The sequence below is a fragment of the Choloepus didactylus genome, chromosome 10 (assembly GCF_015220235.1).
Source record: "Choloepus didactylus isolate mChoDid1 chromosome 10, mChoDid1.pri, whole genome shotgun sequence".
NCBI lineage: Eukaryota > Metazoa > Chordata > Mammalia > Pilosa > Megalonychidae > Choloepus > Choloepus didactylus.
In genome coordinates this window covers 22,319,177-22,463,355 of record NC_051316.1, presented here as the reverse complement: position 1 = coordinate 22,463,355, position 144,179 = coordinate 22,319,177, and the positions used below count along the sequence as shown (strand labels likewise).

Below are 144,179 nucleotides of genomic sequence, written 5' to 3'. Positions count from 1 at the left end.
TTGATGCCTTAATTCCAGAGTCTGCGATAAAGGAAACTTCAGCTACGAGAAGTGTTTGGAGGCAACTTCCTGTGAGGAATCTTTCATCAAATGCATTGAGAAAATCTCAAACCTGCAGTGGCCATGGAAAAAGGTTCTGGAGCCACCATGTTAGACAGAGACAGAGGTTAACCATATAATAGAAGACTGCAGAGAATTTTAGAAATAGATTGCAATTTACTCATCAACGTTCTTTTGAATTGAAGAAAATGTACACATTTTAAGCTCTCATTGATAAAACTTTGTCTTTCAACATTCAATAAAATCTACAGGTAATGAAAGGAATATGCTGTTCGACTAGTTTTAATATTTTTTGAAGATAAGCTTTATGCCTGTGTGAATTGCTACTTGTATATTTATTTCATGTATGAACTTCAGTCATAAAAAATAATACTTTTTTTATTTTTCAGACTTCTTTTTATGACAATTTGGCATTATAGACCATCCACTGGGAAACTGTCTTATGGGGCTCCACGTGCATGGAGCCTGAGCCTACAGGGACTGTGACTCTGAAGACATGTGTGGAGCTCTGTACCATCTCCCAGCCAGATAAATAACACCTGTGCTCAGAGGACCCCTTGCAATCATCTACCATTATCCAAAAAATCCATGCCATGGTCATTATTTTATTATTTGTTCATTCAACAAATATTTAAGAAGCCCCTTTTAGGTTTATGGCAGTTAATAAAATAAAGTTCCTACCACATGGAGCCTTCACTATTGAACTCAATATTTTACTTTTGAAATTGTTGTTGTTACTGGCATTTCTTAAATGTATATGCTTAGCATAAATTCTGTATCTGGGTGAGGCACTCAGAAAGCTTTATTTAATTGAAACCATGGCTTTTGCACTCCTTACTTCCCCATAAATTAAAGGTTCCAGGGCAATGGGTCCCAACAGTGGATTCCATCTGAATCACCAGGGTAGCTTTTAAAATCTACACATACCAGGGGCCCCTCCTCTCAAAGGTTCTGATGCATATATCTGGAGATGGGGCCCAGGAATGTGAATGTTTAAAAGCTCCCCTGAATTGATTATGCTGATGAACGCACAACTATATGATGATACCATGAAACATTGATTGTACACTTTGAGTGATTACCTCATATGTGAATATATCTCAAAAAAATTGCATATAAAAAAGATCCCCTGGCATTCCATATGCAGTCAAGGCTGTGACCCTTATTCTACTATAGGGTTAGGTTCCTGTATTAAGGACCATGAGGAGTCTGATTTGAGGAGTGAGACCCACTGGCCATGTGACTGGAGCATCAATTTTCTCATCTGTGAAAGGGAAATAAATAATAATGGTACCCACATCCCAGGATTGTTGTGAGAGTTACATGAAATAACACACATACATTTCTTAGCTCAGTATCTGTCTTACGGAAACTGTTTGGTAAATATTCATCATCAAAACAGTTTCAATTTCCTGTTTAGGAACATTAGTCACTTCTTTTGGGATAAGCTTAATAAGGTTATATCTATTTGTAGAAATAGTAATAGGACTAATTCCAGGTAAGTTTATTTGACCTTCTTAGAAACAGACGGTTCCTGAATATGAATTGTTCCTTATGAGAGCTACTCACCATTGATGGCCAAATCTTGGAGTAGCCCTCTCTGAAATGCAGTGGTCTTCAGTCTAGGTTATACATTGGAATCATCTTGGGTGTGTTAAAAAATGGTTATCTGGGGACTTCCCAAATAGTGGAGGAAGGAGCATGGCAAACGCTCTCCCCCAAAAGCAGCTATAAAATTGGAGGGAAAAAGTAGTCAAAACAATCATTTAAAGCCTTTGGAAATCAAACAAGGAAAAAAAAATAAAGAAAAATAAACAAAGATTTAGAGAACAGTGGGACATGAAGCATACCAACATGTGCGTAATAAGTGTACCAAAAGAAGGAGGGAAAGGTGCAGAAAAAAATATGTGAAGAAGTAATGGGTGAAAGCTTAACAAATTTGATGAGAAACTTTACTCCAAAATATTCTATGAACTCCAAGTTGGATAAATACAAAGAGTTCTACACTTTGATACATCATAGTAAAACCTCTAAAAGTCAAAGACAAAAAGAAGATCTTGAAAGCAGCAAGAGAGAAATGACTCATTCCCTTCATAAAATAAACAACAATATGATTAACAGCTGACTTCTCATTAGAAAAAAATGCACACCAGAAGGCAATGGTATGGAATTCCAATTCCTAAAATAAAAAACTAACAACCAAGAGAAAATTGAGCCATACCTCAGGAAAATTTCTACATTTTTACTGGAATTAAATTAGTATCATTCTGATAAATTAAGATACTTGATGTAATACCTAAAGCAAACATTAAGAAAATAACTTTTAAAATATACTATCAATAACAACAACAACAAAAAAGTATAGCAAAGGAACTAAACTAATGCACTAGAAAATATCTACATGACACAAAGAAGACAGGAAGGTAGGATCAGAGGAATAAAATTCCCATGTGACATTTAGAAAACAAATACCAAAATGACAAACATAAATCCAACATTAGTAATAAGATTAAATGGACAAACTCAATATAAAGACAGTGATTGTCAGACTGGATCAATATATATATATATATAGTCCATTAGAGACACAATTTAGATTAAACAACAAAAATAGGTTGAAAGTCAAGGATATAAAAAGGTATACTATGCAAGCTGTAGCCATAAGAAAAAACTGGAATAACTCTCAAATGTCAGATAAAATAAATTACAAAATAATAAAAGTAATTCATGTTTAAACAATTAAAAGAAGGCATGATAACAAAAGTATGCATCAAGTGGTCTTAAAAAGAGATAGAAATGTTTAAAAGAATGAAATGTAAATTATGCAACTGAAAAGCAAAATAGTTGAAGTTAAAAATTCAATAGAAGTCCTCAACATCAGATCTGAGCAGGCTAAAGAAATTTTAAGCAAATTTTAGGATAGATCAATAGAAAATATCCAATCTGAATAACAGAGAGAAAAAAATAGAAATTAAGAATATATCTGGAATTTTCCTAGAGATAATTGGGGGTATTTCATACTGAAGAAAAGGATTAGTTCATCAAGAAGATAGAACAATTATAAACACATCAAAAAAACAGAGCCTCAAAATATATGGAACAAAATTGACAGCATTGAAAGAGGAAATTGGCAATTCAACAATAATAATTGAAGACTTCACAACCTCAATCTCAACAGTTGATAGTACATCTAGTAAAAAAAATCAGGCAGAATATAGAAGATTTGAACAACATCATCCACAAACTTGACCTTACTGACATCTATAGAATATTCCACCTAACAGCAACAGAATGTACATCTTTTTCAAGCAGAGATAAAAATAATACTCTCTAGGAAAGATGTCTACTAAGCCATAAAATAAAGACCAAAATTACACAGGCTTATTCTCTGAGCACAAAATAATTAAATTATAAATCAACAAAAAGAAATTTGAGATGTACCCAAATATTTAAAAATTAAACCACATGCTTCTAAATAACTTACGGTTCAAAGAACTAATCACAAGGGAAATGATAAAATATTTTGAAATAAAAGAAAAAAAGAACCACATAATACATCAAAATGGGTGAGATGCACTAAAACCATGCTCAGAGATAAATGCATGGCTTTAAAATCTATAGATAAAAAGAAGAATCTCAAATAATTAACCCAGCTTCCACTTTAAGAAACTAGAGAAAAGAAGAGAAATATAAACCCAAAGCTGGTAGAGAGGGGAAGGAAAGGAAGGAAGGAAGGAAATAATAAAGATTAGAGTTGAAATTAATGAGAGAGAAAACAGAGAAAAAATAAAAAAAAATAATTCAAACCAAAAGGTGGTTCTCTTAAAAGATCAATAAAATTGACAAATTTTAGCTAGACTAACCTTGAAAAAGAGAGAAAATACTACTTGTAAAACTCATGACTGAAAGAGTAGACGTTCCCACTAGCCACACAGAAATTAAAAGAATTATAAGGACATACATGAACAACTTTATGCCAACAAATTAGATACCTTAAATCAAATGGAAAAATTCCTAGACAGACACAAAATATAAAAACTGACTCAAAAAAGAAATTAAAAATCTGAATAGATCTGTAACAATTTTAAAAATTGGATTAGTAATTTTTGAATTTCCCATAAAGAAAAGCCCAGACCCAGACACCTTTATTAGTGAATTGTATCAAATATCTAAAAATAAAAAATAGTACCAATCCTTCACAAACTCTTCCAAAAAATAAAGAAGGAATACTTCCCAACTCATCTATGTGTTCAGTTTTACCCTGATATCAAAGCCAGGCAAAGATATCACAAGAAAGGAAAACTACAAACTAATATCCCTCTTGAACAAAAATGTAAAATCCTCAACAAAATATTAGCAAACTGAATCCAGCAACATACAAAAAGGGCAATTAATTCCAGAAATGCAAGTTTGGTTTAACATCCCAAAATCAATTAATGTAATATATATCAATAGAATAAAGGACAATAATCACATGATCATCCCAGTAGGCATACAAAAACCATTTGACAAAATCCAAAACCCATTCATGATTAAAACCCTCAACCAACTAGAAATAGAAGAGAATTCTTCAGCTTGATAAAGGACAACTACAAAACATTTGCAGTTAAAAATATAATAATGACATATCGAACGCTTTGTCTCTAAAGACTGGAATATTGTACTAGAGTTTCTAGACAGTTCTATCAGGCAAGAAAAAGAGATAAAAGGCATACATATTGGAAAGGGAGAAATGAAATTGTCTTTAATTGACAGAGGAAAAGATCTTGTTTGCAGAAAATCCTAAGGAATCCATAAAAACCTACTTGAGGTACTAAATGAGTTCAGCAAAGTCATAAGATACAAGATCAATATAAAAAATATCAATTACATTTTTATATTCTAGTAATGAACAATCCAAAAACAAAATTCTGGAAACAATTTCATTCAAAATAGCATCAAAAAGAATAAAATACCTTGGAATAACTTTAACAAAAGAAGTGTAAGACTTGAAAAATGAAAAATTAAAGAAGATATAAATAAATTGAGAATTTCCATGTTCACGGATAGGAAGATTCAATGTTGTTAAGATGGGGATTCTCCCCAAATTAATCTATAGATTCAAAGCAATCTCTATCAAAATCCCAGGAAGATTTTTTTTTTTTTTCAGAAATTGACAAGCTAATCTTAAAACACAGAAATGCAAAAGACCAAATGCCAAGGATCCAAATTGGAGGACGTATACTTCCTGATTTCAAAACTTACTATAAATCTACAGTAATTAAGACAATTTGGTACTGACATAAGGATAGGCATGTAGACCCAACAGAAAAGAATTTTTCAATAATCTAGATTGTCCACTGGTTTTTAACAAGATGCCAAGGCCATTCAATGGGGAAAGGATATTCTTTTCAACAAATGGTGTTGGGTCAATTGGATATCTATATGCAAAAAATAATAATAAATTTAGGTAAATTTACTTCACATCATACAAAAAAATTCAAAATGGACTGTTTACCCAAATGTATCAGCTAAAACAATTAAAATTTTTAGAAGAAAACATAGGAAAAAATCTTTCTGATCTTGGATTAGGTAGAGTTCTTTGCCTCACCAAAAGCATGAACCATAAAAGATCCATAAACTGGATATCATCAAAATTACAAATTTACAATTCCAAAGACACCATTATAAAGTGATAAGACAAGCCAAAGCCTGGGTGAAGATATTTGCAAATCATAATACTGATAAAGGTTTGTATCTAAACTAGATAAAGAACTCTTACAACTCAGTGAGAAGAGAAACAATCTAATTTGAATTATTGGCAAAGGACTTGAATGGATAGTTCACTAAGGGAGAAATTCAAATGGCTAATAAGCATGTGAAAATGTGCTCTACATCATTGCTCATTAAAAAAACACAAATTAAAACCACCAAAAGATGCTACTACACATCCATTAGCATGGCAACCATGAAAAAGAAAATAAGTATTGCCTAGAATGTGGAGGAACTGGACCCCTTATACATTGCTAATGGGAATGTAAACTGGTGCAGCAACTTTGGAAGCATTGTGGTAGCTTCTTTAAAAGTTAAACATAATTTTCCATAGGATCCAGCAATTCTATTCTCAAGAAAGATGGAAATCTGTGTCCAAAGACTCATAAAGCAAATGTCCATAATCTCAGCATTCATAACAACTAAAATCTGGAAACAATCCAAATATCCATCAACTAATGAATAAATCACAAAATGTGGTACAATGGAATTCAGTAATAAAAAGAAACTAACTATTGATGTTACCACATGGATGAATCTCAGAAACATGCTAAGTGAAAGAAACCAGTCACAGAAGATCACATATTATTCTGATTCCATTTGTACAAAAGGTACAGAAAGGACAAATCTGTAGAAAGAGAAAACAAATGGGTGGTTGCCTTGGGCTGTGGGTGAGGAAGGGGGATTAAGTGCAAACCAACAAGAGATATCTTGTACACTTAAATAGGTGAACTTTATGGCATATAAACTATGCATCAATAAATTGTTTTAAAAATGTAGTGATGCCTGCCTGGGCTTCTTCTCCAGAGATTTTGAGTTACTTAGTATATGGTGGATGCTGGTGATCCATAAGTTTGAAATTTCCCCAGTGATTCCAGTGTGCAATCAAAGTTGGAAACCAATGCTTCCAAGCTTAATTATCCCATCTGTTTAACTTTTCAAAAACAAAAAAAAACTAACAAATTATCTTTGAAAGTTTCACATAAAAATCACTTTATTTCCAGTTAAACCGAAAAGAAAATTAATGCTTAAGGAAATCATTTCTTCATGAACTATGCTTTACATAAATTAGGCTTTATTCTTTCAAAATGTTTGTCAGCAACAAGCTCACAGCTTTGTTGGTATTTACAGCGAATATGTAACCAACCTGTCATCACCAGGGTGCCTTGTTTATGTTTGATTACTGGAGCTGATGCAGAGGTTGATGAGGGCTGTCAGGGGCTTCCCTGGTGATTCTGAGGGACTTCATCCATCTCTCCCCGCAGAGAATGGCTTTTGATTGGCTTCAGATGCTGAACGGCTTAAAGCATGTATCTGAGAGGGAAGGCTACAATTTTAAAGTTGAAAGTAAACATTTTCTATTTCAAGCTCTTTCAAATAAGAACTCCAGAAAATATCCTTTTTTTTTTTTTTTGGACACATGTATGAATTTCTCCTATACCTGAAAGAATATATCCAGTGACACTTTAGGGAATTAATTCAGAGTCCCTACTGTGTTTTTTATACTCTGGCCTTGCTGTCTTCTCCAATGCACTGTTCTGCTTAAAAACTTCAGCATCAGGTGAGTGGAAAATGTAAAGGGACAAAAAGAATCCTCCTTTAATCTTTCAGTATCTGATTCATTCCTTCAATTCAATAAGCAAGAAGGGGAAGTCAGTTGAGATACTACTTCTACATTGTCTCTATTTAAGGGCCCTTACGATTACCATGGGCCCCCCTGAACAATCCCCAATAATTTCCCTATTTTAAGGTCAGCTGATTAGCAGCCTAATCCCATCTGCAACCTTAATTCCCCTTTGCTATGTCAAGTAATAATATTCACAGGTTCTGGGGATTAGGACATGGACATCTATGGGGGACCATTATTTTTTAATCCCTTAAAAATATTATATATAATAAATCTATTCACTTTGAATGCTGACAAAAATAGCAGATTGATAATTTTAAGATAAGCATCTACATATAAAAGCTTCTTACAGTTCTGAGTCTTATTTCAAGATACATGATCGAAACCCGGGAGTGAACATGATAGACCGAGGTCTCATTTAATCCAGAATCCAGTTGCTGGTGATTTCAAACCAAAGTACCTTGGCACCTATGTAGCTGATTATGTATAATCCGGGCATCCTGCACCTGGGAAGGAAGCCTGATGTAGACAAGATAGCTCCCTCCTTTGAACTCCCACTGAAACTTAGACGTGCATCTGTCCTCGCATTTATATATTTTAGTGTCTGCCTCCCCTCCTCATCCATGAGCCCTCAGGGTTGGGGCCAGTGTCATCTTTCAATCCACTGTATCTGTGCCAGAGGTCTGGCACAGAGTACGCTTAATAGATATTTTGTAGAGGGAAATAGAAAAGAAAGAAATTAACATCATATCGTTCAAACTAAAATATGATGGAACAAGTTGGAATCAGTAGAGGGCTAATTTGGAGGTTGTAAGTTGATGAGAACAAGCTCCTGGTTATGAAGATTTCCAAGTAATAAGATGCTGCCTTTTAAGAGCTAAATTGACTGTAAACAGGCTTCCTGTGGATTCTGAGAAAGTCCTTCTATTTCAGAATAAAGCTCCTGGAGTAATTTTTTTCATTAGAAAAGTGAAGATAATATAAGACTTCAGTGTCTGAGAGAATTACAGAAAGTGCTAAGAAAGTGCCTTAAATATAGTAGACGTTCAACAAATGGTATATCTCATCATCATCACATTATCATTATTATTCTTTATTATCATCATCACCACCACCATCAACTCTTGGCTAGATCTTATCCCAAATATGGGTGAGCTACACAGCTCTACTAGCTGGGTTGATCCTTTGAGCCTGAAAGAACAGGTTATAACCCGCTGTTGGAGGTCCCGGGTGCCAGTATGAGGAGTTTGGATTTTTGTCACTTAGGCATGGTGCCCAGCTGGCCAATAAATATTTGTTAAGTGACTAAGCATCACACTGTCTGTTAACTCACCTCTGATTCTCTGCACCAACCCCTCTGGATGTGGGTTCTGGGAACAGAGACTCTGCACCCCCTGTACCTAGCACAGTGCCTGGTCCAAAGTAGGTTTGCAGAGGAAATAATTGTTTATCTAACATGAAGCCCTAATCATCTCATCCCTGGTGTCTACTCCATCATCCAGCAACGCTGTCAAACAGTGTTAGGACTTTCACTCAGACATGCAATAACCTCACCTCAGCCATTTTCAAGCATCACCAAATCTCTTCTCTCCTCTCTCATGTATCTGAAACCCTCCCACCACTTCTCCTTGCCCACTTCCCCTGTCCTCCACCAAGGCAACAACTGAGAATACTTTCTATTCCCCAGCCCTCCCTCTCTGTCACAAACACCCTTCTTTCAAACCCGGGGTTTTGTTCAGATAATTTGTGATTTTAGTTCCCTACTTTTATTACATTTTCCCTAGGAATTTGTCACTTCTGACTTAACAATCCTTATTTGTCATCATTATTGCCCATTTTGCAAGATCCATTGCCCACCATTTTTCCCCATCCTCTTCATTTCTTTTCCTTGAGATCACTTTCCTGATTCAAATGCTATTTGTCTGCAAGATTTCTTCAATAATTTTCTCCATATCAGGGAATCGGTGTATACGCTCTGAGGCTCAGTATGACCAGAAATGTCCATCCTTTGTCCCGATGGGTATAGAATTCCTGGATCCTGGTCTGTTTCTCCCAGTGACTGGAAAATGTGTCTCCAGTTCAATGCCAGTCAGATTCTCTCTCTTTCCTAAGTAACTTACCCTTTCCCTTTGGAATCTTAGAAGATTTTATAATTCAGAGATTTCACCAGGATATTGCTAGATGAGTTTGGTTTTAGTTCCACTTGGGACAGAGTGGTTTTATTCAATCAAAAGACAAGCTCTTCTTAGGTCAGGGAAATTTCCTTCTCAAAAATGCTTAATAATTACTTTAACTCCATCTGTTCCTTTTTCACCTTCTGACCCTCCATATTATCACATGATCTAAATTTCCACTCCAGATTTCCTTATTTTTATTTAATCCATTTCATCATCCAGAACAGCTGTTTGGTTCTCATCAGTGACCATGCTCTTTTTCAACTTATGAACTGATTTACCTGAAAATTCAGAAATCATGCTTTTGTAAATTCCAGATTTTTTCTATAGTTGCAGCTCCTTGAGAGTTCTCATTACTTCTTTGCACAGATGCTCTTTGGGTTCTAGTAGCCAGCTACCTGTCCCATGCAGCGGCGGCTCAATAATGTCTATACAGGACTTGATTAGAGGCAGCATCTGGTTAGAAAGGATGGCCAAGGATTTGTCATTAAGCTACATTTTCACAACCACACAGTTTTTGTCTAGATTTTGGATTTGTTTTGTGTGTCTTGGGGGCTGATGGAGATGACAAGAGGTGAGCTAAACTTAGGACAAATTCTGCACATCCGCTGAGGGGATAATTTAGCTTAGTCTTGCTCCTACAAGCTCCTGAGTCTGTGTGAATGTTATCCTTTGTTTGGTGGTTTATTCCTCTACACCAGAAAACAACAGGCTCCAGGACCAAGAGCAGGCCTCCCCTCATTATCGATGGTTGTGATGCTAACAAGCATTAGATTTTGAGATTTATGGGCTTTAAACATACCCCTGAAGCTGAAAGCTTGCTTGGACATGTCTAATTTTTCTAGATCAGTGCATTGTAAATCTGTACCATAATTCCTTAATCAATGTCTTTTTGCTAGACTTTAGTTGGTTTCCAGTTCTTTGTATGATTAACAATGCAACAATGCTGTTCTGACTAGTCATATGCATATATCCACATGTCCACTTTTCCATTTCTGTAGGATTAATTTCCAGAAATGGGATTTCTATGTTAAATTTTTATGGAAAATGTTGATACATATCTTCAAATTACTCTCCAAAAGAGATTTATTTTTTTTAATTAAAAAAGAGTGAAAGAACAACTAGCTAAAGTCTTTTTAGAAGGCAATCTGATGGTATTTCCCAAAATATAATTAAGCATGCTCATTGACCAAACAATTCTACTTCTAGGAATCTGTTCTACAGAAATACTTGCAACAGAGGTTCTTTGCTGTGAAGCTAATGAATCTTAAGCTTCAGGGTCCCTCACTGTGCCGGTTTGTATATATTATGTCCCCCAGAAAAAGCCATATTCTTTAATGCAATCTTGTGGGGACAGATTGATTAATCTTTCTTATTAGGGTGTGACCTCTTGATTGATTGTGTCCATGGAGATTTGACTTGATTATTTAACTGGAGTCCTTTAAAGGGAGCTCTCACAGAGAACAGACAGAGGAAAATGCCCCAGGATATGCTAAGCCAGGAGACCCAGAAACTTGCTGATGCTTGGCAATGCAGAGAGAAGAATGTTTAAGATGCCAAGCTAAGAGAGGAAGCCCAGAGACATTTTGGAGAAAGCAATTTTGAAACGCAACCCAGGAGCAAAGGAACACAGACTCCAGCCATGTGCCTTCCCAGCTGACAGAGGTGTCCCAGATGCCATCAGCCATTCTTCAGTGAAGGTATCCTCTTGTTGATGCCTCAGTTTGGATACTTTTGTGGCCTTAGGACTATAAATTTGTAACGGAATAAATCCCTCCTATAAAAGCCAATCCATTTCTGGTATTTTGCATAACGGCAGCATTAGCAGACCAAACACTCACCTACATGGACCCCAGTGACTTTATATTTTCAAACTCATAATCTTATTCTTATAGAAGACTCCAGGATGGTGTAATCAGCAGTACCCACAAAACCTGGATGTACCCCTGACTTGCACAATGTACGTAAAGTTGTAAGTAGATGTATGATAAACTCATTTGGAAACCTAAATGCTTAGAAATAAAGAAAATTTTAAGCTAAAGCCTAGGCTTTCTCAATCTAGGCACTATTGACATTTGAGCTGGATAATTCTTACCCACAGGGCAGGGTAGAAGTGAACAGAAGGGCTGTCCTCTGCACAGTAAGATGTTTAGCAGCATCTCTGGCCTCTACCTACTAGATACCAGTAGCAAACACCCTCACCCCTTATTATGACAACCAGAAATGTCTCCAGACATTGCCAGACATAACATGTGGACAACATGTCTCCCCCCCATTGAGAACCACTTGTAGCCATATCAAGACAGACTATACAGTATTAAAAGCAATGTGCTAATTATGTAAGTATTGATGTGAAAAAAAGTGTAAATATATACATTTAAGTGACAAAATCAAGTTGCAGATCCATGCAGGAAATATAAGTCCACTCAGTAAGAAAAATAATATATGTATATATAAATATATACATTTACATGTATGTGGGTAGAAAAAGTACTAGAAGGGTACTCAACAAATTATTAGGCAGAGATGTGAGATGGGGTCAGGTGGAAGGAAATAGTGGTAAAGAGAAATTTTCACATCTAATTCTAAACAATTCTCTTTTGTTTGAATCTTTTACACCAGGAGAGTATGCTCTAATTTTTCACTTCCTCCTGGAGTCTTGCTAATGGCTAAAATAAAGACCGAGAAATCTCATGTAACCAAAACAACTTTCACAGCTTTTGGGGTATCAGTGACAAAAGAGAGAGGAGCAGGGGAAAGAAAGAAAGAAAGAAGGAGGGAAGGAGGGAAGGAAGGAAAGGAGGAAAGGAGGAAGGAAGGAAAGAAGGAAGGAAAGAAGGGAGGGAACAGTTAGTCATCTGCTACTTATTCACTTTTCACTGTATTTTCTTAAGCAGAAATATACGGAAATTTTCCCATGAAAACTTGTTTATTGAGTTGTTTTCTCTTTAAAATACTGTCTTTGTATGGGTGGTACCCTGCAAAATGGCTTCAGAATTAACTCTTCTCTCTTCCTATGAAGAAAAATCTCATCTGTAGGAGTTGGTTCTGTTATTAAACTAGGTCTCCAGTTTGAAGTACATGGGCTTATTAAAATACTTCCACAGACTCCACATCAAATATTGCCACTTCAGCAATGTAAAATTTGAACATCAATATTAGAATGGTTGCTTTGTGTAATGTAAGTTATAAATTTATAGCCCACTGACCCACGTAATGGGTATGCAATTAGTAGCATAAGAGAAGGATTTGATGAAAACCAGAGCTGTTTCTGTTATCAGATGAGGGAGTATTCTAAATGTTTGTCCTGAGGACAAAATGTGCTCCTCCATAATGGAATAAGAGCCACTCTAAAATGAGAAGTCGATCTCAGTTGGATGCATTTTATTGGAAAACACTCAGGAGGGGTCGATTCCTGTTCCAGCTGGTAGAGAACTAAGCAGACCGTGATATGTCATCACCAGATTCCATTCAAGGATTAATGGCTCCAAAGAACAAGATGCCTCTCTAAGTCTTCCTGTAATATTACACCCAAGTGTGACTCGTCCCACCATTCCAGTCCCCTTTACACACCGAGGGGCAGAGTGTAGCTTTTCACAAGTCACAGGGGAGCAGGGCACATGGATAATCCAGTAGATGTTCTAAATCATCTCTCTTGTTACAGGCCAAGTCATAGCACTCACAGAACCTGCCAAAACAGAAGCTCGCCTGCCCTGGGGCAAGGAGGTTAGCAAGAGATGGAATTTGTTGAGACTTATCTCTCACCATGAGGGAAGGCTACAATGTCCCTGGAAAGATGTTGTCTGATTCTGCTACTAATTTGGCTCAAACGACCTTGAAAGGCTGAGGGATTTCTGTAACTCCTCCACTCCATATAAAGAGGTGCAGCAATGAGATTTCAGGACCTCACCTGTGGCTTTCATAAATCAAGGAGCTGAGGACTCAGGAGTGGGGCTGTGTTACTTGCCCTCCTTTGCACCTTAGAGGATAGCAGTTCACCTGTAAATTCATCTTAAAGGTACAGTGGGTTGAGTTGTGTTGTCAGGTATGGGAATTTGTCTCATATTTTGGGTTTGGTTATGAAACAAATACACTCCTTAGAAATGTATCCTTTGTCTGCCACTAGGACTCATTTTCTCCTTACTTTGAATACCACATCCTGTTACCACTTTGGGAATAACTTAGATGGGCCAATAGATCTTTTCCATTTCTGATTTCTATGTGCGTTAATTTCAAGAAAAAAAGGTACAAAGCCAGAAATCAGGGTCAATCTCACTGAGCAAGGCTCTGTTGAGATTAAGCAAAACAACGAAAATATCTCATGTTGATTGATGGATGACTTAGTTCCAAGGAAGACTTCACTGTAGATGCCAGTTCATGGAGACTACTTAAAAAACAGGTATGTCCCTGAAACTACCAAACTCCAACCCAGCAGTCTGGACTCCTGAAGACAATTATATAATAATGTAGATTACAAGGGGTGACAGTGTGATTGTGAAGACCTTGTGGATCACACCCCCTTTATCTAGTGTATGCATGAGTTGAAAAATGGGGATAAAAACTAAAGGACAAATGGGGTGGGATGGGGAGGAAGATTTGGGTGTTCTTTTTTCACTTTTATTTTTTATTCTTGTTCTGGTTCTTTCTGACGTAAGGAAAATGTTCAGAGATAGATTGTGGTGATGAACGCATAACTATGTTATCATACTGTGGGCAGTGGATTGTATACCATGGATGATTGTATGGTGTGTGAATGTATTTCAATAAAACTGAATTTAATAAAAATAAAAAATAAAAAAAAAACAGGTATGTCAAGAGAATTCATCTTTAATTTGGGGCGTTTACTTGACTGAGTTAACAAAGACTTGGAAAATTAAACTATGGACTTTTGTTTTAGTTTGCTGACTATTATGTGGCCCCTCATTAGCTATAAGTGCATGAGCCTCACATGAAGTCAAGTTTCAATAAATGTTATTTAATTAAGTTGATACAAAGATGAGGTGACTTCTAGTACTCTTTAAGTACATGTAAATTAATAAAGAAATTCATAAAGTAATACAAAATTTGCCATTGGAATTATGACTTTTCCAAATTGGTAGTGATTTACCTCAAATAAAACTAATTCTCTCACTGGACATCAGCTTTAGCCAAAAATGGTCTGGGCTGTGGGTGATGCAGAGAAATATAACTGCTCACTTCTGCTAAAGGCCTGTCGAATTATTGCTATTGGCCTTTCACCATTTGAAAGTGAAGAAACTGAACTACAAAGTCCCTGTAATTTTGAAAGTACTGATCATTCCCTTGAAGTTGATGCTCACAGATTTTCTGAACTACTAGAACCAGAACCTCAGTGAAACTTTAGTCCAAGCACCTTGTTTTGCCAATGAGGAGACTGAAGTTAAGTATTGTTTCCAAAATCAGAATAGAAATTTTTAAACAAAGTGAATGGAGCCCATATAATAGGGAAGCATTTTAACATTTATTCAAGAAATAACTATATGTTAATAACAATATAGTCAAAATAATTATAAGCCAAATATCCTTCAAAGAAAATAGGAGAAATAAAAATATTATTGCAATTTAAATATCTATCTAAGGGTGGGATTTAGGACATTTCTTTTCACTCCCACAAAACTATGTATCTTTCCTATTAGCATAAGAAAACTGGTTAAAGTTTATGTTTATTTGTTTAAATGAAGGGCACTTTTTATGTTTGAAGCATAATTAAATTGAAACCCATACTGCCTCTATTTCAACATGGCTATGATTCATTTATTCATTAATTCAGCAGATATTCTTTGAGTGCCAATTACTTTCCAGGTTCTCTCTTGGGGTAGCATATTCGGGAATGTTCTCCTGAACACAAGGTGATAAGTCATGCTTACGTCTGTTCTACTGCAGGCCTAATACACTGACAATCTGCTCTTTTCTGCCCTTCAGGAGCCTTCTGTAGAAGAGGGTTTCCTAAATCCACAAATGTTTCAACACTCATATAACTGCAGAGGGCAATATGGAATTACATATTAAGCATTTGATTGCATATGCCCTTTGAGTAGCAAATATGCTGCTAGGAGTTCATGCAACAGATACATTTGTATTTGTGAACAAAATGCACCTATTCACCATGGCATTTTTTGGGGAACGAAACCAACTAGGAATTAATCTAAATGTCCATCAATACAAGAATGTTTAAATAAATTACGGTATAACCATATACAGATGACTATGGAGCCATGAAAAAGAATATGTGCTGGTAAGGAAGTAAGCAAAAAGCAAATGCAGAACAGTGCATAGAATATGGCCTTGCTTGCATAAAAGAAAATGCTACATACCCATATATATGCACTTTTTGCTTTCGTTAAAATGGAAGTATAAATAAGACATCATTAACAGTGGATATCTTTGGGGAGTGTAACTGGGAGCAGTGAGAAAGGAAGAGAAAGATTTTTGCTTTAAATTTACATCCTTCAGTCCTTTATGAAATGTTTCCTCATGAACGTGTACTAAATTTACTTTTTTTTAAAAAAAGATCCTGTCTTAAAGAAGTGTCTGTGCAAACTTTAAACCCTTGTTTGTGGGATTTCTGGTGAAAACACTCAAATAAATTATGGCATGCAATAATTTTCATATGCATGCCCCAGAAATATATGGAGCATTATGACAAAAAGGAAACAAAGAAAAAAACTGTTGAAAAATACTTGGGGAGAAAAAGGAAAATCTATACTTTTTGCTTTTGTCTTGTTTTCTCCAACAGCAATACCAAATCCTGTTTGCTCTCCTTGACAACAGGCCTCACTGTTTCCTCTTCCCATGGTAACAGTCCTCCCAATTTTGTCACTCTTAGATATAGCTGCCTTTTTCACACCTCTTGGGTTTCTGAGGAATTACATTTTGTAGATCAGAACAAGCCAGCTTGTTTAGAAAGCCCTTCTGTGGTATAGGAATGTAGGACAATAACCACCATGATTTTATTCTCACTCAACAGGGCAATAGAGATGATCAAGGAGCCTTTGTTTCAGATATTCCATTTTCTAAAAGAGAAAAAAATTGTTTCTGGAAATCCAACTATTTTGGGAAATTAGACCCTGGCTAGAGCCCACTCTTAACAAAGGGATATATAGCCCGTTTTTCTGTTCAGAAAAGAAATAGCATTAGTGACAAAGAGCCACTAGGCCAGGGATTTTTGGGGGGAAGGGGGAAAATGATATTTTAGCCATATTTCATATTTTAGCCAATATACCTTTTAAGAGTTTTAATAGGAACAGAATATAAAATTTGGTAAAGAAATTATCAGTTTTAGCTCAAAATCCTTTGGAGAATTTTGACTGACCAGATGAGTGAGGTTAGCATGAGGGAATCACAGGGACATTTTCCGCTAGATGAAGAGGTCTATTTACAACTCACTACGTGGGGGGCACCATATAAAGCAAGGACCCCACCCCACTGAGTTTAGAGTCTAGTTGAGGAAACAAGGGTATGGGGTCAAAGCTAAAGTGAATGTAGACCTGGCTCCTGGTCCCAACTCAGCCAGGACCTGAAGCTCCCCTTACATCCGGGGGGTGTTGGGCAGACCCAGGGGCTTCTCCAAGCCTGGCAGGATGGGATTTGTGCCCCCCAGGTCCCTTCCAGCCCCAATTAGGTGACTAGAAGTCAAACTGAACAGGCTGGAAATGACCAATATAAACTCTGCAGTGATTAGCTCACTGCTAACAGTCAGTTGGAGCTGAATGACAGTGTCTCCCTAAATGGACCCTCCACAGACCCCTCTAAATACAGGTGTCTATGTTTGTGGCCCCTGATCTGTAGGTAATGAACATTATGGATATAAATTGGACAACCCAGGATTTTGTTAAACACTTAGTGTATCAGGTACTAAACATTTATCACAAGCAGCTTCTTCAGTTGAAAACTCAACTGAAAGTTGATCAAGAGTATATATTGTGGAAGTATGTATTGTTCCACTTACGGATGAGAAAGCAGAGATTTAGTTCAAGTAACTTGCCCATATGAGATGTGGAGGACTCCTAACTTCCAGTCCAGGGCTCTTTCCGTGGCATACGTGGAGCTGAGTTCCATGATGCTGCTAGCTCTGGTCAGGCTATGTCTTCATGCACCGGAAGCTTCCATCACAAGAGAATGGCCCCCAATTGTTCTCTGTCAATAGTGCCAGGAGGATGCACATACTTGGTATAAGGCTTTTATTTAAACTTCTAAAAAAAATAATTTTAGATTTAGAAAAAGTTGCAAAGATAATACAGTGCTCACAAATAACTTTTTGACCCAGTGTTCTCTAATGTTAACATCTTACATAATCATAGTATAGCTATCGAAACTATGAAATTGACATTGGTACAATAAAATTAACTGCAGATTTATTCAGATTCCTCCAGTTTTTCCAACAAGGTCCTTTTTTTCTGTTCCAAGATCCAATCCAGGAAACCACATTGCATTTATGTGACATATGTAGTCATGTCTTCTTAGTCTCCAACCTACTTATTGCTACTTATTGCTTGGTCAAAGTGATACCATCATGTCATGTTTCTCCACTCTACAGTTATTTTCCCTTCTGTCCTTTAGAAGCAAGTCACCAAGCCCTCCTATACTCAAAGAGAGGGGAGTTAAGCTGCAACTCCTGGTGGCAGGTGTGTAAAGGTATTTGTCATCATGTGTTAAAGCCACCACATAACTGCAAATTTTCACAGAGATATTTTGAGGCTGTGCAAATATTGTTTCTCCTTAAAGTTTCACCCTCAAAATTTATTCATCAGTGGACCCTGCCTGTAGCAATTATTAGTGTGGGGTTCTCACAGTGATTTTCTATTTTCCTCATGCTTTCTACATTTACTCATTAGAATTCTGTAGGAATATTTGCTTCTTCTCCCCCATTGATTAATTTATTTGGTCAAGTATTTATATCAGTTTGGACCCATGGATAATTATTTTATTCTTTGGGCTGCAACTAATATCACATTATTTATTTTCTTGTTCAAATGGTTCCAGTTTTGGCCTTTGGGAACTCTTTGTCCTTTTGCAATACCCCCCACCTTTTTGTTTTTTAAAGTGCATTCTTACTTTCTGACACTACAAAAATGTTCTTTATAAAGGGTTTTAAAAGGTACAATGTGTTGAGGGTTCATTTAGAGAGCTTGGAGTATGCCTGAGAGGTTGGGGGTAAATGTGAGGGAGCAAGGTAAATAATTTTTCCCTGGAAAGCAAAGGAAAGGAATTTTTATTTTTTTTTTTAATTTTTTCTTTGACAATAATTTCAAGATTATGAAAATTTACAAGAATAGGGCAAAGAACTCCCATCTACTATGAACCCTGATGCACTTATCATCACCATTTTACCCTATTTGCTTTTATTATTTGCTTTACCAATCTTTCCACATATCATATATCTATGCACATATTTTTTTCTGAACCATAAGAGAATAGGTTGAATACCTCATGGCTCTTCACCTCCAAATTCTGCAGTGGGTAATATTTTTTAAGAACACAGTTATTCTCTTACATAATCACAGCACCATTGTCAGCTTCAGGAGATTTAACATTGATACAATACTGTAATGGGCCATATTCCAATTTTTTCAACTGATTCAATATTGACTTTTATAGCATTTTGAAATTTCATTCTGAACAGATCAACTAACTAGATTGATATTTGTGATCTACTACTCCCCATCCCTATGTGGTACCCACAGCTCATCTCCTCCACAGTGTCAGGGTATCAGCTGCTGCTTGATTTAGTTAACCTGGCACCAGGCTCTGCCCACAGAGGCTGTCAGGATGGAGAGTGCAGGTCTGAGCTGGACAGGCCCAAGCAAGGCCTTTGCAGAGCAAATGGAGGTAATTATATGCTATGAAGACAGATACTAACTAGTCCTTATTGTTTCTAGGGTAGATGAACTTTCCTCTAAATGAGTGGGAAAAGTGGCTCAAACTGTACGAGGTGATGACAGGACTTTGGAATCTGACAGCCTGGGTTCAGAGCATCTATTGGTTCAATGATTTATACAAGAAATAAATTCTCAAATCCTGGATTCTTGTTTGGGAACTGGGGAAATACTAAGACCTGCTTCCTAGGGCTACTGATATGATTAAATGAGATAATTTTCAAGTTCATGTTAGCATCCACAAAGCACAACTGATGGTTTGCTGTTACCTGTATGTGATATTAGCGTACAGTGAGGGAAAAGACTGTGGGCTATAAAAAAAGTTTATCTGGGGCTAAATTCCTGGCTTGCCTCTTGTTAGTTCTGGGACTGGAGGAAAGTCGTTTAACCTCTCAGATTCAGCAGTCACTTCTTCTTCCATAAATATGGAAATTATAAAATCTACCACAACATGTTGAGGACTAACATTTGGTACTGTACTCAATGCAAATTTCTAATATGAATGCAGATGATGACAAGTGTTTCCCATGAGCCAGATATTATGTTAAGTATGTTGCATGCTACTATATCTCATTTAATTCTCAGAACAATCCATTTTTTTATGTGAGGAGAGGTTATAGTAGTGTCCCAAGGTCACACGAACTCAAAGTCACAGTTACTTGCCTATTAACAGTCCCTTTCTCGTGACTTAGTGTCATCTCAACCAATTCATGTAAACCCTAGAGGAAACAGCAGGGCTCGATTGTTGTGGACACATTCAGTATAATCTTTCTTTTTCCTTATAAATCCTCGTTCAGTTAAAATTTCAGCTATCCAAGAACTCACTTGTAATGCCCCCGGCAGTCTTTTCGTTCCCTTGAGCCTCTTCTTAAGACCCAAACATCAAACCACAAACAAAATCTGAGGTGGCTTTAAAGATTATTAATTGTAGGGAAAAGTGGGGAGAGGGGATCAAGACTTCCATTCCAATATCCTGAATAAATTTGGGAAGTGAGGTTAAAAAGAAAATGGTTTCTAAAAAGGTGCTAGACTGAGGAAAATCACTTCCACCTAATACTACAGATTCCATCTGGGAAATCTGAGAGAGGAAGGGGAGAACAATTCAATTTACTCTCTGCCCAGTAGAGCCAGAAGTGAGTTGGGGAACAGAAACTCATCAAAACATGTCAGGTTAGTTGCAGTCATCTTAGCAACCAGACCTAGTAACTTCGGTCCTGGAGTTATTTTCACAATGGGTGAAAAAGATCCCCTGAGAGATAATGAAGTTATGACAGAATCCCCAGTTGTCTCCAGACACAGCGTCTCCAGGTGAAGGGACGGCATTTGTGTGGAACACTGGGACAGCACATTTAGCAAGGTGCTAGGTGTCAGGGGTCAGTGCCCCTACTTTTTGTTTGTTTTAGTCCTTATTGAGTATTCTGGTTTGCTAATTCTGCCATTTTGCAAAACACCAGAAATAGATGGGCTTTTGTAAAGGTGCTTTACTTGATTACAAAGTTACAGCCTTCGGGCCATAAAGTGTCCAAGGTAAGGCATCGACAATAGGGTACCTTCACTGGAGAAAGGCCATTGGCAGCCAGAAAACCTCTGTTAGCTGGGAAGGCATGTGGCTGGCGTCTGCTTGCTCCCAGGTTGTGTTTCAAAATGAGCTTCTGGCCACTAAACACATTTAAATTTGCTGCTCCTGATTTTTTTCAGCCATGAGGAGTGGGAGACAACATAGCTATCTGGGTGTCAAGAAAAAGAAATTATTCCATATTCTCAGAGATTCCCAGGATTAGAGGGAAGTAAAGACCTACAAAAGTCTATTCCCCTGCAATCTGTATATGCCATGAGATGAAAGTAGCAAGTTTAAATTTAGAAGGATGAAAGTAAAGATCTGAAGTTGGGTTGATAAAAAAAAAAAAATCAATTGTACAAGAAGAGAATGGAGACACCTGACTTTGAAGAGCTCCTCATGTAAAGGATAGCAGCTTAATCTCTTGGATTTTCACAAGTGGCTCAGAAGGGTTCGAATTACCTGATGGGTCTATGCAACTCCACATTCCTTCATATTTCTTACTTCCTTGACTATAAATATGCCACTGATCCATCACAAAGGACCTCATAGTGGTTTTCCTTCCCTCCTGACTCACTGAATGACTTGAGAACCTAATACCTTTTCACTCTCACTTGAGCTCCTAGGGGGCAGCATTATATAAATACAACGTTTGACTGATGATTTTCTCTGCCTTGACTAGGTGCAGTGGGCAGGGAGAATCGCTGTGCTTAGATTTTCCATCAATACCCCCAGGGAGAGCTGGATACTTTTTATGTCCTGTTTTTCTGCTTTATTTTGATATTTTCCTAAAAAATGCTTTTCTAAAATTGTGACGAATTCTTTTTCTTGTGGATACCAGCTACTACACAGCAGCTCCTCGTAAGCATGGTAAATAGAAACAACAAGTGCAAAACAAGTCAAGACAAAAAGGGAGTGGTGTTGTTCCTCTAAAAGCAAAATGCATTTCCTCTTATAGAAGTTCTTACAGGATGTTATAATCCTAAATGCTGAAGTTCAGGTTTCCCAGAAGTTTCCAGCAAAACAGGCATTTAGGCTGTGCAGTAACATGAGCAGATAGAGTCCAATCTTTAGCAGCATGGCAAATAACAACTTTAGCAAGATAGTCACTTCCTAAGCATGTTGAACATCGCTCAGTAAATACGATTATAGGGCCAGCCCACAGAGATCACACAAATATAACATACTAAATGATGTGAGAGTGAAACTCATCACCAGAAGCTTTTGTTAAAGGCTTCTCTGTACACGGTCCAACTCTGGATCTTGGATGAGATGGGAAACATCTTATCCCTGTGGTGGAAGGCTTTCTGAGAGCCCAGCAACAGGGATAAATAAACCTCCATAATGGGTTGAGTCGATACAAAGCAAAGCATTTGATATCATGTACAAACTAAAGACAGTGGGAATCTATTAAGGAGATGGTTCAAATTCGGCTTATATGTTTGATTGCTTTTCAGGGGCCAGACGGTAGGCAGCGTAAGCTTTGTGAGGACAAGCCTGCAGCGTGTTGGTAAATGAATGGTAGTGTGTTAGGTGTTTTCTTCTTTATCACCTTTAATCTCTGCGTCACAGATAATGAAGCTGAGACCCAGACCAGGTCAAGAGCTGACTTGTCTCAAATCACTAATCTTTGTAGTGATGACAATTGTTCTCACCACCTGTGTTGTGTTCCCTCTTGGTTCCCCTCATCCTGGCTTGTCAGGGTGCAGCCTCGGGGGTCTGGTGAGTGAGGTGGGGACTGGAGTTGCTTTGGCAGACAGGGAAGCTGTGTCCTCATGTCCCCTACGAGGTGAGTGACGTGAGCCTTCAGGAAGAACTCCGGAACCCAGTTGCTGCTGGGATGACAGCAAGAGCGAGTCTGGCCAATTGGATGGTATTTACATGCTTGGGTGTAGAGGCTGCAAAGGGGGCTCCTCAGAGCGATGTAAGGAGAGAGACAGACTGAACGAAATGGTTCAGGATGTCCCACAAGGGAAGTTAAAGAAGAAGGAAGAAAGACATAAGGCTGAAACTTAGAGTATGTGTCCCCTAGGAGGGGCAACTAGGTAGCCCTCAGGCTGCATCCAGCCCAAAGCTCTGCATTCACGCTCCCCCACCAATATAGAGCCCCAAGAAGGGACAAGAAGCAGATCCAGGATGCACCAGATTCTTCATAGCCCACCGCCTGATTTCTTTGGGGCTTACCCTGATTTAATTTAATACTTGGATATGAAGAAGCCACTCTTGCTTTGAGCTGCTTATTTTAAACCTGGCTTATAATTATTCAGCTATAGTGCCTGCTAGAATAAATCCTCCTTCCTTATACAAAAACAAATCTTTTACTCAAATGGAATGGATATGAAATGACATGATGACATGAGCAGTCTTTGTTGCTGCGCTGGTCTCTCTTTCCTTCTTAACAAAGCTCTCTAGAATGAAATATTTCTTCCGAATTTTGAAGAAAGGAAAAACTCCACAGAACACCTCTTTGGCAAAATTTCTTTTCTCTATATGTCAGATACTTAATATGAACTTGAAATTTTTCAGAGCATTTTGTAATAAAGGAATCTGTGGAAAAGTCATGCAAGTGAGACTTTTTGTCTACTTAAATTGCAAATTCTGCATTAACACCTTCCTTTCAGTTCAAAGGAAGTACCATGGTCTTATGTAGCAGGTATACAGGCAAATGAGAAGCCTTAGATACCCCTGGAGCTTGAACCAGACCCATAGGAAACCTAACTGCCATAGAGGGGTACACATCTCACACTGTAGTTCTATGAATGAAAATGTTTAATCTGATATATCTTTGTTAGCAACTTCTATTTCAATGGCAAGTGACTAAGAATTTATTTGAATTCTGTGCACTAAGTCCCTTAGCCAAGGGATGGGGCAGGGAGTGGGAAATGTGCCCTTAGAAAACAGGAGCATGGGATAATTGTCACCATGTGCCCTCTGGGCACGCTAGAGGATGGGGTCCAGCACTGCTCCTCAGAACTAAAGCGGGGAGTACATAGAGAATTTCGAGAGGCTTCAGGGCATAGCTCCAGCCTGGCAAGGCTAGAAAAGGCAACCAGAGTTGAGTGCTTCTGTCACCCAGAAAGTACAAAAATAATTCCCTCTCAGACCTTCCATCAATGTCCAAGATACTCCAAAGGGGGCATTGCCTTTTCCAAATCAGCTCTTTTTATTAAAAAAAAAAAAAAAAAAAAAAAAAAAAAATTGGGAAAGGGGTCATTTAATTCAATATAATGAAGAATAACTGAGTCATCTATTATATGCTTCAATGTATTAGAACCAACAACTGCAAAATAGGACTGAGTCCCTTTCTTCAAGAAACTCTACCTGATAAGTAACACATGTCTCAGCCTCCATCAGTCATTCAAATCTCTGTTCTTCTGACAGGAAAGAATAAGTCCTCCAAGCACCTCCGAGGGGATGAGGGCACAAAAGTCCAAATTCCTCCTTTCAAGGGAGGCACCTGGGTGTGGTGGGAAGAGCTGGCTCTAGATTCTGACATCTGTACCCCCGTTCAGCTGTGTGACCTTGGCAAGGTCGATCAATCTCTCTCAAAATCAGCTCCTTTATTTGTAAAATGAGAAAATGAAGGCCTTCATGTAGCTGTGTGTGATGAGGGTTGAAAATCACCTGTAGAGTACCTGCCAGATAGGAGGCATTTGTGGGATATTCTTTCCCCTTCTCTCCCCCACCAATCTCCTATTGTCAACCCCACAACCACCCACCCAATATGCTTTAGCACAGTTTTGCCCAGAGCCCATTCTGGCTACAGAAATGACCAGATGATTAGAAGATGGGTCTAGGAGTAAAATTAAGAGAAGTAGATTGTTAAAATCTTTATAGAATACCCAATTCCAGAAAGCCAAGCTTTTTCCTGCCTAAGGACATTTATACATGCTATTCCCCCCAAGTGGGAAGGTCGAGCTGTCTCTGTGATACAGATGTCAAATTCTATTTTTATAAATATAATATAAATAAAATGTAAGTTATTTAAATATAAAATAATAAATTTCATTTATTTCCAATGTTCATGTAACAAACATTTTTGAGTCTTAAATGTGTACTTTTCTGGGAGACACACACATACACCAAATGAGCTTGCTCAGATATAGCCATTTCCAAATACAGTGGCTGTTTCCTATGATGAGTATCTGTAGAGCAGAGAGTATCCATTTTGAAGATAGACAGAGCTGGGATCAAATTCCAGCACTTCCATTTTCAGTTATGGGGCCATAGGCAAATTCTCTCTCTCAGTTTTCTCATCTGAACAATGAGAGTGGAATTACTCATCTCACAGAGTTGTGAGGATCAAATGGAAGAATGTGTACGAAGTGCCTATCATATTAGGTGCTCAATGAACAGTAGGGGTTATTGTTACTCTATGAGGAAGGATGGAAGGAGCATAACATTTGCTGAGTGCCTGTTATTTACTGTGCATTGTGTTTAGAACTTTGGCAAGTGTCATCTTACTTCATACACACAAACACACATGTGCCTGCACACACACGTGTACCAACTGTGAAGTAACTGTTAGAGAATAATTTTTTAAAGAAAGTTAAAATCATGACTCTCATACCAATATAAAATGAACACGTGTCAAAGATTTTATTTAACTTACTAATTAATAAGAAAACTAGTCAGATATTTACAACTGCTTCAAAGGAGAATTCAAACACACTTATATAAGCAATCAAGAATACTGAAATGAATGCATAAATAGATGAAAAATTGGTTACGGTCCATGGGGCAATAATCAATTGCATTCCATTGGACAAAATTTTGAATTTCTATGATCAAAAATAATTTGGGTTACTATAGTTTTTCTACAACTGACAGATTTGTAAAATAGCTCAAAGACTGTGAAAGATCAGGCCCTTATAGACTGGGATAACCTGGAAGTTTTAATAAGCACTCTTAATTTTTTCATTTCATAATTTTTTCTAAACTTATTATTATCTCCATTTGCAATTGAGGAAAAAGACTCATGAGTGTGTATTTGCCTACAGTCTCAAAAAGTATAAATGTCAGGGTCTGGATTCACACAGTGTTTTTATTTGAGGGACTGGATTTGGTTTTTTCTTTTATTTTCCAGGGGATGAACAATCAATACAACCGCCGGGAAGTCTTCTGCTGTGAAACTTGTCGTGAGCTCAAAAGCTTCTGGGAAAAAGAAATTAGCAAACAGACTTGTTATCGGGAACTGGAGGAAGATCGCAGGGAAAGAAGTGCCCTGAGAAAGTATGTGGTTTTTTTCCTACTATGTTTTTAAAAAGTCTGTTTACCCAATAAAATACCAGATATGAGGATGGGGATAATTATTTTCTTTATCCATGTACTTAATCTTGCCACCATCTAGATAGGCCAAGTTTCTCAGCCTCAGTGCTACTGACACTTGGGCCAGATAAATCTTGTGGGAGGCTGTCCTGTGCTTTATAAGATGTTAAACAGCTTCTCTGGTCTCTACCCATTAGCTGCCGTTAGCACCCCTTTCCCCAGTCGTGACAACCAAAAATATCTCAGATATTACCAAATGTCCCCTGCAGGGGCAAAGTAACTCCTGGTTGAAAACTACAGACCTACAGATACGGGCAAGTGTTTTTAAAATATATAAACAAAAACGAGGATCTGTTACTCACATCTTGATGAAATGAAAATCTCTTCCTGATGCTCCCTCTGTTGCAATGCATAGCACATGAGGTTACAGTGAACTCGAGGTTTAGGTCAACAGATGTGTGTGTGTGTGAAAAACTAGATAAAAAAAAAAAAAGAAACCACGTCTAGGATGATACCTAGTAGGATTCTTGGGGTAGGATAAGGGGGTCCTACCCTTACCAGCAAGTGGCCTTGCTCTAGTCAAAGGAATCTGTTGAGAGGAAACATCTTACTTACTTGTGTCATGTGTGTCAATATATCTCTGAAGAAAAGAACCAGCACTGACCTTCATGGTGGTGCCGACATATCAGCTTAACTCTACAGGGCCTGTCTGGGTGCTCTGACCCTAAACTGAGAACAGATGAGTCTGGCTATCTCTTTACTAAGATGCCCACTTGCAAGCAGAGTGGCAGCTATGTGCTCTGCCAGACAGCAGGACATTGTGACTTCATGTATCTATGTCTGCCCTGTTCAGGCTGAGCTGACAATGTGCATAATTCACAAGTGTTGAACTCCACAGTCACTTCCAAAAATGGTTCTTAAGCTCCAGGGGGGATATACCCTGCCTCCAGAGAACAGTTCCGCCACCATTCCAGCTACATCCTGCTTGTCTGCCGGGCAAACCCAAGCCTTTTTCCACATCCTAGAAGAGTCACATATTTGAGCATCCAATACTGGAGATTCTCAATGGAGCCTAGACGAGCTGGAGTGGTCAGTCAATTGCACAGTTCCTGCCAACTGCGTCCCTCCAGCCTGCCAGATTCCATAGTGAGCACTGAACTCTGTCTTCCCATTCAGAAGCCCTGGATTAAAAGCAAGATTTGCAATATGATCTGATTTTTGTCAAAATGTTGAAAAAATATATATCCATTCTATCTATATGTATTGGAAAAAGATTAGAAGAAAATACACTAAGATATTAAGAGTGGTTTTTTGTTTTTTTTTTTTTGGACTGGTGGGATGGCAGTTTTTTTCTTGTGCTCTCCTATTTTTCCCAGTTTTTCTACAATGGTACTGTGCCATTTTGTAATTAGGAAAAAAGTTATATTAAAAGGGCACTCAATTGCAAATGGTCTATAGAACAAAAGCAGCAATTCCCCAGACTCCCAAGTGTCCCAGAAGTAATCCTTCTTTTAAAGTTTGGGGCAGTTTTCTTTTCCTTCTATCACCAAGAGAATAAAGCCTCAAAATGACATAGTTAAGCATTTTATCACTGTCCCACCCAATAAATTTTTTTAAGATGTAAACATAGCCACAGCATTATTCAGAGCAGAGGAAGAATGTAAAGATTAAGGTGAAAGTGAAGGCAGCTTTCTGTGATCCCCTCACTGGCTCTTGGGGACCCATAGCAACAGCTGTTGCCCTTAGCGGCTGTGAATAAGAACCCTCCAAAAGTCTTCTGAATTTGGTGAATGATGAATGAAAACAATGTTTTCCTCTTATTTTTGCTAAAAAAAAAAAAAAAATCCCAAATAAACCAGGTTGCACAAAAAGTGAATCTAGATGTTTTCAAATGAAAACCAGACTGCTGGAACATTTGTTTAAATCCCTGCTGATCTGCGCAAACAGTTTGAAACAGAATAATAATCCTTCTGCATACACTTTCAGACCAATGAACATCAGAAATCATTTGTTCCCTATCCCAGCTCTGCAGGCTATACCTCCACAAACTCTTCTGTGCACAAGTGCACACACACACACACACGCACACAGCACCCACACCCCTTTTTACTCTACCCACCATTTATAAAAGGTAAATCCAAACCATCGTGCAATCAAGAAATGGTTTAAGTGAACAGGAGGAGACAAAAACCTCAAAATTTTCCACCAAGCCTTTGTTGATATAAGAACAAAGCCAATAGCTCCTTGTATTCCTCTCCCTCTGCTGGGCTAACCCAGCAAGAACTTGTGCCAAAGCCAGGTAGCATGGAAACAGTGATTTTGCCGGGACATCCCTATTAGCAAATGCCTGCAGGTTCCTGGACTGAGGGAATGTGGCCAGACTGGAGTGAATCCATTTACCCTGGTAACTGATCATTCTGGCAGAGGCCCTGGAGGTGAGATCACAAGCTGAGTGGGTGGCCCCAAAACTGGAAACCCCCTGACTCTCTCTGAGTCTGCCTGGAAAGAGGCAACACAGCACAGATGGGGTTTGTTCCCTGGAGAAGTTGGAGATGGCAACCAGCTGATTGAGGCCATTTGAGAAAAGCCAAGTACAGTGTAATTTCGATGACCAGACCTCCTGGTGGTCCTGGCACAGTTGGGTGTACACCTATCATTCTGGTATAATTATTGATTACACTTCCTTTTATTTCAAAAGTATCTTGGTTCAGATGATAAAGTACATGGACATCTAAGTCTATGTGACGAACTTGTAACAGCTGAGAAATTGTATAGCACTTATATGAAAAAATATTGTTTTACTACAAGAAGTATGGTCAACATACTTTTACAGTCTATAAACAGATGAGTGAATAAACAAATTGTGGAATATACATATAACAGAATATTATTCAGGCATAAATAGGAATGAAGTTCTGATACATGTGACAACATGGAAGAACCTTGAAGACATCATGTGGAGTGAAATAAGTCAGACACAAAGGGACAATTATTGTATGACTTCACTTAAAAGAAATACCTAAAATAAACAAACTCATAGAGACAGGGGAGAAGAAATGGGGGAAGTTTTGCTTAATAGGTAGAGAACTTCTATTTAGGGTTATGAGAAAGTAGCAGTATTTATGGTGGTGATGGTACCATAGCATTGTGAATCTAATTAATACCACTGAAGTGTATGCTTAAAAATGGTTAAAATGGGAAATTTTATTTTATGTATATGTATGTGTGTGTGTGTGTGCATGTGTGTGGCAACACAACAAAAATTGCTTCTTCAGAGTTTAGTTGAACTCCTAGTATCAGGTAGACATTAAATCTGGTGGGCATGAGTAGAGAGGGGGGTTTACCAGGCCCCACCTCAATCTCTCGCTCTGATTCCTGCTGATCAACTGTGTCAGTCCGGACGCTTTCAGATGCAAGTAAGAAAAGACTCATAATCTGCCAGGCAGATGAAATCATTATTTTAAACTTTTTATGTGACAAGATTTAGTCCACAAAGAATAGCCAGTGAGAAAAAATTTAGTTGGGTTTTTCATGCAAACTGAGGACCTAGGAAAATGTGGTTGATAAACTCAGATGGTCAGATCAGTGTGCCAAAGCAAAGGTTTGTCAGGCTTGTATTGACCAACTGAAATCTGCCCCACAACCAGAGACCCAGTTGGTGAGTTGCAGGTTTCTCCCTGCTATGAAAATACAACTGTAAAGGGATGTGTCTTGCCATGCCAGAGTAGGAGCAGCCAAATCATCATCAGCCCTTTTTGTATTAAAACAAAAGCAAAGAGATAAGACTGGAGTACTGAGATCAGAATCAGGAGATGAAGAATTCAGTTTAACTATAAATTCCTTGAGGACAAGGTTTCTTTTTTTACTATGTTCTTTACATATTGTGGTAGCCACAGAAGTGTCCCACTCAGATCCCCTTTGGGAAAACTTACTATGGGGGGCAGAGTTGAATGACAGCCCTAGCTTCTACCCTTTGAGATCCGCCAGATTATTGCAAAATGTAGTGAAAGAATCATGAAGCAATGAGTTTTGAGCACTTCTTTTGTTTGTTGTTAATATAATTTATTTCATTGTAGGTTTATAGAATTTTCTTTTGAATAGTGTTTGTATTTAATAACCATCTTGCACAAGTCCTAAAAAATTAGTAGTTGACTCTTACAGATAAGTATGAGCCAGTTCTGGTACACTACGAGGAGAAGGCCAGAGAAGGGAAGGAGAGGTATCAGACCACGTCGCAGTTCTGACCTCTATGGAGGAGGAAGGGAAAGCAGTAGGACTGAGCAGACTTCAGGGCAGGCCTAATAAAGTTTGGCCAGGCTGGTTGGAAGTCCCAGGGCTTAAGCCACCTGTTAGAGAAGTTCTGTATCTTGCAGGAGTGGGTCTGAATTAGTACCTCTGCCGGGTTCAGTCATTGGCTGGGAGCAGACCACAGGAAGATTGGCCTCGGCATAAATGCCTGGGGCCAATACAGACGGAAGTAGCCACAGCTACGAGTCAATTATCCTCCTCGCACAGGATATCTGAATGTCACATTTTCATGGCCACCATACCAAGTAAAAGCTAAAGTCCCTTCTGTTCATGAATGGATCCACATTGTATTAAAAGTCAGGTTCAACGAAACTCACAAACTGCAGCCCTTATTAGGGAGCTCTAGAAGATCCCAGGTGTTCCAAGGCAAATACTTGGAGGCAAATGTAGTTACAGAGCCTTTCAGACATGCTTCACAAGGAGAGCTTGGGAACCTCGATATTCTCCAGGTTGGAGAGATTGATTTCATATTAAAATACAGAACACATGCATAATAACCATAATGCAGAAATACAATTATGAAAATTACTAATAGGTGGCTATCAAAGTAGATGGTTATATAAGCTCAATAAATCATGATTTCTTAAGTAAGGTGTTCTGTGACAAAATGCATAGAGAGTAGAAGAAGCCATGTCAGGGTGTGCTCATGAGTGAGAAGGGAGCAACTCCATGTTTTACCTGTCACTTTCAAACAGGTAAACTGTATTTTTATGTCATTCACTTTATTTAATGTTGAGGTAGAAGGAGGATGATAACAATGTCCCAGCAACATTCTCCCATGTCCCTTATTCTTCTACCAATATCCCAAGTTACAATCCTTGGTTACTAATGTGTGAAAGCAACAAGCACCAACAAACAACAGGCCATCATTCCAGATTCTTTCCATTTTTTCCTGGGCCATAATTGAGAGGTTGTGAGCAATAAATCTCCCTGAGCAATTTAACAATAGGTCCTTAGAGCCTTCAAAATATTTTTTGCCCTTTAAGTTGTAATTTTACCTCTGGGAATCTCTCTGAGGAAAATAAACTGGAAGAGGGAAACAGTATTCAGTATTATCATACTCATTTTAGGGTTATTTATAAGAGTAAAAAATTAAGAATGAATCCAATTTTTCTTTATTCTTTATGGCATATTCTGATTTTCCTGTAATAAGCATGCATTAGTTTGCTTTAGCATTTATCTACTGTTTTAGTTTCGGTTATTCTTAGTCTCAGGAAATAGCACATGTATTTTTTTTAAGTCAAAATGACAAAAGAGTTTATAATAAGAAGTGATTTTCTTTCCTCCCTCTCCAGAGGTAACTGCCATCAATGGTTTTTTTGTACATTTCTTCCTACTTTTCAGTTTGAATAAGCAAATAAATATGTATCCTGTATTTTTATGCAAAATGGAACTATGCTGTCTTCACTATTCTGCACCTTGATTTTTAAATTTAATATATCTCAGAAGTTTTCTGTATCAGCACATTCAGTTCTTCTTTATTGTATCCCATTGCAATTATGTAAGAAGATTTTTAATCAATCACATTTGAAAGACATTTAGGTTGTGTGTTCATTTTCTGGCTTCACAAGCAATGTTGTAATAAGTGTGCCTGTACACACATTTTTGCATATATGAATAAATATTCTGGGATAAATTCTCAGAAATGAAATTGCTAGGTCAAAGAATGAGTTTTTTAAATTTTGATAGATATTGCCTCTCGGTCTTACAAAGAGGTTGTTCTAATTTTAACTCCCACTCTGCATATGGGAGTGCCTATTTCCACACTGTCACTAACACTGTGTGTTGTCAAACTGTTACTCATTGTTAATCTGATAGGTGAAAATGGTATCTCATTGTTTTAATTTGAATTTAATTAAATACAATTTTGGTTGAGATCTTTTCATATGTATAGAAACCATTCAAATCTCTTTTTCTGGAAATGCCTATGTATGAAGCTTTTTCCCATTTGCCTATAAATTTTCTTTTCTTTAAATGATTTGTAAGCACCATGCATTTCTTTTCTTCTTTCCATCCTTTCACTTTCAGTTTCTTTGTGTCCCTGTGTCTAAGATGAGTCTCTTGTATGCAACATATTGATGGTTCATTTTTTTTGATCCATTCTGCGAATCTATATCTTTTAATTGGGGAGTTTAATCCATTTACATTCAACGTTAAAACCGTGAAGGCATTTCTTGAATCGGCCATCTTATCCTTTGGTTTATGTTTGCCATATTTTTCCCTCTCTCTATTAATATCCTTTATTGTACCCATACCGAATCTCTTTAGTACTGAACCTTTCTCCAAGTCTCTCTGTCCTGTCTTTGTTTCTCTGTCTGTAGGGCTCCCTTTAGTATCTCCAGTAGGGCAGGTCTCTTGTTAGCAAATTCTCTCAGCATTTCTTTGTCTGTGAAAAATTTAAGCTCTCCCTCAAATTTGAAGGAGAGCTTTGCTGGATAAAGTATTCTTGGCTGGAAATTCCTCTCACTCAGAATTTTAAATATATCGTGCCACTGCCTTCTCGCCTCCATGGTGGCTGCTGAGTAGTCACTACTTAGTCTTATGCTGTTTCCTTTGTATGTGGTGAATTGCTTTTCTCTTGCTGCTTTCAGAACTTGCTCCTTCTCTTCTATGTTTGACAGTGTGATCAGTATATGTCTCGGAGTGGGTTTTTTTGGATTTATTCTATTTGGAGTTCGCTGAGCATTTATGATTTGTGTATTTATGTTGTTTAGAAGATTTGGGAAGTTTTCCCCAACAATTTCTTTGAATACTCTTCCTAGACCTTTACCCTTTTCTTCCCCTTCTGGGACACCAATGAGTCTTATATTCGGACATTTCATATTATCTATCATATCCCTGAGGTCCATTTCGAGTTTTTCAATTTTTTTCCCCATTCTTTCTTTTATGCTTTCATTTTCCATTCTGTCATCTTCCAGGTCACTGATTCGTTGTTCAACTTCCTCTAGTCTTGTACTATGAGTGTCCAGAATCTTTTTAATTTGGTCAACAGTTTCTTTAATTTCCATAAGATCATCCATTTTTTTATTTAGTCTTGCAATGTCTTCTTTATGCTCTTCTAGGGTCTTCTTGATTTCCTTCATATCCCGTACTATGGTCTCATTGTTCATCTTTAGTTCTTTGAGTAGCTGCTCTAGGTGCTGTGTCTCTTCTGGTCTTCTGATTTGGGTGCTTGGGCTTGGGTTATCCATATCGTCTGGTTTTTTCATATGCTTTATAATTTTCTGTTGTTTTTGGCCTCCTGGCATTTGCTGAACTTGATAGGGTTCTTTTAGGGTTTGTAGACCTATTGAAGTCTTTATCTCTAATTTATCAGATCTACAGCTTCGTGGAGTACACTTTCTCTAACTAACCAGCAGGTGGCGTCCACGAGCCACCTGTTCTCCACAAGCCAGTTCTCCCCTGCTTAGCCTTTTTGGTGAGTGGGGGAGTGAGTCTTGTGGGGCCCAACTGGTGTACCAAGCTTGCGTGTGTAGTTGGTGTTGCCTGCCCTGTATGTGGGGCGTGTTTCTGGGCAGTCGGGGAGGGGGGGTGGCCCTAACAATCAAATCTCCCTGATGATCCTAGAGTTTTAAAGCTGCTGCAATAGTCTAATCCTTCAGTTCAGTCGTGCCACAGTTTGTCTCTGCCACTGACCCACAAGTCTTTGGTATTGGCGTATGGCTCCTGAGACTTGCAAGTGGGCCCCTCTTCCAGGCTGTGCACCCCGGGTCCTCTGTTGAGGGATGACTGTGCTATGTCACAGGTGAGTGCCGTCCCCCCAGGGCAGTTCTGGGCTGCTGGGCTGTGTAGGGAGGCTCCCAGTCTGCTCAAATGATGGCTGAATGGGGCTTTGTTAATTCACACTGCTCCACCTTCCCAGCTCTGGGACATTCAGCTGAGGTTGCAGGGAAGGCTAATGTCCACGCCCAGTTTTGTGGTGTGTGCCTGTTATTTGAAGCACTTCCGTCACACTGGGTTGTCTGGGGCAGCTCTGGGCTATGGGGCTGGCGATGGGCAGGAGTGTTTCCTGTCCACCAGGATGGTGGCTGTGAGCGGACACCCCCCTTTTTTGGGAAGTTGTGTTGTTTAGTGAATTTTCTCAGCCACTGGATTATTGCCTTTTGTCTCAGAGCTCTCTTAGTTCTGCTCTTGACTTGACGTGCCCAAATTGCAATTCTTTGAAGCTTTCTGTATTGGGCTTCTTAGAGTAATTGTTTTAGAAAAAGAAAAAAGGATTAAAAAAAAAAAAAACAAAAAAAAAAATAAACGGCCCTCCTCAGAGATCTAATGGGTTATTGAAATGCTAATAGACAAAGCAACCAGGGCCATTAAGGAAAGGTCCACAGGGCAGAGAGATCAGCTTTGCTTTGGGATTTGCATATGCGCCTCAAGGCCTGAGCTCCACCCTTCCCCTTTCTGTGTTCACCAGAACTCCAAAAATCCTCTGCTTTTATTTTGGAGTTTTTCGTGTTGTTTTTTTTCTATGCCTGTCTCCTCTCTGCTGGGCTGGCTGCTCTCAGAGTCTCTGGTGTCTGGTCTCAGTCTATCTATGGTTGGAGTTTGAATCAGTAGAATGAGTTTCCGATAAGAGCAGCCACTGCAGTTCTCCCTTCTCCTTCCCGGAGCTGACAGCCCCTCCTCCCCCGGGACTGAGCCTGGCAGGGAAGGGCGCGGGTCCCCTGGCCGCAAAAACTTACAGATTTCGCTGATCTCAGCAGTTCCACGTTTTCATGAGTGTTGTATGAAGTATGCCCAAAGACAGATTGCTCTGTGGTGTCCAGTCCACGCAGTTCCTGGCTTTTTACCTACTTTCCTGGAGGAGTAACTAAAACTTACAGCTCACCAGTCTGCCATCTTCATTTCTTTTCTTCTTGTGTGCAGTACTATGAGTTTTGTAATCAGCACCACAATTAAGATATAGAACAGTTCCAGCATTCTGAAAAAAAATCTCTTCATGCTGGAAATTTTGCCATTTCCAGAATGTCGTATAAATGGATTATACAGTATGTAATCTTTTGGTTCTGGCTATTTACACTTAGCAATATATAGTTGAAATTCATTCTTATTGTTTTGTGTATCAGTAGCCCCTTCCTTTTATTCACTAGGTAGTATTCTATAGTATGGATATACCACTGTATGGTTACCCATTCCTCAGTTGAAGGACAGTTAGGTAATTTCCCATTTTGGGTGATTACAAATAAACTGCTATAAATTCACATACAGATTTTTGTGTGAACATGTCTTCCATTTCTCTTGGGTAAATAACCAGGATTTAGATTGCTGGGTTATATGGCAAATGTATGTTTAACTATATAAGAAACTGCCAAAATGTTTCTGGCTGAACCATTTTGCATTTCCACCAGCAATATAAACCAGTTCCAATTATTCTGCATTCTCACCAACACCTAGTAATGTGTTTTGTTGGGTTTCAGGGTTTATTTGGTTGGGTTTTTTGTCCATTCTTTGGTTGGATACCTCATTGTGGTATTAATTTACATTTTTCTAATGATTATTGATATTGAGCATCTTTTCTTTGCTTACTTGGCACCCATATAACTTCTTGGCAAAATGTTTGTTCAAATTTTTTACCTGTTATATATTGGGTTGTTTCCTTTCTTTTTGTTGAGTTTGAGAGTTTTTTATGTATTCTGGGAACAAGTTCTTTAAAGATATGTGATATGCAAGTATTTTCTCCCTGTTTGTGGCCTTTTATTCTTTTAATAGTGTCTTTCACAGAGCAAAAGTTTTTAATTTTGATGAAGTTCAAATTTTCTTTTTTTTTCTTTTATGAATCATGGCTTTGAAGTTGTAGCTAAGAATTCTTTCCCTATGCAAAGGTCATGAAGATATTCTTTTGTGTTTTTTCTAGGAGTTTTATTATCTTACATTTGCCTTTAGGGCTATGATCTATTTTGAGTTAATTTTGTATAAGATGCAAGTTACGGATCCACTTCCATTTTTTAAAAATATGACTACCCAATTGTTTCAGCACCATTTGTGAAAAAAACTATTCTTCCTCCATTGAATTGCCTTTGTCCCTTTGTCAAAAATCAATTGACCACATTTTGTGTAAGTGGATTTCTGGTCTCTCCATCCATTGATCTATTTATCTATCCCATCTCCCATGTCCACGATCTCGATTATGGTAGCTTTCTATTAAGTCTCAAAATCAAGTGGTGTAAGTGCTCTAATTCATTCTTTTTCAAAACTGCTATGGCTAATCTAGTTCTTTATTCTTTCTGTATAAAATTTAGAATCAGCTTGCTGACCTCTACAGAAAAGTCCCGCTGGGATTTGATTAAAGATCACATTGAATCTATAGATCAATTTGGGAAGGATTAAATTTTAGAGCAAACTGCCTATTCAAAGCCTTTGCCCATTTGTCTACTGATGTTTTTCTTTACTCATTTGTAAAAGCCATGTGTTTCCTTAACAAACAAACACATCACTGGACCAGCAGACATGGATGCAAATACACTTAACCACGCATATGGTTTCCCCTTTCAGGCTCAGAGAAGAATGGAAGCAGAGGCTGGAGAAAAGGCTGAGCATGCTGGACAACCCTGATGAAAAGGAAAAGCAGGCAAACATCGTTGGCTGACAGCCTCCATCTCATCAACTCAAAAGATAACGAGCCACCAAGGGCACTTTTCTAGGTGAAAAAAATAATACCCAAGTTATTTCAACACACTAGGCAGGACACCCTCTATTTGCTCTCCTCTTTGAGAGGGGATTTACGTGTGAAACCTCCCCCAGGGCTAATGGGAGTTATTATCCAACTCAATCCTCTCTGCCCAGAGGGCAGGGTGACCGCAATGGGATATGAAGCTCTGGTCATTTAACATAAAAAGCTCTTGGAATTAGCACTCTCCATGTTTCAAAGACCCATGTAGCATAATTCATTTCCACATTTTTTTCTCATTTTGAAATCTGAATGTAAGCTCATCAAAGGCAATGATCTGGAAGGGAACCTCGCTTCCCCAGGTGTCCTGGAAAAACAGGCCACAAAATCCTTGCTCTCCACCCTACCCCACCCCTTTGTGTGAACACAGAAATGCAACTATTTGCAGAAATAAAGCAATGATTATAAACAGAAGAATTTATTAATAATATGGTTTGAAAATAAACTTAAACGATTTTCTCTTCATACCAATTAGGTTGTTTTTTTCATAAATATATGTAATTAGAAATATGCAGTGAAAGCAAAATCATGCTTAATAAAACTTGGTTGCCATGTCCTCAAGGGTGTGTGCCCTCCAGGGTTTGTGCCAGTGTTGCCTCTCCATGTGCCTGTCTTGGTTAATTCTGTGATGATATGGCAAGTGTCAGCTCAAGCTGTCCCCAGACACATCCTGGAATTCAAAGTCACCCTCACTTTAGCCTTCTCTCAGCCCCAGAAGGATAACTGCGGGGCATCTTTCAATAGCTGTAACTAGGTCTCCTCTGTCCAAGAAATTAGTTCCTTATTGGGGAGGGGAGGAGGGAACAGGAGCAGAGAGGTGTAGAGTGGGGAGCCGTGGGCACCCAAGGAGCAAAGTAACCAGAGGGACATAGAGTGTAAGGTGGGGAGATTCCCCCCCCCCCATCTTTCTACTCCTCCATCCATAAACTGGACAAAGGGGAGTGTGGTCCATATGGCTTTCCCAATCACATTGTCACCCCTCATATACTACATTTTTATACAATTGTCTACAATATTCTTGGGTTCTGGAGTTGTAGTTTGATAGTTTCAGGTATTTACTGCTAGCTACTCCAATTCATTAGAACCCAAAAAGGTTGTCTATATTGTGCGTAAGAGTGCCCACCAGAGTGACCTCTCGGCTCATTTTGGAATCTCTCTGCCACTGAAGCTTATTTCATTTCCTTTCACATCCCCCTTTTGGTCAAGAAGATGTTCTCCGTCCCACGATGCCGGGTCTACATTCCTCCCCGGGAGTCATATTCCACGTTGTCAGGGAGATTCACTCCCCTGGGTGTCTGAACCCACGTAGGGGGGAGGGCAGTGATTACACCTGCCAAGTTGGCTTAGCTAGAGAGAGAGGGCCACATCTGAGCAACAAAGAGGCATTCAGGAGGAGGCTCTTAGGCACTATTATAGGGAGGCCTAGCCTCTCCTTTGCAGCAACCGTCTTCCCAAGGGCAAGTCCCGTGATAGAGGGCTCAGCCCATCAAAGGGTAGGGAGATGTTTTGAGACAGCGCTGGCAAGAGCACCTTAACCCTCACAGATGACATGCTGTGACATAAAGTACTTCATCTACATCCCCTGGAAAAGTAAAAGGGCTCATGAAACCTGAGGGAGCCATAGTGGGACAGGAAATGTTGGAGAAGTGTTTCCACAGTCCCCATGTTATGGGATCTAAGGTACAAGGCTCAGTCCCCTGCTATCAGTTCTTATTCAGTGTGGGATACAAGAAATAAGCAACAAACTAAAGCTGGAATTATCTAAGCGAAGTTTGGTAAAGAAGGCTAATAATAAAATTAAATTTTAGTAAGGACAGAGAACTATGGGAATAAATATCCGGGTACTTAACCATGTCTGGGCAGTCAGGGAAAGTCCCCTGGGAAGCTGATGTGTAAAAGCTGAAACCTATAAAAATGAGTAAGAGTCATCCAGGAAATCAGAAAGGGGGAAAGGGTCCTGGGAAAGGGCAATAGCATGTGTCAAGAACCATAGAGGAGCAGGAGGGCACTCAGGGGGATGAGGGGGAGGCGGTTGGGGATGCATAGTGAGGTGAAGAACCGAGAAATGTGTGTCTGCAGCACAAAGAACAAGGAGGGTGAAGAGGATGAAGAGGCAAATAGGAGCCTTTGTAAGAGAATCTGGACTTATCCACAAGGGAGCCAATGACAGACTGTAGGGAGAGAAATGAACTGATTAGATCTGCATTTTTAATTTTTCAAATTTTGTAATATGTGTACACCTGTGTATATAATCTAAGTGCATAAATATCATGCTTACTGATATGATTTCATTAGTTTTTATAGCAACCTTTTCTTTCTTGTCTTAACTTGCTCTCTCCCTTTTTTCTCTATTCCTACCATCAGCAAAGCCTATACCCCAATAACTCATATTAACAACCCAGTTTGAACCTTTCCATATTTTTCTTTATGTTCACATAAGCATTGCAGACACACACACACACAGGCACACTCACGTACACACTCTACATCTAAAGAACTTTGTGTGAATGTGTTTGCGTGTTAACATTTTACAAAATAGGATCATATTACACTCTCCTGCATCTTGTTTTCTTCATTCAACTGTGCCTCAAATGCTTCCAGGTTAATTTCATTCCAATTCACATTTATTTTTAATGGTGTCATATTGCACCACAGGTGGATGTCCCACAATAAAGTAAAAAATTCTTTTAGAGATAGACAGTCACGTAATTTTCAGGGTTTTGCCATTCAAACAAATACTCTTGCCTATAGGTCCTTTATACCTGCAGTTTTGTACTAGGAAATAGATTCCCAGGAGTGGGAAATTTGAACAAACAATATTTGCTGTTGTTATTTTTAAGATGTTACTAGAATGCTTTCCAAGAAGGCTGGGGAAAATTCTATTTGTACCAGCACTGTATGACAGTACCCTTCTTCCAGCAATTAGTTTCATAGCTGTTTTTAATTTTTCTAGTCTGATGGGTAATAGAGTGACATCACTTTTTTTCTTTGATCACTGGTGATTGGGTATTTCTTTTCATTTGTTTGTTCATCAGTTGGATTTCCCCATCTGTGAATTACTCACTCATCCCCATGGCCCATTTTGTATGGTTTGACTTTCTATGTCATTGTGTGCAAACTCTTCAGACATTGTAAAGCTTAATGCTTTTGTTGTCATTTGCATTAGGAATCTAGAGGGCAGAGAAGGCCGCTTCAGTGCTCAGTCCAAAAATGCTAAAGCTATAGATGTTAAAGCTATAGAAGAAAAAAATATGTATTTGTCTAAATAAAAATTAAAAGCTTTTATGTTGTAAATAGGTAATATATAAGCAGAGTAGCTTTGGCAGATTTGCTAGTTCATTTGGCTGCCATTGGGAAAATGGATCTCAGCAGGGGCTGCCCAGCAATACGTGAGGAGGTCGTTTCAGAGGTCAAAATGACAGAGAATGGAGACGAGCAGATAGAGTTGATAGGTCTTGCAGGCTGATTGAATGTAACGGAGTGAGGCATAGAGATTCTAAATATACAGGTGTTAATTTAATTAACTAACATTTATTTAACACTGGGCCAAATAAAAAAAACACAACTTTAAAGAGACAGCAGAGCTGATTCTGTCCACAGCTTCAGCACTTAGCAGAGGACCTTGGACAAAGTACTTCACAACTTGAGCCTTGGTTTCCTCATCTGTAGTAATGGGCATGATATTCTTTCTCTCTCGAGGTGGTTGACATTATATGAGTGTGGGAACCCCAGGCCCAGGGTATTCCCCAAGGGCCTTGAAGACTGCACACAGCAGCTTGCGTGACCTAAGTCAGTTAAGGTTTGACCTATTCTCCTTGTAAAATCAGGGGCTAAATGTAATCTATACCCAAAACTACCTCCTTCCTGAGACTCCCTGAGATACTGTTATCTACAAGATAATCTGTAATCCTCCTCTCCTCCCTGTTGATTACAATCAATCCCTCCCTACATTGCATGACCCCCGCTCCTGCCTTACGCACTCATACCCATTGGAATGTCAAGCCCTTATAACCAACTTATTCAGCCCCTCCAAAGCATGGAATATCTTCACATTGAGCTCTGAACCCACTGCCATTCAGAGCAGCTCCTGAATACATTCAGAGAAGCTCCTGAATTCAGGGCAACGTGACTCAACTTCCCACCCTGTAGGTAAGCCCCATAATAAAAGCTCATGTTTCAGAATGTGTCCAGTGCTTAATCTTTAGTCCTTTTCTACAAAATCCCTCTTGGGCTGTTGTCCCGGCCCGCGGGACGATCAACGGAGGCTCCAAATCCTGTGAGGGAGGAATGGTATGGGACAAGAGACACGAGGAATGACAGCAAGACAGGTTTCTGATCAAGCTGCAAAACTTTATTGAAGAGGCAGGGTATATATGCCCTGGAGGGAGAGGGGGTGGCTAATAAGGACAGGTAGCGGTCTGGGATTGGTGATTGCTGTTGCTAGGGTGGATGGCAGATGTGGGGTTAGCATTTTAGGCGCGAACTAGCACTTTTGGCGCGAACTACTTCCGTAAAGAAGGCTGAGGGTAACTTAAGCTATTGTTGTATCAGCCCTGGCGGCCATGTTGCACATCTCCGGCATAGCTGAAGGTGGGCTTCATGCATGCTACCTAAATCGCCCTCTACAGTCTGTGACAATGAGTGTGTGTAAAAGGCCCTGGTGCGGTGCCTGGCAAACAGCAAGCCCTGAGTGCACCTTGGGTCTCTATCACATTCCATCCATCCTGCTTCCTCCTTGTTGTCCCTGGGCAGGAGACCCAGGGAAAATGCGTAGATTATTCTGGGGCAATGGTTACCCACCCCACTTGCAGATCAGAGTATCTGGAAAACATTTTTAAAATGTATAGATTCCTGGGTCCCACTCCCAAAGATTCTAATTCTGTGGGTCTGGTCCAAGAGTCTGTCTTTTTAACAAGCTGCCCAGGAGATCCTGATACAGAGCCAGAGTTGGGAACTGCTTTCCCAGAAGGCTTGGAATCTAGTGGAGAAGACAAACCATTAAAACTGATTTATCATGAGTCATTGTGTAGGGTCTTTAAGAGGGTCACATGTGGTGCCATGGGGGCCCCTGTCCAGGGATGACAAGGTGGTATCACAGAGAAGGTGAGAGTGGGCCTTGAAGGAGTGGGTAAAAGGCATCCCAGACAGACGAATCAGCTTGTGTAAAGGGAGGGAAGCAGGAAAGGACATCTGTGCATTGGACATAGGGAATGAAAGGAAACGGAAAGGGAAGAGTTAAATGATGAAGGCCTTGAAAGTCTAATAAGGAGTTTGGACTTTGTCACATAGCCAATGGAGAATGATCAAAGGTTTTTAAGAGGGGAGTAACTTGATAAGAACTTGTCTTACTAACTTAGTAAAAGGACCCTGGCAGCAGTGTGAAGAATGCACTCTACAGATGTTAGGGATTGTCTTTGTTAAAACTGTGATTATCCCAACAGCTTTATTTGGAAAATATACCCCTTATGTGATCCTCCGCTGTGTTCAAGGTGAATGAAAGTACAAATAAAGAGTGTGGTCAAAGTTACAAAATATAGGAACCAAAACATGTCAATTTTGCTTCATGCTCTGACAAGATAAACTTCTTTAAATGTCCAGCTTTTTAGTTCAAAGTTAATTAGCACTTTTCCTTTAATAACCCTGTGTGACATGCAGACAGGAAAATGGCAAAATTGTTCATTGTACCAACTTAGTGGGGTGTTCAAAATAGTTTTACTGAATTTAAACCATAGCTTTATTTATGTTTGACAAAGAATAGGAAGGAAAGATCCTTTTATTCTTTCTGACAGCTAAGAGCGATTCCGTATTAGTGAAAGAAGCTAAAGCAGAAAGTGTCCCCTAGTTTCACAAAGCAATTTAATGGTAAAATTGAGAATAGCTCTGCATCTCCTGACCAGCACACAAGCCCTCAGGCCGTTTGTTGTCTGGGTCAGCTGAAATGCATGTGTCCGGCCTGGGAGACACAGTGGCACTTGTAGGCTTTGCTGCTAGAGACAGACTAGCTGGAGGGGGGGGGGGCGGGGGAAGCGAGAGAGAGGCTGGTTAGAAAAGATTTACTGTCCTAGGCATTCAGACAAGATGGGCACCCAAAGACCATTGGGTAAATCAGAGGATTACTTACAACACTGGGCCACCTCACCCAAACATGGTGAGAAGTGACCGCTGCTAAAGTGCATGCAAGGCACAGAGCCAGGCCCCGCCGGTGGCCATGGCAAGGACAAAAGAGGAGACTGTAGGAACCAGGAGTTCCAGGGAATTCCCTTTGCCTCCAATAATGCAGCATTTTCCTTGGGAATATACAGATTCTAAAGGGAAATGACAGGATTCTCCCACACCGGGAATCTTTCAATTAGCTTAGAAAATGAGTTTCCTTAGAAAATCAGTGGTTTCAATTTTTTATTATAAAAGTACATATGCATGCAGTAAAAATTCAAGGAAGTAAAAAAGAGTGCAAAAATTACCCAAAATGCCACCACCCAGCAATAAGCACTGTTACTATTTTGAAAACAAACATCTCTTTTTCCACACAGTCTTAAAAAGATAAATAATTTTTCAAAAATGGAATCTTACCATAAATGATTTTTTTTGCAACCCATTTTTCCAGTCAACAATATGTCCTGGACAGCTTAAAATCTATGAACACAGATCTACATCGTCTTTTCATTGGCCACAAAGTATTTGGATGTGAATAATTTATAGCTTTTGATAAGCTTTCTAACTTTTAACAGCAACAAGATATATTGCCATGAATACCATATCACATTGCATTCTTGTCTATTTATCTGCTTCAGATTTCTCTAAGAAGTGGAATTGCTGGGTTGAGGGTAAGCTATGGAGTAGAGAACTCCCGGCCCACGACAATCAATCCCCACCCCCACTCCTAGTCGACGCTGTTGTTTAACCTGGACCTGTTCCCTCCTTTCCTTTATAACAGACTTTGGGGAGCTGGGGGGAAGCTCATTTCCAACTCACCCTCCATGTGGTAAAGGGAGGGCTAACCCCAAATTGAGCAGTCCGCAGTAAACAGATGATGGTCTGCAGTGTTGACACGGCAGGAGGCGGGTTAAGAGGAAGTGATGGTGGAAGGGTGAGGTTTAAGCAATCAGATCAGAGGAGTCAGCTCATAACCCAGGTGACCTTGACTTCTGGCCTCCACCCTGGCTTTAATGCACCCCCTGAGGTTCTTCAGGTGTAAACTGTGCTCGCAGAACATCTGCCGAGGGCCTGGGGCGCGGTTCCGGGGGAGTCCTTCCCGCTGCCGCAGCTTTTCTTGGCTGAGTCTATTCAGGACTGTGAGTCAAGATTTCTTTTTCTCTTTGTGCCCTTGGAAATTCTCAGTCTCAGAAATGTCAACCTTCAAAACGGGCTTTTGTGTTTAGAATGGCTCGCCCTGTGAGACCTGGAGCAAATGGACGTGTTACCCTTTCTGGATCCCACCCATCCTGCTCTCTGGGGGCTGGGAGAGGAAGAGGTAAGCAAGGCAGGAGCGCCAGCTGTTTACAATCCACGCTGCATTTCAGAAGGGCATTTCCGCATGGGGGTCTTAATCAAAAGTCCCTCTGAGACATCCCTGCCTGAGAACATCTGCCAAGGGATCCATATTTTAAACATTGTTTATTTATTTGAAGTTGATACTAAAATATGTTACAGTTCCTCCCAGGGAGAAAATTCTCGTCTTTTCAGACACCTGCTTGGTGCCCCAAGACGCCATCCCCAGCTTCTTAACAGCATGTCCATACCCAGGAGGTGATGCAGCTTCTCACTTGGAAGCCTCTAGTTGTGGGAAGCCTCCTTTTATTTTTTCCAATTGGGAAGGAGTCTTTTGAGTCTTTTTTCAACCATCATTTATTTCCCACTGTGGAGCAATCAGACCACTGTTAAAAAGGCTTTTTTAAAAATGCTTAATAGATATGTATACCTATTCACATAGAGGAAAAAGCTGATTGAGATAGAAAGCATTTTTTAAAAGGACATTTACTTAAGTAAAATAAAGAGTAGGCATTTTTTTTTTTAAGTTTAAGCAAGGAACAGGGCAGATGGTACATGCCTGTGGTAAATAAAACCTGTGTCGGTGGAATTGAAGCTGCTGAGGTTAGGGACATCTGCCCCATACCATGGACAGGGGCCGACTGCTCTGTGTGGCCATTAGCTGTGGACCTGTCCTAGCCACTTCAGAGCCCTAAAGTGTTGGGCGGTTGCACATTTACTTCAATATATTAAAAATCCAAACAGTAGCATATGCCCATGGTAAAATAATTCAAACTGTACACAAAAATACAATGCAAAATCTCCTCCGTCCTCCCCACCCCCTCAAGCCAAACCCTAAAAGCCCCTTCCCGGAAGCCACCACAAGAATAGACAGGTGTGTGAATGGGGGGAGGGGTGGGGAGGGGTCCTGGAATTTGACCGAACTTTATTCCATGGGATCAGTATTTTAAACACTGATTCCCTCTCTCCCTCCCTTGAATATTTTTCTGTACTTTCTTACTCTTTTTAATCTTTCTAGTTTATGTAAGACCCACTTCTCAATAGTTCAATTATTTTACAACTCGATTCTTTGCTCCAGGTCATTTGTGTGGTGGTCTCCATCGGAACCACCTGTGCCCGGGCACCAGGGAGGGATCCAAGCCCAGTGTGGCCCCGCAGAGCTGCCACCCCACACCCCCAACTCCTACCCCAGTGAGTCAGCCTGTAACCGAGAAGTTAGGATTTAAGTGATGATTATGATTGCTGATCATCATTATATCATTATATAGGTATTCCTTTTCACTTTCTGGTGTATCAGAGTAGACAGAAGGAAATACCTGAAATCTCTGAGCTGTAATCCAGCTGCCCTGATCTCTGATAATGATTGTATAACCTTTATCTTGTGCCCTTGTGACTGTAAAAACCTCATGACTGACCTTCACTTGTACCCATTTTATCACATTTTTCAACTTTAGATCTTATGATCACTAAAGACAGCCTTTAATGTTTATTAATGAAGGGCCTTGGGTCAGCCCAGAACTAACCCACCCCAAGTCCAAAGTTATCTTGATAAGCTAGCTGGATCTAACCAAAGTAGGCCTGCCTGACATGTGCAGTAGCTTAGACTTTAATCTATAAGTCACCTATAACTCATTACAATACTAAATATAACACTGATCATCATATTAAGGCCACCATTTTCTTACATATGTTCTGTAAATAAGCATGTAATCAATCTGCACATGCAATCAATCACCTCTAATTACATCATCTAGAGCCACTGGGCTCATTATCCTAAAACCTGCCCATCTTTTGATGCTATAAAACCATCAGAATTACTGCAGTTTGGAGAGACAAATTTTTAGGCTGATACACCATCTGATCTCTTGCTTTGTGCCCAGCAATAAATTCTTCCTCTCTTTGAAACCCCAGGAATTGGTCATTTGAGCACATCAGGCAAAGAACCCACTGCTTTTGATCAGTATCAAGCCTTCCATCAATTGTGGAGCCTTCAGGCTGATCCATGTCCATTTCCAGGTCAACTGACACATGCACATAAGATGTGACTGAGGATTCAGTCATCAAGACAACTGAGAACAGAGCCAAGGACTCAAGAAAAACTGGTCCTGGCACAAACCCTCAGAATCAATAGTGAAGTGTCAGGGATGGGTCAAAGCTGAAACTTCTCTCATCAGCCTCCCCCTAGAAGATGTCCAGATCAGGGCAGAGCATGGCCCTTCTTTGCTAGTAAGCCAAAGGGAAGAGCCATAAGCCGTTTCCTTGCAAGGCCATTTGAAAATAAATTAAATGCAAGCACATTTACACTCTGGGAGAGAACTAGAGGCCGAACAATGGGGCTGGGGGTGGAATTGAAATTTCTCTTGTGGGAAACCAGGAAACCACAGAGTTTCAAGTTTTTCTTTTATCAGTATTTCTACCCCAGCTTTCCTTTGGTTGGTATTTGCCTGGTATTTCTTTTTCTATTCATTTGTTTTCTGCCTTCCTGTGTCCTGGGCATTATTATCAAAACACTGATGAGTCTGACACCATCCTTTGTCCTTGTTAACCGCTCAGTCAGCCATGGGTAGATCAGCTAAGAACTCCCAAATGGAAATCAGTGCAGGAATACTGACCATTTTTAGTCATGCAGCTCTAAAGGTGATGCTGAGTAGACATGTCAGAGTCACAGAAGTGTCACCCTAATTCTCATGTTTAATATTTCCCCTGATCAAGGGTTGTAATCAGAGAGGACCATGCCAAGTGATTGAGTTTCGGTGTTAAGTTTGGTTTAAAAAGGCAGAGAGAGATTAACGAGAGCTAACTTTTTCCCAAATGTGGTTTGATAATATCTCTTTTCCAAGACTTTTCCCAGGATTAAACTTACAATATTTTTCAAGTAAATATTTAATAATGAGCAGTCAACAGATCGTGTGCAGTGGTTGGAGAATGATTAACAAAGGAACAGAAATCGACTAGACTGGCCTCCAAATGTTGCTTTATTGGACAGATAGACAGTTGTTAGTAGAGTACAGAGATGGAATGCATAGACTTTGGAGTAAGACAGATCTGGGAGCTAATTTCAGGCCCAATACTCACTAGGTACATTATGTAACCACTGGGGGCATTGGTTTCCTCACCTTCAGGATGGGAGCAATATTTCTACCAGACAGGATGGTGAATAGGATCTTAGGAGAAAACACCCATAGTGTACTTTAAATTCAAGCCTGGGTTCATGTAGAGACATCATTTGGGAGAATGAGCAATCAGGCTTTGGAGTGCAGTGGGTACTTTTGCAGAGACGGCTTGAGTACAGAATGTCTTAAGAATCAGTAAGAGAAGAGCAGATAATCAAATGGATGGAGGAACAAGGCAAAAGGATTGAACAGGCTCTTTGGGGGAGGATACCCAGGTGGCCACTGAGCATCTAAGAGGGTGTCCAACTCACCATAGTGAGATGCCAGCTACACCCACCGGCCTAGCTAACACTGGCAATCCCAAGTGTTGGAAGGAGAGAGTCGGTACAGCCACTTTGGAAAATGGTTCAGCATTGTCTACCGAGTGCAAGATATGCATGGCCAATGGGCCAGAGATTCCAGTGAGCACAGGGAGACACATATAAGCATGTTCACAGCAGCTCTGGGACAATGACAATAATCTGGAATTGGCTCAGATTCTGATCAACAATAGAGGAACAGATGGATCTGTTTGTGCAATGAAATAGAATATAGCAATGAAGGTGAGTGAATCACAGCTACATGTAGCAATATAGATGAATCAAACATGATAATGAGCAAATGAAGCTGGACACAGAGCACATTCTGTAAGAGGCACCCACTGCAAGACAAAACCAACTTTGGAGATACATATTTGGTGATGGACAATGAAAAAAAAAACCAGCATGTTTAAATGTCATGGTGGTGGCTGATGGGGAATTGGAGATAAGTGAAAAGGAGGGGTCACAGGGGTGGCTTCTGGGGTGCTAGCCACGTTGTATATCTTTTTCAACATGATGGTTACGTGGGTGTTTGCTTTGTGATATTCACTCGGATGTATATTTTTGTTTTGTAAACTGTGTATGTGAGTGTCATATTTCACAACAAAAAGGTTTTTAAAAAAGAAAATACATGCAAAACCTTTAGCACAGTGTAAATTCACAAATTAGGTAGTTGTTGGTTTTGTTTATATTAATTTAGAGATAAATTAATTGGGACTGCAAAACTAGATGAAGCATTTCAAACTAGCAACTCTTTGTAGTTGTAAAAGCTAAGAGTGAGAAAGAGCGTGCCTGGATCACGACAGCATCAGGACACGCAGCCACGGAGTAACCCGGAAAAAACTGCAGGTGTAGCCAGCCAGCAGGCGGCGTGCGCTTGCGCACCAGGGGCCGCGCGAGGCCACGCCCACCGAGCCCGGGAGAAGCACCTAAGCCTGCGACGCCTGGAATTTCTGAAGGCGGGAATCGTCATGGGCGTTTCACTAAACTCCACCTGGTGATTGTAATCTGCAGCCAAGGATGAGGAACCTGCGCTAGTGCTGATGTGGAGGATGATGGCAGCAGCTGCCAGAGGCTCCCGAGAACAGACGCCCCACGGGTAAGCGGAAGCGACAACAATGGCGGCTGCGTCTCCGGGTAAGAAAGGCCGCCCGCAGCAGGCTCCTTGCTGACCAGGAATGTTCTGGAGCCCGCTGAGGTGAGCAGCAGTAGGGTGGCTGACCCCAGTTTTGCCTCTCCAGCGGAACAAGTTGGGACGAGTTGGTTTCTTGAAGCAGCAGAGCTTCTGTGTTCCCGAATAAATTCTTTTGTCCCCTTCAAGGCTTGATCCTGGGATTAATTTGTCAGAGAAGGGAGCCATCACCTGGCTCAACATCATCCTGAGTTACAGCCCATATACCGGGTGCACAAACAGCGGTCATTAAAAATGTATCGTTTTCAGGCCTCCTGAGACCTTTTTCATTCTTAAAAAGTGAAAAGTTACACTCTGTTTCAATGGTATGATAGTAACCAAACATGCCAGTTGACATGAGTCCCAATTCACATATGTGTCTAGAAGCAAAAGGCATGGGCTGAAATGAAGTTGACAAGCTAGTGGTACCTGGTGGGTGTGGCCCAGCAAGGAGCCAGAGGATGCCAGGTCTGCGCAGGGACGTCTCCTTCCCCAGACATGAGGGCAGCTTCACACCGGGGCCTACAGTATAAAGAGGTAAAAAGGAAGTGACATCTCAAAAACTGGGTTTCTGCCAAAGACAATATTTAAACCAGCCCTAATGTGGAGGAGGAATTTAAATAAACTAAATGTTCACATTCAAAGGAATCTGTTTAAGCCAAAATACCGTCAATGAGTAAGTCTTTATTGTCCTGCCACAGCCCAGATTGTGGGCTCAGTGGAAGAACCAGTTTAGGAGCTAGGGAACTGACTAGCACTAATTAAGGTCATCAAGTTTATGGAGATCCGAATAACAAGGTAGCAATTGGCAACAAGGACTATTTTGATTAGGTGATTCATTGTTAGTGCCTTCTTCCACCTGCAGGAAGGTCAACACGCAGCCAAGTTAATAAGAGAATGGTGCTGGGTGAGTGTGGAATTGGAGCAGGGGCAAAAACACAAACCTTCTTGCTTTTTGACCCTTTTTTTCCTCCACCCTGTGTGAACTACCTTCTATTGACACAATCGAATGCTTTCCTTAAACATGCTTATGATGTTTATTTAGTTGTTTATTTGTAGCCTTACTTAACCTCATACTGTGTTTTCTTGAGGACATATCGAGGTCATGTTTGTTGACCTTTGTGGATTAACAAGTTTTCCTCAGTAACATCAAACCTTAGGCCGAGTCATTGTTGCAAATGGTTTAGCTCATAATCTTAGGTACTTTCAAATCCATTATGACCAGCCACTTTGAGAACTAAACTCAGCCTAGAATTTGACCTGTTCACCTTTATGTGTGCAGACTCTGTTCATGGCCATAATTTAAAAGCTGTCATACTGTCCAGCCAGTGTTTGCTTCTTGAGGCATGTGTGACTAATTGCAGGCATTTATGACATGCTTAGCTACCTAGATGGTATGTCCTAAAGCTAGGGCCTTTAAATGTTTTCTTGACATTTGATTGTTTGATTGAAGCCTCTACAAATCTTTCATTAGAAGTATGAATAAAGAATGTAGTTACTGCAGAATGGGGCTGGGATGATTCTGGGAATTACAGAGGTACTAGGAGCAGGGAGGAGAGAAGCTCAAAAATACAGTTCTACTTCTGCATTGGGTAGATCTCGATTGTATATGCTTTTAATTTTCCAAGATCATTAAATGAAAAGGTATCTGTTCCAGAGACTCAAACCTGGTGACTGGTCATAACATTTAACTTCCATCATTCAGTGCCCAGAATCTGCCCTTTTATGCTGACATTTCAGAAGCACTCTGAGGCCTGCTGTCCCTTGCGTCTAAAGGACCAGAGTTGAACACACAGCTGGCATCCACCACCCACATCACGTACATTTCACCAGGACTCTGTCACAAAGCCAACACAGCTTCTATGGGAGCAGCCATTCAGAAGAAGAAGAAATTGTTTTTATCAGCTGCCCAGTGGAGCGAGCCAGGCTGATGCATGAGACAGATTGGGAGCTCTGTCTGTTTTCTCTTGAGAGTGGTCTGAATCCTCTCAAGTTTGGTGACAGACATACCTCACAGAATAACTCTGTGCTGTGAGCCAGGTGGTATACCAGACACCTTTCCAGAAATTAGTGCAGGCTTCAAGAGCCAATGCACAGTGCTTGTGTTGCATTGGCAGCTGCAAATCTCACCAAGGCCCATAAATTCAGCGTGCCCTAAATGAGAATCATGATCCACCTCTCCAAACCCTCCTCTCTGTGCTTCTCCTCCCAACCAGTGGCACCACCATTCAAAAACATGGAGATCTTTCTTGACATGTCCTTTTCCTCACCCCTAGAGAAACCAGTTCAGCCATTTAGCATCCTCATTTTCTCCTATTTGTCTATTTCTCTCCAGATTAATTCCAACACCTTAGTAATTCAAGCAGCAACCCATCTCTATCCTGTAGAATTCCAGTAACCCCCTAACTGGTCAGCCCACATCCACTGTTCCTTCCACCTACTCTTCATCTGGAGCGCAAGTCATTTTTTTAAACACAGATTATGTCACTGTCCTGATTATAGCCTGTGCCAGTTTGGATATATTATGTCCCCTGAAAAGCCATATTCTTTAATGCAGTCTTGTGAGGGCAGACTGATTAGTCTGTTGATTAGGATGATAACTCTGAATTATTTCCATGGAGATGTGGACCCCACCCATTTAGGGTGGGTCTTAATTAGATCACTGGAGTCCTTTAAAGAGAGCTCACACAGAGAGCAGGGAAGACAAAATGCCCCAAGAGCAGCTGAGAGGGACATCTTGGAGAGAAGCTAAGAGCTGAACTGACGCTGACACTTGGGGATGCTTGGAGATGTTTGGAGATGCTAGCCCAGAGTTTGCTCTGAAGAAGCTAAGAGAGGCAAGCCCAGAGACATTTTGGAGAAAGTCATTTTGAAACACAACCCAGGAGCAAAGAACCAGCAGACGCCAGCCACATGCTTTCCCAGCTGACCGAGGTATTCTAGATGCCATCGGCTGTTCTTCAGTGAAGGTTTCCTCTTGTTGATGCCTTAGTTTGGACACTTTTATGGCTTTAAGACTGTAAATTTGTGACCTAATAACTTGCCTTTATAAAAGCCAATCCATTTCTGGTATTTTACCTAACGGCAGCTCCAGCAAACCAAAACAAAGCCGTTCAGTCATCTCCCACTGGGTTTTAGGGCAGAGATCCATATCCAGGTCCTGGGTGGTCTTGCTTCTGCCCATGACTTTCGCCTCTTCTTGAGCCACACGCCATCATCTCCCCTCCAAATCTTGGCATACCAGCCCTGCCAGCTTTCCTTTCATTCACTCATAGTTCATGTTCCCTCTTCCCTCAAAATATTGGTACCTACTTTTCCATATGCCTGCAATGTGAACACCCCAACCCTTCTGACTATAACCTCTGACTCATCCTTCAAATCTCAGCTTAAAATTCACTTATTCAGGGAAGCTTTCCAAGACCAGGCCTAGTCCCCAGTCACACCTCCCTTGACTTCACAGCACTTAGCATCAGTGATGTAATTGTGTGATTGGTGTCCTTCAGTGCCTGGAAGAGAGCCAGGCACATGGTGGGGACTCAGGATCTACTAGGAAAATTAAGGAGTAGTTGAATGAATGAAGAAATGTAATTCCACTCATAGTAAACACCACCTTTGACATCATTATAGAAAACAGTGTGGTTCGGTGTTGTCTTGGACTCCACTCCAGAGTAGGATCTTAGCTTGACTTTTGGGAAACCAAAATCAATTGTGAGTTGTTTGTTTTTTCTTTTTTTCCTTTTCTCAGAGGAGCAATTTTAGCACAACTCTTAATTCAAATTTTAACTCTCATGAAATACAAAAACACCTGGTAGTTTTCAAAGAGTAGTTTTTCCTTTGCTTCTATTCACTAAGGCTTCAAAGCTATTGAATCTAGCTAAGACATCTAAGGCAGTTTGTAATTTCTGAAAATTAATGTCAAATAGAGCTAATTTTGTGTATGCCTGTGAGACACTCTGCCTGCTTCTGCCCCACCATGTCTGCAGAGCTGCCTCCTCCCATACCTCTATGGCTGATTGTGGAGTATGGAGAGGGTTTTCCCTGAAATCTGAGGTGTGTCTGCAACCTCCAAGTTCCTGTAGAGCTCAGTCACACCCAACTGCAGGAAGCCCTACTAAAAGCCAGGCAAGGGTAGTTCTGTGATTTTCCACGACCAAGGATTCCAACCCTGAGTTATAGCAAGAACAGCTGACATTCATGTGGCCCTTCACACTTTATGTTCTACTCAGAACACCATGAGCTTGGTATCAACGTCTCATTAATAAAAGCATCATCCTAATTTTACAGTTAAGAGGGAAAAAAAACACTAAGTAATAAAGCAGATGGCCCCAGATTCCCTCAACCAGTGGATGGGACAGATCTGGCATCTTGTTTTGACGCCAAAACCCTTGCTCTTTTCACTCCACATCACTCCACTATGGCATTCACTACTGAATTTTTAGAGGAAACATCTTATCAGAATGGCACTCTTGAAGTGGCATAAGTAAAGATCTCCTAATCATTTTGCACCATGGGTGAAGCCATGGAAATTAGAAAGAAATGTGGTTTGTGATCAAACCCTTTGCACTCGACTGTACATTCTTTAACTAGTCAGTAAATATTTGTTGACTCAGTGGCTGATTAAAAGTCTGGAAGGAGGCATCACATAATGACCAATACTGCTTGGTAACACGGAAAACTGTAATAGTCCTGGAGCCCTGAGCCCTCCCCCAGGCTCTTCCTCCACTAAAGGGAGTGTCTTAATGCAGACACATTTTGGAGCTGGAGCCTAACCTGGTTTTCTGCAAAGTTTCACTTAGTTTTGGGGAAAAATACTACAATGCCCTCTGCTTCCAAGTATAGCCTCTGGTTGGCTGGGTCCCCTGCGTTTCCTCTAAATCCTGCCTGTCCCCACCCTCTCCATGGAGAACATGGTGAAGAACACACTAATCTCTTGGATCAAAGTGAGGAATGATATGCATAATGCTCCCACTGAAGGATCAGTGCTGTGCTTAGATAACCCCACAAGCTCTTGGCCACAAGAGGTGATGAAAGGGAGAGAGATGGCCTGTCAGAAGGTCACAGACTGAAACTTTCTGACACCTGTCCCCTCACCACCAGCCTTGGCCCCATTGAGCCGAAGTTTCCAGTGTCCAAAACTGCCCCACAGTCCTGCATTTCCCATCTCCCTGTTAGGTTTCCCATTTTTCTCCTCTACAAATCTGCCTTTCGTCACCTCTACTGCGTTTTTCCCTTAGTGTCGCCCGCCTGTGATCTTCACCTCCTCTTTCCGTGGCCATGGCACGTGTCGACTATCAAAACTCCAGTTGAGTGGAATGTAGGTAACCTAGTAACACATATACACATTCCCCAAACTTTCATTATCCACATCCATTTTAGGTTTTCCAAAGCTGCTTTGTTTAGGAAAAAATCTCCACAGGGTTTTTTCATCTTACCTAGTGGTTTGGTAGCACTCATAATATCAGAGAGTTCTCCTTCCCCATGGTTCCGACAGGACGTCAAATTGTTCAGGAAATTTTTTTAAAAGTGTTTTATAATCGTTTGCTATTTTCATGATTTTTTCATAATTTTTTACTCATCATCATCACCATCACAGTAATTATCACCGATGTTCACTGCCATCCTTTGCTATAAAATTACCTCTCCTGACATAAAAACTTCTGTTTGTGTATTCCTTTAATTTGACGGTTTTATCGTCGAATCTTAATGTTGTCAGCTTAAATATATTTTCCACTGACTTCTGCATTTTGTTATCTGTACCTCTTTATTTTTCGCTTTAGGGGTGTGTGTGTGTGTGTGTGTGTGTGTGTTATTTAACATAATGGCTTAATATGAAGATATGTTATGTGTGTAAAAGGCTTCAAGAACACAGCTGTGGTTGGGGCTATTAGTCTCCCTACAGGCCAGGACAGCTCTGGTTGTTAGGTATGTATTCTTGTCCTTTAAACTTTTCTTTGCTTTTCAGGGAAAATTGATGCCCTTAAAAAAACACCAGTTATAGAGAAATGCTAATGATTTTCAGAGATGAAATTCTTGTGCATGACTAACTTGTCCATTGTCAGCTACTTACTTTCTTCCAGCGCTTAGAGTTTAAACCATTTTAATCTTAACATTATTCATGGCAGTGTGTTTTGAAGGGTTCACTTAACAAACTTACTGTTGAAATAATGGAACAAATGGAAAGGATGGAGAAGCAGTATTGAGAAAGAACGGCATGCTGAGTTACAAACAACGGTTCAGCTTTCTTTAAGCTGATTCTTTCTGAAAAATTCTCTGGCTCAAAGTACAGCATTTTGTTGGGAACTGAATTTCTCTTAGTGTACTGAGTATTAACAAAGAGGAGGATTTCTGTGCTTCCTGGGATGGTTTGTGTCTTGTACCAACAAGCTGTAACTAGTTCCTAAAACCAAATGTACTCCTTGAGCCATGAGTCAGCTTTGGGGATGGGGGTCCTGTGCTTACCAGATCTTTCGTCATTTGGTAAATAGAAACCTGACTTTTTGGTACTTCAAAATTATAAACAAGAAAATGATTTAGAGAGACTTGAAATCTAGATTAGAAGAAGAAAAGTAGTGTGATAAGACCAGAATACAACTGGTTAGAGGCTAAGAAATGTTCATAGAGAAAGGGCCATCTTTTTCTTCTAGTTCGTTCTCACAGAGGCACGTTTGCAAGAGGGGTCCTCGGTCTTTGTGCCTTGATCTGCTACTATGAGAAAATTTCTCGGAGAGTAACTTTCTTATGACTCTCTCGTAAGTATTACTTATTTATTTTGTTCCAAAGTTACCCACCATGGCTATAGAAAACATATTCTCAACATATGGAGGCTTGATAATAATCTGCAGTCCAAAAATGGAAAAAGACAACTAGAAAATTAATAACATATTACTTGCATTTTTATTTTCAGACCTAGGTATGTTTTAATTTAAATACTGTCTTAGTGCATAGCATTCAGATTAGAATATAAGGTACAAAGAACATCAGGCATTCCAATGATTCACAGTCATGAAGTATCCTCTTCAGACATAACCACTGACTCTGAAGACAAATATTATCATGCTGTGTAACAAATTACCCCCAAATTTACTGGCATAAAGTGGCAATTAACCTTTATTATCCCTCACAGTTTCTGTGGGACAGGAATTCAGGAGCAGCTTAGCTGAGTGGTTCTGACTCAGGGTCTCTCATGAGGGTGCAGTTAAGATGCAGGTCAGAACTGCAGCAAGCTGGCTTAACTGGGGCTAGAGAATCTACTTCCATATGGGCTAACTCTTGTGGCTGGCAAGTTGGTACTGTTTGCTGGTGGGAAATTTCAGTTCCTCTCCACATAAGCTGCTCCACAAGGCTGCTTGAATGCCTTCACAGCATGGCAGCTGGCCTCCCACAGAGGAAACACCCTGAGAGAGACAGAGAACCAGGTGGAAGCTACGTCCTTTTTATAGTTTAGTCTCAAAAGTCGCATAGCGTCAGGGCCCCATCCCATCTCCATCCTTCAGGCAGGCTCCAGAGCCCACAGCCTTCACTGACCAGGTCACCCAAGCAAGCTCATGGTAGCTAGAGCAAAGAATTGGGAGGAGACAAGGAATTGCCAGAGATGAATATAGAAACTTCAGAAGGCCTGTTTGAGATGTGGTGATTTCAGCAAGGTCTCAGTTTCCTCCCTTCAGCCCTTGTAATTTGGACAGCTGCTGCTTTTATCGTTTCATACATTACTGCAATAACTCTCCACCATGTTGACCTGGTTTTTGCCTTATATCAGTGACACTGGTACAGTAGCTCCAGAAAAAATGCTTGTTTGGAGCAGTGTTAAATGTCAAGCAGCTTGGCTGAGTGGTTCTGACTCGGGGTCTCTCATGAGGGTGCAGTCAAGATGCAGGTCAGAACTGCAGCAAGCTGGCTTAACTGGGGCTAGAGAATCTACTTCCATTTGGGCTAACTCATGTGGCTGGCAAGTTGGTACTGTTGTGCTTTGCAACCATTTGTGTTCCTTTTAAACAAGTTCATGCTCTAAATCCTGAAGAAAATCATACCATGCAACTAAACAAAACTGGTCTTGTGCTTGGATTACTGAATTGCTTAGGACTTTCTATAGTGGCAAACTTCCAGAAAACAACACTTTGTGTTGCACATGTAAGTGTAGCTGTACTCTACTTTGGTCTGGGCTTATATGTATTTATTCAGACCATCCTTTCTTACCAAATGCAGCCCAAAATTCATGGCAATCAAGTCTTCTGTATCAGACTAGTAGTGGTTATAATCAGGTGTGGAGTAAGTGCACTTAGCATGCTGATTTACACATCACTTTTGTACAATGGCAATTTTGGCACCAATGTAGTGCAGAAACGCCATTGGAACCCTGAGGACAAAGGTTATTTGCTTCACATGATCACTACTGCAGCAGAATGGTCTGTGTCATTTTCCTTGTTTGTTTTTTTTTTCCTAACTTAAATCCGTGATTTTCAGAAAATATCTCTATGGGTGGAGACCAATTTAGGATTAACTGTCTATGACACTGCTCCCTGCCCTATTAACAATGAATGAACACAACTACTTTCCAGATATTTGTAACAAAATGATCAAATATTTTTGTGATGATTATGATTCTCAAGGACTGAGGAAAAATTCACGAAGCTACTTATTCTGCTCTGAAATTTTCAGACAATTGATCAAGGCTGACATTGACCTTGATGAATATTGATAATCAAGAGACATGAAATAAGCCATTTGATAAGTTATTTTAAAGAGGACCTTGTAAAAACATGCCTACGCTTTTTTTATCCCAGAAAATAAAACCAAAGGACAAAAAAAAGTCACATAGCCTCATTTCCACAACTTCTATTCATTAGAGATGAGTCACTAAGACAAACCCACATTCAAAGGAGGGAAATTAAGCTCTACCTTTGAAGGGAAGAGTCAAAAAATTTGCAGACATATTTTAAAATCACCAGTGATTGTAGAGAAATTCAAGTGATTTTTAAACCTTTAAAGTTTTTTATTTGATTGGCTGACATTAAGGTCCCATTTTACCTAAGGGATTCTTACTAAGTGAAGAGCAGATAGCCATTGATCGGTATGGTGTGTCCATTCTTATAAGCTATCTCTCCTGAACCAAAACGGGTTTCTCACCAGGTGTTAAAGTTTATTTTGAGGTACAGTTTGTATAAAGTAAAATTCACAAGTAAAGTAAACAGTTCAGACATATTTTGAATAAGTATACATTGTGTAATCACTATGTAGAGAACAAGATACAGAACCTTTTCAGTACCTCAGAAAGTTTCATGTGGATTCCTTTGAATTTTCTGTGTATACAATCGTCATCTAAAAATAAAGTTTTAATTCTTCCCTTCTAATCTTTTTGTTGCACAGTCTGAGACCTCCAGTACAATAATGAATAGAAGTGGTGCAAGTGGGCGTCCTTGTCTTATTCTCAACTTAGGGGGAGCATGTTCAGTATTTCACCAGTAATATTTACCTGTAGATTTTTTTTGTAGATACCTTTTATCACATCAAGGAAACTCCCTTCTACTCCTAGTTTAATTAAGCTTTGGCAGTAGTGGTGTAAGAAGACTCATATTTCATGATTTTACTACTTGATCTTCATAGCTTTAAACATTGGCCAGGGTGTTGCCATTAGCTGGGAATGTTCCTTATCTAGTTTACCAAGAAAAATCATGCCAGGCCAACACACAGAAAAATATTGCCCAGGGAGTCCTCAACTTCCAAATATGCTGATCTTGTTTGTCAGTTCTTTGGATACTACAATACTTTTTTCACATGAAAGGCTAATTATGCTTGGTGCTTAAGTATATTGGTCAACTACAAAAGCCTAATAATCTACCTTGTGCCCAAAGTATGGTTTTGTGCTACAGTGGCAGGGGTCTGGTGGGGGTGGGTCTGGGTTTCAAGGAGTAATGGAGAGGAGAAGAGAGGGGATGCGCAAGCCCCAGCAGCAGCAGTGTGTGGAGAAGAAATTCTCTCAGTCAAATAGTCCAGAGAAATCAGTATCTAGTGAGTCAGGACTCTCTGAGCTCCACAACATGTGGTGAAGAATTTGTAAATGTCTCAACACCCAATTTACATAGCTCTAAAAGCAATAAAATTTAAAAGGAGTACATTTGAATAGCACTTACAAAGAGTTCTCAAATACATTATCTTCACAGGAGCCCTGGGAAGGAGGACACTGTTGTTGACATCCGTACTTTACAGATGAGGACACTGAGGCTTAGAGACATTCAGAGACTTATCCAAGACCAAATACGTAATAGTTCTATACCTGGGACCGAATCCAAGACTTGGAGCATGAAACCTTATATTCTTTTCCCTGTACCATGTTGACAACTGATTGCCCAGTAATTTTTAATGTTTTTTAATTGCTACAGCAAATGTGTGCATGCTTAAATGTGACCTTAGATGTGACTTTGCATCACATAAATGGAAGTGATTGTTTAGATTCCCAGCTCTTGATCACTTGACTATTTGGTTGAAAAAATAGAGAGGATGTTTCGTCTTCCTCCTCTTAGCACCTGCTCTTTTTTCACAATTTAAGAATTCTGCTCCAGGCATCCAGGTATGAGAGCAGGAAAAAGTTTGTAAGAGAATAATTCTGTAATTTGGCAAGTACCCTAAAGACTGTCCACCATAAGCCTAATAATCAATGAAAATTGTTCAGCATTCATCATTGCATTCATGTCAGCATCTGTTTCCTGTCACCATATGCAAGCCACTACCTTGGACACCTTTAAGAGCCATGACTAACACTTCAAAGAGCAAACCTCAATTTACTTGTTACTCCCTAGTGTAAGTGTTGGGATCATGTTGGTTTTTCAAACAGAAAAACCACACAAACATGCACGAGGACACTGTAGGACTTTACCTTGGACTTCAGATTGATTTTCATCATAGTTGGTGGTCGGCAGTGCTGCTAGAGAGGCTCCTTTTTGGTCCCAGACAAGCAAACAGTGGGGACCAGGTGAGGGACATCTCAGGTCTCCATCTAACGTGAAAGTCCTGTTTACTATAGAGGACACTAATATGAGCCAGAGGGGCAGAGAAGCTTAGTGGACCATCAACAGCTGCCTGAGATTTCAGAGGTTGGTCAGAGAGCAGCTGGCTCAGCTGGAAGGTTACCAGTGCAGCTGTGATTTACAGACCCAGCAAGGACAATGAAGGGGGGGGGGGGGCGGTTCTCAATGTTTATATAATAAAGGGTAGCCGTGGGGCAGAGAGACTCATATATTCTCAAGGTTTGCTATTTGTGCCAGACGAACTCTATGTCAAATATGAAAGAGCACCTTTCCAAGAGCCATTAATATGAGGTTCATTTGCTGTGTAAACAAGGACAGAAGGTGGCAAAGCCAGAATGCCATTATTCTTTGGCTTCTGAACATTCAAGTAAAGGTGACTGCTCTGTTACTATTATTATTATTAAATCATTGATTGGGTCATCCCATGTAACATGACGGTTCATAGCAACACTGGTTTTTTATGACAGTAGAGCTGCGACAATGTTTGAGTTTGGCTTTCTCCTTAATTTTCTGAAGTTCCCTCAGGGAAGAAGCCATTGATCTGAACAGTTGGTGGCTAGGATTAGAAGAGTTCTAGTTAGCCTGAAATTGATTTTGGTTTTCTTTTTTTAAATTACAACTCCCTTAGACGTTTATCTTGAAGTGCCCTTGCCACGTCTTCCCCAACTGCTTCTATATGTTTCAGAACACTCCCTGCCTAGCATGCGATTGGAAGTAAATCATCTCCCCAAGGGTAGAGGGGTCGCAAGAACCCCTAACCCGCACTAAGAAGAGCAATAAGATAAACACTGGAGAGGACCACCCTAAAAGCAAAGAGTTCTGTTGATTGCTCTCTGACAGTTGATTTCCTGGGCTAATTATTTTCTCCTTGAAACAAAGCTTGTATAAGGTATCACAAGAAATGTGGTTTGGAACACAATTTGGGGAGATGGTAGCACAGCAATGTAAGTACACTGAACAAAGGTAACTATGAATACAGTTGAGAGAGGAAGGTGGGGAGCATGTGAGACACCACAAGAAAGGAGGAAAGATAAAGACTGGGACTGTGTAACTTGGTGAAATCTAGAGTATTCAACAATTGTGATAAAATGTACAAATATGTTCTTTTACAAGGGAGAACAAGCAAATGTCAACCTTGCAAGGTGTTAAAAAACGGGGAGGCATTGGGGGAGGGATGCAAGCAGCATAAACTAGAGACTGTAACTAATAGAATCATTGTATTATGCTTCCTTTAATGTAACAAAGATGATATACCAAGGTAAATGCAGATAAGAGGGGGGGATAGGGGAGGCATGTTAGACACTTGACATTGGTGGTATTGTCTGATTCTTTATTCTACTTTGATTTAAGGTTATTTTTCCTTTTGCTGCTTCCTAGCTGTCATTTTTTTTTCCTCTTTCTTTTGCCTCTCTACCTTCTTTGACTCTCCCTCCTGCCTTGTGGAAGAAATGTAGATGCCCTTATATAGATAGTGGTGAAGGTGGTGAACACATAAATGTATGACCATGCAGAGAACCATCGATTATTTTCTTGGGATGGAATGTATGGTGAGTGAACAAAACCATATTAAAAAAAAATGGGTTGATGACAAAACCTTGAGGGCAATATACTGAGTGAAATAAGCCAGACACATAAGGACAATTATTGCCAGGTCTCACTGATAGGAACTAATTACAGTATGTAAACTCATAGACATGAAATATAAGGTACCAAGATATAGGGCGAGGCTTAAGAATGGGGAGTGGTTGCTTAGTATGAGCAGAATGTTCAGTTAGGACGAACTTAAATGTTTGGAAATGAACAGGGGTGTTGGTAGCAAGATGTGAGAATAACTAACAGCGCCAAATGGTGTGTGAATGAGGTGGAAAGGGGAAGCTCAGAGTCATATATGTTACCAGAAGGAAAGTTGGAGGTCAAAAGATGGGAATGTATAAAACTGAATCCTGTGGTGGGCAATGTCCATGATCAACTGTACAAATACTAGAAATCGCTTCCATGAACCAGAACAAATGTATGACAATACAATTAGAAGTTAATAATAGCGGGGCATATAGGGAAGAACTATATGCCTATTACAAACTATATACTACAGTTAGTAGTATTTCAACATTTTTTCATAAACAGTAACAAATGTACTATACCAATACTACGAGTCAACAATTGAGGGGGGTTGGTTAGGGATAGGGGAGGATTCGAGTTTCCTTTTCTTTTTTTTCTTTTTTCATCTTTCACTTTATTTCTTGTCTGGAGTAATGAAAAGTTTCTAAAAATTGAACAAAAATTAAGTGTGATGGATGCACAGCTGTATGAGGGTACCCAGGGGCAAGTGATTGTACACTTTGGATCTTTGGATAATTGTATGGTATCTGAACAATCTCAATAAAAATGAAAAAAAAAAAAGAAAAGAAAAAAAATGTAATGTGGTCATAAAAGATGTTAGCAATAAGGGAAGATAGGTGGGTATATGGAAACTCTCTGTGCTGTCTTTGCAAGTTTTCTGTAAATCTAGAAATATTCTAAAATTAAAAGGTTTTTGTTTGTTTAAAAAAAAAAAAGATATCACAAGAAATGAGTTTTAGAATCTGAGTCTCTTCCACCAAGCATTTCATCACTTGCTTTCCAGTGAAATTCACTTTTTTTAACCCCAATCTCATATATTTGCAACTTACGGCTTTTTCCAAGCCCTGGTTGATATTTTTTCATGCTTCCTACTGGTCCTTTGAGAAAAGATAGTTGGGATTTGGCTGCCCTTCTGTGAGGCCTGTGTCTACTCATGTTAGAAGATTTATGTGCCAAGGAGGTAAGGTCTTGGGTATTTAATTTGAAGGACTCATTGCTGTTCATTCTTCTGAGGTCCTGCTCAAGAGACATACCAAATATCTGGATGTGATTTTTATGACTCTCCCACCTGGGTACAAAAGTAAGCATCAATAACCATTTTATCAAGTAAACTGACTCAGAACTTTAACAAATCTGTTAAGACCTGAATATATTTTCTTCTAATTTATTAGATTTTTTTCCTAACTTAATGTTTTATAGTTGAAGAGCAATATGAGGTTGAATAATAAAGAAGATGGTCAAACTGTGGTATGGAAAATACTCTAAAACTTTTTAAAGAGACATAGTTTATGATTGGAATAATGCAGAGAGAAGCAACAGTCTTTTATTACTGTCAGCCACGTCTTTTCATCTCTTTCCTTATATTTCCTACTTTAGACTTTACAGTGAATGGAATTTTGTTCTGTTCCTCTCCAGTTCTCACTCATCTATAATTTAAAAATAGTTCAACACAAATGTCTGAAATGAGAAAGCCTCATTTCTATTTAGATCTCTGGTCACGCCACACAATGTGAGTTGCATATAATTTGAGATTGCTTTAAGGGTCCTCTAAGAACCACCCCTGCCCCAGTGTTCTCTAACCTCTAATAATGGACTAAATGTCAAATGCTCACTTAGTGGTTTATGTTCTTATTTCACAGATTTCTTTCCTTGTTTTTTATATAAATCCATGAAATAATAATCTAAAAGTCTTGGGGCCCATGGAAGATCAGTTTATAATCTCTTCTGATAAAGCTTTAAGTGCTCTACTACGGGAGATGATCTAATACTTAGAGTCAAGTTTCTCCCTACCCTGGAAGAGGTCCTGCTCCCAAAGAGTTCAGAGCGGGGAGCAGCAAACCACCCCTCTCTGAGAAGAGTCTATCTGCTTCCTAGAAATGAGTGCTCCACAACAAGAAAATGTCACTCTCTCTGCCTTTACTGTGAGATCACACCCACTAAATATGAGTGATAATGTGCTGTCCTCATCTGCTTTAATTTAAAAAATACTAAAGATTCAATAAATGGGATCTGCCCTCAGTTTTTCTTGAACTTAATGCATAAAGCACTCATAATCATGAAAACTGCTCCTGTGAACAGAAAGGAGGGGAGGGGTGCTTTGATCTAAAAAGTAGTAACTAACTGTGTGATATCTGCCTCGCCATGCACAGATTCTCTTTCTGAGGACATGTTGTCCCATCCGGATCCTGTTGTCTGCCCTAGCTGGCTTGAGAATAGAGTAAGTAATACTACACTGTTGCAAAAAAAAAAAAAAAGAGTCTTTGTAAATTTCCTTTTTTCCCCCAGAAAATGGATAACTGGATAATAGCTATGTTTCAAGACATCCTGGAATAACAGTGCATAATATAGTTTGGCTGAAGAAAAAAAAAAAAAAAAGAATTGGAGAGAAAAAAATTTAACTGCTTGCATAGCTACCATGAAGTGAAGATCTCTGAGTCAGCAGGAATGCCTTGAACCTCTTTAGAAACCTTTTCATTCACCAAACAATTAGAAATCAACCAGGGGTCTATGTAGAGAATTCACAGCTTTAATTCCAAGATAAAATACTCAGCCATTGCCCTCACTAAGCCAGTGCTGAAAGGAGGACGTAAGACTGCAAAATGCACTCTGCTGTGTACGCTGGAGCCTGGGGACTGAGCATACCTCTGCTATGGATACTGCTATCCTTTCTGATTGCCTCTGCCTCCCCAACTGGGGCTCTGTCCTCAGGATGTCTACCCCTTCATAAAACACACATGTACCCAGCCCCTTCAGTGTCTCTCCTCCACTCCCAGAGGCCTATCCTTCACCTGCCATGAATACCTGCTTGAGCTCCTCATCAGAGCTCCTTTTAGCTGTTCCACATCTCTATGCAGCCCACCAAGCTGCTCCCAATACACACAAAAAATTGCCCTTTTACTCTTCAGCATCTAGCGCAAAGCAGACACTCAGCAAATGCTGGTTACTAAATGTCTCTTAAAAGCTGTAGGGCTGTCCTCTCTGGAATTGGTATCCTTTCCCTTACCCTTTCCATGTACTGTTGTTCTGTACCTGCACCTGCCATTTTGCTCTGGAGCCTCCTGCATGGCCATGTCCTAGGGCCCTGGCTCCAAGCCAAGAATCAACCATTATTTGCATGATGTTAGTTCCAGCCCCATTGCTCAGAGGGGTTTTTAGGTGGGTGGTTCTCAGCCTTGGTTGTTCCTAGAGGAGAAAACCTGGACTTGGTACTAATGAGAATACTTTGTGGTCTGGGGAGTTTAGGAATCTGGCAAGGTCACCCAGACTTCTTGCTAAGCAGTGTTATATCCATACCTCCGCAAGCCTTCAACATCCCCAGCCTTGAAAGCAAGGAAAAATCAGAGTCTGGGGAAGGATGGAAAGGGAAGTGGAAATTGATCAAGCCTATTGCTGGAGAGGTAAGAGACACACAAATTTGAATGTTACTCAAGGTTCTGAGAAGTTGACTTATGGATTCTCCCTCTCCATAGAATATTGTGAATATACACAGAGGCTAGAAAAAAGAAAAACAAAAATGCTACAGAGTCCTCAGAATATTCTGAGGAAGTCATTCTTCTTGACCTTTGAATATTTGCATACCAAAGAAAAAGCTGTGGTATAAAAGTAGGTCAGCAAGTATCTGAAATAATTTAAATATTTATTGGTAATAAATGGCCCATATATTACTAATATTTATATGGAAATGGCCACAATATTTCATCAGTATTATAAAGAATCCATTGTTTTGTTCATATTACATTCAAATATTATATTGCTTACATAGCACAATAAAACTTGAGTAAATTTGATTGGATATTATGAATTAATTTCATCTTCCGAATTTTAAGTTTTATACCTCGTGAAAGCTCACTACACTTAATTGCAACCACTAATATAAAGGGATTCCCCTGTATTTCACGGATAACACAGTTCTCTGGTCTCCTCTTACTTGCAAATTTAAATGCAAAATTTTCCACCTAGGATCAAAATAAGCACATAAATCTCAACTACCAGATAATCTTTTATTGTATTGTATAGCATTTTAGGCTTTCTCAAAATAATGTTAAAGACTTTATTTGCTTCTCAAAACAGCTCAGTGAAGTAAATATATCCTTGTTTCTTACACTTGAAAAAAAAATTGACTCAGAGAGTAGTGAATTTTCCAAGGATCACAGAGCTTATTAGAACCAGGACTAGAATCTGTAAACCTCAAATAATTTCCTTTCTGGAATATCCATGTGTGATGGTTTGAAGCTGTATGTATCCCAGAAAAGAACATGTTCTTAAAGCTAATCCATTCCCATGGGTGTGGACCCATTGTAAGTAGGATCTTTCGGTAAGTAGGTTCCTAAGTTGAGATGTGACCCACCTCATTCAGGGATCCTTTATAAGAAGATAAAAGACAGAGAGGAGACACAGAAAAAAGCCCTAGAGAAGCTTGGAAAGGAAAAAAGCAGAAGCTGGGAGAGAAGAACTCACACAGAAGCTCAGAAAGAAAGCCACAGACAGAGCAGTCAGAAGCTGAAGGCAGTGGAACTCAGGAGAAAAGGACCAGAAGACGCCAGTCATGTGCCTCACCATACGACAGAGGAGTCCAGATATCATCAGATGATGCCTTGATTTGAACATTTTCATGGCCTCATAATTGTAAACTTGTAAGTTAATAAATCCCCATTGTAAAAGCCAACCCATTTCTGGTATATTGCATTTCGTCAGCTTTAGCAAACTAAAACACTATAACTACATGTATTATCTACCATTGAACGCTAGTTGTGCTGGTTTGAATTTTTTGTGTACCCCCAGAAAAGCCATGTCCTTTAAATCCAATCTTGTGGGGGCAGACCTGTTGTTGGGTGGGACCTTTTGATTAGGTTGTTTCCATGGAGATATGACCCCACCCATTCAAGGTGGGTTTTAATCCCCTTGCTGGAGTCCTTTAAAAGAGAGACATTTGGGAGAGAACTCAGAGCCGAGAGAGAGGTTAGAGAAGCTAAGAAAGAAAACACCCTGGGGAAAAGCAAGGACCCAAAGGAGCTGAGAGAGGCATTTTGAAACCAGAAGCCGGGAGAGACGGTCCAGCAGATGTCACCGTGTGACTTCCCATGTGACAAAGGAACCCCAAATGCCAGCTGCCTTTCTTCTGAGAAGCTGTCTTCCTCTTGATGCCTTAATTTGGACATTTTCATGGTCTTAGAACTAAATTTGTAATCTAATAAATCCCCATTGAAAAAGCCAATCCATTCCTGGTATATTGCATTCCATTAGCTTTAGCAAACCAAAACACTGGTAGAAGTGAAATAACAGTGAAAAATACTAATCTACGGGAATCAAAGAATATTTTAGGAATTTACAGGTCATCTGATTCAGTTCACTCATTTTATAATGAGAAAATTAAGACCAATATTAGTGAAATTCTTGCCTGCAGTTGCTGACTCCACCAATGCCTGGTTCACTGCATTTTGCCGACCATTGTACCAAAATTTTTTTAAATGTGGGTTGTTAGTAAGAGGTACACTTTTTATTACTTCCCTAATTTGGAAGCTAATTCACTATTTGTGTATTTTTTGGGTCTCTTACTTCACCCTGTTTTGGTCTATTAAAAAGATCTTCACCTTGGTGTAGAGTAAGTTATTATTTGTAACATTTTTTAAAGAGTTAAGTAGAAAAAGTTTACTGTTAGCAAAGTAAAGTTTTCATCTATACATGTAGGTGTCAGTTAAGTACAATGCTGTCTCTAGTCACAAACAGTGAAGAGTTGACTATAATGATACCAAGCAGAAAACCAAGACATTGGCCTACTGTGAGATGGAAGAGCCTCTAAACCCCAATAAAAATTATGAATATTTTACTTGCCAAATTAACAGTGGATGTAGCTTATTGCATTGGTTCACAAAAGGTGTCAATAGTCAACTATTAGGATAGTACATTTATACAGTATTGGAATAAAAACCAGACACAAAACATGTCAGTTGGTGATAAATGTGATGAAATAATACAACAATCAGTTATATGTAATATAACTAAAAATAATATATAAATTTATATCACTCACCATTACTTGAATAGAAATAAGACACTGGACAGTAATTTTATATGTTGGCATATTTAGACTCTGATGGCATATTTATAATAAAATAGGGTCTTGTTTTCACTTTCATTTTTTAAGAGAACATTGGTGCAGTCTCCTGATAGTTATAATTATTCTTTGTGTTGTCTCCCAACATAGCTCCACACCACTGTTTTCTTCACATAATGGTTACCTTACCCCTGATAACCCAAATCATCTTCATTGGAATGGGAAGACTCCTTGTTAATGAAAAACATTCAAGTCATAAGATAATTCCAGCCATTTTCAAGCACATTTTTGCTTTTTCTATCCTTCTATTTGTGCAATGATCTCCAAGGTTAAGAGTGAAATGAAGGAAAGAGAAAAAGGCAGAACGAGACAGACAGGGATGGAGAGAGAGAGGAAGAGAAGAAAAGAGTTATTGACCAAGGAGAGAATGCCTTTCAGAATGAATTGTTCCCATTAGCCTCCAACCCCTCACCAAAGACCTGATCTGGACCTGGTAGCCCAGGCATTGCATGGGGCCATGCCAGGGAACTGCTCTTTCTGGCATCTGGCTATTTTGCAATTAAGGTGTGAGGAGAGTAGTCCTGAAGTTTTAATTCCAAGAGCCTGCATTTCAGTAAAATCCTCTGGTTAGGAGTAAAACTTTTTTTTTTTTTTTTTAATTTTGTAAACAGTGGTTAAAAGGATATTGGATTAATTGAAAGATGAATAGAAAATAAAGTTGAAAGTGGAATAGAAGACTAAGCCAGCATCGTTCTTGAAGTTAACTGCTGTTTATCAATTTTCAGTAAGAGGTAAAGACTCTTCATTGCATTTCCTTCTCTGTGGACTGAGAAAATCATGGTGGAGCGCTATTTTTGTCAACTGTCCTTCTGGCATTTCTTGCCCTTAATATTGTCCCCCCAAAAATATGCATAAAAAGTCCCTGTGTTAAGTGCCTCTTGTCTGGCCAGAATGTCCTGAACCACACTCAACACCAAAGGGCCTCTTTTTCAAAATCCAAGCTCCCAGCAGTTTGACAGGAGTGACTCTCAGATATAGCAAGAAGACGTTTTAGATGTAGTCAATACTTAGGTAGCGGTTCTCTTTATCTACTGACTGTTAAGTTCTCTCTCTCCTTGTTAAAGAGCAAATATCAATGCTCAAGTCCAAGGTTAATAAAAAGTAATCCGGGGAACCTAAGATGGCGGCTAGGTGAGACAGGGCAAAAAAACACCTCTGTGAAAAATACCAGATAAAAACCAGAAAGGGACCCAGAACACCACTTCCAGCAATGCACCAGCTGGAAAAGGTCTGCTAAATCCACAGGGACCGTGCATTTGGTGAAACCAGGAGCCTGCATTCTGAAACAAATGAGTGAGCCGGCTGAAAGTCCCGCAGCCTTGCTGCGGTGTGGGGAAATGGTGGGCTAGCATTTGGAGATGGACTAGTTCTTTAAAAAAAAAAAAAAAAAAGCCCGGGAGTGGCTGTACAACGGGGAGAGCCGTGCAGTGAAGCATGGCGGGAGCGGGCTGGGCTAACACCTCGGTGTCTGGCGTGGAGGATACCCCTTCCCACACCCGCTGCTGATTGTCTCAAGACCAGAGGAGCAGAGGGGAGCCAAAAGAAAAAAAACTGCATTCCTTGCAGCTGTCTCCCCAGCAGGCAAGGGATGCTCCTGCCTGGGGCTGGACCCACAGCCCAGAGCCGTGCCAAGAAACCCAGTGTGATGGGGAATCTTTCCCGCAGCACTACACACAAGCCACAATATCGGCCGTGGACAGTGGCCTTTAATACACCCACAGCTGATTGTCCCGGAGCTGGGAGGGCGGAGCTGTGCGAAAAGGGGGAAGTTAATGCATCCCATTCAACCATCTTTGAAGCAGGCTGGGAGTGCCCCTGCACGGCCCAGCGACCCAGGGCTTCCCTGGAGGGCCAGCGTGCACTAGTGACATGGCACAGCCCTCCCTCAGCAGAGGTCCTGGAAGAGCACAGCTGGGAAGGGGGAACCACTTGGAAATCCCAGGGACCCTACACGAATACAAAGGACTTGTGAGTCAGCGGCAGAGATAATCGGTGGAAAGACTGAAATGAAGGCTTAGGCTCCTGCAATAGCCTTAAATCTCTGGGAACACCTGGGAAGTTTGATTATTAAAGCTGCCCTGCCTGCCTAACCACCCAGACACACACCCCACATTCACGGCAGACAGCACCAGCAACACACCCAAACTTGGTGCACCGATTGGACCCCACAAGAATCAGACCCCCACACACCACAAAGACAAAGTGGGGGAGAACTGACTTGAGGGGAATAGGTGACTCACAGACGCCATCTGCTAGTTAGTTAGAGAAAGTGTATGCCACCAAGCTGCAGTTCTGTCAAATTAGGGATCAAGTAAAGCAAATGCCAAGAGGCCAAAAACAACAGAAAATCTTAAAGCATATGATAAAACCAGACAATATGGAGAACCCAAACCAAAACACCCAAATCAAAAGATCAGAAGACACACAGTACTTGGCACAATAAATCAAAGAATTACAGACAGGTAACAAGAGCATGGCTCAGGATATAAAGGACATGAAGTAGAGCATGGCACAGGATATAAAGGCCATAAAGAAGACCCTAGAAGAGCATAAAGAAGAAATTGCAAGAGTAAATTAAAAAAACAAATAGAAGATCTTATGGAAATAAAAGAAACTGTTGGCCAAATTAAAAAGACTCTGGATACTCATAATACAAGATTAGAGGAAGTTGAACAAAAACTCAGCCTCCTCGAGGACCACAGAACAGAAAATGAAAGAACAAAAGAAAGAATGGTGAAAAAAATCGAAAAAAATTGAAATGGATCTCAGGGATATGATAGATAAAATAAAACATCCAAATTTAAGACTCATTGGTGTCCCAGAAGGGGAAGAGAAGGGTAAAGGTCTAGAAAGAGTATTCAAAGAAATTGTTGGGGAAAACTTCCCAAACCTTCTATACAATATAAATACACGAAGCATAAATGCTCAGCGAACTCCAAATAGAATAAATCCAAATAAACCCACTCCAAGACATATTCTGATCAGACTGTCAAATACTGAAGAAAAGGAGCAAGTTCTGAAGGCAGCAAGAGAAAAGCAATTCACCACATACAAAGGAAACAACATAACACTAAGTAGTGACTACTCAGCGGCCACCATGAGGCAAGAAGGCAGTGGCATGACATTTTTAAAACTCTGAGAGAGAAAAATTTCCAACCAAGAATACTTCATCCAGCAAAACTCTCCTTCAAATTTGAGGGAGAGCTTAAATTTTTCACAGACAAACAAATGCTGAGAGATTTTGCTAATAAAAGACCCGCCCTTCTTCAAATACTAAAGGGAGCCCTACTGACAGAGAAAAAATCTGAGGGACTTCACGACCAGTAGATCAGTCCTATAAGAAATGCTAAAGGGAGTTGAGCAGGCTGAAAGGAAGGGACACTAAACAATTGACTGAAACTACATGAAGAAATAAAGATTTCCAGTAAAGATCACATGGTAAATATAAATACCAATACTACTGTATTTTTGATTTATAACTCCACTGTTTACTTCCTACAGGATCTAAAATACATAAACTGTAATGATAAATCAGTGGTTTTGGACTCAACGTAAAATATGTCATTTTTGACAAGAACTGCATGAAAGTGGGGGAATGAGGGAGTATAAAAACATAGTTTATGTGTCATATTGAAGTTAAGTTGGTATCAAAGAAAAACAAGATTGTTACATATTTAAGATGTTAAATTTAAGCCCCACAGTAAACACAAAGAAAGTATCAGAGAATATGACCATAGAGATGAAAAGTAGAGTAGGGGTTCTGAGAAGTGGGGGAAGGGGCAATGGGGAGTTAAGAAATGAGTGTAGGGTTTCTGTTTGGGGTGAAGGGAAACTTCTAGCAATGGATGGTGGGAAGGTGATAGCATTGCAACTTTCTAAATGTGATTAATCCCACTAATGAAATGGAATGGGAAGATTTAGGCTTTCTATATGTTTCCACAATTGAATAAAAACAAAAAAAAAAAAGTCTGATCAGCGAGAGTAGCAGCGAGCAGCCACCGCCGCGGCGCGTCGTTGCAGTTGCACCATCTGTCAGGAGCCGAGCCGGCGGGGAGGGGGCTGCTGCGGGAGAGGAGGAGGGGTTGCCGCGGGCTAAAGGCCGCCGAGACCCACCCGTCTGCCGGCTGCGGGAGCCAAGGCGAGGCTGCCCTCGCAGTCGCGCGTCCTCCACCGTCCGTGCACGCAGCACTGCTCCCCGCGCACCGAAGACTCCCCGGGTGCACACAAAGCCTCCGCGGCGCCTGGAGGGATCCGGCAGCCGGGCCGGGGACATCCCAGTGCCGCCCCCTCCGCGCTCTCGGAGGCCCCCCGGCTCCGGGGCCCGCCGAGGAGCAGCCGGAGCCACCTCGGCCGAGCTGGAGGAGGGCGGGGAGAGGACCATGTGAATGGGCTCCGGAGCCTGAGCACCGCGCAGTGGGATCCAGTAGGGTTAAGAGAAAGGGAGACCAGAGAGTCGACACAGACCCAGATGCTTGGAGATGCAGACAGGAAGATGTTTGGAAATGCTAAGCTAAGAGATGAAGCCCAGAGTTGGCCCCAGAGAAGCTAAGTGAGAACCCACAGACATTTAAAGAGAAAACCACTGGAATCAGAAGCTGAAAGCAACACAACCTGGGAGCAGAGGAGAAGCAGACACCAGCCATATGCCTTCCCAGCTGACAGAGGTGTTCCAGACGCCATTGGCCTTTCTTCAGTGAAGTTACTCCTCCAGGAAAGTAGGTAGAAAGCCAGGAACTGCGTGGACTGGACACCACAGAGCAATCTGACTTTGGGCATACTTCATACAACACTCATGAAAACGTGGACCTGCTAAGATCAGCGAAATCTGTAAGTTTTTGTGGCCAGGGGACCCACACCCCTCCCTGCCAGGTTCAGTCCCGTGAGAGGAGGGGCTGTCAGCTCCGGGAAGGAGAAGGGAGAACTGCAGTGGCAGCCCTTAACGGAAACTCATTCTACTGATCCAAACTCCAACCATAGATAGACTGAGACCAGACACCAGAGAATCTGAGAGCAGCCAGCCCAGCAGAGAGGAGACAGGCATAGAAAAAAACAGCACGAAAAACTCCAAAATAAAAGCGGAGGATTTTTGGAGTTCTGGTGAACATAGAAAGGGGAAGGGCAGAGCTCAGGCCTTGAGGCTCACATGCAAATCCCGAAGAAAAGCTGATATCTCTGCCCTGTGGACCTTTCCTTAATGGCCCTAATTGCTTTGTCTCTTAGCATTTCAATAACCCATTAGATCTGTGAGGAGGGCCCTTTTTTTTTTTTAATCCTTTTTTCTTTTTCTAGAACAATTACTCGAAGAAGCCCAATACAGAAAGCTTCAAAGACTTCCAATTTGGGCAGGTCAAGACAAGAGCAGAACTAAGAGAGCTCTGAGACAAAAGGCAATAATCCAGTGGCTGAGAAAATTCACTAAACACCACAACTTCCCAAAAAAGGGGGGTTGTCCACTCACAGCCATCATCCTGGTGCACAGGAAACACTCCTGCCCATCGCCAGCCCCATAGCCCAGAGCTGCCCCAGACAACGCAGTGTGACGGAAGTGCTGCAAATAACAGGCACACACCACAAAACTGGGCGTGGACATTAGCCTTCCCTGCAACCTCAGTTGATTGTCCCAGAGTTGGGATGGTGGAGCAGTGTGAATTAACAAAGCCCCATTCAGCCATCATTTCAGCAGACTGGGAGCCTCCCTACACAGCCCAGCAGTCCAGAACTACCCTGGGGGGATGGCACTCACCTGTGACATAGCACAGTCATCCCTCAACAGAGGACCAGGGGGTGCACAGCCTGGAAGAGGGACCCACTCGCAAATCTCAGGAGCCATACGCCAATACCAAGGACTTGTGGGTCAGTGGCAGAGACAAACTGTGGCAGGACTGAACTGAAGGATTAGACTATTGCAGCAGCTTTAAAACTCCAGGATCACCAGGGAGATTTGATTGTTACAGCCACGCCCCCTCCCTGACTGCCCAGAAACAAGCCCCATATACAGGGCGGGAAACACCAACTACACACGCAAGCTTGGTACACCAATTGGACCCCACAAGACTCACTCCCCCACTCACCACAAAGGCAAAGCAGGGGAGAACTGGCTTGTGGAGAACAGGTGGCTCGTGGATGCCACCTGCTGGTTAGTTAGAGAAAGTGTACTCCACGAAGCTGTAGATCTGATAAATTAGAGATAAGGACTTCAATTGGTCTACAAATCCTAAAAGAACCCTATCAAGTTCAGCAAATGCCAAGAGGCCAAAAACAACAGAAAATTATAAAGCATATGAAAAAAACAGACGATATGGATAACCCAAGCCCAAGCACCCAAATCAAAAGTTCAGAAGAGACACAGCACCTAGAGCAGCTACTCAAAGAACTAAAGATGAACAATGAGACCATAGTACGGGATACAAAGGATATCAAGAAGACCCTAGAAGAGCATAAAGAATACATTGCAAGACTAAATAAAAAAATAGATGGTCTTATGGAAATTAAAGAAACTGTTGACCAAATTAAAAAGATTCTGGACACACATAGTACAAGACCAGAGGAAGGTGAACAACAAATCAGTGACCTGGAAGATGACAGAATGAAAATGAAAGCATAAAAGAAAGAATGGGGAAAAAAATTGAAAAAATCGAAACGGACCTCAGGGATATGGTAGATAATATAAAACGTCCGAATATAATACTCTTTGGTGTTCCAGAAGGGGAAGAAAAGGGTAAAGGTCTAGGAAGAGTATTCAAAGAAATTGTTGGGGAAAACTTCCCAAATCTTCTAAACAACATAAATACACAAATCATAAATGCTCAGCGAACCCCAAATAGAATAAATCCAAATAAACCCACTCCGAGACATATTCTGATCACACTGTCAAACACGGAAGAGAAGGAGCAAGTTCTGAAAGCAGCAAGAGAAAAGCAATTCACCACATACAAAGGAAACGGCATAAGACTAAGTAGTGACTACTCAGCAGCCACCATGGAGGCAAGAAGGCAGTGGCACGATATATTTAAAATTCTGAGTGAGAAAAATTTCCAACCAAGAATACTTTATCCAGCAAAGCTCTCCTTCAGATTTGAGGGAGAGCTTAAATTTTTCACAGACAAACAAATGCTGAGAGAATTTGCTAACAAGAGACCTGCCCTACTGGAGTTACTGAAGGGAGCCCTACAGACAGAGAAACAAAGGACAGAGAGACTTGGAGAAAGGTTCAGTACTAAAGAGATTTGGTATGGGTACAATAAAGGATATTAATAGAGAGAGGGGAAAAATATATATGACAAACATAAACCAAAGGATAAGAAGGCTGATTCAAGAAATGCCTTCACGGTTATAACGTTCAATGTAAATGGATTAAACTCTCCAATTAAAAGATATAGATTTGCAGAATGGATCAAAAAAAAATGAACCATCAATATGTTGCATACAAGAGACTAATACACAGGGAGACAAAGAAATTGAAAGTGAAAGGATGGAAAAAAATATTTCATGCAAGCTAAAGCCAAAAGAAAGCAGGTGTAGCAATATGAATCTCAGATAAAATAGACTTTAAATGCAGGGATGTTTTGAGAGACAAAGAAGGCCACTACATACTAATAAAAGGGGCAATTCAACAAGAAGAATTAACAATCATAAATGTCTATGCGCCCAATCAAGGTGCCACAAAATACATGAGAGAAACACTGGCAAAACTAAAGGAAGCAATTGATGTTTCCAAAATAATTGTGGGAGACTTCAACACATCACTCTCTCCTATAGATAGATAAACCACACAGAGGACCAATAAGGAAATTGAAAACCTAAACAATCTGATAAATGAATTAGATTTAACAGACATATACAGAACATTACATCCCAAATCACCAGGATACACATACTTTTCTAGTGCTCACGGAACTTTCTCCAGAATAGATCATATGCTGGGACATAAAACAAGCCTCAATAAATTTTAAAAGATTGAAATTATTCAAAGCACATTCTCTGACCACAATGGAATAAATTAGAAGTCAATAACCATCAGAGACTTAGAAAATTCACAAATACCTGGAGGTTAAACAACACACTCCTAAACAATCAGTGGGTTAAAGAAGAAATAGCAAGAGAAATTGCTTAATGTATGAAGATGAATGAAAATGAGAACACAACATACCAAAACCTATGGGATGCAGCAAAAGCAGTACTGAGGGGGAAATTTATAGCACTAAATGCATACATTAAAAAGGAAGAAAGAGCCAAAATCAAAGAACTAATGGATCAACTGAAGAAGCTAGAAAATGAACAGCAAACCAATCCTAAACCAAGTAGAAGAAAAGAAATAACAAGGGTTAAAGCAGAAATAAATGACATAGAGAACAAAAAAACAATAGAGAGGATAAATATCACCAAAAGTTGGTTCTTTGAGAAGATCAACAAGATTGACAAGCCCCTAGCTAGACTGACAAAATCAAAAAGAGAGAAGACCCATATAAACAAAATAATGAATGAAACAGGTGACATAACTGCAGATCCTGAAGAAATTAAAAAAATTATAAGAGGATACTGTGAACAACTGTATGGCTACAATCTGGATAATGTAGAGGAAATGGATAATTTCCTGGAAACATATGAACAACCTAGACTGACCAGAGAAGAAATAGAAGACCTCAATCAACCCATCACAAGCAAAGAGATCCAATCAGTCATCAAAAATCTTCCCACAAATAAATGCCCAGGGCCAGATGGCTTCACAGGGGAATTCTACCAAACTTTCCAGAAAGAACTGACACCAATCTTACTCAAACTCTTTCAAAACATTGAAGAAAATGGAACACTACCTAACTCATTTTATGAAGCTAACATCAATCTAATACCAAAACCAGGCAAAGATGCTACAAAAAAGGAAAACTACCGGCCAATCTCCCTAATGAATATAGATGCAAAAATCCTCAAAAAAATACTTGCAAATCGAATCCAAAGACACATTAAAAAAATCATACACTATGACCAAGTGGGGTTCATTCCAGGCATGCAAGGATGGTTCAACATAAGAAAATCAATCAATGTATTACAACACATTAAAAATTCAAAAGGGAAAAATCAAATGATCATCTCAATAGATGCTGAAAAAGCATTTGACAAAATCCAACATCCGTTTTTGATAAAAACACTTCAAAAGGTAGGAACTGAAGGAAACTTCCTCAATATGATAAAGAGCATACATGAAAAACCCACAGCCAGCATAGTACTCAATGGTGAGAGACTGAAAGCCTTCCCTCTAAGATCAGGAACAAGACAAGGATGCCCACTGTCACCACTGTTATTCAACATTGTGCTGGAAGTGCTAGCCAGGGTAATCCGGCAAGACAAGGAAATAAAAGGCATCCAAATTGGAAAAGAAGAAGTAAAACTGTCATTGTTTTCAGATGATATGATCTTATATCTGGAAAACCCTGAGAAATCGACGATACAGCTACTAGAGCTAATAAACAAATTTAGCAAAGTAGCAGGATACAAGATTAATGCACATAAGTCAGTGAGTTTCTATATGCTAGAAATGAACAAACTGAAGAGACACTCAAGAAAAAGATACCATTTTCAATAGCAAGTAAAAAAATCAAGTACCTAGGAATAAACTTAACCAAAGATGTAAAGGACCTATAAAAAGAAAACTACATACTCTACTAAAAGAAATAGAAGGGGACCTTAAAAGATGGAAAAATATTCCATGTTCATGGATAGGAAGGCTAAATGTCATTAAGATGTCAATTCTACCCAAACTCATCTACAGGTTCAGTGCAATCCAAATCAAAATTCCAACAACCTACTTTGCAGACTTGGAAAAGCTAGTTATCAAATTTATTTGGAAAGGGAAGATGCCTCAAATTGCTAAAGACACTCTAAAAAAGAAAAACGAAGTGGGAGGACTTACACTCCCTGACTTTGAAACTTATTATAAAGCCACAGTTGTCAAAACAGCATGGTACTGGCACAAAGATAGACATATAGATCAAAGGAATTGAATTGAGAATTCGGAGATAGACCCTCAGATCTGTGGCTGACTGATCTTTGATAAGGCCCCCAAAGTCACTGAACTGAGTCATAATGGTCTTTTCAACAAATGGGGCTGGGAGAGTTGGATATCCATATCCAAAAGAATGAAAGAGGACCACTACCTCACACCCTACACAAAAATTAACTCAAAATGGACCAAAGATCTCAATATAAAAGAAGGTACCATAAAACTCCTAGAAGATAATGTAGGAAAACATCTTCAGGACCTTGTATTAGGCGGCCACTTCCTAGACTTTACACCCAAAGCACAAGAAACAAAAGAAAAAATAGATAAATGGGAACTCCTCAAGCTTACAAGTTGCTGCACCTCAAAGGAATTTCTCAAAAAGGTAAAGAGGCAGCCAACTCAATGGGAAAAAATTTTTGGAAACCATGTATCTGACAAAAGACTGATATCTTCCATATATAAAGAAATCCTACAACTCATTGACAGTAGTACAGACAGCCCAATTATAAAATGGGCAAAAGATATGAAAAGACAGTTCTCTGAAGAGGAAATACAAATGGCCAAGAAACACATGAAGAACTGTTCAGCTTCACTAGCTGTTAGAGAGATGCAAATTAAGACCACAATGAGATACCATCTAACACCGATTAGAATGGCTGCCATTAAACAAACAGGAAACTACAAATGCTGGAGGGGATGTGAAGAAATTGGAACTCTTATTCATTGTTGGTGGGACTGTATAATGGTTCAGCCACTCTGGAAGTCAGTCTGGCAGTTCCTTAGAAAACTAGATATAGAGTTACCATTCGATCCAGGGATTGCACTTCTCGGTATATACCCGGAAGATCGGAAAGCAGTGACACGAACAGATATCTGCACGCCAATGTTCATAGCAGCATTATTCACAATTGCCAAGAGATGGAAACAAACCCAAATGTCCTTCAACAGATGAGTGGATAAATAAAACGTGGTATATACACACGATGGAATACTATGCGGCAGTAAGAAGGAACGATCTCGTGAAACATATGACAACATGGATGAACCTTGAAGACATAATGCTGAGCGAAATAAGCCAGGCACAAAAAGAGAAATATTATATGCTACCACTAATGTGAACTTTGAAAAATGTAAAACAAATGGTTTATAATGTAGAATGTAGAGGAACTAGCAATAGAGAGCAATTAAGGAAGGGGGAACGATAATCCAAGAAGAACAGATAAGCTATTTAACGTTCTGGGGATGCCCAGGAATGACTATGGTCTTTTAATTTCTGATGGATATAGTAGGAACAAGTTCCCAGAAATGTTGCTATATTAGGTAACTTTCTTGAGGTATAGTAGGAACATGTTGGAAGTAAAGCAGTTATCTTAGATTAGTTGTCTTTTTCTTACTCCCTTGTTATGGTCTCTTTGAAATGTTCTTTTATTGTATGTTTTTTTTTTTTAATTTTTTTTTTATACAGTTGACTTAAAAAAAAAAAAAAACAAGGATAAAAATATGTAGAGCCCCTTAAGGAGCCTGTGGAGAATGCAGAGGTATTGGCCTACCCCACCTCGATGGTTGCTAATATGACCACAGACACAGGGGACTGGTGGTTTGATGGGTTGAGCCCTCTACCATAGGCTTTACCCTTGGGAAGGTGGTTGCTGCATAGGAGAGGCTAGGCCTCCCTATAATTGTGCCTAAGAGACTCCTCCCGAATGCCTCTTTGTTGCTCAGATGTGGCCCTCTCTCTCTAGGTAAGCCAACTTGAAAGGTGAAATCACTGCCCTCCCCCCTACATGGGATCAGACACCCAGGGGAGTGAATCTCCCTGGCAATGTGGAATATGACTCCCAGGGAGGAATGTAGACCTGGCATTGTGGGACGGAGAACATCTTCTTGACCAAAAGGGGGATGTGAAAGGCAATGAAATAAACTTCAGTGGCAGAGAGATTCCAAAAGGAGCCGAGAGGTCACTCTGGTGGGCACTCTTACGCACAATTTAGACAACCCTTTTTAGGTTCTAAAGAATTGGGGTAGCTGGTGGTGGATACCTGAAACTATCAAACTACAACCCAGAACCCATGAATCTCGAAGACAATTGTATAAAAATGTAGCTTATGAGGGGCGACAATGGGATTGGGAAAGCCATAAGGACCACACTCCACTTTGTCTAGTTTATGGATGGATGAGTAGAAAAATAGGGGAAGGAAACAAACAAACAGACAAAGGTACCCAGTGTTCTTTTTTACTTCAATTGCTCTTTTTCACTTTAATTATTATTCTTGTTATTTTTGTGTGTGTGCTAATGAAGGTGTCAGGGATTGATTTAGGTGATGAATGTACAACTATGTAATGGTACTGTGAACAATCGAATGTATGATTTGTTTTGTATGACTGCGTGGTATGTGAATATATCTCAATAAAATGAAGATTAAAAAAAAAAAAGGCAGTCTAAATAGATGACAGTTAAATGCCAAGGATGATCCTGGATGGGATCTGAGGATGGAGGAGAGGAGGCTCAAAGGGACACAGATGGGACATAAGGAAAAAAAAAAGGAAATATAGAATGTAAGCTTTATATCAAGGTTGAATTTCTTGAACTTCTTAGCTGCGTTTAATGGGATTGCATAAAAGAATGTTCTTGTTCATGGGAAATGTATATGTGAGTTATATTGTTTTTTCAAGGATGTGTGCAGCTTGCTCTCATATGTTCAGAAGACAGAGCAATAGAAGATGGATGATAGGGAGGTAAAGAAAGAAATGGTGCTGTGACAGGATGTTAAAGGTACTGGATCGGGGTATCAGGGAGGGGGGTCAGGGTATGCTGGAGTTCTATGTATGGGGTTTGTACTGTTTTTGCAACTGTTCCTGTAAGTTTGAATTTATCTCAAAATAAAATTTCTTATTAAAAAAAAAAAGAAAAAAAAGTAATCAGATTTGTTTAACTGATTTGTTTGGTTTTTATCTGCTGAATCTTTGGGAGGTTTTCCAGAACTGAAACTCTGCCACATTAAACTTGATCAGTGTTTGAAATGAGTTTAATTTCTGATAAAATGAAACAGTCTGAAGCAGGTGTTGTGAGAAAAGTCTCTGGAGTCATTCTGCTGGGACTAACTCCTGGCTCCAGCACTTCCAACCTGTGTGACCTTGGGAAGTTCCTTTACAGTGACCTGGGACAGCTCCTTTATTCTCTTTTTAAGAATATGAGGGCATGCATTATCACTGTCTTCCTCCAGATTCTAGCTTGTTTATTCACTCTCTCAATGGTGTATTTCAAAAATAGAATTTCCACATTTCAGTGAAATCTAATTTATCATTTTTTCCTTTATGATCAGTTCTTATAGATCATATTGAAGAAATCTTTGCTTTATGGACAGTGCTTGTAGGTCATAATGGAGAAATCTTTGCCTAATGGTAAATCATGAAGGTATTCTCCTTTATATTCTTCTAGAAGCTTTATTGTTTTACCCTACAAATTAAGGGATTGATCCTTTCCAAATTAATTTTTGTGTATGGGGTGAGGTGAGGATGGAACTTCATTTTTTTTCCATACAGATATGCAATTGTCCTGCATTATTTATTGAATAAAAGCATTCTTCACCCACTGAATTTCCAGTAGAACTTTGTATAGATCAAGTAACCATTTATGTGTGGGGGTATTTCTGGATTCACCAGTCTTCCATTGGTCTTTTTGTCCTTGTGCTAATACCACAGTGTCCTAATAGTAAAGCTTTAGTGTAAGTCTTAAAATTTGGTATTGAGAGCCCTAACTTTGTGTTTATTCTTTAATATTTGCCTTGGCCCTTTAAGGTCTGTTGCATTTCTGTATAAATACAAGATGGTATGTCTCTGAACAGACCACAATCTCATGAAAAATACAAATAATTATTTATTTTTTTAAATGTAGTAAAACATTTATGTAGCAAATAAGTATAGTTCAGTCATGACTTGAATGCAATTTTATTCCGATATATTCACATACCATACAATCATCCAAAGTGTACCATTGCTTACAGTATCCACATATTGTTGTGTATTCATCACCACAGTCAATTTTTGAACATTTTCATTACTCCAAAAAAAGAAAGATAAAAGTAAAAAGGAACACCCAAAACATCCCTTACCCCTTGGCTAGTTTGGTTATACTACGTCCCTCCAAAAACCATATTCTTTGATGCCATCTTTTGGGGGCAAATGTATTAATGTTGATTAGATTGGAATCCTTTGAGTGTTTCCATGGAGATGTGACTCAATCAACTGTGAGTGAAACATTTGATTGGATAATTTCCATGGAGGTATTACCCTGCCCATTCAGGGTGGGTGTTAATTGGATCACTAGAGTCATATAAGGGAATTCAAGGACAGAAGGACCTCAGAGAAACTGACAGTAATATTTTGGAGGAGCTGCAGCTTACCAAGACATTTTGGAGAACACAACCCAGGAGCAAGCAGACACCTAGAGAGGAACGTTGTGGGAGAAAGCCATTTTGAAACCAGAACTCCAGAGCAGACACCAGCCACGTGCCTTCCAAGCTAACAGAGGTTTTCCAAACGCCAATGGCCATCCTTCAGTGAAAGTACCAGATTGTAGATGCCTTACCTTGGACACTTTATGGCCTTCAGACTGTAACTTTGTAACCAAATATACTCCCTTTATAAAAGCCAATCCATTTCTGGTATTTTGCATAACAGAACACACGTATACCCCCCCCCATTATTCATTTACTTTTTGTTTCCATTTTTCTACTTATCTCTCCTGTGCCAGTTTGAATATATTATGTCCCCAGAAAAAGCCATGTTCTTTAATGCAGTCTTGTGGGGGCAGACTTATTAGTCTTTTGATTAGGGTGGAACCTTCTGATTGAATGTTTCCATGGAGACATGACACACTCAACTGTGGGTGAGACCTTTTGATTAGATCATTTCCATGGAAGTGTGGCTCCACCCATTCAGACTGTGTCTAGATTAGCTGACTGGAGAACTTAAGAGAGCTCAAGAACCAACACAGAGGCAGATGCTTGGAGACACTTGGAGATGCAGACATAAAGACATTTGGAGATACTAACCTAAGAGATGAAGCCCAGAATTTGCCCCACAAAAGCTTAGAGAGGACTCCCAGGGCTTAGAGAGAAATGCCGCAGGAGAACCAAGCTGAGAGCTGAGAGAAGCTAAGAGAGACAGAAGCACAGAGACATTTTGCAGAAAGCCACTTTGAAACCAGAACCCAGGAACAAAGGACCAGCAGATGCCAGCCATGTGCCTTCCCAACTGACAGAGGTGTTCCAGATGCCATCAGCCTTTCTTCAGTGAAAGTATCCTCTTATTGATGACTTAGTTTAGACATTTTTATGGCCTTAGAACTGTAAATTTGTAATCTAATAAATTCCCTTTATAAAAGCCAATCCATTTCTGGTATTTTGCATAATGGCAGCATTAGCAAACTGGAATATGTCTATATGCTGGATGAAGGGAGTGTGAGCCACAAGGTTTTCACAATCACACAGTCACACCATGTAAGCCATGTAGTTATACAATCATCTTCAAGAATCAGGTCTATTGGATTGCAGTTCAACAGTTTCAGGTATTTCCTTCTAGCTTTTCTAATACAGTAAAAACTAAAAAGAGATATCTGTGTGATGCATAAGAATAACCTCCAAAATGACCTCTCAACTCCACTTGAAATCTCTCAGCCACTGAAACTTTACTTTTTTTCATTTCTCTTCCCCCTTTTGGTCAAGAAGACTTTCTCAATCCCATGATGTTGAGTTCAGGCTCATCCCTGGGAGTCATGTCCCACATTGCCAGGGAGATTTACAGCCCTGGGACTCATGTCCCACTTAGGGGGGAGTGCAGCAAGTCCACCTGTGAGCTGGATAGAGAGAGAGGCCACATCTAAGCAACAAAAGAGGTTCTCTGGGGGTGACTCTTAGGCACAATTGTAAGTAGGCTTAGTTTCTCCTTTGCAATAACGAGCTTCATAAGGGCAAGCCCCAAGATCGAGGGCTCAGCCTACTAAATTAGTAGTCCCCAGTTCTTGTGAGAATATCAGAAATTCCCCAGGTGGGGAAGTTTAATATTTCCACATTTTCCCCATCCCTCAAAGGGGCTTTGCAAATACTTTTTTATTCTCTGTCCACATTACTCTGAGATGTATTGGGGCTTCATACCAACCTGTACAAACCAAACAGATCTCACTCTCTATTCAAGGTTCCATGTAATTATGGTGTTTCAATAAACTGATCATATGAATTAAGTTATATAGTGTGCAACAGAAAATATAGACTTTGCACCAAATAAACATCTCATCCTTTAGTCTCACACAGAAGTTGAAGTTTTAAAACACAGTCAATATCATCTTTTATCCTTTACTCTGATTTACCTTTGTCCTAACCAAGTCCATTTCGTTCAGATTTCTAACTGAAGTTTGATCTCTTTTTCAGCTTCTTTAACAGTTGTTGTATGGGGTAATGCTGACATTTACAGCTGCTGAACTCTGGCTTTAAGTCTTAGATGTAACACAGATAACTGAAGTTCCAGGGACTGATCAGATTATGCACAAAGAGCTCAGCATCTCGAATTTAGAAATAACCATTACAACTGTATCTTGAATAGATGTGGCTGCTGTAAGAGCTTACAATCTAGGAAAACTTTACTGTAAGCCTTCCCCTGTTAACCTGTGCTTTCAGATTCAATTGTCAGAGTTTTCACATTATAGTTAGTCCATATTAGTGAGCCATTGTGATGTTTATCTTTTTGTTTCAGGCTTATTTCACTGAACAAACTGTCCTCAAGATCCGTTTGCCTAGCTGCATGCCTCAAGTCATGACTTTCAATCTACATTATAAGTTCTGAGATTTAGCCTTTTAACAAAATAGATGTTATTGTTTAGAAGTGTTTTAAATTCACAGAAAAACTGAGAAAAGAAACAGAATTCCCATATACTCTGCACTCAATTTCCTCTATTATTAATATCTTACAATAGTATGATTCAGTGTTACAACTGAAGAACCAATATTGATAACATGAATGTTAAATAAAGTCTACTCTTTCAGATTTCCTTAATTTTTACTTAATGTCCTTTTTCACTGTTCCAGGATCCTATCCAATATAGCACATTACATTTAGTTGTCATATCTATTTAGGCTCCTCTTGGTTGGGACAGTTTCTCAGACTTTCCTTGTTTTTGGTGACCTCAACATTTTTGAGGAGTACTATTCAGGTATTTTGTAAGATGGCCCTTCAATGGAATTTGTCTAATTTTTTTCACATGATGAGCCTGGGGTTATGAATTTTGGGGAGGAACAATTGTTTACTACCCTGCGATGTCTTTAAAGAGTCAGATCTGGGGGCATGCCTCACTTGGGTGCAGAGCAAACATGTTCTGTTTTTATAAATCAAAAGTTTATTGTAAAAATTAGCATGGAAACACAGAGAAAGTGTTTCTCTCCTGGGTGCTCTAGGGCAGTTTCACAAGAGAGGAATGCTTGGCTGGAATATATCCAGAAATGAGTTAAGAGGTACTGTGAGGAGAAGCATCAACACGTGCGGAGACATACGGTCCAAAGGTTGATGTTGGGGAAGACAAGGAAAATGGCTGATGGAGCCAGCTTGTGAAGGATGGCCCCTGGGGCAGAGTCTCTTAGTGCTCCCCAATACCATGCTCTCCTCTTCTCCCCAGAAGCACAGCTAGACAACATTGCTCAGACTCCATTGCAGTGAAGTGGATGGATTCTTGCTAATGGGATCAGAATGGAAACAAGCTCTTTCCTCACTCTGTTTCCTCGTCTCCTGGCTAAATGGAGAGAATGCCAAGGGCCTCTTGGGGACAGTGCCACAGTTGAGAGGACCTTGGGCCCTTGAGTATTCGGCTGTGTAGAACAAAGAAGATATCTCATGAGAAGATACTTGGGGAACCAAGAAGGGTTGTGAGGCTACTGCAGTGGTCCAGGAAAGAGATGGTGTTATGGATTGAATTGTGTCCTCCAAAAAGATATGGCGAAGTCTCAATCCCTAGTACCTCAGAATTCTACCCTATATGGAAATAGGGTCATTAGAGATGGAATTAGGAAAGTTAAAATATGGTCATCCTGGCATGGGGTGGGTCCTTCATTCAATGTCTGTGTCCTTATAAGAAGGGGAAATTTGGTTACAGGCAGAGAGACAGAGAGGAAAAAGCCAGGTAATGACTGAGGCAGAGGATGCCATGAATCGGCAGCGAGCCACATCCAGACTCTAAAGAGGCATGGAAAAGATTCTTCCCTGTGAACCTCAGAGGAAGCATAGCCCTACTGACACCTTGATCTGGGCTTCTAGCCTCCAGAACTATGAGATAATAAATTTCTATTGTTTTAAGCCATTCAGTTTTTGGTACTTTGTTCCTGCAGTCCTGAGAAACTAAGAGAGATGGTGAGAATACAAACCCAGGAGACGGCACTGGGGACAGAGAGGAGGCTCCCCTGACCCCAGCTGATTTTATCTAATGATCCTCTTCAGAAGATGCTTCTATCAATGATATTTTGTGCATAAAACTCATCCATAATGCACAGTTAGCTTTTGATAATTTTGGAAGCACATTTTAGAAAATACATCAATAAAAGCAATTCTGTTGCAGAAGGAAGAAAGGCTTTATTTCAGGGTTCCCTGGAGTAACCATCTGAGTGTAACAGTCTGGTTCCAAAATGGATTCACCTCTCATATTAAGTCCAATCCCCTTCATTGTCACTACCACAATAAAATATTGTATTTGTGTTCTTTTTTTCTTACAAACATCCCAAAGTTCTGTTTTTGATCTAGAAGTAAGGACTTGAGGCTATTTATTCTGGGGCTCACTAGAATCGCCTTTCACCCCGTCCTGTGCTGACCTCTCCTCTCCCTTGGCACTCATGGTCCACTGCTCTGGTTTCCCCCTCCATAAATACCCCTTACCCCCCTACCAAAACAAAAATCCTGATAAAGCTCAAGAATTCAGCTTTTACATGCTTACAAAGAACAAATCTCTATAATGTAATAAAGCTTTGGGAAGGCACCTATAACTTACAGCATTTCAGGCTTCAGAAAGCCAAATTTGGCAGAATTCCTGGGTGACCGGGCCTCAGAGGAAGACAGGAGTGCAGCACCCTCTTTGATGTAGACATGAAAACACACTCTAGCTTCACCCCTCCAGGATTCTTTTCCAAGTTGAGTCATTTTGAGGGTGCTTAAGATTTCTAGGGTCAGTAGCCTCTAAAAACCAGGAAAGGGATCAACAAAGTACTCCAGCGTTGAGGGAACTAGCAGCAGCTAAAGTCAGCCAAGAGAAGAAACTCACATTGTTGTGATTCAGTCTACCTCCTGTATATGTAGATGGTAAGAATTTTCAACTACATTCCCACCTGGACATAAAATGCCACATTGTTTTCTCTAAAAAATTAAATTCCACTTTGAACTCCATCCCACCATGTGTGAAAGAAATCTGTCATTTTCAGGACAACTTCACTGCCTGCTCAGAGTTGAGTGAAAACTCAAGGGGTCTGAAAAGTACACACAGAACACATGCACACACATACACATACGTATTTGAGGGTGATTCCTTTTACAAAAAAAGAGCATACTGTATGCATTTTCTACCAAATTCCATTTTTTAAAAAACTTAAAATACATCAGGAACGTCTCTCGGAGACAGATATGACCTTAGTGAAGGGTGGCAGAGCTCAGAAGTGGGAAGAGGTAAAGGGCAGAATAGGGACATCAAGACAAGACTGGTCAAAGTGCTCTTGTATCTCTCGTCAAATGGAGATGAATGGAGATGGGATAGCATTGTGGCAATGACAGGCTTTTCAGTAAAGCTCAAATCCTGGCTCCATCGCTTTCCAGCTGTATGACTTGGGGCCTTAGTTTCACATCTCAAAATAGGAATAATAATAACACTTCCCATCTCATAAGCTTGTTTTGAATATTAAATGAAAAAAGGTATGTTAAGTACCTGAAATAATGTGAGTATAAATAAATGTTAGTGCCTGCCCCTCTGGTAATGATGCTTTTGAGGTGACAAATTCTGGGGCATTAGTGGTGACAATGGAGCAGTCTTTGAAGACAGGCTTTTCTGGCATATTTGTGATCTCTAGATGCTCTTTCTGCTTTCTCCTCTCTCTGCTCTCAAGTCCTCTCTACAAATATAGGAGCTTGGTTTCTTTTACCTGCATAGTTTCCATGAGTATCTTATTTCTCTGTATGACCTCCTCATTAAAGAGTAGATTGTTGTAAATGGTCATTAGATTAAAACAAGTCCAACATGTGCCAGCATGGGTTGTAGACCATGCAGCAAAATTCCTCCCTGAAATTGTGAGCACATTCAATCACTTGAACCTTATGTTCAGGATCATCCTCCTTAAAGCCCTGGCTGTGCTACTGAAAATTGAAGCTCTGAAAGACATACTCAAAAATTACTGCTTAAGAAAACAGGACATCACTGGGTTTGCACTAAATAAAATATGTGGAGGCTGAACCCCTTAACATTAATTCCTCAACAGCTGGTGGAAGGGAGCATACCTAGAGGTAATTTGCATTTGTCTCCTGAGTAAGCTTTTTAATCACAAGAAATTTGACATGAAGCCTATTGAAGTATCTTGCACTTGCATTGGGTAGGACTGATTTCTTTATATGCCTGGGCAAGATAATGCTGCTTATGCAGTGGTTTTCAACAATCACAAGTTTGAATTCGTGTTCCATTTTTCTGTTGCTGGTGCTTGGGCAGGCTGCTGGTTTTTCTTTTCACAATGCTTAGAACTGGGGGGTTCTCTGTCTCTACAATTTCTGTCTTGTGGGTTAGTATGGCTTTTCTGTTGGTTTTTAGTATTGCAGAGAATGCCATTTATCAAATAGGAACACAAGCTTGCAATGATGTCATCATATACCAGCATCTATGAAGACCTCATCTTGGATGTCACCGATAAGCCCACATAAATATTTCCTCAACCCTTACTAAAAGTACCTGAAGTCCATACACTGGTAGCATTGACATCATATTGGCATGTGTTAGAAATGCAGACTGCCAGGCCCCACTCCAGAACCTACTGAGCCAGAATCTACATTTATAACAATATCTTCAGGTGATCCATGTGCACATTAATGCTTAAGAAGCACTACCCTATGCCACCTGGTATTGGACATTTCTGGAGCCATTCTCCAGGTACTTTTACAAACAGGATCCCATTCAATCCTCATGGCAACCTAGCAGGCCAACTATTCTCCCCATTTCACAAGGAGAGAAAAGGAGGCTCAGCAAGATAGAAGTGCTGGCACTTGGAAGAATCAGAATTCAACCCAGTCCCTTGAGGAGTTCTCCATCCTGCTCGTGCATCAGAATAAACTTGGGTTGTTTTTTTTGTTTGTTTGTTTTTTTAAATCAGTTGCCTAAGTCCCTTTGACCTGCTGGCTTAGAATCTCCTGGGATAAGGGTTCCAGTTTCTGTTTTGTAAAAAGCTCCCAGCCTTAGTGCAGCCAAGTCAGGGCCCGCATGTGGTACCATACATCCTCACCCAGCTATGCAGTGGGCCCTCAGGGAAAATCAGATTTTAAATAGCTGGTAACATTTGATATGGCAACTTTCACTCTGCAGTTCTGAGATTTAAAAGTATGTGCCATCGTGGGATGGAGAACATCTTCTTGACGAAAAGGGGGATGTGAAAGGAAATGAAATAAGCTTCAGTGGCAGAGAGATTCCAAAAGGAGCCGAGAGGTCACTCTGGTGGGCACTCTTATGCACAATATAGACAACCCTTTTTACGTTCTAATGAATTGGGGTAGCTGGTGGTGGACACCTGAAGCTATCGAACTACAACCCAGAACCCATGAATCTTGAAGACAATTGTATAAAAATGTGGCTTATGAGGGGGTACAGTGGGATTGGGGGGGCCATGGGGATCACACTCCCCTTTGTCTAGTTTGTGGAAGGATGAGTGGAAAGGTGGGAGAAGGAAACAAACAAACAGACAAGGACGCCCAGTTTTCTTTTTTACTTTAGTTGCTCTTTTTGACTTTAATTATTATTCTGGTTATGTTTGTGTGTGTGGTAATGACGGTGTCGAGGATTGATTTTGGTGATGAATGTACAACTATGTAATGATGCTGTGAAAAATAGAATGTACAGTTTGTTTTGTATGACTGCGTGGTATGTGAATATATCTCAATATAATGAATATTAAAAAAAAAAAAAAAAAGTATGTGCCAGTGTGTTCTCTTCCCATCTATCCCCTAGACTGAGAGATCCGGGAAGGTAGCAACTGACTGAGTCGTATTCACCTTTGCATCCTCAGGGCCTAGCACGATGTCTGGGGTTTAGCAGGTGCTCAATAAACGTTTGCAGATAAGTGATGGCCTCCAGTGACCTCCACTGACCTTCACCCTACCTGACTCCCCAGCAGCCTTTGATGCTGTTGGCCACTCCCTCCTTCCTGAACCTTCTCCTCCCTGGGCCTCTGAAATGCCCCCTCTCCCAATTTCCCTTCTGGTTCTCTGGTCGGGTCCTGCCTCATCTGCCTTCCTTTAGGCTCCTCCTTCTTGATGCACCATGAAATGTGGAGCTCACCAAAACTCACCTCATGCTGAGGATCCCATGTTTTATCTCAAACCTTGACCTTGCCTCTGTGCTCAAGACTTAAATATCCACCTGCGTACTCAGCATCTCCACGAAGATAACCCAGACTCTTAGGTTGCTAATGCATTATTTCTATGTTAACCCATCCAAGATGGAACTCCAACCCTTACTCCCTTAACCTGGTCCTCTTCTCATATTCCCTATCTCCATGAGTGATACCACCATCTCCCCAGTACACAATATGTGGTAGCCACCTAAGGTAGCCACCTAAGAATTCCCCATTCTATCTCTCTCTCCCTCAGCCTCCACATTCAATCTATTATCTATCACTTTTACCTCCTAAGTATCACTCCAATATGTTCACTTCTTTCCATTACTAGAGCCACCGCTGTAGTCCAAGCTACAATCTACCATCTCTTGCTTGGACTCCTTCAATAGTATCCGAATTCCCTCTGCATTCACTCTGACCCCTCCAATCCATTCTCCACCCACAGAAGGCACCCTATAAAAAGACTTCTAGTGATTACTGCCTCTGGTATCCACACCCTTGTGTCATCCCCACCCCTTGAATGTGCACTGGATCTAGAAACTCGCTTCTATGAATAAAATACGGCAAAAGTGATGGGATGCCACTTCTGAAGGTTAGGTTAGAAAATGACTATGATTTCCATTTCTCTCTCTCTCCCTCTCTCTCTCTCTCTCTCTCACCTCACTCTAGGGAAAGCAAATTGGCATGTTATGAGTAACCCCAAGGAGAGGGCCACTGTGCAATGAACTGATTTCTGTGACCAACAGCGAGTGAGGACCTGATGCCTACCAACAGCCAAGTGAGCAAATTTGGTCATGGACCATCCCTTATTTGAGCTTTAAGATATCTGCAGCCCAAGCTGACACCTTGATTGTTGACTGTGTGAGACCCAGAGGCAGAGGACTCAGCTAAGCCAAATCCAAATTCTTGACCCACAGAAACTGTGAGATAATATGTGATTGTTTTAGGCTGCTAAGTTTGGGAACAATTTGTTATGCAGCAATAGATAACTGATACACCTATCATGCCTTACTTTGTTTTCCTTTAAACCACCTCCCTACCCCCCACTGCCCTTGCCTGAAGAATAAACACTAAAATTCTTAACACATAAGATCCTGCCTGACCTGGCCACTGCTGACCCCTGCACCTTGCCTGGCACCAGATCCCCTGATTCCAGGGTTCCAAACGTCTCATCATTCTGCAGGTCCTTGAAGAGGTTCTTCTTCCTGCTAACACAAGGCCTTTGCGGAGGCCACCCCTCTGCTGGCTTCCTTCAACCATCAGCACAATTGTCACTTCCTATGGGGAACTGTCCCTGACTTCCTGAATGTCCCACCAGATGCTCTTGTAGACTTCTGTTCCTTGATTTTACAGGGCTGACCTGCTGACCTAAGTTTGTATTTATACAGACATATTTGGGCTATTACACTAAGGTCCATCTCCATCCCTAGACTGTGGTTTCCAGGATAACAGAGGCCATGTAGCAGGAATCACATCTTATTATGCTACCCTTATGCCTGGTATATTGAAAGTTCTCAATAAAAATCTGATAAAAGCTGCACCTGCAGCTGGTACTCACTATTTTTTCCATGCAAGAAAACTTCCAGAATCCAGGTATAAACACTTCCTCTAGAGTCATTTCTAAGGACTGTGCTGAAATTAGAGGGGGCAGAGGTTAGTCACATGAAGCTGAGTGGTCCATAGCAAAGGATCTGTATTTTATTCCAAGTTCAATAGACATCTGCTCTGTGCCAGACACTGGGCTGGGTGCTGGGGATACAGTGGTGAGCAAACAAACCCCACCTTTGCTTGCTCTCATGGAGCTTATAGCCTGGAGGGAGAGAAGGACAATAATCAAATAATCATACTGGTAAACACAGACAAAAATCTGTGATGATAGCAATATAGAGGTGCCATGGAAACACATCCATGAGGGAGCCAAGCTAATCTAGGGACATCAGGTACAATTTTATATGTGAACCCTGTCTTTACCAAAGCCAACGTCGTCTACCCATTACATAGATTCACTATTCCAAGGGTACATATTAGCGTGACCCACTCTTGCCTTTCTCATCCCCACGCTTCACTGCTCCATCACGTTTCATTCCCCATCATTCACAAATTCTGTGAACAAGTAAACAGTCATAGTCAGGGCACATTTCCTGGTCCTTCTTGTATTCAACTGTTTTATTTTTTATTATTTTTTTTTGAAAGAGCCAATGAAAGAAAAATATGTATAGTGGGGTGAAGTGAGACCCAAACAAAGTTTATGCTTTGCAAAAATATGCAACAATGCATCTAGATGCATCCAATGAATAGCTTCCATAAAATTAATATGCTTGTTAATGGGGAAACTTTTCAATAAGATTTCTAAAATTTTAAATCTTCTGGCAGCAAATCCCCTCAAAAAATACTTTTCCTGTTAAAATAATATGGTATAGTAGGAATGACTTCACTCTCTGTTTTAAAGTGTACAGGCCTTGATGGAAAAGGTAGGAAAATACCTCTCACTCAAAAGTAATGAGTAAAATAGATGGAAGAAGAGGGTGGCATAGAGAGGAGTGGAAGCTAGTTTGTCCCCCTGGAACAACGAATAAACCAGGAATGGCAAGTAAACAATCTGGAGTAACTGTAGGGGGACAAACGTGACTGTCCACTGATCATAAATGAGCCTGAATTAGGAGGAATGCACGAGATCGCAGCATAAAATCTGTAAATAAAAACTGGGAATCCAAGCCAGGAACCCCCTCCCACCACAGCCTGAACTGCAAAGCCTCCCAGTGCTAGAGAGAAGCACTCTCCTAGCAAGCAACTATAACTCAGCTAAGCTCCAGCTGAGGTTTTAACTAACAAGCGTGGACTGCTCAATATAAGCTGTGAATCCCCAACCAGCAGACGGAGGCTTTTGGTGACAACTGACCATGGAGAGCCAGAGGGTGGCTGCAGACTGGCCCTGAAGGGGGCTTTCTGTCCCTTTTTTGGCTCAGTGGAGAAAGCTTCAGCCATTTTCAGTTCCCAGTGCTCAGACACAGACAAGGGTGGAGATAGCACAGGCAGAGAGTCTATTCAAATGCTAATGACCTCTCCCTAGGGGGTCTATCTTCTCTAAGAGGAAAGAGGTGGGGCCCAACTCTACCACCCACCCTCCATTCAGACCCAGACCCCAGAGCCTGGGGGGAAACAGCCACAGGCCACACCTCCTTACAACAGTTTGGAGCTACAGGCTGACAGGTGCCACCTGCTGGGCAGAAAAGCACAGTGACTTGAGGCCTCATAGGGTGCACCAATCTTCTAAGACACACCCTCAGGGAGATGTGATACTATTGCCTTCTTCGAAGACCTGAGCACATTCTGCTGTGGGAAAATCTGATTGGGGTAACCAAGAAAACATGCCTAGACAACAAAAAACTACAACTTACACAAGAAAAACGAAGTTATGGCCCAGTCAAAGAAACAAACTTACACAGCAACTGAGATACAGGAATTTAAACAATACTAAATCAATTCAAAAAGTTTAAGGAAGATATGGCAAAAGAAGCGTATAATGACAACACTGGGCATACATAAGGTAGAAATTGAAAGTTCGAAAAAACAACTGGCAGAATCTATGGAAATGAAAGGCACAACACAAGAGATGAAAGACACAATGGCAACATACAACAGCAGATCTGAAGAAGCAGAAGAAAACACTCAGAAACTGGAGAACAAGGCACCTGAAAGCCTACACACAAAAGAACAGATGGAGAAAAGAATGGAAAAATATGAGCAACATCTCCGGGAACTTAAGGACAAAATGAAATGCAGGAATGTACGTGTCATTGGTGTCCCAGAAGGAGAAGAGAAGAGAAAAGGGGCAGAAGCAATAATAGAGGAAATAATCAATGAAAATTTCCCATCTCGGATCCAAGAAGTACAGTGTACCCCAAACAGAATAGATCTCAATAGGCCTGTGCCAAGACACTTAATAATCAGCATATCAAATGTCAAAGATACAGAGAGAATCTTGAAAGCAGCAAGAGAAAAGCAATCCATCACATACAAAGGAAGCTTGATAAGACTATGTGCAGATTTCTCAGTAGAAACCATGGAGGCAAGAAGGAAGTGGGGTGATATATTTAAGATATGAAAAAGAAAAACCACCAACCAAGAATCCTATATGTGGCAAAACTGTCCTTCAAAAATGAGGGAGAGCTTAAAATATTCTCTGACAAACAGACAATGACAGAGTTTGTGAACAAGATACCTGCTTTACAGGAAACACTAAAGAAAACACTGCAGACAGAAAGGAAAAGACAGGTGTGAGAGGTTTGGAAAACAATTTTAGGAGATAGTTGCACAACAATGTAAGTACACTGAACAAAGATGACTGTGAGCGTGGTTGAAAGAGGAAGGTTAGGACCATGTGGGACACCAGAATGAAAGAAGAAAGATAAAGACTGGGACTGTATAATTCAGGTGCTCAACAATTGTGATAAAAGGTATAAATATGTTTTACATGAGGTAGAACAAATGAATGTCAACATTGCAAGGTGTTAAAAATAGGGTGGGATTGGGGGGAAAATAAAATCAATGCAAGCTAGAGACTGTAACTAACAGAAACATTGTATTATGCTTCCTTTAATATAACAAAGGCAGTATACCAAAGGTAAATGCATATGGGGGGGCAGACATAGGGGAAGGGTGTGGGACTCCTGGCATTGGTGATGTTGTCTGACTTTTTATTCTACTTTAGTTTAATGCTATCTTCCTTTTGTTGCTCTCTAGCTGTCTCATTTTTGGTTTCTCTCTCTCTCTCTCTCTCTCTCTCTCTCTTTCTTTTTTCTTTTTCTTTTGTCCTTCTACTTTTTTTGACTCTTCCTCCTTCTTTGTGGAAGAAGTGGAGATGTCCTTATATAGTTACTGGCGATGGTGCTGAATACATAAATACATGACTATACAGGGAACCAGCAATTGTTTACTTAGGACAGAATGTGTGGTGTGTAAACAAAACCATTGAAAAAAAAAATGGGTTGATGAAGAAACCTTGAGGGCACTATATTGGCTGAAATAAGACAGACACATAAGGACAAATATTGCAGGGTATCACTGGTATGAACTAATTATAATATGCAAACTCACAGACATGAAATATAAGTTACCAGGATATAGAACAAGGCTAAAGAACGGGGAGCAGTTGCTTATTATGAGCAGAATGTTCAACTAGAGTGAACTTAAACATTTGGAAATGGACAGAGGTGATGGTAGCATGTTATGAGAATAACTAACAGTGCTGAAAGGCGTGTGAAGGTGGTAGAAAGGGTAAGCTCAGAGTCACGTATGTCACCAGAAAGAAAGTTGGAGGTTAAAAGATCGGAATGTATAGAACAGTGAATCTTCTGGTTGACAATGTCCATGATTAACTGTACAAATATTAGAAATCTCTCTTATGAACTAGAACAAATGTCTGCCACTATAACTAGAAGTTAATAATAGAGGGGCATATGGGAAAAAATATATATACCTATTGCAAACTATATGCTACAGTTAGTATTTTAACTTTCTTTCATCAACAGTAAGAAATGTACTATACCCAAACTATGAATCAGTAATGGAGCGGGGTTGGTTAGGGGTATGGGAGGATTTGAGTTTCCATTTTAGGTCTTTGTTTCTTTTCTGGAGTAATGAAAGTGTTCTGCAAATTGAAAAAAAAAAATAAATTGTGGTGATGGATGCATAGCTGTATGATGGTGCCATCAGCAATTGAACGTACACTTTGGATCTTTGGATAATTGTATGGTTTGTGAACAATCTCAGTAAAAAAAAGTAATAAGTAAAGAAGTCAAGCCGTTTATTCAATGGGTTCATTGAATAGCAGCCATATATTATAATAAAATGTATATATGAATTGTTTTAAAGCCACCAAAAAAGGAAAAAAAAAAATTTTAAGTTTCTCTTTAATTAGCTACCATCGTTTCTTGCCTGAACCACTACTCCCCTCAAAACCAGTTTAAAATTAACAAAAATAAATGAGCTTCAAGTTGCCCTCTTCTCAGGAGTTCTGAAGACTATCCCAAGGTTACAGGAAAAGGAAAGCAATGTGGAGAAGAAGAAGGTAAACTCAAAGAAAACCAAGACATGGAACAAGGGACTTGTAGCCCAGTTAGGGTGAGAATTTGGGTGGTTCTTGTTTTCTTCTCAAAATCCCCATCTAGTCAGTGCACCACAGATTATCTGCTTTTTGAACCTTGAGGTGACAAAAGTATCAATCAGACCTCAGGGCATTGACTTCAGTTTCCCACGAGACCTCACTCACCCCTGCCCATAGCCAGCTCCTCTGCTCTGGGCTGACCATGGTTTCTAAGAGTTATCTGAGTTCATGAAGAGGAAGGGCTCATTACTGTAATTTTCTCTGGAGGTGACAGGCCACAAATGACAGTATAAGATTCATGTCTCCGAGGAAAAGCTGCCAACTGTCAGGCAGCCTGGGCTAGGAAACATCCCGCCAGGATTGGAGATGTCCAGTTATATCAACAATTTGACAAAATAGGAATAAATGAAAGTTTTAAGAAACTGGCTCTCCTGTGGTCCTTTCTAGGTTTTCAAAAAAGATTTAGGAAATTCCATGTTTTCATTTCCTCCTCCACTTGCCAAATAAGTAATCAAATCATTCAGGTCATCCAATGTGAATTTTATAACACAAGTCAACATCACCATCTGGTGGATTCCTCACCCCATAAATGTATGTGTATATGTAATTTTTTTTTTTTTTTTTGTTAGTTCTCCTGGCTAACTGGAAGTTTTCTACAACATTTGCTTTTATTTCCCTGTCAGTCTGACATAAGAAACATGATGAGCATTCTAATTCATTTTTTTCTATTAGAATAAATTATATTTATTTTTCTAATAAAATTGCAACAAACCTTTTAGCTATGCCCTTTCTGTGTTTCTACAATTGGCAGGTTTTGTCCTGATGCCCATCAAATGTCACAAGGTGCATCAGGTTCCATGTGCTGGACCACAGAGAGGTGCATGGGGTCTGATCCCAGAAGAGAGGCTCCACCTCAGGAGGATCATGAAAAGGGTCAAGGTGCCCCCCAGATCATCATCATCCTTAGATCATAATATGCTTTAGAGTTAGAGGAGACTCGTTTGGCTAAAAGTGAAATATCCACCCTAGATCCAGCTTTAGTCAAAAATGGGATTTTATTTTCAAGATGCAAGAGTGCCTCACTGGGCCTGACTTAATTGCACTGAAGTCACTGTCTTTCTTCATTGCTCTCCCACCTCTGCACATCAGCTTTATTCCCCTCTCCTTCTCTCTCAGCTGACTCAATTTCTGTGCTTCCTGGACCACAAATCAGATTTGGCTTCCTCCAGCTCACAGGTTTACCCTTGAACCAGGAGACAGAATGGGGGAAAAACCAGACAGCCACCCTCTTAAGTATCCAATACAATGAGGAATTAAAGGGGATCAACTAATCCAGTTTATATTCTCTCTCCTCTCTCCCTTATAGATTTGTGAATATAATGATCCACTCTGGTGCAAAAGATTCCTGCAAGTTATGAGCATATAAAGTTACCAGTGCTCTTTATCTCCTCTGGGTGTTTCTTTCCTCTTTGTTGGCCTCATTTGCTCCTAAGGCTGATTGTTTTCTTTCCTATCACTGGAGACGATGACAACTGTGATGCCAGATCCAATTCCTCTAATCCCAGCAGAAAAGAGAAGTCTTTCTCCCAAAGTCTGTCAGTTCAGAGAAAGACTCTGGTTGGCCTTTCTCAGCTCCAGGCACACCTCCTGTTTTAGTTTCCTACACTGCTCAAGCAAATGCCATGAAATGGGTTGGCTAAAACAATGGGAATTCGTTAGCTGACACTTTTGAGGCTAAATGAAAGCCCAAATCGAGTCTAAAAGAAAGCCCACATCAAGGCATCATCAAGACAATGCTGTCTTCCTGAGGACCGGCATTCTAGGGCTGGCTGCTGGCAATCCTTGTCTTGGCTTTTCTGTCACCCAGAATAAACATGGTGGTCTCTCCTGGCCTCTCCCGTCTCCTCCAGTTAATGTTGATTTCAGCTTCTGGCTGCTCCCTCTGTGGCTTTCTCTCTCTCTTGTCTGAATTGCATTGCACTTATAAAGGATTCCAGTAACAGGATTAAGACCCATCCTGAATGGGCTGGGCCACACACACCTTAACTGAAGCAACGTCATCAAAAGGTCCTACTTGCAATGGGCTCACACCCACAGGAATGGATTAAATTTAAGAACATGTTTTTCTCAAGTGCATACAGCTTCAAACCACCACACCTCCTGACCAATCTGCTGTTGCTGCTGGACTAGGATTCTCTACCTGGAGCCCCTGTTTGGATCACATGATGCAGGAGATGGTGATGGGCACTGTGACCGATAGCTCTGGAGGTCCTCATGGAGTGAAGGAAGAGTCCCTAAATGAAGGGGTGTTGTTGCCAGGCCAAGGGGGATGGGAAAGTGCAGGGCACATCAGAATCTACCCAAAGTCCCAGGGTTGGGGTGAAGGCAGACTAGAAACCAGGGCCTAGGCAATTTTCTCCTCTGTTTACTACTCCTGCTCAACTCTGATTTACACATAACTTTGTGTTCTCTTCCACCTCCACTTTGTCAAAAAACTATTCTGCTTTCAGTAAGTTATACCGAAATTTACGTTATAATGTTTCTTATTGCAGAGGTAATTCTATATTAAATCCTGATTTCTAATTGGAGAAGAAACACTTTGATTCCAGTTAGAGATGTCTCAGCAATTGATCAGTAGGCCAAGGATATTTGGAGGTCGCTTCTGGGGATTCCTCAATTTCTATCACTCATATTCAGGGTTTGAATCATCTTTCTTTTGGGAAAATAAGGAGGTTATGAAATCTCATAACTGTCACATAATACTCAATAGCAACCCTTACCAACACATGTTATGACATTAACAAGTCCAGAATTTTTAAAGTCACCTCATACTTTGTAAATCACAACTTTTAGCTTGCTACAGATAAGTTCCCCATTTGGAGAGATGACTATCCCCACCCAAAACAGCCTCTCTGTTAAACCAGAGCGTCCTTGAAAGTTCTAAAGAACAAATCTAAACACCTGTACAACCCTAATTTGAAATATATGTGCCTCATCATGGGATATTCCTTCTTATGCTCCTCTGTGTCCTCTCCTCCATGTGTCTGAGTGTGGTTCAACCCTGTGGCTCTGCCTTGGTCCATTCTCTTCTCTTCATTTTCTCCTTTTGTATCTCACCCAGTAACATGACTTTGAATATCTGTCCAATAGTCCAAAATCTTAATCTCCAGCTCTGATGTCTTTCCTAAACCACAAACCCATATATATACAACAGCCTACTTTCCATCTCTCATGAGATGGCCTGTAGGCAGCTGAAATTTAACATGTTTATACATAAACATGAAGCCTTCTCCTTCCCTGGCTTCTCAGTGTTGGAAAATCATGTCATCATCCAACCAGTTTTTCAGCAAAAATCAAGAATCATCCCAAATTCCTAATTCCCCCACATCCATCCAACCTTTCATTAAGTCCTGTTAATTCTACCTATGAAACTTAATGCCAATCTGCCATTTCTCTCATATGCATCATTATCACCATAAACCAAGCCACCATCATAACCTCCCCTGATTAATCCAGGACAAGGAAGGGATACCATAGGGGAGAAATGGTAAATGTATCACCGATTTGGTAGAACTTTGAATTCTGGTCCCCTTCTCCAATCTGTCTGTTATCAGTTAGTTTGCAGAATCCTCCCATAGCTGCTCCATACATACTGCTAGGATCTATAGTTGCATTAAGTGGGAGAGACAGGGTGATTGATTATATACTTGTTACTTCTTCCATGAAACTGGAATTCATGCGTTTGGCTTTGAAAATGCTAAATTTCAGATTTTACAGAAATATTCATGTAAAGATGGTTAGAAGGCAGGTGGGAAAATAAGCTGGTTTGGAGCTCCTTCAATTTTAGAGAAAGCATTTTTAAAATGCTTAAAAAAGTTTCTCTTCAGAATTAATCAGCAAGTGTAGATTCACAAAGCATCAGGAGAATCATAGGGTTTTTCTTAGTTTCAAAAGTAAAATCAAGCAACAAAAAAATTCTGTCAGAGGAGGCTGAGCGGAAGCTAAATTCATACTGGGTAGAGACAGAAATAGTCCCAAAGGAATCTCTTTCTTGAGATACCATGGAGACAAAAAGGATGCAACACAATTTTAAAGTGCTGAAAGAATGAACTGTCAACCCAATTTTCTATAACCAGCAAAAATATCCTAGAGGAATGAAGGTGAAATAAAGACATTCTCAGATAAATGGATTAATCACTAGCAGGCAGGCTAAATGAAATTCTTCAGATAGAAAGGAAATGATATCAGAGAGAAATTTAGATTATCAGTCATTAAGGAAAAGAAATAGAAATGGTAAATACCTGAGTAAATACAATATACAGCCCTTCTCTTATGTCCTTTAAAATGTGTATGTATTAAGGTTGAAAGGGAAAAAATGTAACATTGTATGATGGAGTTTTCAATGTGTGTAGATATAATACATATGAAAACTACAACATGAATGGAGGAGGAAAAAGAAACCTATATTGGTAAGGCTTTTACATTTCACTTGAAATAATAAAATATTAATCCTGAGTAGATGAGGAAATGTTACATATGAATATTATAATCTTGAGAGCAACCACTAAAATATTTATACAATATGCTATATTCAAAAATGCAGTAGATAAATTAAAATGGAATACTAAAAAATATCCAGATAATCAAAAACAAATCCGGAAAGGGGAAATACATGAACAAAAGATGGAACAAGCAGAAAATAAATAATAAAATGGCAGACTTAAATCCAAACATACAGATAACTACATTAAGTGAAAATGGCCTAAACACACCAATTAAAAGGCAAAGATTGTCAATGGATTAAAAATATGACCTAATTATATCCTTTCTACAAGAAACCCTCTTCAAATATAATGATATAGGTAGGTTAAAAGTAAAAGAAAGGTGAAAGATGTGCCATGCGGACACTAATCAAAATAAAGCTAGTGAGACTATGTTAATATTATAAAAAATCTATTTCTGAGTAAGGAAAATTACCAGGGAAAAAGATGAAGATTAATTACATAATGATAAGAGGGTCAATTCACCAAGAAGAATTGTGTCTTCTTGTGAAGAATGTGTCTGCTCCTAAAAAGAGAGCTCAAAATATATGAAGCAAAAACTGATAAAATTGAAAGGAAAATGGACAAATCTACAAAGCTGGACACTTCAAAAACTCTTCTTTCAGTAATTCACACATCAAGTTTATAGATAATCAGCAAGGATCTAGAAGAACTGAACAAAACCATTAACTCATTGCATCTAATTGACATTATAGAACACTCAACCCAACAAGAACAGAACACACATTCTTCTCAAGAGAACACGAGACATTCAATAAGAGAGATCATAGCATAAATTGTAAAAATTTAACATATTTAAAAGAAGTAAAATAGTACAAAGTAGGTTCTCTAACCAAAATGGAATTCACTTGAAATAAATATAGAAAGATGTTGCAAGTAAGCCTGTTGATAAAATGATCTCAATCTACTTCTCCATCCTGTTCCTTACACTCCAGACAAGCCTTGCCACTCTTCGAACACTTGATGTCTTTTCCATTCTGTCACTGTGTCAGTGACCTCCCCCAGGTTCAGTGATTTGCTAGGAGGACTCACGGGACTCAGCATATAGTTTTTCGTACTCGTGGCTAAGATTTATTACAGTGAAAGGACACAAAGCAAAATCAATGAAAGGAAAAGGAACATGCGGCAGTCGGGAGGAAAAATAACACAAGTTTCCAAGAGTTCTCTCCCAGTGAAATCACACAGGATGCACTTAATGCCTCCAATAAGGCCTTGCAAACTGGCCTTACTAAGGATAATAGTCTCAGTCATGCTGTTTTAACTCTTACTGCACAGTCACCTTTGTACCTGCTGTTTCCTGTGCTTAAATTGTCTGTCTGATCTTCAAGATTTATCTCAAATACTTCAATTTCCATGAATCCTTTCTTTTTCTCCCAACTGGAGATGACTCTCCCTCCCTTGAATACTTAGGGCATTTGAACCTCATTTATGGTAATAACATTACTTCCTTTTGTTGATAATTATTTGGTATTCTCATTCCCACAGTGTTTCCACTGGAACAGGGTGAAGGATGAGCTTATGAAGTCCAGGCCTCAGGGTGAAGCTCTCTGAGATGATTTTCTAAATGAACTCTAGAGGTAGGGAGTTGCTGGTTAGCTTCTGTCTGCCTGGGTGACCTAGGATTGCCTGGTGACTTGGGAAATACTGAACAATTCCATGGAGGGGAAAGTACACATAAGGTATGGCAGGTATATTTTTGGAAAATGCCGGACCTTGGCAGACAAACATACTTGGGTTTGAATTTGGGCTTCAACATTTAAAGCTGTGTGATCTTAGCCATGTTTCATAGGGTCTCTGGGACTTAGTTATCTCACCTGAAAATTTGTTAGAATTATGCAAAATAATATATGCAAGAATAGTTTGGGAAATAGTCCCTCAATAAATTTCATACCGGGTATAAGAGTATATCTGATCAGCCCAGCCTCAAAGCATTCCAGGCTAAATTGTTGAGAATCCTATAAAACAGATTCTGCAAACTAGAAGGTTTAAGATGGGGAGGGTCACAAAATTTGACCCCATTCAGGCCAGTCAGCAGCATAGCCAGAGAGGCCTCAGGGCAATGGTGCAGTCCGAGTTCCAGTTTAGGGGATGGAGAGATTTAGATAAGTGAACATGGCCAAGAAGGCCTCCAGGCAAAGGGATGTGCTTGATCAAAGATACAGAGGTGTAAATTAACCTGCAATATTGTGGGGATAACGAGAAATCTGTTGGTTAGAGTAAATGATCTGTGATGAAGGGCTGGGAACAAAATTTAAGTATTTGGGAGATACATTTCCAGAGGGAAGAGAAATATTTTCTTCCACTAAACAAACTAAATCTGAAGTAGTCTTCTGCAAGTGCATCTTCCTGCAACTATCAATTTTAAAAAGATAATTGAATGCAAATGGATATGTGGGATTTTGGGGGGATGATGGAAATGTTTTAATACTGTATTGTGATAATTGAACTATGCATTTCTAATGGTGAATTTTATGGCATGTAAAATATACCACAGTAAAACTTTTTTAAAAAAAGGACAATTGAGGGAAACACTGTATGTTAAGTTTTTATTAGCTATGGTTGCCAATTCATATTAGGTATTATTATTTCTTTAAATCCCTGTTGCTTAAAATAGGTTCTTGACCCACATGTTAAGTAAATGAATGTTTTATGGGCAATTAAATTACACACTGTCAACTAAATATATTTGATTTTCCTCCTCATGTGTTTTATCCTTAGGCTGTTGAGGACATTTTTCCTTGTATGTGTGCCTTTTAAATTTGTGTTAAAATTTGGGGAGAAATAATCTTGTTTAAAAATAAAAATAAAAATAACTCTTTTCTGAAAAAAGAGCTTTGAAGCTCCAGTGGTGACATCCATTTACATCAGCAATGATTCAGGTTGAGATCTGGGCTAACTAATAAGAGGATGGATATGGGGAAAGAATCTTTATAAAATCTTCCCACTTTCTGTGAGATGTTCTTTTCCCTGGGAGAAAGCAAGTAAGAAAACAAAGGAAGAGACAATACTGAAATGATTATCCTACATAGGATAACATGCCATAAGAAGAAGAATCCCAAAACGTTGCTAGCACTTACTTAAAAATACTAAGTGTATCTGCCCAGGCTGACTTTAAATAGAGAGCAGAGAGCGCCGATTAAGACACCGAAAGAGAGCGCAGTGCTCTGCTGACACCTAGTGGCCCAATTGCAAATGGCAAATGTGAACCTGAGAAATACAGACCAAATGTTTGTTGTCAGAGTCTGTTCTAGAACTGGCTGGTCCTGGATCGTTGTCTTTGTTTGTATGTATGTTTCAGATCCTCTCATGGTTACTGGTTATTTTGCTAGGGCTATAAAACCTACAGGGCTAACAATGGTCAAAATGCCCAAGTAAATCAATTTTATCTCTGTTAGGATCTTGAATCTCCTTTTCCTTCTTTCTCCTCACACACTGACAGGGCATCTACTGACCCAGTACAGTGAGCCCTAGTCCCCTCCACTCCTTAGGCCCCCCACTCACTTGCCCCCCTCAGGTGCCCGGAGTTCAACGTTCTGTCTCCTACCTTCCCCCCACCATCCAGCAACATCCCCTTACTTAGCAAGGTGTTCACAGGAAAGCCTACTGACCATACCTGAGTAGGAGTGATCGTTGGCTTCAGACAAAGTGTCCTAGCTAAACAAATGAATCTCTAATCAGAAGTTTAGGCACAATGACAGATTCCAAGGGGAAACATTTGAGTTCAGACTGGACCTTCCTCTTTGGTTCTAGTGTGTGTCCCTGCTCCTGGGCCGAGACGGAAAAGCCCTGAAGTTAGCAATTTCCAGACTGTCATTAGAGCCTTTTCCGAGCCCGCCCTGGTGGGCACAACCTCTACCCTCCCGGAACCGCCAAGGTCCCCAGTCCTAGCACCTGAGAACGTGGAAGAGGAGTGACTTCAGGGGGCGAGTGGAAACGTGCAGAATCCTCCCTCGACTGGGTGGAACACCACCCGCTGGGGTACCTCAAGGGATCATTGGGGTGAAGGTTCTCAAATGCAACAAGGTGAACCTAGGGCTGCGGGGTCAAGGAGCCCTGCTCTCGGCTTTTAAGGCAAAAGTGAACAAAAAAGCTTCAGCCCAGGGCTACTTCCCAGCAGGAAGGGGACAGTGGAGGGTGGAGAAAAGGGCCACTGGTTACAATGCTCATTGGGCACCTTTTAATTGCAAATCGAGTGTGTCCTGGTTTATGACTGTGCCAGTTTGAATGTATTGTGTCCCCCAAAACGCCACTATCTTTGATGCAATCTTGTGTGGGCAGACATATTAGTGTTGATTAGTTTGTAATCCTTTCATTGTTTCCATGGAGATGCACCCCACCCAACTGTAGGTGATAACTCTGATGAGGTAATTTCCGTGGAGGTGTGGCCCCGACATTCAGTGTAGGCCTTGATTAGCTTACTGGAGCACTATATAAGCTCAGACAGAAGGAGTGAGTTTGCAACAGCCAAGAGGGACACTTTGAAGAATGCATAGGAGCTAAGAGAGGAACTGCAGTTTACAGAGACGTTTTGGAGACGGCCTTTGAAAACAGACTTTTGCTCCAGAGAAGCTAAGAGAGGACAAATGCCCCAAAAACAACTGAGAGTGACATTTTGGAGAGAAGCTATAGCCTAGAGAGGAACATCCTGGAAGACTTTGAAACCAGAACTCTGGAGCAGATGCCAGCCATGTGCCTTCCCAGCTAAACACAGGTTTTCTGGACACCATTGGCCATCCTCCAGTGAAGGTACCCAATTGTTGATGACTTACCTTGGACACTTTATGGCCTTAAGACTGTAACTTTGTAACCAAATAAACCCCCTTTATTAAAGCCAATCCGTTTCTACTATTTTGCATAACAGGCAGCATTAGCAAACCAGAACAATGACAGTCCCCACCCCCACCCCACCCCGATGGTGTCTTCTGTGTCTTCTGAATCCTGCAGGCATTGAGTCCATAAGGTGCCGTTTTGTTTTGTTTTTTTCCTGTGGGGAAGTTTCTTAATTTTCTGTGTGCAGCAGTAGGGCAGAATCCCCAGGAGTTTCAAGTTAATGTCTGGCAATGGAACTCAGTGGGTTCTTGTATCATAAGACAGTCTCCTGAGACAGTTACAGACAGTCACACACTATCCTTCAGAAGGGCAAGGTGGGATAAAGACAGTCATTCCAGGTGGCTGGGGCACCCCGGGCACAAGTGTTCACAATGATTCTTCCATATCTTACACTTCTCTCCCAGACAAGACCATTCCAACAAGTGTGATGATAAATGACCAGAAATTTCCTGATGTGTACTTTGCCTCTCTCTGTGGTGTAAATACTGGCACCTTGAATGATTTCAAACCACCCTCAGCTTTCAAAATTGATGAATATTTTATAATCAGCTCTGGCTAGCTCTAGAGACCTTTTCTCATTTATTCTTGCTGCCTGCTCACAAACTTACTTGAGATGAGTAAATTTTGATGTTGATATTCTGCCTATTGCTCTTGAATGTTAAATAGTGAGAGATTGATAACTCAAATACTAGAAACTATCAGCCTGTTGTAGGTGTCATAGCAATTACACAATCTTACCTGTTTATTATAAGAAAAAACTAATATATCTGAAGAGGGAAAATTATTATCCAGGTTTCTTACACACTAATGAAAATATACTTGATACTATCACATCCAGATTTTTCTCTCATGTTCTATCATTCTTGGTACTTCCAAGTGAACTCTTGTGTGCACCATTTGCTGCTTTGAATATAATGTGTACATGTGCGTGGACTTTTTGATATAAAAGTGCACATCAAGAATTAGGCTTCAGGTTTTGTTTCTTTGTTTTCTCTACAAAGCTCTACTTTAAACATATGTTCTGGTTTGCTAATGCTGCCGATATGCAAAATGACAGAAATGGATTGGCTTTTATAAAGGGGGTTTATTTGGTTACAAATTTACAATCTGAAGGCCATAAAAATGTCCAAATGAAGCCATCAACACAAATATACCTTCAGCGAAGGAAGGCCAATGGCATCTGTAAAACCTCTGTTAGCTGGGAAGACACATGGCTGGCATCTGCTTGCTCCCAGGTTGCATTTCAAAATGGTGTTCTCCAAAATGTCAGCGTCAGCTTCCAATGGCCATCTCCAAAATGTGTCCCTCAGCTGCAGCAAGGGTGTCTGGGCCTGCATGGCTCTTTTTAATTTACTCCAGTAAATCAATCAAGACCCACCCTAAATGGGTGGGGCCACACCTCCATGGAAATAATCCAATCAAAGGTATTACCCACAGTTGGGGGAGGGTCATATCTCCATGGAAACAACCCAATCCAAAGATTCCAGCCTAATCAAGATTAACACGTCTGCCCCCACAAGATTGCATCAAAGAACATGGCATTTTGGGGGACATAATGCATCCAAACTAGCACATTCTACCCCCTGGCCCCCAAAATGACATGATCTTTCTATATACAAAACACATTCATCCCATCACAGTATCACAAAGACTTACATTTCAGTAACAATAGGTAAGTACAAGATCCCGTCAAAATCAGTTACAAGCATGGTCTGTCCTACAGCAAAATTCCCTTCCAGCTGTGGACCTGCAACACTTAGAACAAATTATCTGTTTCCAATAGACAAAGGAGGGACACTCATAGGATAAATATTCCCATTGCCATAAGGAGAAACTGAAAGGAAAATAGGGTTTAAGGGACCAAAACAATTCCTAAAACATGCAGGGCAAACTCCATTAAATTTCAAAGTCTGAGATTCATTTAGAGAATGATGTTTTGTCCTTGGGGCTTGAGACAGCAGGAGTCCAACCCTTTCCAAGGGGCTTCACAGCAGCCCTTTTCTCTCCAAATGCTGGGGTGAGTGCTCCAACATAGCCACACATTGGGGAGACCACCTTCTTCTTGGCCCCACCCTCCTCAAACATCAAGCAACACCCAGACTCTGCCTCTCCAGGGCAAAGACTCTCCCCTTTCCAAACAGTGGGGTAGCAGCCAAGCTCTCCCCAATCCCTGGGGAATGTGCTCCACCCTCTCTGAGGCCTGGGGTGGCAGCACTCTTCCTGAGCATCAACGAGGAAGGCCCGCCCTCTGCCTCTGTGGCAAACTCACCCTTTCCATGTGTGTGGGCTGCTTCACTCTCCCTGCCCAAAACCTCTTGACTCCAGACCTCAATTTCCATGGTTCTGTCTTTGAAGAAATCTTTCCTTCAATTTGTTCCTTCTCTGTCCCCTCTAGTCCAGACCAGCAGTGACTCCGTCTATTCACATCCCGCAAAAATCTCTTTGGCTTGACATACAGTTTACGGGGGTCAAAACCATCAGACGATAGGACTTTCCACAAATCCTTTCTGGATAACTCCATCTCCAATCCTGGCTTGTACTGAAATGTCAGTCGGGTTCCATGTTAGTTAAATCCTCACACGGGGCTGCAGCTTCTGGGGTCTCACTTTTTGGAAGCCCAGCACTTTCCAAACTATCAGTTTCTGGTTCTTTGTACCTAGAGTTCAATTCTCAATTTATCTCTGTCCTATAGCATTTTACTGTAAGCTGCAAGAAACCAGGCTGCATCCTCCACACGTAGTCTGGAGATCTCCTCAGCTAAGTATTCCAGGTTGTCACTTTCAAATTCTGCCTTCCATCCAACACCAGGACACAATTTTGCCAAATTCTCTGCCACCTTAAAACAAGGATTGTCTTTCTTCCAGTTTGCAATGACACATTCAGCATTTCTGTTGAAGGCCTCATCAGAGATATCTTTAGAGTCCATATTTCTACCAATGATACCATCAGAAAACAAGGTTCTAGTCAGGCCCACCTGACCCCATATTAAATAGAGAAACAAGTCTCTTTGCTTCGGTGAGAAGGTGAGTTTATCGAAGATGCATCAACAAGGAACTGGAGGGAAAAAACTGTCCAAGACCAGTTCAGAGTGAGAAGAGTGGTTTGGGCTTTTATAACCCAAAACAGACAAAGAAATGGCTAGAATCCAGAAGAAATCAGAAGTGGGGGGAATAGAAGAACAAAGCTGTTTGTTAGCATTTTCTGGTATCTTGAAGTCCTCCATCATTCAGGCTTGTTTTTCAAGAAGGTCCTGATTATGAGACCATATGGTTACATCCCTCATATCCTACTGCAAGCAATGCTGGGAAAGTTCCTGGGAACAGAGAATAAGTTTTTGTTGTTGTTGAGATTAGAGCAACAGCAAGTTATTTTAACAAGAGCTTCTTTATGCTTAGAATAGCTCAAGGCTGCTTGAGTGAAGTGATCTTAAACAGTTTTTTTTTTCTCTGTTGGCTATTGAAGACTATACTAAGCATGTTCTAGTTTGCTAATGCTGCCAGAATGCAAAACACCAGAAATGGATAGGCTTTTATAAAGGGGGTTTATTTGGTTACACAATTACAGTCTTAAGGCCATAAAGTTTCCAAGGTAACACATCAACAATCAAGGTACCTTCACTGGAGGATGGCCAGTGGTGTCTGGAAAACCTCTGTTAGCTGGGAAGGCACGTGGCTGGCATCTGCTCCAAGTTCTGGTTTCCAAATGGCTTTCTCCCAGGATGTTCCTCTCTAGGCTGCAGTTCCTCAAAAATGTCACTCTTAGTTGCACTTGGGATATTTGTCCTCTTTCAGCTTCTCCAGAGCAAGAGTCTGCTTTCAACGGCTGTCTTCAAACTGTCTCTCATCTGCAGCTCCTGTGCTTTCTTCAAAGTGTCCCTCTTGGCTGTAGCCAGCTTGCTCCTTCTGTCTGAGCTTATATACTGCTCCAGTGATCAAGACGCACCCTCAATGGGTGGGTCCATGCCTCCATGGAAATTATCTCATCAGAGTTATCAACTACAGTTGGGTGGGTCACATCTCCATGGAAATACTCAAAGGATTCCAATCTAAGCAGCACTAAAACATCTGCCCCACAAGATTGCATCAAAGTACATGGCTTTTTCTGGGGGACATAATAGTTTCAAACTGGCACAAAGCATTTTACAGCTGAGGAATTATATTTAACATTTTCTACCTATACAGCTATCACCAGTAGTCTCTTCAAAGCCATCTAGGCCTTTCCTATCAAGCTCCTCACAATTCTTCCAGAACTCCCCTTATCCATTTAAAAAGCCATGCCAACATGTTTGGTATTTGCACACTCAGTAGCACCCCATTTCTCTGGTACCAGAATCTGTTCTGGTTTGCTTATGCTTCCAATACGCAAAATACCAGAAATGGATTGGCTTTTATAAAGGGGGTTAATTTGGTTACAAATTTACTGTTTAAAGGCCATAAAAATGTCCAAATGAAGGCATCAACATAAATAATACCTTCAGCGAAGGAAGGCCAATGGTGTCTGGAAAACCTCTGTTAGCTGGGAAGGCACGTGGCTGCAATCTGCTTGCTCCCAGATTGCGTTTCAAAATGGAGTTCTCCAACATGTCAGCATCAGCTTTCAACAGCTTTTTCAAAATGTGTCTCTCAGCTGCAGCAAGTGTGTCTGGGCCTGTGTGGCTCTTTTCAAAGTACTCCAGTAAATCAATCAAGACCCACCCTAAATGGGTGGGGCCACACCTCTATGGCAATAATCCAATCAAGGGTATTACCCACAGTTGGATGGGTCACACCTCCATGGAAACATCCCAATCCAAAGGTTCCAACGTGATCAAGACTAAATATGTCTGCCCCCACAAGATTGCCTCAAAGAACATGGCATTTTGGAGGACATAATACATCCAAACCGGCACAACATACATCCTTAACTAGAATGTGTAAAAACTGAAGTGTCTATAAAATAGCCTTAATTTGAAAAGCTTTTTCTTTTAAATATGTTATTACCTTGAACCATAAAAAATTGCCACTATTTCTGGTCAAAAAGGGACTGAATATTGGCAGTTCTGTATGATTCAACCTAATAGGAAGAGAGTGGAAACTTGGAGAATTTTACTTTGTGAAATAATTGTTTGCTTTCACATGACACTTTTAGCAGAGCTATTTGGTTTACTTGCAAAAATGTTACTGTTATTCCAATATCCTAGAAGCCTGTTAGGTGTCACTGGAATACAATAGAAGAGTTTGATTTGGGGAAAACAAAAATACAACATAGTTTTCAATAATCTTTCCTCCCAAAGGAAACTAATGTCTTAAAGAAATTGGACAGTAATTCTACCATAGCAATGAGGTAAAAAAATCAACAAAGTTATGGAAATGAGGGATGAAATCTATTTGTCTCATCAGTATTCAAATTATGCCATCTCAAAATTGGACAGTAATTCTACCATAGCAATGAGGTAAAAAAATCAACAAAGTTATGGAAATGAGAGATGAAATCTATTTGTCTCATCAGTATTCAAATTATGCCATCTCATTATATAATGCTGGTTGAGCTTGCTGACCCTGTCAGGATGGTGTTAAATTTTTTTTCTATTTTAGTCTTATAATTGTCACAACACTTCTCTTTCTTCAGCCTTCCTGCAATCTGACATGGATGCTCACAAAATAAGAGATAAATTTACAAAAATTTTGGAATGAAAATAGGCAAAGGAAGAGTTTCTTGAGTAAGCCTGACACTTTCTGTTCTATGTCCTGGGGAAAAAATATGGTGGTTTCTTTTCATATGAGCAAGTGTGTGCTGATGTGCATAAACCGTACAGAACAATAAAATCATCCATTAAATTTATTTTCATCACTCTGTTTAAATGGATAATTTCATGGAGGTCCAGACATACCAGAATATGGCTTACCAATTCATCAATTTGGATGGAGTGACAGAAGGCAATCCATAATGCGATCCATTTTTGTAAAAACAAAAGCTGCACATAATTATAAACATGTATAGTGTGTGTGTGTGTGTGTGTAAAATGAAAGACATTAGAATCACACTCTGAGGTGTGGGATTGAGGAGTAACAACTTACATTTTTGTATTGTTTGCATATTTTAAATGAGAACATGTTCATTTAAGTTCATGTATTTTCACCCTTCAAAACCATGGCCTTAATTGCTTCTCTGGCCTCTGGACTAAGGAAATTCAGCTTCTCTCTTGAAGCCCATATCAAATGTCTCCTTAATAATCTCATCGTCCTTAGTCTATCACTAATGTCTCCTGAATAACCTCATTAGTCAAAAATAATTGCTGCCTGAAGTGATGTCAGCAAAAATGGTGGTTCAGGAACTCCAAAATTCCATCCCTCCACAAAAGCAGTAAGTAAAATGGCAAAGACAGAATCATTTTGGGGGGAACTCTGGAAACGAAAAACTTACCACATCTAGGCAAATGCTTAATTAAGAAAAAGCAGCTGAGTCTCTCAGTAAAAGAGCTTTGTGGCATTTAACTGAGCTGGGCATGCTCCCCAGCTCAGTGACTGCCATGAAAACGACATTCCACATTCCCTGCTGCCCAGCAAGAATTCAATGGACCTTATTCTCAAAGAATAGTAGTTGTTTGTATTGACCAGTCTGGTGGCTCCTTACATGACCAGTTCAAAGGTTTTGCCTTTAATTTGCCTAACTCAGAAATTTCTCAGAACTGAGGCAGCTAGCAGAGGAGCTGGGGAAGAGGGAAGCATTTGTCAAAAACATTTAAAGGCCAATGTATTATTTGCTATTACATGGGAAGGGGATAAAAGTTAGGACAAATAATGGATAGACCAAAAGCCTTGGGAGAAAAGGCTGCGGAATGAGATGCTTTGGGTAATAAAGGCTTTGAAAAGCACCCACACATTCCTGGGACTCTCAATGGGCATGCACATGTCCAGCATTTGAATCTGAGAAGGCTCTAAGCTTTCACCTCTGACTGACCCTCAGGCTCTGCATAAGCAGAGAGCGTTGACTAGGGCAGAATTGTACATGCTTGTCTGAGTGTTGAAGGCATGCCCCAAGAGACACGTAGGGCCCATCTGCAATGACTAGGAGAATTTGTTGTTGTTGTTGACTCAGCTGTTTCAGGAAATCTCTGTCAAATTATGGTTGCACAATATGGCTCATGTACTAAATGCCACTGAATTGTACATTTCGAAATGGTTAAAATGGTACAATTCATGTTCATGTATTTTATTTCAATTTCTAATTTAAATGCTTGGGTTTCTAGTTAGCATAAAAAGGCAGGACTGCATGTCCTGCTTCTGTGACCATGCTCAATGTCCTGAATGCACTGGGCTGGTGGTGCACCACTACTCGCTGACCATTGGCATCACCAACCCTTTGATACATTGGGGTGAAGACATCAGCAATTAGAAGTCCCTTACACACCCACAGAGAGTACACAGAGGCAAAAGGCAGCAGGAGACTTTTCTAGTTGACCAAATCACTGGGATAAAGTAGTGTGAGCCTTCCTTTCTTAGTGCACATAACCACTTAATTAACTGCTTAATTGTTGAATGAGAATAAATGTGAATTTAGCAAGAAATTACTGGGTTGTTTTTTTCTTGGTTATCTCTTTGGATCTACATCCTTGAACTGGGTCCTTGCTCTAGCCCAAAGCACAATCTAAATTCAAAGCCCATGAGCAAGTATAATAACTGGGAGTTGTCTCAAGAATGACAAGTGGTTCTGCAGGTCTATAAGCACAGGAGTGATATAATCTGCAGTGTCATGAAGACATTAGAACAGGCCAAACGGAGGATATGAGTGTTATAACAAGGTTAGGGCAGTGGACCAGAAAGAAATGAGAGGATAGGAGCTTGCCAAGGAAACAGGAAACCTAAATATATATTTACTTACCATTTATAAGAGGAACTATATTTAAATTTCTTAAAATATTTTGAGCCTTTTTAAAGTAATATATTTCTAAGATGGAAGTATCTGGTTACCATACAAATGTGTGTATGTATGTATATACATTTAAAATTAAAATTCCTCACTGAAAAATATAAAGCCGTAAACCTCAGAAATAGATGTAGAATACTGCTATGTGGAAGGAAGAATATTCTACACAACTGGGATTTAAAATTTTAAATCTCTTGTCATAAAGACAAGAATTGAGATAAACTAGATAACTAAGGAATTGAAAAAATATGAAAAGCAGGAGGTTTTAATAAAACTTTATATATATAAAGAATAAATCTAAATGCAAAATTAGAATTTGTCATACAGCAATCACAAATTCCAAAACCTGTAAACCAAAGAGATTGTGGAGTCTCCTTCCATTGGAAATCTTTAAGGAAGTAAAACCTCTGGAACACAAAGTAAAATCTTGTTTGAGCATAAGAAGATAATTTGGATTTCTAGAGGTTCATTTCACAAACCCATAGGCCCATGAAAAAGTGAGACTGAGTCTTTAAGTCAGTGGTGCACAGGTAAATATTTAACAGGTTCTCCAAGTGCAGTTGTGACACGAATGTTGGTCATTTATTTTAATGAATCAGACAACGATGAAACAATGAATTCAAAGTCTGGAACTTAATTCACTGTCAATGATATCAATGACTTATTTGTTGACTCAGATAACAGTTTTCAAATACTAGAAAATATTTCAATTTTTCTGCTATTTACAGTGAAAACACTACAGATGCAACACACTTTTAAGATTAATTGTATAATTAGCATCTCTCCAACGCTTTCTTAAGCCCAATCAACAAAACAATAACTCGAGCCCTAGTTTTTTTCTAATTTTTTTCTAGAATCCCTGGTATATACTGAAGCTTTCAAATCCCATATACCCCCCAAAAATCTCATGTCCCAGCTTTTCCTCCCAGACTTTTATTGTTTACCTCACCTCTTATTTTTTGCCCCAGGTGGCAGGAACTTGTTCATTTGCCTTTCATTGTTTTTGAGGTATGTCCTCTGCATAGCTACTCCCTTGTGTCCATCCTTCATGGAATCCCTAGAAAGATCAACACAGACAAATTCAGTTCTTTGGGAGCAAGGTCCACTGTAATCCTTCTGTAGCCTTGTACCCACATGGGGCAAAGCTAAGTTAAAATGCCACAAAACTCTCTCATTTTTCAGTGGCCTTTCCCCTGGTCAAGTGTTGGCTTTATTGCTGTAAACCTTTGACTACCTTCCAGAGTTCCAATAAGGTTGTTACTGATCATTTTTTCCAGGTTTTTTAGTGTTTCTGGAAAGAGATGGACTCTCAGATTTCCCTAGACTGCATTTTCGGTGATGTCACACTCTCTTTTTATTAGCCAATCCCTTGTGACTCCCATCTCCTATTATAGTTAATAATTCTTTATATTAATCATTCCTTGTTGAAATTACTGTGCGTTTTTTTCTCTCCTGATCAGACCCAGACTAATACAACCACTTGGAAAATCTACCATTCTTACCAACTGTGCTGGAAGGGGGAAAAGGGGCAACCCCAAATAAGAATTCAGATGTACACTGTTCTTAACTAATTCTCTAGTAGTTTTTCATGTATAAATGCTTCGCATTTTGTTGTTTGCGTTTGATTATATTCTAGAACCTCAGAATGATTGTTTTTGACAATTTGTGAAACTTTATACTTGTGTTTGAGGGAGAGAATTTGCCAACCTCTTCACACTGACATAGGCAGAAGTTTCTCCAATTTTTGAAATTAATTTTAATAATATATTTTGCTGTATTAAGACTAATTTAATATAGTCTCACCAGACTTTTATGGGCTTATTATTTGCAATTCATTAAAGAATGAAAAAAAAATTCAGTATTATTTCCTAAAACAGGTAGCTTTTTCATTATGGACAAATATTAGTAGAAACAGTAAGAGAATTCACTAAGAAACAAGGTTAATATTAAAAAAAGCAGCTTTCCTATATACAAATAAGTTGTTAGAAAATATAATTTAAAAGTTCTATTTACAAAAATAATCAAATTGGATAGAACAAATCTAATAAGAAATGTTTATATGTACATTTATATGTAGAACATTAACCTTTATTGAGGGATTTAAAGAAGACTTGAATTTCGGAAAGCATTATATTATTCTCAGGAAGTCATTACTTTTGTAAAAATGTCATGTATCACTAATTAATTCACAATTTCTCATTAATTAATTCAATTTAATATGCTAATTAAAACCTCAACATGATCATTTTAGGAGTTGGACCCTAAAAATATATTCTAAACTTTATCTGAATAGATAGCATGTGAGAATAGCCAGGAAAAAGTCAGCAAATAAAGAGACTTCATAGTAGACTAGTATTAAAACCTATATCGAGACTACAGAAATTAACACAGTGTGGTGCATGGTGCACTGAAAGATCAAGGGAACAAAATACAGAGTCCACAAATAGATACAAGTACATAATGGAATTTACTACATAATAAAAATAGATTTTCAAATTAACAATAATGGGTTATTAAAAAATCTATGGCACACCCCAGATTTGGGGAGGAAAATAACTGCATAACTCTTTTAATTCTTATACCAAAATCAATTTAATATATTAAGATTTAAATAAAGTCATGAAATATTAGAAGAAAACATGGAAGAATATTTATGTACCTTGAATTTGGATGGCCTTCCAAAGCATGACACCAATACCAATGGTGAAAAAGTAAAAGACTGATAAATAGGACCATATAAAAACTTAACACTTTTACTTGGCCAAAACAACAGCAAGAAATTATAAGTAACGCTCAAAGACAAATATCGAAGATAGACTGCAGGCACAACTGCAAAACATAACGGGATGGGCTAATCTACAAAGCATCTTACACCTCAAAGAGAAAAAGGACCCAAACCCAATAAAAATATGGACATAGACCATGAATACTGAATTCATTTAGCCTCTCTAATAATATTCAGTGTTGAATGGATGTGAGGAAACAGTGTAACTGGTACATTCTTTTTTGAAGGCTGTTAACATTTTTCAGGTTTTTCATGTGTATGCTTTTTAATTGAACAATTCTATATTTTTGGCATTTGTGCCACATAATCACACAAATATGCAAAGATGTATGGGCTGTAATTATTTATAATGGTGAAAACTGGAAAGAAATTAAATATCCATCAAATTGGATGGATTAAATAAATATATCTCTACAACGGAATAAAATGCATATAAGAAAAAGAATGAGATAGTTACACAAAGCATACCCAGACAACTGGACCACAAAACAATGTTAAGTGTAAAAACAAATGAGTAGTCATTTGTGGTTTTCCAAAAATGTAAGTTTGTGTCTACACTGAATAAAGTCTAGAATCAAACACTAGGTTATATTTGAGAAGTGGGAGGGAGAATGAAAAGAAACCTTCCTTTATCCCATCACGCATTGGGGAATTTTGATCAATTGAGCATGTCTATAATTTTAAAATGAATTTTTAAATGTATTTACATAAAATAGACAAAACAGGAAAAACTGTCAAGCGTTTAAGGGATAGCGAGGTTTATTTAACAGCCTTGTTCAGTACATAACATAAGGGGTCTGAAAAAAAAAGCAAGCTTACTTAGGATTTTCTAACACTATGTAATAAAGAAGAGCATCCATTTGCATAAAACATGTACATGTGGTTGGACTGACAGCTTATTAAACATTTAGCTTCCACATTAAAAGTACAACAATTTCTAAATAGAAAACTGCATTCCAACAACAAAAACAGGATATTTGAATATTTTAAAACCGGTTAACTTGTTAATGAAAAATACGCCTTTTTATCTTTCCCAAAGGAAGCCCACTTAATACCGCGTAGAATCCATTTTTGAAAAGTCGGAAAATTCAGCGCGATTAAGAAGGCAAATCCGTGACCATTGGGAATGGACCAACAGAGGCGATTAAGTTCCCAGCCAGGGAAACTCCACCCACGGCGGCCGGGGACGCGGCCGCGGAGCTGTCCCGAGACGCGTGGCCGCGAGGGACGCGCCCAGACCCGGCCGAGCGAAGCGAGGGGACGCGCGAGGAAGCTGCAGGCGCAGGGCCGAGAAACGGCCGCGAGAGCCCTGGTCCGCCCGCGACCCCGCCCGCCGCCGCCGCCACCCACCCTACCCTCCCCACGCAGATCGCAAGCCCCACGTGGACACCTCCAGACCCGGGAGACGGAGCGCGGTCCGGGAGCAGTTACGCGCGTCCCCCTCAACACCCCCCAGGCCCGGCTCCTCCTGGGAGGCGCTCCGGTCCGGGGTCCCAGGCCAGGAAAAGAAGGCAAGGAGCTGGGAAATTAAGCTTTGCGCTGTTTTCGGTTAGATTGCACTAACTTCTTGATGATTGTCCCAATGTGAAGAGGATCACATAAATATCTTAATAATTTTAATAATAGATGTTTCTGTTTATCATTGAGATATAAGAAATAATTGATGTTAAAAGTAATATTGACCAAAAACATGATCAATATCTGTAATTTAGTAAAAAGTTCCTATGGTGTTATGACCATATGTGCCTAAGTTGGTGCAATCGAGAGGATGCTCACAAAGGTTTAAGGAAGTCATCTTTGGGGTGCATGATAACCAATTCGTATTTTCGTTGTCAGTGTTTTCGTGTATTTGCTTATGTATCTTTGAAAAGCTATCCTGCTTTTTTTGTTCTTACCTGAAGTAAATATGCTGGTCACAATTACTACTCTTCTGTAGGTCTGCTGTGCTCCATTTTATTTACATTTCTCAGCCATATTCCCAGGTACTTGGACTTCTGTTTGCTCTGAGCTTAAAAGGCACACCAGTGGAGAAAAATCCATATTTTTTTCTTTTTATTTCTGTAAACAGAAAATTAGAAAATACTGAATAAGCATCCATGTATACCTATTTCCTCGATTTAAAAAATCTTAGCACTTTGCCCAGTTTTACTTGCCTAATTGTTTTGTTTTTTTTTTTTAAACTTTTTTATTTTGTAATATATTCAAACTTAAAAGACAGTTGCAAAAATAATTCAAACCCCATACGGAGAACCCCAACATGCCCTCACCTCCATCACATTTTGCCACCTTTGCCATATCATTCTATCTTTCATCTATTTTCTGAACATTTGAGAACAGGTTGCCCACATCACACTCCTTAAACATAATACTTCCATGTACATTTCCTATGAACAGGGATGTTCACTTATGTAATCACCTTAAGTGCAGTTATCAAATTCAAGAAATGTAACATTGATATGAAGCTTACAATCTATATTCCAAGTTTTTCTTACATCCCACAAATGACCTTTTGAGCCTTTTCTCCTCCATCCAGGAACATGTATTGCACTTAACTGTCACTATCTCTTTACTTACTTTCTTTCTTTTTTTACATTGTGGAGATACATACACATAAATCTTCTCACCCCCAACCCCTCCCCCAAGCATACCATTCACAGAGATTGGTCACATTCACAATTTTGCAGTACCCTAACCCTATCTCATTACAAGATCTTTCCCCTTACTCCAAACAGCAAACCTACACTGATTTTGCATTAACTCCTCATTCCCCTTGTGCCCCGCCCCTGGTAACCTATACTCTAATTTGTCTCTGTGAGTTTGCATATTCTCTGGTGTTTTATTTGAGGTTATCGCTGGGATTAAATTTAACATCCTAAATCTATAGCAATCTTGTTTGCTTTGATACCAACTTCAACACTACACACACATTATGTTCCCATACCCCTCAATTCCCCCCCACCTTTATGTAGTTCTTGTCTCAAATCACATGTTTATACATTGTAAGTCCCAAACCATTGATTTATCATTACACTTTATGCATTTGCCTTTTAGATATTGTAGGAAGAAAAAAGGGGAGTTACAAATAAAAAATACAGTAATTTTGGTATTTATATTTACGTTTCAATCTTCAGAACTCCATTTAACATTTGTTGTAGGGCCGCTCTAGCGGAGACAAACTCCCTCTGTTTTTGTTTTCTGGAAATGTCTTAATTCTTCCCTCGTTTTTGAAAGACAGTTTTGCCAGATATAGAATTTTTGGTTGGCAATTTTTTGCTTTCAGTACTTTAATTATTTTTTCCCACTGCCTTCTTGCTTCCATTGTTTCCTAGGAGAAACTGGCTCGTCATCTAATTGAGGATCCCTGTATGTGACATGTTGCTTTTCTTGCAACTTTCAGAATTCTCTTTGCTTGGAATTCGACTGTTTGTTTATTTATGTCACCGTGTGGCTCTATTTAGATTTATCCTGTCTGGAGTTTGTTGAGTGTCTTGGATGTGTCTATTCATGTCTTTCGTTAAATTTGAGAAGTTTTCAGTCATTATTTCCTTGAATATTCTCTCTGCTCCTATTTTTCTTTTCTTTCTGGGACTCCCACAACAAGTATATTGCTATGCTTGATGGTGTCCCACAGGTTCCTCAGGCTCTGTTCACTTTTCATTCTTTCTTTATTCTGCCTCTCAGACTGATTTCAATTGTCTTATCTTCAGTTCACTGATTCTTCTGCAGCCCTAATCTGCTGTTGAACCCCTCTAGGGAACTTTTAATTTCTGTTACTGTGCTCTTCAGCTCTATTTGGTTCCCTTTCCTAATTTCCATCACTCTACTGATATCTGTTGTTTTCCTGATTTCCTTTAGTTCTTTGTCCATGTTTTCTTTTAACTCTTTGAGCATACTTAGGACCATTTTTTAAAAGTCTTTTTTTGGTATGTCCCAGGTTTGGTCCTTCTCATTGATGGTTTCTAACACTGTAATCTTTTTTGACTGGGTCACTGCTTCCTGTTTCTTTATGTTTTATAACCTTTTGTTGAAACCTGGACATTTTGATATTTAAATGCATGTCACTGAAATTTAGACTCTGAGGCATCTCTTCCTTAAGTTTGTATCTAGCTGCTGTTATGACAGGTTTCCTTGAATACAAAGAAATTGAAAAAAAAAAAAAAAAAAGGAAAAATATACCTTTTTCAGTCTTTGCTCTCCTGTAGAGGTTATCCATACAATAAGTTTGAAGAACAGCTCCAGGCCAAAGCACAGGGGTCTCCTGGGGTCCTTTCATGCATGGTTCATCTTGGGCATGCACTTGTGGCCCTAGGAACTCCTTGTTTCCACAAATACAAATGTTCCCCTCTTCCCTAGGAAACAGTTTCCTCACAGTCCTGGGCACTGCCTACAGCCAGCAATCCCTTGCCCCACACAGCCACAACTTGATTGCTCTCCCACAGTGCTCTATAGGAGAGCTCTGTGAGCCATCTTCTACACATAGGGCAAGTTCTGGGACAATGAGTCCCTCAGGCCACCACCAGGCGAATTGAGCCAGAAATACATGCTCTCAGAAGGTGCATGAGGATTACTCTGCTTTCTCTGGAACTGGGGCCTGGAATTCACACTCAGAGTGTGAGTCAGCTCCTTGTCAAGCTGATGAGGGGTCAGAGAACCAGGAGATCCTATGCTTTTAAGTGCCCTTTTTCTTGATTGGGTGCTTTCCTGCTATTGCAGTACTTTGCTTTCTGAAGCTTTGAGAAAAATATTTCTGCCAGTTCTTGCTGGTTCTTCAAAGTTTCTGTGGGGGAACAGAGCCCAGAAAGAACCAGTCTTAGATTTGCATAGCCATAAGCAATTCTTGATCAAAACCCTGCCCGGAGTGAGCCAAACTTGGTGATGTCACCACCTCTAGCAGCCACCACAGACTGGCTGACAGTGGAGGGTTTGGGCCAGCTTTGAAAACATGAACTGAAGAGGCCAGGAACAGGCTGCCCAGGAAAAGCCAATTCATTGGGGAGCTTGTGAGAGTGATGTCGGGGTGTGGGACAACCTGCCAGAGGTGAGAAATTCTGTCTCCACCTTTCTGGAAACAGCCCCGATCCCTTCCTTCTCCACACTGCAAATTCTGCACTGCTCTCACACCTGGCCCTCACCACATGTAATGTTAGTCATGTTTTCCTGACTTCACAGAATCCCAGAGTGATGTTTCCTGAAGGATTTCCAAGGGTATCTACCTCCAATTCATTTGAAAGCTTTAAAGAAGTTGGGCCTGAAAGGGTCACTGACTTGTCCAGGGACATTCTTTTTGTTTGTGATGGAGCCAGGAGGAAAATACAGTGCCCTTCACTCTCTCTCAGGTAAGTCATCAAAAGCATCTTATCATAAAGTTCTTTTGAAAAACTGTAACTTTTTACTGGGCTTTCTGTGGATCTTTTGACTCTAGGGATAAATAGTATTGCTAGGAAAAATTATAAATGATGCAGCCTGAGTATGTTTTCTATTATGTAAACTTTTAGGGAAAGATTGAGTAGTTTCCCTCCAGTTGCCAGTTTGCTTAGATTTGAGTTTAGTCATGAGTATGCATTGCATTGAATTATATTGAATTATATTTCTGATCTTTTGGACTAAAGGTATAGATTATTGCCTTATCCTTATTCTTTAGTGTACTTTAATTTTAATAATATTTTGTTTTCTGCATTGTTTCTATTAATCAGTAACAGGAACACTTAACTTACTGTTAAATAAATAGAAAAAGGGTTTATATTTAACCCGGGAAAAACTGAAGGCACGGGTTCTCGTGATCGTTTGGCTTTCACACGTGGACAGGTGCTGCCTTGTATATATTCTCGTGCTTTTTCAAGTACCATAAGGTCATGTTCCTATAGGGAGGCTTCTTCCCAGCTGCCGTATTTTGAGAGGTGACTCTGGGAGGTGTAAGACAAGTTAGATCTCTCATGCCCCAGTCCTCTTTCTTTCCCTCCAACTGAACCTTAATTCTCTGCACTCTCCCAAGAGATGGAGAAAATGAACAAATCTGAGGTGAGCTCTTTATTCATTCTCCACTTTGTATGGCACAGATTTAGGAGGTTTATAAGGATCCATGCATTAAATGGAAAAGGAGAAATAGATCTTGTCAATCCTGGGGAAAATACACAATTCAGGTGTTTTATTTACTCTGATACTTGCTGTTGGCTTTTGGTAGTTAACTTTTGTCAGGGTGAATAGCCTCCCTCCAGTTACCAGTTTGCTTAGATTTCAATTTAGTCATGAATGTGCAGCGAGTTACATTGAGTACTTTTCCTGTATCTATTAGAATTTCTTCAGAAATTTCCCAGCAAGATGGCTGAGTGGTGAGGTGTAGGTTTTAGTTACTCCTCCAGAGCAGTAGGTAGAAAGCCAGGAACTGCGTGGACCAGACACCGCAGAACAATTTGACTCTGGGCATACTTCATACAACACTCACAAACATGTGGAACAGCTGAGATCAGTGAAATCTGTAAGTTCTTGTGGCCAGGGGACCCGCACCCCTCCCTGCTAGGCTCAGTCCCGTGGGAGGAGTGGCCATCAGTGCTGGGAACCAGGAGGGAGAACTGCAGTTGCAGCTGTAATTGAAAACTCAGACTGCTGACTGAAACTCCCAACAGAGATAGACTGAGGCCAGACACCGGAGAATTCGAGAGCAGTCCACCCAGCGGGGAGGAGATAGGGCTAGCAAAAACAGCTAAATAAATAAATAAACAAATAAATAAATAAAAACAGAGACTTTTTGGAGTTCTGGTGAACATAAAACAGAGAAGGGCAGGGCTCAGGCAGAGTCAGGCTCATATGCAAATCCAGAGGGCAAGGTCCCTGGTCTGAAGAGCTGGTTTCTCTGCTTTCTTGATTGTTCCTTAATGGCCCTACTCTCCTTGTCTCTCAGCATTTCAATAGCCCATTAGATCTGCAAGGAGGGCCCTTATTTTTTTTTTTCTCTCTCTCTTTTTCTAAAACAATTACTCTAAGAAGCTCATTACAGAAGGCCTCAAAGACTTGCAATTTGCGCCCAGGCAAGAGCAGAGATAAGATAGTTCTGAGAGACAAAGCAATCAGTGTAGTGGCTGAGAATATTCGCTAAATGCCACAACTCCTCAAGTAAAGGGGGGCATCCCCTTACAGCCATCTTCCCGGAGGGCGGGGAACACTCCTGCCCAGTGCCAATGCCACGGCCCAGAGCTGCCCCAAACAACCCAGTGTGATGGGAAGTGTTTCCAACAACACATGCACACACCACAATGTAGGGCATGGACAACAACCTTTCGAGCACCCGCAGCTAATTGTCCCAGAGCCTGGAAGGCAGAGCTGTGTGAAAAGGGGGAAATTAACACACCCCATTCAGGAATCCTTTCAGCAGACTGGGAACACCCCTACACAGCCGTGCAGCTCAGAACTTCCCTTGGGGGATGGTGCTCACCTGTGATGTAGCACAGTCTTCCCCCAGCAGGGGACCTAGGAGGGCACGGCTTAGAAGAAGGACCCACTTGCAAGTCCCAGGGACCATACGCCAATACCAAGGACTTGTGGGTCAGCAGCAGAGACAAACTGTGAGACTGAACTGAAGGATTAGACTATTGCAACAGCTTTAAATCTCTAGGAACACCTGGGAGATTTGATTATTAAAGCCACCCTCCCTTCCTAACCACTCAGACACATGCCCCACATTCAGGGCGGGAAGCACCAACTACACACACAAACCTGGTGCACCAATTGGACCCTACAAGACTCACACCCCCACTCATCACAAAGACAAAGTTGGGGAGAACTGGATTGAGGGTAATAGGTGGCTCGTGGATGCCACTTGCCAGTTAGAGAAAGTGTACTCCTCAAAGCTGTAGATCTGACAAATTGGACATAAGTGTCTGAATCAACCAACATATCCTAAAAGAACTCTATCAAGTTAAGCAAATGCCAAGAGGCCAAAAACAACAGAAAAATTTTAAAGTATATGAAACAACCAGATGATATGGATAACCCAAACCCAAATACCCATATCAAAAGATCAGAGGAGACACAACTTGGAGCAATTAATCAAAGAACTAAAGACAAACAATGAGAGCATGGCACAGGATATAAAGGACATAAAGAAGACCCTAGAAGAGCATAAAGAAGAAATTGCAAGAGTAAATTTAAAAATAAATGATCTTATGGAAATAAAAGAAACTCGACCAAATTAAAAAGGTTCTGGATACTCACAGAGGAAGCTGAACAGCGAATCAGTGACCTCGAGGATGACAGAATGAAAAAACAAAAGAAAGAATGGGGTAAAAAATTGAAAAAATTGAAATGGACCTTGGGGGTATGATAGATACTATAAAATGACCAAATATAAGACTCATTGGTGTTCCAGAAGGGGAAGAGAAGGGTAAAGGTCTAGGAAGAGTATTTAAAGAAATTGTTGGGGAAAACTTCCCAAATCTTCTAAACACTGTAAATACACAAATCATAAATGCCCAGGGAACTTCAAATAGAATAAATCCAAATAAACCCACTCTGAGACATATTCTGATCAAAATGTCAAATGCTGAAGAGAAAGAGCAAGTTCTGAAAGCAGCAAGAGAAAAGCAATTCCCGACTTACAAAGGGAACAGCATAAGACTAAATAATGACTACTCAGCAGCCACCATGGAGGCAAGAAGGCAGTGGCATGACATGTTTAAAATTTTGAGAGAGAAAAATTGCCAACCAAGAATTCTTTATCCAGCAAAGTTCTCCTTCAAATTTGAGGGAGAGCTTAAATTTTTCAAAGACAAACAAATGCTGAAAGAATTTGCTAACAGGAGGCCTGCCCTACTTGAGATACTAATGGGAGCCCTACCGAAAGAGAAACAAAGAAAGGAGAGAGAGACATGGAGAAAGGTTCAGTACTAAAGAGATTCCATATGGGTGCATTAAAGGACATTAAGAGAGAGAGGAAAAAAATATATCTGACAAAGATAAACCAAAGGATAGGATGGCTGATTCAAGAAATGCCTTCACAGCAATAACATTGAATGTAAGTGGATTAACTCCCCAATTCAAAGATATAGATTTGCAGAATGGATCAAAAAAAAAAAATGAACCATGAATATGTTGATACAAGAGACTCATCTTAGACACAGGGAGACAAAGAAATTGTAAGTGAAAGGATGGAAAAAAATATTTCATGCAAGCTACAGCCAAAAGAAAGCAGGAGTAGCAATATGAATCTCAGATAAAATAGACTTTAAATGCAAGGATGTTATGAAAGACAAAGAAGACCACTACATACTAATAAAAGGGGCAATTCAACAAGAAGAAAAAACAATCATAAATGTTTATGCATCTAATCAAGGTGCCACAAAATACATGAGACAAACACTGGTAAAACTAAAGGAAGCAATTGATGTTTCCACAATAATTGTGGGAGACTTCAACACATCACTCTCTCCTATAGATAGATCAGCCAGACAGAAGATCAATAAGGAAACTGAAAACCTAAACTATCTGATAAATGAATTGGATTTAACAGACATATATAGAACATTGCATCCCAAATCACCAGGATACACATCCCTCTCTAGTGCTCATGGAGATTTCTCCAGAATAGATCATATGCTGGGACATAAAACAAGCCTCAACAAATTTAAAAAATTGAAATTATTCAGAGCGCCTTCTCTGACCACAATGGAATACAATTAGAAGTCAATACCCATCAGAGACTTAGAAAATTCACAAATACCTGGAGGTTAAACAACACACTCCTAAACAATCAGTGGGTTAAAGAAGAAATAGCAAGAGAAATTGCTAAATATATAGAGACAAATGAAAATGAGAACACAGCATATCAAAACGTATGGGATGCAGCAAAACTGGTACTGAGGGGGAAATTTTTAGCACTAAATGCATACATCAAAAAGGATGAAAGAGCTAAAATCAAATAATTAATGGAGCAACTGAAGAAGCTAGAAAATGAACAGCAAACCAATCCTAAATCAGGTAGAAGAAAAGAAATAACAAGGATTAAAGCAAAAATAAATGACATAGAGAACAAAAAAACAAGAGAGAGAATAAATAACACCAAAAGTTGGTTCTTTGAGAAGATCAACAAGATTGACAAGCCCCTAGCTAGACTGACAAAATCAAAAAGAGAGAAGGCCATATAAACAAAATAATGAATGAGAAAGGTGACATTACTGTGGATCCTGAAGAAATTTAAAAAATTATAAGAGGATACTATGAACAACTGTATCCCAACAAACTGGATAATGTAGAGGAAATGGACAATTTCCTGGAAACATATGAACAACCTACACTGACCAGAGAAGAAATAGAAGACCTCAACCAACCAATCACAAGCAAAGAAATCCAATCAGTCATCAAAAAGCTTCCCACAAATAAATGCCCAGGGCCAGATGGCTTCACAGGAGAATTCTACCAGACTCTCCAAAAAGAACTGACACCAATCTTACTTAAACTCTTTCAAAACATCGAAGAAAACAGAACACTACCTAACTCATTTTATAAAGCTAACGTCAATCTGATACCAAAACCAGGCAAAGTTGCTACAAAAGGGAACACTACAGGCCAATCTTCCTAATGAATATAGATGCAAAAAAATCTCAACAAAATACATGCAGATCGAATCCGAACACACATTTAAAAGATCATACACCACGACCAACTGGGGCTCATTCCAGGCATGCAAGGATGGTTCAACATAAGAAAATCAATCAGTGTATTACAGCACATTAACAAATCGAAAGAGAAAAATCAAATGATCATCTCAATAGATGCTGAAAAAGCATTTGACAAAATCCAACATCCCTTTTTGATAAAAACACTTCAAAAGGTAGGAATTGAAGGAAACTTCCTCATTATGATAAAGAGCATATATGAGAAACCCACAGCCAGCATAGTACTCAATGGTGAGAGACTGAAAGCCTTCCCTCTAAGACCAGGAATGAGACAAGAATGCCCACTGTCACCACTATTATTCAACATTGTGCTAGAAGTGCTAGCCAGGACAATCCGGCAAGACAAGGAAATAAAAGACATCCAAACTGGAAAGGAAGAAGTAAAACTGTCATTATTTGCAGATGATATGATCTTATATCTGATAAACCCTGAGAAATCAACAATACAGCTACTAGAGCTAATAAACAAGTTTAGCAAAGTAGCAGGATACAAGATTAATGCACATAAGTCAGTAATGTTTCTATATGCTAGAAATGAACAAAGTGAAGAGACACTCAAGAAAAAGATACCATTTTCAATAGCAACTAGAATAAACCTTCAACTTATTTCCTTTAAACTGTAAATATTGTAGGTGGTATAATGTATTTTCTAATGTTAACTTATTCTTGAATCCTGTATAGACCCTACTTGCTATTGGGCATGGTGAATTGCTTTTTATAGATGTTGCTAGGGTCCTTTGGCTAATACTATTTTTATGATGCATGTTTCTGAATCACAGGTTAGTTCAGCCTATAATTTTCTGTTCTCATGTGCCTATTCAATAATGGAATCATGGTTATAGCTTCATAAAAAGGGATTGGTATACTTTCCCACCCTCTTCTTTACTTTCTTCTTCCTAATAATTTATATGAGAAAATTATGTGTTATTTGTGTATTTTATGAAAATTACTTATAAATGTGGACCTTGTAATGGATTTTTGTGTGAAGGTTTTTTTTAATGCAATTTTACTGAGATATAATCACATGACATACAATCATTCCAAGTGTACAATCAGTTGTTCACAGTATCATCATATAGTTGTGCATTCATCACCACAATCAAACTTTGAACATTTTCATTACTCCAAAAAAATAAAGATTAAAATAAAAAAGAACATCCAAAACATCCCATTTCCACCCCCTCACCCCCCATTGTTCATTTACCTTTTTTAATACAGTTTAACTGAGATATGTTCACACACCCTACAGTCATCCACCGTGTACAGTTATTCACAGGGTTCATCACCACAATCAATTTTTGAACCCTTTCCTTACTCCAAAATAAAAATAAAAGCAAAAAAGAACACCTGAATCTTCCCATCCCCTCCATCCCACCCTATTCTTCATCTAATTTTTGTCCCCATTTTTCCACTTATCTGTCTATATATTGGATGGAGAGAGTGCAAGCCACAAGGTTTTCACAATTACACAGACACACTGTGCAAGCTACATAGTTACCCGATCATCTTCAAGAATCAAGGTCACTCAACCCTTTTTAGGTTCTAAAGAATTGGGGTAGCTGGTGGTGGATACCTGAAACTATCAAACTACAACCCAGAACCCATAAATCTCGAAGACAGTTGTATAAAAATGTAGCTTATGAGGGGTGACAATGGGATTGGGAAAGCCATAAGGACCACACTCCACTTTGTCTAGTTTATGGACGGATGAGTAGAAAAATAGGGGAAGGAAACAAACAGACAAAGGTACCTAGTGTTCTTTTTCACTTCAATTGCTCTTTTTCACTCTAATTATTATTCTTGTTATTTTTGTGTGTGTGCTAATGAAGGTGTCAGGGATTGATTTGGGTGATGAATGTACCACTATGTTATGGTACTGTAAACAATCGAAAGTACGATTTGTTTTGTATGACTGCGTGGTATGTGAATATATCTCAATAAAATGAAGATTAAAAAAAAAAAAAAAACTAAAGGACAAATGGGGTGGGATGGGGGGATGATTTGGGTGTTTTTTTTTCACTTTTATTCTTTATTCTTGTTCTGGTTCTTTCTGATGTAAGGAAAATGTTCAGAGATAGATTGTGGTGATGAACGCATAACTATGTTATCATACTGTGGACAGTGGATTGTATATCATGGATGATTGTATGGTATGTGAATGTATTTCAATAAAACTGAATTTAATAAAAAAAATAAATAATTAATTAATTAATTAAAAAAAAAAAAGAATCAAGGTCACTGGGTTGCAGTTTGACAGCTTCATATATTTCCCTCTAGCCATTCCATGTGTGAAGGTTTTGATTATTGTATCACTTTATTAAATAAATGGTCATAGGTTTATTCTTGATATCTGTTTTTATGTTAATTTAACATTTTTCATTCTATTCTCATAAAAATTGTACAGTTTTGTTTTAATGTATTTTCATAACCTGGTTCATAGTATTCTTTTATGATTTTAAAGTCATTATTTTACCTGTTACTATCAATAATTCCTATTTCATCAGTTTTGAAATTTTATTTTAATATAGAGGCTGCTGATGAAAAAAGAACAAAATATGGTCTAGTTGGCCTGACCTGAAACCAAGAATTTCTGTGGGGTCTTGACATTTTCTGCTGGCAGCATTCTCTAATTACTTAGAGTAGAGGGAATGCACACTCACCCATTTCAATGCCTTCTTCCACTAGACACCTAGCTGTTAATTTTTTTTATTTTTTTGAATAAGTAATTATTCATACAGCTATAAAATCTAAAAAGGTATTGCAAGTTTGGGAGGTCCCCAAGACCACTTGGAAGTTCAATGAGTCCCTAAGACTCAGAGAACTCAGAAAAGCTACCATGGTTTACTACAGCAAAAGGATACAAACCAAAATCTGCAAAGGAAAGAGGAGCAAAGGGCCGAGTCCAGGAGAGGCCAGGTGTGAACTGCCAGTTGCCCTCTCTCAGCAACAGAATGTGATAACACACCAGGAGTACTACCAGTCAAGGAAGCTCACCTGACCCTTGTTCCCGGAGTTTTATTGGGGGTTGGTCATGTAGGCAATCCATGAACATGGGATGTCCTTCCATTTCTTTAGGTCTTATTTTCTTTTAGCAGTGTTTTGTAGATTTCTGTGTACAAGTGTTTTACATCCTTGGTTAGATTTATTCCTAGACATTTGATTCCTTTAGTTGCTACTGTGAATGGAATTTTTTTTCTTGATTTCTTCTTTTGATTGTTCATTGCTTGTGCATAGAAACACTACTGATCTTGCTTTCCACCACTTTGCTGAATTCATTTATTAGCTCTAGGAGCTTTGTTGTAGATTTTTCAAGATTGCCTGTATTCGAATCATATCATCTGCAAATGGGGAAAGTTTTACTTCTTCCTTTCCAATTTGGATGCCTTTCATTTCTTTTTCTTGCCTAAAAATTGATCTGGCCAGAACTTGCTGTATGATGTTGAATAACAGTGGTGATGGTGGACTTTCTTGTCTTGTTCCTGATCTTATAGGGAAAGCTTTCAGTCTTTTACCATTAAGTTGCGTGTTAAGCTGTGGGTTTTTTATATATTCTTTTTATCGTGTTGAGGGAGTTTCCTTCTATTTCTAATTTTCTAAGTGTTTTTATCACAAAGGGCTGCTGGACTTTGTCAAATTACTGTTCTGCATCAATCGAGATGATCATCTGTTTTTTTCTTTCTTTCATTCTGTTAATGTGGTGTATCACATTAATTGATTTTCTTTTATTGAACCACCCTTGCATACCTGGAATAAATCTCACTTGATCATGGTTTATAATTCTTTTGATGTGCTGTTGGATTCAGTTTGCTAGTATTTTGTTGCAGATTTTTACTCTATATTCTTAAGAGACTTTGGTCTGTAATTTTCTTTTCCTGTGCTATGTTTATCTGGCTTTGGTATAAGGGGGGTGTTGGCCTCTAGAATTAATTAGGGAGTATTCCCTTCTCTTGATTGTTTTGAAGAGTTTGAACAGGATGGTGTTAGTTCTCCTATAAAGCCATCTGACCCTGTGCTTTTCTTTTTTGGGAGTTTTTTGATGACTAATTCAGTCTCTTTACTAGTTATTGGTCTTTTGAGTGCTTCTATTTCTTTGTGAGTCAGTATAGGTAGCTTGTGTGTTTCTAGGAATTTGTCCATTTCATCTAGATTATGTAATTTATTGGCATACAGTTGTTCATAGTATCTTCTTGTAGTCCTTTTCATTTCAGTGAAGTTGGTAATAACGTCTCCCTTTCCATTTTTTATTTTAGTTATTTGTGTCATCTCTTTTTTTTCTCAGTCTAGCTAAAGGTGTGAAAATTTTATTGATCAAAGAACCAACTTTTTGTTTTGGTGATTCTTTATCAATTTTTTACTCTCCGTTTCATTTCTCTCCACTCTAATCTTTATTTCCTTCCTTCTGCTCACTTTGAGTTTAGTTTGCTCTTCTTTTTCTAGTTCTTCCAGTTTTGAGGTTAGAGCTCTGATTTGAAATCTTTCTTCTTTTCTAATGGAAGCATTTAGAGCTAAAAATTTTTCTCTCAGCACTTCCTTTGCTGCATCCCATAAGTTTGGGTAAGCTGTGTTTTCATTTTCATTTGTCTTAAGATATTTCCTAATTTCCCTTGTGATTTCCTCTAACCCACTGGTTGTTTAAGAGCATGATGTTTAATTTCCACATATTTGTGAATTTCCCAGTTCTCCCTCTAGATTCATTTCATTATGGTTGGAGAAGATATATTGTATAATTTCAGTATTTTTAAATTTATTGAGGCTCATTTTATGACTTAAAATATGTTCTGTCCTAGAGAATGATCCATAGGTACCCGAGAAGAATGTGTATTCTGTTGTTGTTGGGTGAAGTATTCTATGTATGTCTGTTAAGTCTAGTTCATCTAGTGTATCACTCAGGTCTTGTATTTCCTTGTTGATCTATCTAGATGCTCTATCCATTATTGAAAGTGGTGTATGAAAGTCTCCTACTATTAATATAGAACCATCTATTTCTCACTTTAAATCTCAATATTTACTTCATATATTTTGGGACCCTGCTGTTAGGTAGATATGTATTGATAATTGTTACATCATCCTGTTGAATTCACCACTTTATCAGTGTATAATGACTGTCTTTTTCCCTCATAACAGTTATTGACTTGAAGTCTATTTTATCTGATATTAGTATAGCCACCCCAGATCTCTTTTGGTTACTAAAGTCTATTTTATCTGATATTAGTATAGCTACCCCAGATCTCTTTTGGTTACTGCATCTTTTTTTCCGTCCTTTCACTTTCAGCCTACTTATGTCTTTGAATTTAAGGAGTCTGTTACAAACAGCATATTGTTGGATCATGTTTTTTATCCATTGTGCCAATCTTTGCCTTTTGACTGGACAGTTTAATATATTTACATTTAGAGTCACTACTGATAATGCAGGACTTTCTTCTGCCACTTTGCAGAAGAAAGTCCCTGTTAGTCTTATACCTTTTTTGTTCCTCAATTCTTCCATTAATGCCTCCTTTCGTACTAATTTGACTTTTTGTACTGTACTGTGTTGAGACTCTTCTCATTTCTCTCTGGATATATTTTTCATATATTTTCTTCATGGTTACCATGGGGTTGAAAGTTAATATCCTAAATTTATAGCACTTATATTTGATTTGATACCAACTTAACTTTAATAGCATGCACATACATTTCCTGAACACCTCCATCCCCCCACCTCTGCATATTGTGTATCCAAAACTGTAGATTTATCATTGCTTTTTATGCATTTGCAGTTTAGCACCTGTGGGAAGAAGTGTAAATACTTTAGACCAAAGAAAATTTTAATAAATCCCACAACATAGAAATATTACAATTCAATAAAACTAGAAATTGCAAACAATATGAAAAAATCTAAAATCTATCTATCCAAAAACAAAAATAAATATATATCTTTAAAAACGTATTTAATCAAAGAGTAAATCAAAATCAAAATTGTGGAATATCCCAAAATTTATAAAAAATGAAAAACCATGTATTTTAGAACCTTTAGGCTACAGGTAAAGCAGTGAATAGTGGAAAACATGTAGTATTATATACTTCTCTTATAAAGTAAGAAAGTATAAAGATAAAACTATGCAGAGCAGAAGTATTTTAATAAAATTAGAAATTAATGAATTCCAAAAGTTTAAATGATAAAGCAGAAGGTAGTTATGAGAATAAAAATAATTTAATGAAATTGGAAAGCCAGATAATCTATACTGGATAAAAGGAGAGACATCACTATGTAAGAAACAACTGCAGTGGTACAGCTATTTTGAAATAAATATAATGATGAAAGACATGCAAGATATCTAAACAGAAGTTTAAAATAACTTTAAGATATTAAATTAAAAAATATAGAGAGTGATATACCGTGTTCAGAGATTGGATGACTTTTAAAACTCACTTCTTAGTGTTTTTATGTTCAATATTACTAAAAAATAACACATTAGGTTGTTTTTGGAACTTCAAAAGCTGATTTCTAAAATTTGTATGGAAATGCAGAGACCCAATAATTGTTAAAACATACTTTAAGAAGGACAAGGTGATAGAACTTTCTCTATCAGGTACTATGACAAATTGGAAAGCTGTTGTAACCAGTACAAAATGCTACAGGTGTTAGGGATAGTTAAATAGGCCAGTGAAACAATAGAGACCTCACAAATAAACACCTGCTTAATGACAGTTTTTTGTTTTTTGTTTTTTGTTTCTGAAAAAGGTGGCACTGCAGAATGCTGGGGAAATCTATTAATATGAAAAGTAACATTGTTACCCTGCCTTTCACCATACAACAGAAATCAATTTGGGGTGGGTTAAAGGCTAAATTTTATAAAGCAGAACTGTAAATATGTTGGAAGATAATGCAGAGGAAAACCTTTTTTACTCTAGGTAGGGAAAGATTTAAGACCAAAAGTCACTAACCATATGGGAAAAGATTGAGAAATTTGACTATATTAAAATTCAGAATTTGTGAACATATCTTAAAAGAGTGAGAAGATAATGCACAGAGTAAAGGAATCCATTTTCAAAACATGGAACCAAGACAGGACTAGTATCCAGATTATATAAAGAACTTCTACAAATTTATTTGGGGAAAAGGGAGACAACCCAGCAGAAAAGTGGGCAGAAGATTTAACTAAGAACTTTCCCAAAGAGGAAATCTTAAGTGCCCATTAAACATGGGAAAAGATAGTTAACCTCATCACTTAAGAGAGAGATGTAAAGTGGAACTACACCGTGATAGCACTGCACATTTATGAGATTGGCAGAAATTCCGAGTCCAGCACATTCAGGAGTGGATAAGGATGTGGAGTGTCAGAGAGAAACTGTAATCCACTGGAGTTGTGAATCAGTGGCTATATCCAATAAAGTGAAAGATAGGTATACCTGTGGTAAACAGGATTTTGGCCCCTGTTGTCTTTGTCCCCTAGTCTTATGCCTGTGAATATGTTAAATTACATGGCAAAAGGGAATTAAGATTTACTCATCAGTTGACTTTACAAGAAGGAGATTATCCTGTATTATCTGGGGGACCCAATATAATCATATGATCCCTTAAAAGTGGAAGAGGAAAGCAGAAAAGCCAATCAGAGAGATGCCACAGAAGGAGAAAGTAGAGAGATTTGAAGTGTGAGAGGGACATGGAGACCACTCCTGGCTTTGAAGATGGAGGACAGCGGCCACAAGCCAAGAATACAGGTAGCCTCTTGAAACTTGGAACAGCTCTCAGCTGACAGCCAACAAGGAAACAGAGACCCAGTCCCACAACCACTAGAAACTGAAATTCTTCCAACAACCCAAATGCCCAGGGAAACCCTTAGTGCCTCTAGGAAGGAAAGCAACCCTGCCAACACCTTGATTTTAGCTTGGGGAGACCCATGATATACTTAAAACCTGCAGAATTCTAAGATAATAAATTTGTATTGTTGAAGCCGTTATGTTTGTGGCAATTTGTCACAGAGGCAATAGGAAACTAATACAATTTCTCACATCCAGGCAATTCTGCCCCCAGTGATTTTTAATGGAGCATCGTCATAGAGCAAAGAGAATGTATCAGCTTAGAGCTACAAATGAAACATGGATGAATTTCATATTGATGAACAGTGTTGAGCAAAAGAAGCAAGACAAAAATGAATAGAACAAGCTATATGATTCAGTTTATATAATGCAACTGATAAAGCCAACCTGTGTTTTTTTAGTGATGCACACACAGGTCATGAAACTGTCAAGCAAAGTAAGGAAGTTGATTTCTATAAATTCCATGAGAGAAGTGAGCTGGAAGCATGAAAAAGTTGTGCTCAAGAAAGAATACATGGGGTTTCCCATATCCAGTCATTTTCTGTTTCTTGACCTGGATGGTGACTCCAGAGTTGTTCGGTTTATGCCACTTGTAATCTGCAAAGAAGTTTTATGCACATTAGTTAGGTTTCATGTTTGTAAAAAGGCAAAACAAGACAAGCCAATGAACGGAAGGTATTTGCTACAAATATACCCCCACAAATAGTTAGCTTTTATAAAAGATAATTGAGATCTTGCCATGTCAGTTTCTCAATATGGCCTTCTCTGATTACACTGTTTGAGGTGGCATTCTTCAGCCTATTTCTTCTCTTCCTCTGTTTTATTATTCTCCTAAGCACTCATCAGCTCTTCTTACCCCCAAAATCATATTTCAGAATTTCGGATTATCTGCCAAAATTGTGGATTTCAGAGGCTCCCCTTCCCTCCTGCACACATTTCTGCTTCATTTGATGGTGCTTAATCATGCTTCCTAAAATTCACCCACCCCCCAAAGTACTTATTTTCATCTAGTCTGCCTTGTTTTAAGTTGTATATCCAGTGCCTAGAACAAAGTAAAGGTGAGGTAGGCTGAGTAATAAGCATCAAAGAATTCAGGACCCTGGGATCAGTGAATGTTACCTTATATGGCAAGAGATTTTGCAGGTGTGATTAAATCAAGGATATTGAATAGATTATTCTAGATTATCCAGGTGGGCCCTAAATGCAATCACAAGTGTTCTTATAAGAAGTCAGTGTGAAAAGAGTTTGGAGTGATGTGCTTTGAAGATGGAGGCAGGGTCCCCAAGCCAGGGAATATAGGCGGCCACCAGAAGCTGAAAAAGGCAAGGAAATGCTTTCTCCCTGCAGAGCCTCCAGAAGAAATCAGCCCTGCTGATATCTCAACTTTAGCTCAGCAAAACTGATTTCTGAGTTCTGACCTCCAGAACTGAAAGAGAATACACTTGTATTCTTTTAAGCCACCGAATATGTGACAATTTGTTATAGCAGCAATAAGAAACTAATACATGGGTCTATAACGAATATTTGCTGAGTGAATGAATTTTGATTCCCAGCTTTTTCTCCTGCTTTTGTAGGTCTTTCTCTGAACACATGTCCTCTATGCTCAGATCTTCTTCCTCTATGCTGACAAAATAAACATATTGTTGCCTCTTTTTTTAAAATAAAAGCAATTTTATTGAGATATATTCACATACCATATAATCCACCCAAAGTGCTCAATCAGTGGCTTTTAGTATATTCACAATCAATTTTAAAACATTTTCATTACTCCCAAAAGAAGAACCCCATACTACTTAGCAGGCACTTCTCAATCCCTCTATTCTTCCCCACTACTGTTGCCTCTTATTACTTAATATGTGAAATTTAAATTCCTTGTATTTCAGTATTCACCACATGATGACCTTATCTTGCATTATAAGATTTATTTCTTTCTGTTGCCTACACTCATGCCAAACTCCATATAAGCTTGTCTCCTAAATATCACTCATGCATATGACATTCTTCCCTATATCAGATCTTTCATTATATAATGTATGTCTTCCCTATACACAGTCTTAAACAAATTGGTTCATTAAATTCCTTTACATGCCTGGCACATGGATAGGCCTATATGTTTTTGTTATTATACACTTTATGTTTGGGCTCAGATTGCTACTTCTGTGAATGATCTTGGAATGCCTTAACCCCATTAATTTCTCTTACTGGTAAACTCCCAAATCACTTCATGGCTATATTACAAGAAAATGAGACTTACCACATAATGAATGCCAGAAAACATATAGTTCTTGAATCAGGCTCCTTTTTCCCCCTGGATTATAATGACTTCTGTTTTACTCTTCCATGCCCTGATATGTAAAAGATAATAAATATTTTATAATTACATTGTAGATTGATTCCACAGCCAGGTCAAGGAGAGATACTTCAGACTAATTTCCTCAGAAAGCATTATTCCTAAACATAGGTGTCTGAAACAAATTTCCAGAATTTTTGAATCACCAGGTATAGATTGGCATTGGGTCTAAGCCACTGTGTGGGAAAGACCTTTCTGGTAATTCTAAGGCACACTGCTTTTCAAGGGCCTCTGATTTAATCTGTATCACAGAGAGATGCAGATTAATTGGATGACGGTTGATTTAGGAAAAGATCAGAACTGCATAAAATATATTTTATGATATCTATGAATGCCACTAATTAAAAAGTGAACCATTATTGATTCTAAGATGCATCCTGGTTTCAATGATGGTGATTTGTTTTAAAAATTATGTGACTATGTGTCTCAGCTACGTAAGTGCTCTCCAGGTATTCACTATTAAAATAAATGATACAGGCAAAAACTTTCAGATATTAAAGTAAATAGTTCCTAAATTTGTGAGAAGATATAAGAAGCCCTTTTTTTTTGACAATTGGAAAATAGCTTTGCCATGAAGAATATCTAGATTTTGAGCAAAGGCTGGGATGCAGAGTAACTTAGGGAAAGAATGTGAGTACAAGATTATTGTTGGAAATAAACCATGTAAGGGGAAAAAATAACCTGGACAGACTAGAGCAGATATTACTGTGGGTTTGTGGGATGGCAGCGTTAACAACTAATGTGTGTGCAATTAGTGTCAAACTTTGATTTCAACATTATGCTTCTTTTTTTCTTTTGGTCTTAGGGCAGGGGACTCAGGAACTACTTGGACTTTTAGTATATGATTGACATTCTGTATGGAACATGGTTAGCAGCAGGGTAATAAAAGACATATATAAGAACTTTCAAGATAAATAAACATAAAGGATATTTCTAAAATTTCTGTGAAAGGGTTGAAATGCAAGGTACATTAGGTTTTCTCAGTCAATAGAAACTAGATATGTTGACAGGTAGATGGAAAGCAGAGTTAAGGATTGGACAGAAACAAGCCTGGTTTCAGGAAGGTGAGTGGGCACATGGAAAGGGAGGGGTAAGTTAATATTCAGTGACCAAGAGAGCTTCACTATGAAACAATATTGAAAAGTAAACCAGTGTAAAGGCACCAGAGCAAGATAAGGCAATAAATCCAATCCAGTGGATGCATGGCTCCTCTTGTCAGTTTTACACTCCTTGTGCATTTTTGTTTCCGTGGGTGACAACCAGGAAAATCATATCCTGACCTTTTGGATATTCCTTTCACCATGAGGAAATTGGTGCCATTATGAATTTATTTTGCTGTTGATGTGTAGAATGGAAAAGGGGAAACTCCAAAGGAAGTATGTAGACCATGGCCATTGGAATTGATATGGGATTGTGTGAGAACCTACAACCTAATATTCCTCCCCAAACCAAACAATAGTTCTGACTTATACCTTGAAAATGTTTGCTGATTTTTGTTGTCATTCTACATTCTGTTCATGATTTTTGCTGAATTCATCCCAGGCTCTGATATTCCTGTTCCTAAATTAAACCACACTTACACATCCTCCATTCTCAACTTACTAGTCCTTTCCTTTGTGTCCTGTTATCAACCCAGTTTTAAGAATCATATTTTAAAATGCAAATACATATGTATACTCAATACCTTTTCCATTTTTCTAATACAAAACTTTTTATTCAAGAAAGGAGATATAGTGAATATATAATTGGAATTCCTTCATTGGTGGAAAACTGGGCTGGAAACCATAGAGTCAAATAAGTACACAGTAGGGCATATGTGTAAAGCCCCATTCCATACAAAATGTGTTCAGTTTCATATGGTGTTCTTAATTTTCTCATTTTTAGATGATGATCTCTTAGAGAAGAGCCAGAAAAACAAAACAAACATTTGTGGCAAATTTTTTTCACCACCACCACCATGTTGGCTTCAGAGCAAGATAAACATCCAGGAACACCTTGTAATCCAGGCATTGACATTTTTCCTTTAAGAAAACTATCCTGTAAATGTGACACTGCAGAGCCTACTTCCCTGGGTCTCATACCATTCGTCCCTCTCTGTAAATCTTCAAGAAAGAAGATGATGAGTTTAATGAATGTGAGTTATGGCTCCTTAATATTAGAGAAGAGAGAACTTATTGTGAAGAAAATTTTTATGAATAAAATAGAAATGAAAGTTCTCGGTTATCAAAAGGAAATTAGTGAGCATTAGATAGTTCAGATTTGGGAGCAAGTTTTTGAAGGTAATAAATATGGAAAAGCTTTCTGTGAACAAGGCTGCCCTCATTACACCTAAGAGTGCCCATGCAAAGTAGAATTCTTATAATAAATTTGGAAAAAAATATGTTATAAATCAATTCTTATTGTCTCACAGAAAATTCTCCCAGAGGAGAAGAGTAATTATGAATTTAATGAGTTTGAAGGTAATGAAAATGGGAGTGATTGCTATAGGATCAATCAACTTCAAAGAACTGAAGGAGGGAAAACTTCCAGCAAAAAATCAGACAATCACTATGATTAACTGTAAAAATATATTAAAAAAATAGTTCTTTCATGAAACAAATGTACAATACTGTTACAAAGAGTTAATATTAAAAGAGTATATATGAAAAAAATGTACCTTTTGAAAACTATGGAATGTAGTTAATAGTAATATCTTAATATTCTTTCATCAACAGTAACAACGGTACCACATCAATACTATGGGTCAGTAACAGGGTTGGGGGAGGATAAGGGGTATGGGAAGATTTGGATTTTCTTTATTTTTATTTCTTTTCTGGAGTAATGAAAATGTTCTAAAATTGATCATGGTGATGTATGCACAACTATGTGATGATACTGAGCCATTGATTGTATACTTTGGATGGTTTGTATGGTATGTGAATATATCTCAATAAAATTACATTAAAGAAAAAGAATTATGAGAAAAAACAAAACAAGGTATCTGAATATCTAATATAGAGAAATGGTTGAATAAATATTGTTGGATTCACATTCTGGCATGTTATGCATCTGTTAAAAAGAATGGATTCGAATGAAAATGTTCTAAAATTGATCATGGTGATGAACTCATGAGCCATTGATTGTGTACTTTGGATGAATTGTACAGTGTGTAACTATATCTCAATGTAATTGCTTTAAAAAAAAAAAAAAAGTCATGATCAGTGGTGGGTCGTGCCTGCCCCCCAACCCCATTCTTGGGGAAGAGGACTTCCATGTCCCTCTCTGTCTGTGGCACCCAGGCAGAGACTGGTACCCGAGGAGGCCCGCCCTGAGAGTGAGGGATGGGTGCTGGCAGCTGCCATGGAGCAAGCTGATCAGAGTTCTTTACCACAGTTGTCAGCCTCTTCATCCCATTCTTCTCTGGATGCTGTGCAGTGTTCCCCTGGCCTCCAGAGCCCCAGAACAGTTGTTCTAAACCGTTTCTGCCTGTCCATTAGCTGTTTTGGAGGAGGAGTGAGTCCTAAAGCTCCCTACTCCACCACCTTCCCCGGAAGTTCCCTGATCACGCAGCTTTTGATTAGTGAATAAGGATCACTCGTGGGGGTCCAGCTCTGGGGGCAGTTACTGTTTCAACCTGTCCTGGGCAAAGGCGGCAGCAGCCACTGTGTCAGTACCTCCCTGGACAAAGTTGGTGGCAGCCAATGTTTCAACCCTGCACACACAAAAGCAGCAGCAGCCACTGTTTTAAAACTTCCCAGATAGGGGTGAAGGTGGTGGAGATTTAAAGAAAGATGCAGCATTTCCTCAGGGCTGCAGGGGACAGTTAGCTGAAGGGCTGCATTTGCTGGGCAAGCCAGGAAAGCTCAATTCTGGGAAGTTGTCATAGAAGTTTTTGGTGCCCTTCTTGATTCCTTCTTCAGGGCACCTTGGAGCCTGTCTGTGCCCCCTTTGTGGGTCCCTGGCCCTGTTTTCACTTGGAAAGACTGACTTTGGAAAGTCCTCTCTGGGGTGATTCTGCTCCCAGAATTTGCCTTCCAGGCAGAAACAGCATGAAACAACAGAAGCAATATAAATAAGTATATAGGTGAACAGTCTGGGACAAAGTTCTGCCAGCTTCAAAAACCCAGGAGAAGGAGGTCTGTCTTCTGGGAAATAGAGAGGTCAACAAACTCCCCTAAACAGGAGAACTCCAAACATCAAACAAACAAAAGCCAAGACAAGACAGAGACTCAGAAAGACAGGGAAAATGCTGCCACTTCATTTGTCTTGGGTGGACCTTCCTGATGGGAGAGCTGAAGCTCAAGAAAATCTCTGTCTTAGCACCAGCTGGTTATAAAGTCAAGAAACAGACATCCCCGGGAATAAATCCCAGAATTAATATACTTAAAATATTAAAATGTATTGTGTGCAACAAAAGAGCACAAGACAAATAAAGAGGAAATGATGGCCCATCCAGAGAAAAGAGGATAAAAAATACAGAAGACACCAATGAAGAAGATGAGAATGTGCAGATACCAAACAAAGCTTTTAAAAAATTATTTTTAAAATGCTCAAGGATAAGAAGGAAAGTACAAAGACCTAAAAGATATCAGGGAAAAAATGAATAAGCAATATGAGAATCTAAGTAAAGAGACAGAAGTTTTAAGAAGGAACCAAACAGAACTACTGGAGTTGAAGACCACGATAACTGAAATGAAAAATTCCCAGGAGGGTTTCAAGAGCTGTTTGGAGCTGGCAGAAGAAAGAATCAGTGAACTTGAAGGTAAAACACTTGAAATGAGTCAAGCTGAAGAGCAGAAATTAGAAATATTAAAACTGACAATTGCCTAAGAGAGCTATGGGAAACCATCAAACATACCCATACACACATTATGTGAGTCCCAGAAGGTAAAGAAAGAGAGAAGGGGACAGAAGGAATAGTCAAAGAAATAATGATATAGAACTGACCAAAGTTAGCATAAGATGTGAATATGCATATCCAAGAAGCTCAGAAAATACCAAACAGGATAAATAAGAAAAAAAATATTCCCAATCATATATTCATCACATAATTGAATGCCAAGGACAAGGAGAGAGTTCTGAAAGCTGCAAGAGAAAAGCAATGTGTTACATACAAGAGAGTCCCAACAAGATTCAGTTCTGATTTCTTATCAGAAACCCTGGAGGCAGAAGTCAGTGGGTTGTAATACTTAAAGTGTTGGAAGAAAACAACTGCCAGTCAAGAATTTTCTAACTCTCAGAAGTGAGGGAGAAATTAAGACATTCTTGGATAAATAAAAGCTGAGGAAATTCATCTCCACTAGACCTGCCCTACAAGCAATGCTAAAGGGAATTCTTCAGACTGAAAAGAAAGAACACTCACTGGACAGTTGATCAAAGCAGTACAAAGACCTTGGTAAAGCTAGCCATTTAGGTAATTATAAGTATTATTGTAGTGTATTGTTTGCTATATAACTCACTTCTTACCTTCTACAATTGCTAAAATGTAAATTCATTAAAAGAAATGATAAATCTATTATTTTAGACATACAATGTAACAATGTATGTATGTGGTAACAAGTACAAAAGAAAATGGCAGTGGATAGGGATATAGGAAAAGTACATGTGCATGCTGTTGAAGCTAAGTTGGTATCAAATCAAATATGATTATTACATATTTAAGACATTAAATTTTAATCCCATGGTAAATAAAAGGAAAATAGATGAAAAAATATATTCAGATAGAAATGAGAAGGCACTCAATATGGTACAACACAAAAAAGCAATGAAACATTAAAGGAGGCATTAATGGAATTAAGGGACAAAAAGGTATAAAACTTTCAAAGGCTAAATTTAAAAATGGCAGAAGAAAGTCCTGTATTATCAGTAGTGACTTTAAATGTAAGTAGATTAAACTCTCCAGTCAAAAGTCAGAGATTGGCAGAATGGATAAAAAAGCATAACACAACTTTATGCTGTCTGCAAGAGATTCATCTTAAATTCAAAAATACAAGTAGGATGAGGGCAAAAGGATGGGAAAAAATATATACCGTGCAAGTAGTACCTAAAATAGGCTAGGGTGGCTAGAATAGTATCAGATAAAACAGACTTTAAGGAAAAAACAGTTGCAAGGGACAAAGATGGTTATTAAATACTGATAAAAGGACAATTCAACAGGATGTTATAACAATTATAAATA

General features: G+C 39.5%; 2 protein-coding genes and 1 pseudogene across 2 annotated transcripts; all 3 read left to right on the top strand.

The window, feature by feature from the left end:
- The first annotated feature begins 26,146 nt into the window (after positions 1-26,146).
- On the top strand, positions 26,147-37,222 carry LOC119545126 (protein FAM240B-like). The gene is made up of 2 exons (XM_037850726.1): positions 26,147-26,295; positions 37,129-37,222. Exons 1-2 carry the CDS (start codon positions 26,153-26,155, stop codon positions 37,220-37,222), a joined length of 237 nt encoding a protein of 78 aa, XP_037706654.1. The 5' UTR covers positions 26,147-26,152.
- A 19,939-nt stretch (positions 37,223-57,161) lies between these two features.
- On the top strand, positions 57,162-57,999 carry LOC119505589 (annotated as a pseudogene).
- An 11,530-nt stretch (positions 58,000-69,529) lies between these two features.
- On the top strand, positions 69,530-141,020 carry LOC119545125 (serine/arginine-rich splicing factor SR45-like). The gene is made up of 5 exons (XM_037850725.1): positions 69,530-69,540; positions 72,377-72,790; positions 118,362-118,716; positions 122,375-122,541; positions 139,907-141,020. The coding sequence occupies exons 1-5, from the start codon at positions 69,530-69,532 to the stop codon at positions 139,908-139,910; spliced, it is 951 nt and encodes a 316-aa protein (XP_037706653.1). The 3' UTR covers positions 139,911-141,020.
- The last annotated feature ends 3,159 nt before the right edge of the window (positions 141,021-144,179 follow it).

What these genes read in the sequence shown, in the direction of transcription:
- LOC119545126 (XM_037850726.1), top strand. Translation starts at nt 26,153, where the DNA reads ATGAACAATCAATACAACCGCCGGGAAGTCTTCTGCTGTGAAACTTGT. An exon ending in GAAAGAAGTGCCCTGAGAAA is followed by an intron (nt 26,296 to 37,128) that starts GTATGTGGTTTT and finishes TTCCCCTTTCAG; the next exon opens with GCTCAGAGAAGAATGGAAGC.
- LOC119545125 (XM_037850725.1), top strand. An exon ending in GAGGGCGGGGAGAGGACCAT is followed by an intron (nt 72,791 to 118,361) that starts GTGAATGGGCTC and finishes TTAAGTTCCCAG; the next exon opens with CCAGGGAAACTCCACCCACG. An exon ending in TCCCAGGCCAGGAAAAGAAG is followed by an intron (nt 118,717 to 122,374) that starts GCAAGGAGCTGG and finishes CTGACTTCACAG; the next exon opens with AATCCCAGAGTGATGTTTCC.